Consider the following 143,159-nt stretch of genomic DNA (forward strand, 5'->3'; position numbering starts at 1 on the left):
AGTGATGCATTGACGAGAACCGTTATCTTGTCAAAATGTCAATTTCTGAATTTGTCATTTTGTCGAGATGGTAGTAAGTGATCCACTCGTCAATTTGCAGAAAATTGATGCATTGACGAGATCCGTTATCTCGTCAAAACGTCAATTTTCTGAATTTTGTCACATTACCATCGCGTCAATTTGCAGATAATTGTTGATTTGTCAATTTGGTAACTTGTCAATGCAATGTTCCTTCTACGCTTCCGTGCATTTCAGAGAAACATAAATAAAGACAGACATAAAGCAGAGCACTTGTGTAACTTGAAATATATTCGCCATTTCTTGTAAAAGACAATGTATTGTACAATTCTAAGAACAAGAAAGACAAGCTGTGTCCTCTAATAATTTTTAAGTTATTAAATTTTCAATCTATCATCACAATGCACAATAAAAGTGATTCACAAATAAATAAAAACTGTTGACAGTTAACATTGAACTGATGACACGTATACGGACGGCAGCTGCTCTTGTAAGAGGCAATGACTAGTGACGTACACTGCCCAGCACCTCCATCAACTGGCGTCATTCTGTGTCCCACCTAGGAAGATTCCTCTGAGGTGCATTAGGGCAGGTGCTGTGATTAACCATAGATAAAACTCATACAGGTTGATCTTCAATAAAGTCAAATGCCTTTGGAAACGAATATTCACTGTTTGTCTTAGGCTCTTCGAAGTTCTAAGTTCATGATCTGTGACCGCCCTGACACAACATCTCGACATGTTTAGGAATGAACTGGAGCTTTTGCGACTCTTCAGTGTGAACTCTATACTACGAAGGAGATCGTTCGTTTTTAGCAACAGGAGCATCTGCCGAGGTATTTTGTTTAAAAGCTGTGATATCTCTGGGATGTAGCTTGACACATAGTCTTGAATTTCCTCTGCCTGTATAAAAAAAAAATACTGCAAAGTCACAGCAAGTCAGGAATGCAATAATGAAGAACACAGGAGATACAACAAGCATTCTACTGATCCACCCACTCTGATCAGCTAAAAACAAAATTGACCAATATATGAAATTTCTCTCTTAAAGCAACTGAATTTAGAGAACTGAAAATAGATGAGCAACAACAAACAATACTGTTTACATACCCCGGATGGGCTTTCGACATTTTGCCCTATGCTAACCTCAAATGACCTTTGTCCCCACACCAAAAACAATAGGGAACTGGAAGTAGTGTTAGCCTAGAAGAAACACACTACCAAACAAGTGACAAGTTCTTAACGATTTGATTGCAATAAATACACAATAAATGAGATGCCATACCTCTGACTGAGAGAGATCTTTCTTGTCGATGCCTTTAGAGACAGACTCCCAGCTTCTGGCTGTCAACATGCATGCAAATAATCCATACATCTCTCCAGCACCAAGTACATCACTGTACTGTTTGATACCTTTAATGTCAGCAGCTAAGATGGACTGCCATAACCTTGCATAGTTCAACCGGAATTTATCACTCAGCGCCTGAATAGGAGATCCAAGAAAACAGGACATCCAGTTTGAGTTTATATCATATGAAACAGTTTCATGAACTTAATTCACCCCCATCAAAGTTTTTTTTCAAGCTACATAGAAGGAAGTTTATGTTATGATATAGCCAGGCGCGTAGCCAGGGGAGGGGGGGGGGGCGAAGGGGGCAACCTGGCTACGCGCCTGGATATAGCAAACATGTATCAAGATCAAATGTCATCATGTGTGGGTCTCTTTATTTTAGGACCAGAGATGGGGAAAATGAATTAAAGGAGAGATCTTAAATTCACCTAACATCAAAGCGTACTTTGCTATGTCCTGTCATACCAGTTTCAAAATGACAACACCACCTTTTGAAAGCTGTTCGCTACAAACCGTCTGATGATATCAGGCAATAAAGACTGAAGGAGAACTAACCTGATACAGGCCATGATCTAATAGAACAATCTCCACGCCTTTCTTTCCTGTGTTTCTGACGAGAACATTGCCTGGATGTGGATCACAATGGACGTACCCGTGCACGAATATCATCTCACTGTACATCTTTCCCAGACTTTTTGTCACCTAAGAAGATGAAGCAAGAAAACTTTACTTCATGCTTTAATGCAAAACACAAAATGTCTACTGATGTCAATATGTGAACAAACCCATACAGTATTTAAGCAAAGCACTGAAAGTAGGACTCAAAAACAATGTCATTCCAATTCCAAAAGATTGACAACTTATACACAGAATATAGCAGTTTTCAAATATCTGTGGTACTTAAATTTGGCACTATTTAAGTAAATAAAATAGTAAATTTTTTCTGGCATCCACAAAATACAATTTTGTACATGCAGAAAACCCTAATGTCATTATTATTTTACAACAAACAAAAAAAGAAAACTAAATTATTCATATGAGAGTTCAATGAGTAAACTGGCATGTGTAATAGCTCAATATTGTGATGTTAACCTCATTTGCATCTATGCCGTTGGTCACCATGTACTGTCTGTCGTCTACTTTACCACCAGAGTAATACTCCATGCACAGGACACGTTTAGTGGAATACTCCCAATACACCTTCGGTACCTGTACAGAGACGAAAACAGTGAAGACGTCTGGGAGCTCAACGTTTCTCCAAACGTATTGTGCACGCATTGCATGCAACAGGTGACTTGTTCACTATCGATCATTCTTCAGCCCAGGGGAACTTAGACAACATTTACAAGGAAAATCAAGTTAAATAAAGAAAGTGGGCAATTTTCCAAAAGATAACCTTTACGAATGTACACACCAAGTAAAATGGGAAGTACTGGCTTACAAAATCAGAAATGCATTGGTTTCTAATATAAATACACTATTGCCATATGCTGTTGAAGAAAACTTGAGGGTCTAGACTGATTAACCACCTGCATACTTTAATCTGCCCTCCACCTTGTTATGACACATGAGGAACTTGAGTTCCAATGGTGGAATGATGAAAACAAAGCAGAAAAATTTCTTTTAGAAGAAAATTATACTTTTAGGTTTTGGCTTTTACCTTTAAAAATTTAAAGTGTTTAAGAAGTTGATAAACCTTCTCTGAGTTTCGACCCTCCAGTACAAAGTCCAGTTCTTTGGGTAAATTTAATCTCATCTCTTCGCTGAGCCAAAGAAACTTGAACTCTGGAAATATTCTAGCAACCACCTGCAGCAAAAACTGAAGGTAAGAACAAAACATTGAAAAAGACAAATTTATTTAATAATGATATAAACAATATTTATATGAGCTTATGTGATCAAAACTAGGTGGGGACATGAGAAAATCTAGCATGTCACAAAAATGTACATTGCTACAGCTAATGGGTTGCTGTATTGTAACCCCTTTCACAAAAATGCTTGTCTTTCTTTACTTTATGCATATTTTAAATACCTCCATTTGCGCTTTGCTATATATGCAGGTATAGGTCATATGACGAAGAGTCTTTGGGGGGGGGGGGGGCTGTGGTTGGTAACGGAAGTGTGCGGGTTCATCTTATGAGAATTTTGGACATATAGAGAGTCCAAACTTTATGCAAGCTTTTATTAGATGAGAATAGAGTAACCTCACCTCAATAGTGTTCATGTCAACATCAGAGTAGTCCTTCACTTTGGGATGTTGCACTTTGATGGCTACATCTCGGCCATCTTTGAGAGTTGCTTTGTGAACCTGAGCAAGAGATGCGGTACCAATAGGCTCCTCATCAAAACTAGAGAATGCTTCATCGACCTATATGAGGACATCAAACAAATGAGTATCATGTACCCAATATGTAGGAGAAAAATCAGAAATAAAATTAAAAGAATTGCAATAGGCTGGCGACTTAATTTAAGTTTCACTGCCCACCAAAGTCAACTATTGCAATGTTTTGTATCAATCCTGCTAAAAAACTGCTTACTGACTGAATAAAGCTGGTGCAGGTTAACATAATACGTAATGGTAAGAGGGCCTGACATTTCAATCCTAGCAGGACCTTTGTCAGAGATGGGCTGTAAAGAAAACAGACAGAGGACACATTTCAAAATAACCAGATGGACAGACAAGTTAATTGGGACATACTTAAAAATGTATAGAATCAAATCTTCAGTGTTCCAAAAGTCAGTGACTCTTTTCATGAATTTAGTAAAGGTACATCAAGTGTCATTGACCTTTTCAATTTATCAGCCATATATATAAAGTTGTTCATTCTGGCTACATGGCAGACACATTCATATCACAGACTAACTACATATTGATCTCTTTGCCACAGAACCATCTTGCTGTACAGTATATGGTCATCACAAATTAATACATACATACTGACTTGTGCAAGTAAACTTTATTAACATTTACCTTTCTAGGTAGATCACCACTAACCTTACAATTAAGATCCTCCTCCACTACCCGCTTAACATCCTCCAATGAAGATTGAGGAGCATTGTCATGAAGTACCTTCAGTGTCGAGACGTACTCTGATGGAAGCAAGTAATCTAATGCACCGATGTGTTGACCGACCTTTATGAAGACACCGCCGTTTAAACATGCCAGCTGTTTCAATTTTTCAGCCGACCGAAGGTGAATCTGAAAGCATAAACCATGTAAAAATGTAGAATGTATCAATCAAACTTGGAGAAAGAAAATACTGTGATACTTGGCATAAATAAGTTACAAATTTGAAAGATAATAAAACCATCACATTTTGCTTCATAACATTGCTTCACAATCTCTGATGCTTGTTATGTTCTTCATTGTACTTATTACTTATTAAACAAGCAAAGAGAGACAAAGATATACTGTATGACTAGGCAGAGTAATACACTTGATCAATCTTCCAGATGTTTCTGATATGTTATGTACTGTAAGAAGCATTTATACCTTCGAGCATTACTTACCTCAGAGTAAATTTGAGAACTGTCTGGATCTGAAGAATCTACCCATAGCAAGCTTGTCTTGTAGTCACCAACGATGGATGCAGCCTGAAAATGGGAGGATGGGGAGGTTTTTTTCTCTACAAAAAAAACATTCAACTGACCTTCAAGTGCTAAGGACATCGTGCCAATATGCCCCATATTCACTATATTTGTTGTCTGTCATAAATCTCATTCAATAATCTGTTCAAATGTTTCGAAAGGCTCTTTTAATTTCCAAGAAATACACATTTGAAGTTTTTGAAAAATCTGGGGATCTCCTAAAATATGTGCAACCTATGACGTGGAGTGTTGCACTCATCCAAATTTTAATAATATGATGTTCCTCTTTTCAAAGAAGACAATAAAATATTTCAATAAAGTTCTTTGGCCACAAACCTGTGTTCAGTGTCCTTGAAATGAAGGTTGTAAAAACAAAGGGATAACATAACAGAAACTTAGGGAGTCACTCCCTTTTCATCATCAACGTGCATTTAGTTTATTCATAATAAAACTAAAATGGTAAATTTTTGATGGATTTTGATCGGCGTTGCAGCTATTTTCATGGTTTCTAGTGCCTATTAGAGTGATTAGGAGACTGTTCATAGTTGTCTGTAGACCTTTACAGACTCAACCTCAAAAATGAAAAAAAAAAGATTGAAATACTCTGGATTGCTTAACTTAAATTCTTTGACAGTACTATCCATGATAAAATGTTACTTTACCCAAAACTGTTTACTGGGTAACTTTCAAGTAGACTAGAGGTACTGAAGTCACACATCAGCATATCTTAAAGTTATCGTTTTCCAGCTTGTCATCGATAAATCCTATCTAGCACCATCATTTGAATTCGTTAATGTGCATAAACGTTGCTAGGCATTTAAATTTCAAATCACCACCTCCACTCTTATGACAGTCATTTTACTACAGTAGGAATGTATGGAATCATACCACCCCCAGAGGACACAACCAGAGTTGCTATGAAACAAGGGATAAAATATGATAAATTTATCACATAAAACAATTCAATAAAAATTGAAGAATTGTACGTACTGTAAAGAAAGCTCTGCCAAATCTGACAACTCCAATGGAAGACCAGTCAATCAGTTGATACCTTGAGTTCACATTGTAGAAGCCATATGTGCCAACAGATGCAGCTGCCGTGACAATGGATGCTTTCCTTAGTTTACTGCCACCCCAAATTGCTTTGAGAGCACGACCAATTGCCATAGTTGCAATGGGCTGTAAAAGAATATAAACATGATATGAAAAAACTCTGAAGACAACAAATTACAACTTGATCCCCACATTTATGCAAGGTGGCAAACAACAAAAATCTAGCAGTACTTAAATTCATCACTGAATGAAAACAAAATATAAAACAGGTGGAGAGGGGAAGCCTGACGGTGAAAACAACAAGGTCTGCTATATCACATTACATGCAGAAAGAACTTGTATTAATAGCTTATACCTCTTTAAATGATGACAGATGACGTCTAGGTACCCTATTGTACTCAGCTATCAATATCCAACAATATGCTACTAGAATTTAGAGTAAAAACAGAAGGTAGGCCCAAGTCTATGACTAGGCAATGTTAGACCAAACCCATTCCTTGCTATGACTTCGACCAAATTAGCCTCCATGAAATTCAAGATGAAATGCTGCCTTGGTAGGTCTATCATAATTGCAGAACACCCCGTAATCAAAGTACCCTTCAGAAATTTCCCTTCTCACAAAACGGCTAAATTAAAATAAGAATCTGATTACATTCTTAGTAATAATATCACAAACAATTTTAGTTCAATTAGGTCCCATAGTAATGATGATAAGGATGTAAAAATGGGTCGTTCTTAAAAGTAATGGCAAAAAATGAACCATCCCAATGGTGTAGCCACAACAGCATCATATATTGAACTTTGATTAGTTTTGGCATTTCTCCTCATATTGAACTTCCCTATGCATATAAATGAAACAACGGTGTAGCCACAACAGCATGATACATTGGAATTAGTTCATACTAGTAATAACGACGTAAGGACGTAAGGATGGGTTTTTCTTAAAAGGAATGGTACAAAATGAACTGTCCTAATGGTGAAGATAGTGTAGCCACAACAGCATAATACAATTGGCAATTCTCTGCGTATTACTAGACTCCTTAAACTCTTGGCATAGACCCAGTCAAATCTTACACCCTGAGGCTGACCGCAATACTATGTAGCATATACTGAGACGTGTGGTAGCGCCTGTGGGCCTACCGCCTACTATAGACTTATAGTATTAGTACTATTCGAAATGATCAACAAACGGAAAGCACCTCTATTTCAGTACAGTATAATGGATTCGTTAAAATATAATGTCAATCATGGAGACAGATAATTGTTCAAATAAAATCACTTAAAACTAAAAGTACAGATTATTATTCCTACCGTTAGCCTAATGATTAAAAGAGCAATTAAGCAGACAACATGAGCGCAGCCATTTTGGAATATTGCGTAATACCAAAGATCGTACCCCAAAAGGAAAGAAGATACACATCTTTGAGAGGAGAAACCAAAGGAATGATCTTTGGTAAGACGCCACCATCTAATGGTATCTTTTACACAACTTGAAATAATCGAGAATGAGATGTATTTCAATAAATATAAAAAACATTCTAACCAAAGCACCAAGCAAAGTTGGCATTGTTCACATGGAGAAAATGAATATTTTCTCATGTTTTACTAATAGTACTTACAGTAATGTTCTCTCTTTAATAATAGTTCTTCACTGTCTGAATCAACAATAATTCTTGTTGTAAGTACTAACAAAATCGACACATAGAGACACAACTGAAAGCAGAATTTGTTCTGGGGGCTTTGAGAACCCTGCAGCCCCACCCTGAGCCTGGACCTATGTATTACTTCCCATTAAAGTTACTTCCACTCAGAAATGCAATGTGTTATATCAAACTAATTTAATGCCTCAGAATAAGTGAAAATTGCTATTGTACTGTGTGTACCCTTGTAGTAGATAAAACAAATATAGTCGACCCTTTTATTTTCAGGATAGCCACATGGTAAGGTTTCACATCCCTGCATGAAATCTGTCTTGTTGCTTCACTGTTTGAGAACAAAATTTGTCACAAGAGGAACATATTGGTAAGACTTTCTCCTCTTGCATATTTCCCTGTTGTTCTGAGGCTTCATTTCTACAAGGCAGATTATAAAATGGCTGCATTGATTGGGTTTCACTCCTGTGTGTGTTCTCATGTGCTTTGCTAAATTTCCTGCAATCAATTTTCTGCAAATTGACGAGTTGCACACTTACTACCATCTCATATTGATGCATTGACGAGATCCGTCATCTCGTCAAAACGTCAATTTTCTGAATTTTGTCACGTTACCATCTCGTCAACTCGTCAACTTGATTTGCAGATAATTTGTCGTTTTGTCAAGTCGGTAACTCGACAATGCAATGTCCCTTCTACGCTTCCGTACGTTGGTGCTAAGTGTACAAGGTTATTCTTATTAGCTAGATGGTCACGCAGCTCCTTTTCCTCTGAGTTGAGCCTACTAATACTAATTTATTTTTCTCAACCCCATCAACGTCTGTCCAGACATCAGTAATGGTGTCACTAGCCGAGTAAGTACAATTTTCTCAATTTAGTACTTGATGTCGTCCGGTTATTATAGTTATATTCCAATCCAAAGTTAGACTTAGCCGAAGCTAAGTTGGCCTATCTTGCCACTAATAAAGCATATAGCCTAGGCTACGTAGCCAGTACTCGTTAGGCTAGGCATATAAGCTAATAATGTATTAGTAATACTAAGTAATGAGTATGGGTCAAGCACTAGTAGTAGTAGTACTACTACTTAATCACGTACTAGCTACTGCTAGTAACATTTTGTTATACTGTAAATTCGCGATAGTAAGGACATTAAGGGTTATCTGAAAGGATAGCGGTGATGACGATTTTCGCTGATTTTGCTCAGCTCTACTTTAGTTCTATTTCATACTAGCATGTGATTTCATTGCACAAAGCAAGGCAACATTTCGCTGCATCACCCCTTCATTGAAGTTAACTATGTAATTCCACTGAATGGGCGGAAAGATCCACGAAAGTGTCTCAAAATACAACGTTTATGTTTCTTAGTTTCACACTTAGTTTCACAGCAACTGCAGTGTATATCAGTACAGCGACCTATGTGTAACACAGTTTGCAAATTTAGGGAACAAATTACCATATTCTACCAAGTACCATACTAAAAAACATAACTGTTCAGCCATTGGCTACAGTAGTCTTACTGTAGTATACAGTACATCTAAGGGACTAGGAGTAGGACAACCGATTTAAGCAATTATCCTGTCCATAAGAAGGGCTTTAGGCAGCCATCCATCCAGTCTTCTTTTGCTGTATGTTTACAAATGGAGGGAATGCTCTGTGAAGTTTGTGAACAACCTCCTTACAAAATCAATGGGATTTTACTGTGTGATTTCCCTCGCATACGACGCATACTAATAATTCATTTGAGAAGTCCAATTGACTTACTGTGTGAAAGTAAAAAAATCTTCGGGGAGCAAGGCTTGCAATGAACGAATCAAACAAAATATCCCCAAGATTGTTGGGTAACACTAGTGTTACTTAGTGTACTACTTTGCATGTTCCTCAATGAAAGATGGCCGGGACAGTGACAGCAAAACAAAAAGGGCACGACAGCAATTTTTGCCGCCTGCTGGGTGTATTTTTCAGGGGCACCTTGGCAAACACAGAGGGCACAACAGGTTTTTGCCACCGGTAATGCCCTACCCTGGTGCCAGTGTAAAATTATCTGTTATTGTTTATCAAGTAAATAATTGTGGAAATTTTCTTTAACCCTGCAGCATTCTTCCAGCACCCAGGCAGTGGGGTGTTGAAGATGAAGTGGAGAAAGCATCACAAGAAGTAAGTCATTTTGGTAATTTTCAATAGTCCTCCCAACCCATCCTTGGAGTAAATTGCATTCTCATCCTGTGAACTTTTCAGTCTTAACACAAATTATGCAGGTTACTTACTGTCAATATTTAATAAAACATATATTTCTTCGTTTTGTAATGACAAGATAGTAGGTTTTAGTCGCTTTCTTCTTTCTATTTTCACAGTTAAGTGTTGTATCAGTATCAAGGAACGCTGCACCACCATATGGCCACAGAAGGGGGTGGATCCCTAGATTGGTTACAGTGAGTATTTTAACACTAATTTGTATGGATGCTTTGGAAGGGAAGTACTTTGGTTAGGGTTGAACATTTTAAGCTATTACATAATTTATCAACCTTTTGGTTTAATATGTCTTGGAAACCAAATCTGATTTATTCTGTAAAACATTGAATTACAATTTATCTGACCTTATTTTAAAAATTTGTTAGCTTTATATGATCGTTACTATCACATTTCAACCCTGTAGTAAATCAGCCAAGCCAATTATGCACAGAATGCTTGTCTTATTTTTCAGCCAAATGTTGAAGAGTTGTGTTCAACTCTTTAATGAAGTAACTTACTTTTGTTCTTTAGGATTTTGGAGATGGAGGGGCATTTCCAGAGATTCATGTTGCTCAGTTCCCACTGGATATGGGAAGACAGAAAGAAAAAACATCCAACGCTCTAGCCAAGACTGTGGATGCCGAAGGGAAAGTACAATATGATGCCATTGCAAGACAAGGTCATGGAAAAGATAAGGTATATATATATAGCTGTATAAATCTAGGAAGTATTCAATTTGACCTGTCTTTGTTTCTTACATCATTATCTGATTTTGTACTTGGTTGCAGTTATGCCATAGTGAGTAACATGGCCTCATTGATACTGATAGAGGCCATAAGTCCAACAGAAGTCAAACAGTGAACATTTGTATAAAACAAGATATTTAAAGTGGGGCAGATCTCATATGTTGTCTGTAGTTCCAGCTTATTGAGTCTAACAGTCTTGTTCTGGTCAAAGGTTAACATATGTCAAATTTTGTAAGTTTGTAGCCTCAATATCTTTAAGAAGGTCAGGTTGGACTCCGTTAAATAGACTTTAGCAGTAGATGACACATCATATCCTCCTCAGACATTTCACCTTACGATCTTCTTTGTTGCATTACATTGTCACAGATAATTCATTCCAAGCCACAAGATCTGGTAGCAAAACCAATCACTGATGAAGATGACCCAGACATTCAACGTCCTGATGAAGAAGTTGTAGAGGAGGTCAGTGATTTTTGTTTCTTCATTTAAAAATTCCACTCTCACCACCCAGAAATATAGCAATTCAGCAAAGGAAGACTTTACAGAATGTAATGGTTATGTGAACTTCAATTTATAGCCTACTTGATAGTGCTGTTATTTCTACCAGAGTTTCCATTTCACAATTAATCAATTGGAATCATTGTTTATTTCTTTCTTGTTATGTTTTTTTTATTTGTTTTTATACTTTATCTTGTATTTGACAGACCACAGAAAAGACTAGAGAAGCCTTGCAAAAATTAGTCAATTCTAAAATATCTGCAGCCATGCCTGTAAGACATGCAGAGAAAACTGGTCCTGCACAGTACATCAGGTAAGTCAATAATTCACAAACTTTGGTAGGCAAAGTAGGGTAAAAAAGTTCAAGGAGGGTAATAGTACCTTTGTACCTTCCATTAAAATTGATCCACTTTGTCAAAACAAGTCTTTTCTTCCTGTTCCTTTTGTCGTCTCGTCCAATTTTGGATAACTGTTGCTTAATATTCCTTAATTTCTTAACTAGTGCATCTCATAACCAGTAATTATACGTCTGTAACCTAAACTCTCACACAGTCCTCCTGCATTTTCAGTCTAAGTGAATTGAACCTTGTCATCTTCTCCCCTCCCCTCCCCCCATCCCAACCCCCCATTTCTGTTCCCCTTTAACAAAATAGGTAACTTTTGGTCTTACTACAAAAGTTATCAACAACTTGAACAGGTGAAAACTTAAATACATGTTCATCAAGAAAGCTTCACTTTATAACTGGAGACACAATTTTTGTATCTTTCTACTACCTTTTAGGTACACACCATCTCAACAAGGTATTGCCTTCAATTCAGGGGCCAAACAAAGAGTGATACGTATGGTTGATGTACAGAAGGATCCCATGGAACCTCCAAGATTCAAGTAAGTTCATTCGGTCTTTTAATTTCAAAAAGCATTGCTTGCTTCTAACTGCATAAGAAACTTAAGCCAACCCGTGACTGATTTTTACTTTGGTTGAATGGTGGATTGTCATCTGTTGCCGTAGGTATTAGATATATCACAGTAAGTTATTTTCTGCATGAATTGATAAATTTAGTAGAAACTGTAGTTGTAAACATTGCTACAAGAATCATAGCCGTGTACTTTTGTCTTCTTCAGAACTAATAAGAAAATCCCTAGAGGTCCGCCGTCACCACCAGCACCAGTGATGCACTCCCCGACAAGAAAGGTTTGATCATCCATATATAGTCAAAATAAAATCAGATGCTTACCAGTTGAAAGAATGCTCTGGTGATAAAGTTGATTGTTTGCTTAATAATGATGTTAACTCACATTATGATACCATGATTAGATTCAAAATTTATTAATTTTTAATCTTTCATGATTGAATTTGGCCATAGCTGAATTTACTTTCCCCTCTCTCTTACCTGTCTCAAATTTCCTTATGCACTTTCCTCATGTACTAACTGGTAACGTATTAGCACTGCGCCCTCAATCCTATTTGATGTGTTACATCATCATGACTATTGGGTTGAATTCTTTTCTTTTTTCTTGTTGTTGCATTGATCCATTAATGTCAGATAATCTTGGGAGAAAGTCTGTTTTCTTCTTCAAAACAAACATCAGACGTAACAGCAGATGTACCCAGTGCACTTTGCATGCAAGAATTGGGCCAGAAGTTGTTATTGTCTGTAATAACAAAGACCTATGGCCACCATCTAATTTCATCTAGTTAGGATAAACACTTTTCTGTTTTCATTAGGGGACACTGTAGCTGTAACTTGATTGAGGAGAAATGGAATATGTCATTTTAGTAATGGAATGTAACAACTGATTTAAAATAACAGCCCAAATACCTGTGGAAAATTGAAGCTTATAGAAATGGATAATAAGCAGTCACTTAGACATCCAAAGTTTGAGAGAGCTCACTAAAGTTTGGCTACAACGTCACCCAAACGAGTGTGATCAGGCTAACTACTTTGGGCTGTATGGTCAGCTATATTGGTGGTGTTTATCTTAGTACTAATCAATAGAGGATGATGTGTCCCCTGCTCATCAAGTAACCAGTGATGTTATCATCCATTAGTTATCTTATGTACACTTTTTTGTTTGTTACAGGTGACGGTAAAGGAACAGCAAGAATGGAAAATTCCACCGTGTATCTCTAACTGGAAAAATCAAAAGGTGAGTGAGTCAGTAGTCAGCAATAAATGACTAAATATAAACATTTATGGATGTGGACATATGTGCATGTTGAGTTGTCAAAGTATCTCTGAGTGTATTATATGGCCCTTAGTATCAAGAAGATATGTTTTTTTTTGTGCTTATTTAGGGGTGGAGGTGTATGCTGATGGTGTAGATGTTAATGAGAGGTGGAGGTACAAGTTGGTGTTGTACACCTCCTTTTCAACCACACCAAAACTTTCTGAAGTTGTCTACACCCCTCTGTAATATCTTGGATCCACACCCCCTGATTGCCTTAAAGAAAATTGTGATTTAAATGTGTCAATGTATCGTTCTTTTATTGGCTTCTGAGGACTTCAATTGGTAATAGGTTTTCAATGTTTTGGTAAGAAACTAAAAGACTTCTGGTTATTACTATGACTCTATCTTCATCAAATTCTGCAAACTGTTTTAATCTCTCAGGGTTATACCATTCCACTGGATAAGAGGCTAGCTGCCGATGGACGTGGACTGCAAAGTCCTCAGATCAATGAGAACTTCGCCAAACTGGCAGAAGCTCTGTACATTGCTGACAGAAAGGTAAAGATTGAGAGAATTAAATTCTTATTTAAGAAAGCCTTACAAAGTCACTTGAAGGTGATAGTCTCATCATAGGAAAATTCCAAGCATTTTGTGATACCTAGCTAATAAATTTGATTTGTTTGTGTTGGACTTGGAAAGTACAAGTACATTGTTCATCATCACCAAAGAAAAGGAAAACAGCCAGTCAATTTGAAAAAGTTAATAATTTATAAGTATCTGTCTTTAATACTCTGACATCTTAAAAGTTACATTACAAATGTAAAATCTGTGTTATAAATTTGCTCTTAGGTACTTAGTATGTGTGTGTTTGAATTGGGGGGATGCGGGTGGTTGAGGGAAGGAGTTTAGACTATGAGGGAGGTTAGGCTATGACAACAAACCTTCATGCTAATTAAGTCATAACATCATGACCAAATATTAATTAGTCTTTCAACACAGTTTATGCATGAATGTTCTTCATGTATTAGGTGATCAGGTTTCTCAAACACATGAAATTGATTGTCTTATGTCTGTTTATCTTCTTAGGCTCGAGAAGCTGTGGAGATGAGAGCCTCAATGGAGAGGAAAGTTGCTCAGATTGAGAAGGAGAAGCAGGAGGAAAACCTAAGAATGTTGGCAGATAAAGCCAGGAAGGACAGAGCTGGCATACAAACAGTCCGTAAGTTGATCCGCGATGTTTTGTTCATTTTTTTACGCCCAGGTTAGCTTCTCCCTGTAAAAAAAAAACTGAATTAGTATGGCATTAATATAAAATTTAGACGCATATTGCGGCATATAAAACGTATGCCCAGCAGACATGATGATTTGCTGATTTGATGGCTATCCAAGTAATTATGAAATAATTTGACATTCTTGTTCATTTTGAATGGGAATCTTGCTCAGTTGATTTAAATGAAAGTCACAGAATAGAACAAAAATTATGAGCCCAACTGTAAGTTGTGATCAAGCGCAATAACTCTGGTAAGATCTTGAGCCAATGGATTGCTTAATGTGCAAGACACAAGTTTGTAAGATATACTTATTTACATTCAACATTGGCTACGGCCAGTATTTGGTATTGGAAGCAAGCATCATACTCTGATGTTCTGTTAGTTTATTGCTTTCTCGGTGTACCTGACCTTATGTATCCTGTGTTCACATGTGCTCATGTGATAACAGTACTGCGAGTGTCTTCATAGCTTTGAGTTTGAATAGGGTATGAGAGAAATAAAAGGCACTTTGAAGAAATATTCTGTACAAAAAATGTGTTATTCCAATAATATTGTGATACTTTCATATCTTTGTCTCGTCTAAACAGAGGCAAATGTTGATGCCAAGGACAGAGATAAGCTTCGGGATGAAAGACACAAGGATCGTCAGAGGCAGAGAAATATTAACAGAGCTGGAGCCGATAAAAGGTTTGTAACAAGATGCTTGGAAAGTGAGGACTCTCTGATGTTGCATCCTAATCCTCCCCTATTTGCCTTACCATATCCTTGGCCCTCCATATCTTTCCCTATTGAGCTTCTATATCCTCCCCTACTGGCCCTCTACATCCCACTATTGGAATTCTTAGAGGGGGTAAGGAGGTTGATACCAAATAAAATCATAGATGAAATATCAGTAAATTTTATGATTGACAATGACTTATTCTCATAACAAAACAATAAAACAAAAGGAGTATGAGATAGGAACATTAAATGAGAAGGGGGAAGCACATCTTTTGGGAGAAGATATGATTGGTTCATAAATATTCCTGGTAGGATCGAAACGTCAGGCCCTCTTACTTTTACACGTTCTCTTACACAGACTCTTCAGTGGATAAGCAGTTTGCTAACAGTTTAGTTTGATTTCTATTTTTTATAAATATTAACATACTTTGCAATTGATGTTTGTTGGGAAGTTGAATATGGTTTGAATTCTAGTAATGATATGAAGTGAAAATATGCTTTAAAATTATTTTCAAATGATAATATGCAATAGCATCCTACACAGGTCATCGAAATTGCAGAAAGTATGGCTTTATATATAGATATATATATATATAGATATATATATATATATATATATAGATATAGATATATATATATATATATATATATATATATATATATATATATATGTATATATATATATATATCTATATATATATATATCTATATATATATATATATATATATATCTCATGGTTTCCTTTGAAGGTCAAAACTTGAGAAACAGAGGGAGAGAGACATCAGTGAGAAGATTGCTCTGGGTTTACCTAATGCTGGAGGTAAAGGAGGAGGAGATGACATGCAGTTTGACCAAAGACTTTTTGGTTCCAGTAAAGTAAGTCCATCGTATGATTTGTGAAAAGCATTTTGTAGAGCTGGTTATCGCAAAGAGGTACAGGTTTTATTTCAAGGACTACAGGGAATGGTGCTTAAGCTCTTTGAATTGAAAAATTGTTCTCTTGTATGTATTTTAGATCCTCCTGCAAGCAGGAACTCGCGAATAAGCCACAATTGGCTTATCAAAGCTGCAAACTGACCAAAGTCAGCCTCTTAGATTCATATTTAACTTCCGTGATTATTAATTGTCAATTGTCAACAACTCTGTAACTGGACAACATACATTAATCTTGGTGTGACTCGAACTTGGGACCTCTTGTTCTTGTCAGGAGTCGGCGACCTCAATTGTGAAGCAATTTGAATAAAATAACAATTTAGTTGTGTACAACTATAAAGTCTTGGACCAAGGACCATACATTATGTCAGTTATGTGAAATGACTCTAGTTGACACTGATCAAGTTTTTTAAATTTTTTTGATGTATGTCTATTATTCCCAAACAAAACATTAGACTACTAGCAATCTTGTAGCAATACTTTTCAGCTATGTCAAGGTATGTTAGCTCCCAATGTGTGATCATTTGGAGGTCAGAGTTGACAATGATATTGGCCGATAAAAGGCCAATAACGTAGCCTGGGACAGAAGAGCTAAAGTGCCACATAAATGGGTAATCCATGGAAAAACCACAATAGAAAACAGATGTCTTTTAGGTGGAATTTCAAAGTCCTCTCATATTTTAAGAAGCCTCATGAAATAGTCATCAACAGTGATAGCTTTCTCTTACAGTAAACATATTTTAATCTGTGTTGTTGTCCTTGGTAGTGTTGTTTGTTTGTTTGTTGTTTGTCAGTCACTCCTGAAGTCTTTCGTTTACTTCAAGGCACATGCAAGTGAAATTGTATTCCAAGCATGTATCATTAACGACAGCATTTGATGCTATCTTTTACTAGGGTTTGGACAGCGGATACGCTGGAGGTGAAGATGAATCGTACAACGTTTACAGTGAACCCTGGAGGAAGAACCAGAACATGGCTAACACCATCTATAAACCCAGCAAGAATGCTGACAAAGATGTCTATGGAGATGACCTGGATACACTTCTTAAAGAAAAAAGGTCAGTTTATCTCGCAGTCAGTCAGATTAAAAAAATATATCTTTCTAAATGTAACCGGGAATGATGAATTTGCTGATTGGAGTAAGCATTGTGAGTGCATCAGTGAGCCTACTTTATTTCAAGTTTACAGCAATGAAGTAAAGCGGTGGGATGGTAGACTATTTAGAGAGAAAAAATATTCTAAATCACACTCACAAAAAGGTTCTGTGGTGTGGTTTAAAGGTGAAAATTGATACCTTGTTATTGAGATTTGTTAACAGTCTGTATAACATTAACAGGATACTGTTATGGACAAAACTTAACTTGTCAACTGTTTAACTTATTAGCAGTTATTATAGCAGTGATTTGACTTCATACATGGGCAGAATGGTTACTCTCAGATATAAATGGGTAAGGTAGGGAGAGGGGGGGGGGGGTAGAAGGAGGTTGAGGAACAGCAGTTTGCTGATGCATGTTGATAATCATCTGGCTTTAAAAGATGTAAAGAAGTAAAGAGAAAAAAGGGAGTTTTCAGGTGATGATACTTTTGAGCAACTACCCATATTGCAACTTACTTTTGAAATGCCATAATCAGGCATTCAACTTTGCTTTGATTGGTCACTATATGGTTTGAGATCGAGTCTTCTTGAACAGTCTTCTTGAATGTTTTCCAACAGGTTTGTCCCAGACAAAGAGTTTGCTGGAACAGACAGGCTTCGGCGTCGCGAAGGACCTGTCCAGTATGAGAAGGAAGAAGAAGAAGATCCTTTCAACTTGGATAACTTCTTCCGAGAAGCCAGGAAGGCAGATAAACGTCCATCGGAGGGAGTCTCATCCAAAGCTGATGATAATGATAGAAGTGGTAAGAGAAGGAAGGACAAGTAGAGGATGCTAAAGGATTGCGATACGATGATGATGGAGACTTTCATCAGTGATGAAACTTCACTTTTCTTGTTCTTGTTATAACTTTGACAGTCGCAGAGTTGGGACAGCTCATGTTTGACTGCAAGAGAGAGAATTTAGCAAGTTCAATTCTAAGCTTGGGCAACCCTGAATGTCATGACTGAAGTTTGGGCATGAGACACAACTGCCCACCTGTAGATTAAAGTTATTAAAAGCTCAACTATATGTTTATTACATATATGGCTATGTGTACCATTTGATTGTTTATCATGTGCAGTGTAAACATGGTGACATTAATCAAGGTTTTGTGAAGACGAGAGGTTTGTACGATGGTTTTAAATTGTGTCTCGATACTTGGGGGTTATGCTTGTCGTAGTTATTTTCAAGTTAAATGATGTGACATAATTGGGGGATAATTGTTGTCCAGTATCGCATCGCAAAAATGCCATGCAATATGGGCAAATAGACAAGTGCAAAGGTAAAGCAGTTTTGTGCACAGAAACCATCACATTCTATTTGAGACAATTGTCAGAGCCTTCTAAAACTGCTAAACTAAAATGAATTATTACCTGCATAATACAACATTTTTTACAGCATAGGAGTGCAAGGTAGCTGTTAACACTTCCCTCAAATTCTATACATGGGTATGCAATAGTTCAGATTAGATATTGTTCATTATATACCCTTGTTTTTAGCCCCCAATCCTTATTAATATTTGTAGTCAGATGTCAAGGCTTTTCATCTTATATATCAATGAATTTTGCCAATAATTAATCCTCACATTTTGTTTTATGATCAGAAGTCCCTGTTTGTCTGCAATGTCTTATGCTAGGATTTTTTTTAATGTAATATTCGTAATGTATATTACACTGACAATTTGTTTATATTTTCCATTTTTTTATTTCCCAAGCCAACTTGTGTGTTGTTTAATTTCATACTGTGGCTTTTGACAGTAACCTTCTTCTCACAGCAAAACATGGTTAAATAGGGATGTAAACCAATTAAGGCATTTTTTAGTGAAAAATGGGTCCAGTCCTTCCGTTCATTTCATATTTTGCCTTTCTATTGCTCTACGCCTTGCCCTGTGATGAATTTTAGTTTCTGTGATAGGGTGCTTCAAATTTTAATCTAACACTGACTTACGTCGAGAAGTGACGTCAGTGCGGCACATTGTTCTAATATTCTCTGAACTTTCATAAGTTATTATAAGTGGGTTCAGCATATTAGCAACATGTCTCAGGGGTGAATATTCAATACTTTGATGTCAAAGGGAAGACAAATTTGAGTAAATTGTGTTTTGTTTCTTGGTTCTGATTTGTTAAACTTAACTGCTTTAAAGGAAGATATATGATCGAACATAATTGAATCAGTAGTTTCATATCTTTGTGCTCCAACATGGGAAAAAATATACATAATGGATTGTATAATAGAAGAGTCTTGTCTCACAGAAAGATAAATTTCTGTAATATCGCATGTAGATCGGTTTCATCATTAAAATATTTTGTATTACCTTCTTAAAATCATCATTTGGAAGAAGTTGCACATTGTCAATTTTTATGCCTTGTGTAGTCACATGATGGTTCTCTTGTTATGTTTTTTCTTTGTTCTTTGCTTTGTTCTAAATGTAAAGCCTCTTCTAATAAATTTACATCAATACTCATAATCCTTTGTTTTTAATTTATTTTGTTTTACTTTGACTGGTTCTTGTATGTGGACTACCAATGTGTTGTTTCCCATACTCCCAACACACCCCACCCTACTTTAGAAATATCCAAGAGTTGCTTCCTTTTATTTTTCCAATCCTCAAAATTTTGCCTGATGGCAAAATCAAATCAGTCCCGTCAGTACTCAAACTGTGAACTTGATAGATTGTTCCTTTGGAGTTAGTCATGGAAGCAGAAATTTTAGTTCAAATTAAATCTTTTGATTGACAAACAAACGAAAAATAATTAACCAATGTAGTTCGGTAGATCGGCAATCCACGTTTAATTTTGAAGAATGAAATATGAAATTTTCCAGGTTACAGTTTGCATGTAATTATACTAATATGGAAAAGAATCTTAGCGACGAAATGTTGATAAACAAATGGAACCATTGAAGGCACATAGGCCTACCAAACGAAGTCGACGACATGAAGCAAAACAGTATAATACAGAAACACGTTAGTTAACTTGATATAGTTATATAAGTGTATCTGTTGCGGAGAATTGACATTTTGAAATTGGTTTATATTATTTCATTTTGAAATGATTCATGATAACTTTCCTCAACGCAACAAAGCGTGCGGTTGATATAGTTCACTACATGTCTAATTGTACACTTCTCGTTGTCAGAGAAAGATTGAAGAATCAGAATCTAAGGAAAGACCTGTTTTAGCATGCTTTGACAAAAGGACTACTGTTGACCTGAAAATTTGTCTTTATCACTGATCTATGTCTGACCAACCTGAGAGAGACATCCAACAATAATCGCACCTAGAAATGACAAAATTCATGTTAGGCACCATAGGTTACAAGTGAAATAAACATTACACTATTATTATTCTTGTTATTATTATCATTTTGGACGGTGGGAATGGGGGTGGGGGGTGATCGAGATAGACCTTTTTAATTGTTAATAACTCGCAAATAACAGATTAGCCAAAGTTGACCAACCTATACATGGATCAGAATTTTCAGAATGCAAAGTAAAGCTGAATTTTTTAAACGGTTTTTCTTGGCATGCACAGGTCGTGACGTATTCGGTAGAGGCAAAGACCCTCTAGAAACTATGTTATAGAAGACCATTGTATTTCGATGTGCTATACTGCTTACGAATTCGCCTGTATAGCCCTGGTTTGCACTGTTCCAGACTACGCGAGGCAACTCTTTTGTTTTCAGAACACTCAGGCATGAAAACAAATGCACATTGGGTATTGCGCAATATTTTGTTTTACAAAATATATATTATCATGTAAATTCCTTACAAATTGTCTAAATGATAAAGACACAATATGTGCTAAAAATGGGTAATATTTTCATATTCTTTCATTATTTATGAAAATAACAAAATTTTCTCCAAATAACGTTAATCTTGCAGGTTCGTACGAAAATGATTCCGAACTACCTTTTTAAGTTTAAAACCTACGTACTCTGGTGGAAAGTTATTATGGCTTCCATCGAAACGGTTCAGTGGACATGAGTCGCTGACTGCGAGTAAGCCCGGATACTTCAGTCACAATACAGTCATCAAAATACAAGGACCTTCCTACTGCATATGAGAAACGTAGTTTTTTGGTGTCTGCTGGGAATTCAGTAACAGCGCGTCGGAGAAGGGCTGCCATCACCGAAATGACCGTTCAATGCAAATCCTTATTAAAGGTACTCATCTAGGCCTATAGTAATAGTTTCATACAGAACTGTGTCACTAGGCTTGAACCTAGGCTGTAAACTAGACAGTGACCGAAATAGACCTGAAAATTATGGCTCTCATTAACATATGCCATGGGGCGATTTTATTTGTTGCGCTCATAACAATGGCAGTTTTTCCCAAATTATCAAGTGCCAACCTCCAAACTGGTGTCTCAATGAAATGTATCAGAACCAACGAAAATCCTGGTACCAAGCAAAACCATGTCCTAATGACTCATGGTGTTCAACTTACTATTGAGGGAGCAATGTTTTGTACACCCATTATGGACAATATTAATGTCTTTCAAGTGACCATGGCTGAAGAACTTGACAAGCTGATTGCAAATATTAACACTGGAGTAGATAACATTGTTACTGGGACGACACTACTTGAAGATAGCTACAGCGATGTCAATTCGGAAGAAATGGAATCTGAGTGCAACTGTACAGAGAAAATGAAATTGTTTGAAAACCTTGTTGCCTTGACAGAAACGACCTTGAATATAGATGCCTTGAACAGTTGCACAACAGAAACAGGTAAGCTACACCATTTTCAGACCAGTTGTAGTACCCTGTGAAGTTTTCCTTACTGGTTCACAAGTATTTATTACCCAAAAAGAATTTCATTTCTTGGTGAAACCAACAACAAAAGAAGTTTATCTCTTTTTTAATATGAACTTGATTCAAGTCAGGTTAAACTACCCTATCTGTAGTATATGTATTTGGTAAAACCAATATCAGTAACAGCTGCAATATCACCTACTTAACAATGGGTACATAATATGTCAAATTTGAAAATGTGAACATTCTGTTTTTCCAAGATGAACATAGCTTGCTTTGTTGGATGAGGGATGGGAGGGGGGGGGGAGGAGGGTTTGGGTGGGGCAGACCGCAACATGAATATATTGAAATACATGCGAACTGTATTTTTGGGTACAATTGTGTCCATCTTGCTTACAAACTGTACTTATAAATATCTGGCTAAAGTAAAAAAAAATGTATTGCTATCAAAACAGAACCAAATGAAGAAGTTGGCAGCAATCAGTCATCATCCAAACGTTTGGTCTTTGATGAGCCGGAAAGTAACGAGCAAAGCAAATCTCAAAACATTAGTCACAAACAAGCCTCAGTGAGTACCTTTCCTGTCTGATGTAACTGCATACATGTTTGAAATTATGCAAATTTTACCTGCTTCATAATTCTTCCTTTAGTGCAAATAAAATGAGATAAATATTTGTCTGCATAAATGGCACTTTAAACATATAGGGCTTAAATTAACATTTAAAAAAATTTCATTTTAATTAATTTAAGCACTGTTTGATGTCAAGATGACTGGAAATTGCATTGTCAGAATGTCATATTGGCACAAATTAAATCACCTCAGATGTTCTGGGAAAATAGGTGTGAACATCCAATTTTAGAAAAATGTTTCAAACAAACTACACTTTCCTTATGGAATATGTTTAATTTTGATATCCTTTTGTTTTGTGCATACATGCATGTTTTTGGGTGGGGGGGGGGGGGGTAGCATCAGAGTCCTTTGTGCATAGCCTCCTATTATTTTATATCCTATATAATGTATTGAACGAAGTAAGATTTAGTGATCTGTTGACCTGGTAGTAAAGAATGAACTTGAGTATCAATTTGCCAAACAATCAAAATATCATTTGAATTTAATAGAATTTGGTGATGTGGTGATTGCATGTGGTACTTTATGTATTAATTCCAAATCCAACGACCTTATTTTTCAGTCTTGTTGTCAAACGTAGGAATACTTTCATGAATGATTTAAAATGAAGTATCATTGTTTATAAATGGAGTTCATTGTGGACTGGTAATTTCTTTTGTTTTGCAGACTATATTCCATTTTATCCCAGAAACTTTCTCCTTTGTTATCTATTTTATTTAATCCGTCAACTGTTTCCTAACAATTAAGTGATGTTTCCTTTTTTAAATAACTTCCATAATTAAATTTACAATTGTTATCTTGTTTCCCGTCAAGGATTTCGCAGCTTTGCTTTTATCCAATGGATTGTTACCCTTTATAACTGATGATGAGCACCTCAATCATAGGTTGGGTGAGTTCTTTTCATCTCAAACTGTCTCATTGAAATATTTACAAAAAGGGAACAATTTTCAAAAAGTTTTTTGCTTGAATTTTTACTGATTAAAAAACTGGCAAGAATTGAGCTGCCAGTTTTGAGTTTAGAAATATTATTAGAAAGATTGTGTTTCCCAGTGGCTAGAAGAGAATATATTTATTTGTTATTTGGACAATTTTAACAACCCAGAGAAAAAAACCGAAAGAAGAAAACAAAGAAACAAAAACTTAGAGGTGTTGTTAAGTTAAGTACCCTCCCTGACTGTAACAGGAGCAAGGGCGTAGGAACCGGGGGGCTGGGGGGGCGCCAGCCCCCCCAGTGAAAAATGTGGAGGGGCGGAAGTATCATTCCGCCCCCCCGGTTCGCAAGTCAGAAAACCCCTTTTTCATTTTCAAATGAGAAAAAAAATCTCATTTGGAGCACCAAATTGCATCTACTGTAAGGCCAGATAAAAATACAAAATTAAGTTTACAAATTGGAGTGGGTGTTGAAGTGTGCTATATTGCACCAAATTGCATCTGAGGCCACCTGGAAATGCAAAAAAATTCCAAAGGGGAGGGGGACACCCCCTCCCCTTTTTACCTTTTATCAATTGATCATTTACAAACTAGATGAATGTTGTTGACATATCGTTGACTTTTGTCATTTTGGGATTAGAATGTTTTAACATTAATTTGAATTCAATTTTGCAGCTTACAGTCTTGTTTTGATGAACACTGGTCATAGCTATGAGGCAGTGAAGGAATTAAACAGCTTAATTAAGAAACAACCCAATCTCAATGGAGCTTATCATGCCAGAGGGGCAGCTTACACAAGACAAGGTCTTGAGGTAATTGTGTACAGATTATTAATGCATGAGCAATTTGCAATCTTCTATCCACAATTCTGAATAGCATAGCTAGGATTGGTACGATGGGGTGGGGAGGGGGGTGGTATGGGGAAGCATAGAAGGAGTTCATTGTTGTCCAATTGTTAATACAATCTTCAATATCCGCATTGGCCTAGGTTAAATTACATGCATACACAATATACTGACCATGTTTGTACAATTTATAATATAATAATATAAATACATAGAAATAATTCACTTACATGCTATAATTCTGTGTTCCATTAACATACAGCTAGCTAAGAAATCCACACCCCCCCCCACCCAGCCTTAATTTTATGATTGCCCCTTTTTATAGTCTAGCAAATCTTTCAGACTAGTATTAAGAAGCAAAATGCCAAGAGTTTATTTGGGTTTATGGTCAGTGTAATTGTGTAAGTTTAAATTTTTATAATTGATAGTGTTTACAGTATTGTTGTACACATATTATACATATTTCTTCTATATTGTAAAAAACATCAGTCACATCACTTGTAGTAATAACTGTAGTAATGACGGTGTGGGAGACATCCATTTTAATCCTGAAAATCACTTATTCAATCATGTTGAACATGTATACATGCAAGTACAGTACATGTATGTATGTATCCTAATGCTAGTAATTAGTAACATGCTCCTTTTCTGAAGGTACCAAATGTGAGTATAATGTGACATATAGCTCACTTCATACCAGTACTGTCTACTAATGTGGAACTGGAGGCAAATATAATATGAAGATCTATAGATTCATGCTTAAGCATCAGCAGTCATCTGATACAGGAAGTGGTGTCTTATTGTAAGGTTTAATGCGGTACAAGTGAATGTATTATTTGATCATGTTTATTCATGAATAACGGATTGTACACTAAATCTACCTCAAAATGACAATATCGCTAACATCAAATTGCAAGTTCAGGCTAACGATAATTACTGTACGAATTACGCCTGTTTGACAATGGTTTTGGTTTGAAATAATTAAGTCTCTTTCTTGCAGGATCAAGAAATGGTCAACAATGCTCTAAATGATTTTAACAGAGCAATAGAGTTGAATAGACTTAACCCCTTAGGATGGGAGCAAAGAGGAGAGGTGAGTACTGTGATGGGAGAGGTCATGGATATATTTAAACACATTCCAAGGGTTCTGAATAGGCTGATCCGCAGGCCAGAAGGTTTTAATCCAGCTCAGGGGAAAATAATCTGGCACTAATTGAGATACATGAGGACCATTTACGTATCCTTCTGGCCTACCCTGTACATTGCTCAATGTAATATTGAAGATGTTGGTTTTCCCTGGCTTTTTGCTCTCAACCAAGTTTTCTCTTTGGTCCTTGTAGAAAACTATTTGAGATCACCTGACTATACCAATACATTCAGTGCTGTTCCTTCCGTATAAATGCATGGATGTTTGCCCAGATATATGTGATAAGTTATGGGGCAGGCTATTTTGAGTGTGAAGAAGGTTCAGGGCAAGTTTCATGTAGCAAATACCCTGAATAAATGATCTATCCTTGTGTGTTATTGATCGGAAAATACCCAAGTTTACTTCAGGTTCTAGAAGGCTATTTGTAGTTAGTTTGAGGTCACATGTTATTTGAGGCCGTTGAAATTACTCACAATTCTAGGAGTGAGTGTGTGACAATTACCGTGTGAAGATGGCAATGTTCCTCTTTCATGGAACCAAACAGGACCCATGGGCTTACAGATATTCACAATATTCAATATTGTGTTGAGTATGTAACTTGATTGTATTCTCTTATGTCTCTGAAATCTGAGTGTAGTGTGCACTTGCACAGACATGATCATTTATAGTATAAAAAAAAATTAAAAAAATTGTGGGAAAAAAACTGTGTTAGCTTGGTGGGAGGAAGAGGTGTAATCGAGGTGGTACAGATATTGAGGTCAAAGGTTATCAAGGATCAGTTTGATTCATTGTTTTAATAGTGCACACATTATTTTCCATTTTTAGTATATGTGTTATTGGTAAATTGCTTCACTCTGACAATGTTTACAACATGTATTCAACAAGTATGGTTCTTTGCAGCAATGTTTTAATGATTTCCTTTAAAAAAAAAAAATTCATAAATGGTCATTTATTCTTCGTTTATCAGCTTAATTTGCTACTCGGGAGGTCCAAAAGTGCTCTCAGTGACATCAGTCAAGCCATTCAGCTAAGACCGACAGCAAAATTGTTTCTTATGAGAGGTGGACTTCTTCTAAAGGAGCAAGTAAGTCACAGTTTTAGTGTTTTCTTAAACATTTCAATATTTGACAGCCATATTTTAAATAAAAGAGAAAAGGCACAGAGAGACGAATGATTCGATCAGCTTAGTAGGCCTAAACATTAGACACGTTGGGTGAGTAACCCATCTCGGCCAGAGGAAAATTATTATGGAATTATCTTAGAAAATATTTACATTAAAAGGATGGATCAGATGAGAGAAAGGGTATACTCCACATATTATGAAGATAATATTGGTACACAAGCATCGGGATAGTAAGTCCCTTCTGTTTTCAAATGATAGAGGTTTGTTTGAAATGAATAAACTTTGAAACATTACAACTGCAAACAGAATTGTAGATGTTATTGCCAATGTTGTCTTTTCTCTTTTCAACTTTATTTTATTTTTTGGACTTTCAGAAATTTGGTTTTGCTATAAGCGATTTTCTCAGCACATTAAAACTTGACAACAGCCAGCCTGATGCATTTCACTTAGTGGGCGTGTCATTTTTCCACCAAGGAAAGTTACGAGTAAGTTAAAAAGTAAAGATAGAGAACAGGTGTGTGTATGATTTGCTTGTTTTGTCGTTAATATGCAACACCATCGTGAAAATTTCAGATTAACACTATTTGTTTGACTTCCTGCTTGATTTTTTACTGAAAGCACAAGGAATCTATGAAATGGTGATAGCATCTGTATGTGTGTGTGTGTGTGTGTGTGTCATGCCTTGTCTTGTAAACTCTGAAAATTTCAACAGACATGTTGGTTTAACTTCATATTTGGTATGCAGCTTACACCAAAGTGAGTTCAAGAACCATGTTGATTTGAGCCTGGGTCAACCTTGCTGATCAACAACATTTAGGTTAAAATCAAAAAACATGTGCATAAGGCACATTAATTATTCTCATGTAGAAAAGAAAAACATGGCAAGGAATATTCACCAAGCTCATTAGGTATCTGGTTTTCCTCTTGGAGAGCTACAGTTGTACATGAACTAAAATATGTTAGAAATCAGTTATGTTCCAGTCAGGCCAAGTTCTTGTTGCTAGATGATTACATTCTTTTCAAAAGTCCTTTTCTGGAGATTTTCAATCTGTAAAATATTCCCAGACTTGAGGAATTGTTTTTATCTGAGAAAGCGAAAATTCTTTGGGAACTGTTGTAAAATCTATATTGAAAAGTTTACATCTATGTGACCATTACTTGAGTTTCTAGCACTTATTGACCTGTGAATTCCACATAATTTATCGTCACTGATATTTGTGAACTGTTTATGTTTCCATATTATTCTCAAGATATTAGGATAATACTAATGTAAAATTATCTTTACAGGAAGCAACCAAATCAATTCAACAGGCTGTCAAAATGAACCCAAACTGTTTGGACTGTTTGCAAAACTTGGGTCAAATCTATAAGTAAGTATTATATAAAAAAAATAACTACTTTTTTCTCTCTTAATGACTGAGATCTGTGCTAATGCATAAGTTATTCAACGCTTCGAGGAAAGCCTGATAGAGTTTTCACAGATTGGGAAGAGAAAAGGTTGAACATAAATGGGCCATACTGCCATTGTTTATATCTAGTTGAGATGATGAGTGCAAATTGCTAGCATGTTTAGTTGTTTGCCTTTTTGAAGTTAAATGAAATGAGATGAACAAGCTCTCCTCAATTCAACAGTAAGAAAAGTTGAAAGGGACTGTATATTATTATAGGGTACGGTACGGGTACATACAGTGCAGTAAGGTACAGTACTTGAGATTTGATGCTCTAACGGAATGGATTCGTTTATTATTGCGGAGGGTTCCACAAAGTCATTTATAGTTACCTTTGGCTAATTGTTCAATTTTAAGAACATTTGTACTAAAGATGGATATTGTACTTATTGAAAGTATATTTCCCGAAGAAAACAACTGCCAATTAACGATATAAATAATTCTGTATTATTCTCATGTATAAAATCCCGTATTTACGTGGTGACTTGTTGATAGTTGAAAACTTTTTAGTGTGAACTTTTGAACTTGAAGGGTTGCCCAATATCAATATCATGGAATAGTGGGGAATCCCCAATTTCTGTGTGTGTACGGATTACAGGTTCTATCCTCGAGCGAACATGTTAATCTAATATCGTTCGTCGAGTATGAATGAAGGATGGTGTGGGGTGTTTTATTCCAAGGTTTGTGTTTTTCTTTTTGAAAGTGTATGTTTCAAAATGAAGGCCCAATTAAAGCGTGTTATTTTGGATGTCTTTTTTGATAACCGTGCATGTAAGACTATGTAGTTTGCCTAGCCTAGGCTAGGCACTTGAATTAAGTGGACTTGTACAGCATGCGGTTCTTTTCGTAATTATTAAAGACCTATTTAACCATATTTTCACAACTAGCACATAGATCTAGGTAGGTTACAACCCTACATGTACTAAAACCTTGCAGATCTGTAAACAGGGCAGATCGCACGCATTAGTACCCAGAGCCGTATGTAGGGAACTGTTAGGACTCAGAGTCATAAATAAGGCCCTACAATGACAGTCCCCTTTGCAGAAATTCCCCCACCTCCCTCCCCCCTCATATGGTTATCACTCAGAGTTGTATTCATACCACATTATTTCCTGTTCAGTCATTGGATCTTGCAAGTAAACCTTGCTTTACTTGTGAAATCCAGGGCCTTTACATACACAGCTGTACAAAGTGTACAGACACACAGCTCTGGGTAGTCATGTGAAAACACAAAGCTGTAAATTACAAGAAGGAACTATAGTGTTCAAAAGTCTATAGCCAAAAAAACATCCTCCATTAATTTGGTAGTATTCCAAGTCCTTCAATTCTTCTATCTGTAGAACACACAGTCGAAAATGCTATGCTTCGTTAGTTTTCGGCATGATTAGAGGTTATACCTTGCTTTCATTCCATAGTTCAAAGTTTGGTTAACATGAAAGGAACAATTTTCTACGTGTTAAAAGTTGGCACCCGTTGAGTAGCTGCCGGTGATAAAATTTGATTCCATCTTTGTTATTGAAATCAGCCACAGAAATTGTTTACGTTGTTCCATATGATGCTTCTCATTCAACAGCGAATATTGTGTTTGCTGATTGTACTTGCAACAATGCCAAAAGGATAGTTCATTTTGGAGGCCAACTGTAGTTGTTTGTTACCAGATTGAAACTAGTGGGTTATTACTGTGGCATTGTTTGGTCTTTTGTCCTTTCTTTAAAAATATCAGCTTTATTGTAATTGCCAAGGTATTCACCATTGTGACTAATTCATAGAAGAATTCTCTGATAGAATTTCTTGTATTATTTTGTATAAAAGTGAGCTCAATAAAAGATGTTACAGTACTACCAGTGATTAGCCATGTGTGTCGTTTGTGTATAAGACATCGACAGTTACTGAGATATGTAGTTGTTGCATGGAAGAAGGGAAAAATAAGATTTAATAAATTGGTGAACAAAACTATTTTTGGGGGGGAAGGGGGGGAGGAGGGAGGTTTTAGGACCATTTAGGTGCAAACTTTTATAGTGGCCAATTTTTTTGGGAGGGGCCAAAATTTTATAACTGCAATAATGCCACATCCTTAAATCAGATTGTATCCAGACTTTGAATACAGTTTTGTTGGTTAATAGCTGGTACAGGTGGGCATAAATATTATGATATTGGGTGATGACATACAACACTTTAGCATTCCACTAAGCAATTAACCATATTGCCTGTTGGGCTCTTGTTTATAATGAAAAGACAGGTCGAATATCAAGGAGATGTGAGGACCTCATCTCATTGTGCTTGGGGTTTATGTTAAGAAAACACACGTACTACATCTAAAACAAATCTACCAATAAAAATAACACAAATTCCGGATGCCATTTGTGTCATGGTTTTCTACATCAGTGATGGACGTCTTGTATGATTGATTCTAATGTAGAAGAGGTCAATAACTTGCCAGCACTAGATTCATGAACCATGCTTATTGAAAGGAACTCATGTTCATAGTGCTACGATTATTTTACATATTGCACAGTTTTTGGTGATTTCTTGTGTTCTTTTAATATGTTTGTGTACAGTGTAGTGTGTATGTATGTGAACTAGCTTTGAGGGGGCTTCTTAATCTGTAGTCAAACTACATTAAATTTTTGAAACCTCAAACTGAGAACAATCATGACTGGGGTAATACAAATATCACCAGAAACATCACTCTAACCTCAGTTTGTATATACTTGATAACTTCAGTCTACCTCAAAATGTATAGCAGTCATAATTAATGGGAAGGAATTATCAGTTTTAATTTAATTTAATTAGTTTTTTTACCAGTTCATTTCACAGCAGTTATAGAATTACCCTGCAATGCATGGGTTAAAGAAATGTATTTGATATTCTATATCTCAGAAACTTTTGTATTATATGTATGTTACGTTTTTTTTATATGATTCCTTTACAGAGAGCTCGGTGACTATGATTCAGCTTTGGAAGTGCTTAATACTGCCTTAGCATTGCTTGTGGAAGACACACAGACACTGTACCTGAGAGGTATGCTTCAAGTTGAGGGCGGCCATGTTGAAAATGCCCTCAACGATTTTCAGGTATGTTCAGTAGATTGCAGCTCATAAAGACAATTTTTTTTGCCAATGAATAGATTCCATTTTATGCTTAAAGTAATTCTTTGATTTTGAAAAGTATTCTAACCTCACTTTTTGTGTGAAATTTAGTTGTATAAGCTACCATGCATTGTAGTAACCTTAAGTAGTGTGCAGAATGTTGTAGTTTGGAAGTCCATGTGATTATGAATCAACTTTTCAATTATTTGGAGAGGGAAAAAAAATCAAATTTAAAGTGATTTTTCAGTAGTATATTTGACGATTTCTGGATTTGGTCCAGTATGTCTCAGCACGTAACTGTAATGTTTTGCACAGGTGAGAGGTCTCTCATGTTATATATGCAGCTATGGCGGGGCATCAGTCTCAAAATGTGGGGAATCGACATATACCGATTTAAATCGACATATACCAATTACAAATACCAATTTTTTTTACATATCATCGATTTAAATTGGTATGTATGTCTATTTAAATCTATGTTATGTCGCATTAAACTGCATGGTATAAGTCAATTTAAATCGACATCTACCAGTTGAAATTGATGATATATCAATTTAAATAGGTAGAAGTCAGTTTTAGCTGCTAGAAACTGGTATATATTGAAGGAAATTGGTATGTATGTCGATTTAAATCGGTATATGTCGATTCCCCAAGATTTGAGACTGATGGCCCGCCAGCATGTCATCTGTTCCAGTGGGACAATGTCAACGATCAGCATATACTGTATATCATATAAATAAACCTCTGTTTTTGTCTCCAATGTAAGGGTGGGAGTCATAGTTCATGTTGTTTGTGACCCTTGTTGTTGTCATTGTCAATATTGATGTTGGTATTTGCCCACTAGATAAGCAAGCATGTTAATTAGTAGATTCATTAAAGTTGTGATTAATGTTATTGAAGCATATTAATGATGCTCATTATATGCTGTAGAACTGTTTTCAGGGCGGTTTTAAACAGTTAAATATTTCCTGAATCTAAGAAGAAGTAACAGCCAAATTTGATATTTTTTTTCCCTTGGCCAATGTTCATTCTAAATCCTGTTGACGATGAGATTGGGGAGGAAATGACATGATTTGTTTTGTGTGTTTTCCTTGTACCTTGTGATAATACATATAAATAAACTACAATTATAGTTATTACAGTTATGTCAATAATCGTCTAAAAAGTCATGTTTTGAATTCTTGCCAAGTTAATATTTTACATAATCACAATAATTATGAGCATTTTCACTTTGTACCTTGTGAAAATACATATAAATAAACAACAATTATATTTATGACAGTTATGTCAATAATCGTCTAAAAAGTCATGTTTTGAATTCTTGCCAAGTTAATATTTCACATAATCACAATAATTATGAGCATTTTCACTATGCTTTAATGATACCATGACAAGTTTTTCAGTTCTATTCTTTTGTAAATATATCTAGGCAAACCCAAGTAAATTATTTTCCATTCAAAATCATATTGAACTATATGTTACATTATTTTAGTTTACTGTTGTCTGTAAATAATGTTTGGTTAATTCGTACTATATGATAAATTCCTTACGAAGGATTATGATGGTTAGTATTTATATGCAAGATAAATGCTCTGTGAACAGTACATGTAGGCTTGCTGTTAAATGAGTGTGTTATGAAGGACACTGGAAATGTGAACACTAAATGCTTTCTCCATATTATAAAATATCTAACCGTAATAAATTCGCTATGAACATTAAATGCATTTTGCATGATGAACTTTTTATGCATGATTTGCTGCATTGCATTATATGCTTTCTCAGTGATAAATGCTCTGTGCATGATAATTTGATAAATGGTCTTCCCATGACTAAGGCTTTCTTCATGGTCAATACACTCCATATGCATGATAAATGCTATGTGAACAACAAATGCTTTCTGTATGAAAAACACCCCAGTGATGAGTATTCTATGATGATTCTTAATTTTCTAGGCATGCACCGATATAGACCCTGTCAACACAGCATGTGAGAGGATGTCAGCGGTCTGCTTGACAATGATGGGTCAGTTTTACAACGCTGTAAAGAAAACAGCAAGGGTGATGACCATTGCCGTGGATGAAGATGAGGGACAAGAGAGAGATAAATCAATGTATACCAGAGGTTGGTTCTTTGTCTCCTTATCTCATTTATATGTAGTATGTTTATTCCATGAACAGAAACAACAACAAAACATGAACAATTCCTAGAATTGAAGGAAAAAAGTCTTGAGAATCCTGGCTCCAGACATCTTGCACTATGCTGTAGAAGCGACAATTTAAGCTTATTTTAATTTCACTTTTTCATTTCTTTTTTTACATTTTTGGGAGGTTTTGGTGATTTTTTTTTTATGAATTTGCAAGTTAAATCTCATTATACACATTAAAGTTGATTAGCTATAAAGACTTGTAAAATCTCATTGCAAATAATAGAAAATAAAAGAAAGAATGGAAAGTGTGGTGTCTTTCACATTTAATTATTTGCAGTTTACTATGAAAAGAGTGCCTAGGTGATGGCAAAGTGTTGGGATCTAGAAGGGTGTATCGCTTCCATCAATTGTAACATTAGTTTGGATAATGCTTGGCACTTGTGCTAATTGAACTTGACAACTAAATTGAGATATATGCTTTAGGGCCCCTGAGTAATGCTTTGGATTAATATCTAGTTGATAAACAAGTAGAAACAGTTGATCAATTCATCATTACCACTGCTAGTTTGTTTGAGTAACTTCGGTAACATTGTCACTGCAACGCGTGTAAATTGCTTTAATTAATGAGGAGATTTCAAATTTCATAACTGTACAATGCTGTATTGCACATGTGGTAAAGTTCTGCTACAAATGTTTTCAGAGGAAATCAAACCAACACAAACAAAGTATCAGGAAACGTACAGGAAGTACAATCTCAATAAACACCCTTGGCTGTTTTCTAAAGACACATCCTGTCAAAATACTGTAGGTGTGTGAACATTGAATGCATGATATGAGCTTTGGACGTGATGAGAAATTTAGAGGAACATGTTTTGATAGAAGTTGTGTTAGAAGTGATATTGTAATAGCTCTGAAGGTGTCATATGATACAGAAAATTTGAAAAACTTGCATTTCGATTACTGGATCACAGGTTGAATACTGATCGTAAGAATGCTCTTTACCAATCTTTTTTCCTTTTTCTCTCACTCGTCTCATCAGTTGTCTCTTCTTTCTCCTCTGCATTTCACCTGTCCATCTCCATACAGTCTCTGATCTTTACCCTTTCAAATACATGAGAATCAATTTAGAAAACATACAGTATTTAGGTTTGACTATTTAGCCGAAGTTTACATCGGGTTAAATGACCTCTATCATGAAAATGAGTCGAATGTGATATTTTTTACATTGCACAGTAAGGTAGGTGGTTAATGCATAGCTAGAATAATTTCTCTTGCTCTCCAAAAATTGAAATTTCAAAAATTGTTAATTTAAATGCAGAAAAAAAAAACAATTAAAAATTACCCCTAGCCCCAACACATATTCATAGCATCTGTATCTAACCTCATCTGCTTTGCTCATGAGAATCAGGACTTAAAGTTTACTGTGCTTCATATTAAAATTGACACAGTGTGCTATATTTCATACTTTGAGAAAAGGAAGGGGGAGGGGTATGGAAGAGGACACACTTCAATACGGCCAATTGCATGAATTATTTGGATGAAGCTGACGGAAAAATTAAATGTCAGAAAATTGCCATTAGCTTCCTTGAAATATTATAAATACTCTTGTTTTGCACACATGTTTATTAAATGGTTCCCTCATAGCATGCCCCCTCAGCTAAAGATTGTCTATGTCTTTTCGGTGACCCATCTTTCCACACAGAGATATCTCGTTACATGCATGCCCACCTCGACTCGCCCATTTCTGAGCTTAACATGGACTATGATCTTACTGCAAGATTCAGAGAGGGTTGGATTAGAGTCTTGAACTTTCCCATTGAGAGTTACGTAGAGCAACCTGGAATAGGTCCAGATATCAGGTAAGTTCAAGACTACAAGTATTTCATGCGAAATGATTGAAGTGGCATGAGTTGTTTTGGCTAATACTACCTTTGTGTGTGCCCTTATGTACTGTTACATCATCATGCAGCGTAGACAGTCTCGTTGCTATCGTAGAAGAATTAATCGTACTTAGAACCTAACCTGCCTCCACCAAAGTCTTGCTCACTGACTTCCTGAAGGTCTTTACTATGGACATTTAAAGTATGATTTTATGTACTCTACAAAATGTGTGCCGAAAATTCTGTCTACTCTCCTCCAAATTCTGACTTTTCTTTCACGTCTAATTTCTCTTTTATGTAAAGTCTGATTTTTCTCTTTTTGCACAAAGATCAAATTGACAGTTTGTCTTCTGACTCAGTCCTCCTTGAAGTGTGATTCGACTTTTCTCAAAGTCTGACTTACTTCCATAAGTCTGACTTAGGTTTTTCAAAGTCTCGGATGTCCTTGTCCAAAGTCTGTTCCCAGATAAATTGTTGATAAAGATATAAATGTCAGAAACAATTTCAATTAAGAATTGTTCAAAGCCAAAAAGGTATTTAATAGATCTATGATCATAGCTGCGCAATTAAAAATGTTAACTGCATGATCATTAATTAGTCATGATATTAGCATAATGCCTTCTGATTTGACATTTTCTCGTATACAGTGATGTAGATCAGCTTGGTTTCCACGACTTTACTCCAGAAGTCCAGAATCTCATTTGTAAGGGGCTTGCACTAGGGAACTTAAATGAACATGCAACAGATGGATTCTTGACAAACAGCAGAGAGAGCCTTGCGCTTGGTCTAGCATCCATAGAAGTGGCACAGATTGCAAGAAAAATTTGGAGATCACAGAGACTTTACAAAAATAATGCGGGGAAAAGATATGGATGGAAGGACCTCTTTGATATTTCAGTAAATTGGGTCAGGTATGTTTTTTGTTATTAATATTTGTGTGAGTATGAGTATACAAGCATGTGGAAGTTTTCTTTGATATTCCAGTGAATTGGATCAGGTATGTGTTTTGTTTAATTAATATTTGTGTGAGTATGAGTATGCAAGCATGTGGAAGTTTTCTTTGATATTTCAGTCAATTGGATCAGATATGGTTTTGTTTAATTAATATTTGTGTGAGTATGAGTATGCAAGCATGTGGAAGTTTTCGTTGATATTCCAGTGAATTGGATCAGGTATGTGTTTTGTTTTATTAATATTTGTGTGAGTATGAGTATGCAAGCATGTAGAAGTTTTCGTTGATATTCCAGTGAATTGGATCAGGTATGTGTTTTTTTTAATTAATATTGGTGTGAGTATGAGTATGCAAGCATGTAGAAGTTTTCATTGATATTGCAGTAAATTGGATCAGGTATGTGTTTTTTTTAATTAATATTTGTATGAGTATGCAAGCATGTAGAAGTTTTCATTGATATTGCAGTAAATTGGATCAGGTATGTTTTTTTTATATTAATATTTGTGTGAGTACCAGTATGCAAGCATGTGGAAGTGTTGTCTTCTCAATACACGTACTTGCTCGCGATCGTGTGTTTGTCTAAATCCTTGTTTCTCTCCTTCCTCTCTTCTCATCAGAGCTTGTTACCCTGACAGACCAGTACTCTGGTTACATCTCATGCCAGAACATTGTATACAGGGTAGTTGCGATTCGTTCAATTACCAGATTGTACTCCTCCACGGACAGACGTTTAACATCCGTTACGAAAGTTACCTCGTCAATGTCATGAATGCCACCAAGAAGCTGCTCGTACAGTACTTGTAAGTTGACGTCCTAACATTCCATTTATAATTATTAAATATGATATCTTTTTAACCTACCGGGATGTCCAAGTAATATTGGATGTGATCGTCACTCTCCAAACATTCCAGTTTTTCATGTCTGCTTCCTCACTACAGACAGGAGACATCTGACGGAGACGAAAGATTTCTGTTGAACTTGGACGAGATCAATAATTTAGAAGTTCTTCTGAGTGTCATGAGGAAGAAATTAAAAGATGTTGGATCGGGCTTCATCATCTCCAATAGAATATCCAGTCATTATCGGCGAGCTGAGAAGTTGGAAGGAGTCTCCTTTGAAGTAAAAGAGGAAAAGTGAGACCTTCAGAAACATTCAATGCAATGGTTTTAATATCATATGGTGACATTATTGTCACAGTTAATGAGAGTTTTCTCTGTAAATGGGACGGTGTGGTGGAAGGGTCATAGCGGTGTGGTGATCGTTTGATATGCTTTGTCTTTTATACACAATCAGATTCTGAGCATGCTACAAGAAGAACTTAGGGGTTCATTACTTACTTTTAAGCTAATAATTATGTAATGAATACAGTTTTCTTGAAGTATATATGTGTAAAAGTAAGTTGGCCTGACGTTTCGATCCTAGCCGGATCTTCTTCAAAGGCTAAAAGAAGATCCTTCTAAGGCTAAAAGAAGGCTTTTAGCCTTTGAAGTAGATCCTGCTAGGATCGAAACGTCAGGCCAACTTACTTTACACATGCTCTCACACAGGCTCTCTAGTGGATAAGCAGTTTGCTAACAGTTTTATTTTACTTTGATTCTTGAATTTTAGTCAGAAAATGGATCTAAGAATAGGAAGGTATCACAGCGTGAAAAGTTATTAGCAGACAATTTGTGGGACCTTATATATCATCTATTAGCAGATTGTTCCAGGTTACTCTTTGAGTTGAAGAAAACATACAAATATATCTGTAAACGTCTAAAATGTTTGTGCTTACTTCACAGGCCGGGAACTCTGATGTTCTCGATGACTTCGTTCACCTCCAAGAAGAGAACGGATCGATACCATGCAGAGATGGATCACATCTGGCATCAGCTGACAGAAGAAATGCAAAACTTCAGGAAAAGTGCCAATTCTCCAAGAGAGGTCGTAAGTTTTTCTTTTTGAAATCAGTTTTCCCTGTTCAATGTTTGTAACCTGTCCATATTATGTGTATATGACTGTGCATTAACAAGAGTTGATCATTATCTCAAAGACAAGTGTGAAAATTGTAGCGATCAGGAAATACAGCTTTAGATATCAGATAAACATCGTCAGTTTGTGCTGTTGGAGGGTGATCAAGGTCTATCAAGGTATGGATCCGTGGGAAATTCAAAAGTAGTTATTAAGACATTTTTTTGTTGTCTGGGGTACGGTGTTTTCAAGACCCCTCTTCATAAGGAGTCAGTTTCAAAGACCTCATGGTCAACCCCCATCCCCCCCCCCCCCCACTTCTCTAAATATCCTAGATTCGTGCCTGTCATCTTCCATGGATATGATAGTAATGTTTGCTTTGGAAGTTAATAATTTAGGATTTGAGTTACGCACCCTTTCGGTGTCCTCACTCCCCTATTACCGTTGAAATTTACAGATATCCACTGTATGGGTCTTATACGGATTGGTGAGTAAACTTTTAACAGTTACCTTTTTCTGTTTTTGTCACTGTTCAGGATTTTGACTCTGTGGGAAACCTCATTTTGACATTGGTATACTACTTCTATAACCTGATGCCTTTAAGTGGTGGACCAAGGTAAGGTTACAAAAAAACTCTTTATCTATTTCAAGACAACAGTGCCAGACTGCTGGCATTCAAATCATGTAGTAATGTTTTGTGGTTCATGAATAATGAGCAAATGTAAGACATTAGTTTAATGATGTAATTTTGTTCATTTTCTGCAAATTTGAAAATTATAGACCTTATAATGATTTGAAGTGGCAGTATCATTTCTGGAGTATGTATATATCTTTAATTTTTTAACTCGTTAGTATAAAAATCTAACAGATCACTTTGTAGCAATGATGCCAAATGAAATGGAACATGTTAACGGTGAAAGAAGTTTGATAATTTGCTCTTAAATTACAGCATTACCTGTAAGGCATAAATGTAATTAATCATTGTTCATTTAATGATTCTCACAGAATATTTGCATTTTTTTCCAAGCCTTGCCATTCAGAGTCAATTGAAAGCTAAGCAACACTGTATCACATGAAGGTCAAATTTTTAAGGTTATGAAAAGAAAGTATAACTTTGAAGATGTCACAGACCACCACCTATTGTGCATGTTGTAAACAAGCTTTATAGACCTGGAAAATCTTGAAAGGAATCTGCCAGTCACTTGCAGACATGAGGCTTCACAGTGTGTTGCATAATTAATTATTCAGTTAGGTGTGTCAGTAACTCCTTGGTCAGGGGTCTCCATGGCAACTGATACTATTTGGGATGATCAGCACCCTTTGTTTACCTCCCTCACTAGCTCTGCATGGGATCATTTTAGTATTCTTGTATGGTGGTTACTGTAAGACTATAATATTGTGAATCTGTATGCACCTCCCATTCCTCCTCTCAAGATCCATTACATGCCCACTCCTGCTGTAGATGCTCCACAGAGATCTGTGGTTTTTTTATGTGATTCATGTGTTTCTGGAGTACTGAATTGTTCGTCTGAGTTTTTGGAAAATAAGTATTACTCAAAATAAAGCCCTCGTTGTATCTTCAGTTAGGAAGAGTTAAAGACACTGATCGGATTGGATTTCCACCTCTGTGGATTTGTTTGTCTTTCCTATTTAGTATAGTCGCAGCACATCCTGTCAACAATGTATATCCGTGTTATTCCTGTCTTTGACTTCCTCTTTCAGCTCGATTGCATACAGTGTGGCCATCGGATTATTCATCGCTGCAGGTCGCGAGGTCACAGGCAACATTCCAAGTGGTAAAATTGTGGAGCTTGAAGCCATGCTTGCCAACAGTCCTTCTGCCTTTACCACTGTTGCCAAGCAATGGATGAACTTACAAAAGTGAGTGATTACTTCATGTCCTATCAATTGACTCTGATTCTGATAAGATTTCCCCGTCGTAGCAAACTAAAAATTTTAGCCTTCCATTTCATCTGTTTTTGCCAAACTCGTTCATTGGCAATATACCATATATTTGTTTTACGTACTGAATATTGTGTATGCATGGTGGTTGCAGCTGGCCAAAAGCCTGGCTTTTTCTTCAAAAAATTTCCGTAAAAATGAATTTGGTAATTTTCACTTTATGTGTTTTTCCTTCTGCAGATCACACTCGAGCATTTCAAACTTGCCTTCTGTTGCGGAAACATTCCCATCATTAAGGACGATGTTAGAGGTACTCAACACCGCTGATTTAACTATGTGCAAGAACTAATGGTGCAAAATTTTTATTTTTTCATAGCCAGTAATCTTTTATCGCTTTTTTTTTAATGCCATGGAATATGTGAATATACTTAATGCAAAAAGGGTTTATTTTTTGAAAACTAACCACATTTTATTTTCAATTAACACTAACAGTACTTTTTTTTATACACAACAGATGCAACTTAATTGCCTACATTGAGCTTTCTCTTTCTTTTTTTTCTGTTTGTTTAATTAATTTTGTTTTGTTGTCAGATAGCCATTATCATTTTTATTACATAGCACTAGTTATTACAGTGTCCTACCATATTTCATAAATATGTATACCATGTATTTATTAATTATGTTTATATGCAGTACTATTGCTTTACAGTACTTTTGTTTTTTCTTCCTTGGATATAATCATTTTAATTGATGTTTCTAGGTAAATGTGTCAACTGGGATAAATTGTTCTACAATAACCTATTAAAATTGGAAATGGCCTGCTGAAAATCAGTCTCTTAGTTGCATGAGGTTCAAGACTAATACAAATGGTACATCAAAAGAAAGAGCACCCCATCTCACTGATAAATAGTGTATGGTGGGATGCACCCATCTCACTGATAAATAGTGTATGGTGGGATGTAGATATAGGTCTGCGATAAATGGATGATATAGAACCTTAATATATATATATTTCTGGACCTTATTAATTGTTTGGGGATCTTCAATTGCCAAAGCTTGGAAATCTTGCCTCCAAGGTGGAACTCACATCAATTTGTTGGAAATCATTTTAACTAAATAGCTTTTTGCTTTAATAGACACTCTGAAGCCGTTGTGTATCTTTAATTTAAACAGAACCTGTGACTTCCATCTGTATGCCACATCTCTTACATAAAGCCATCCTTGGCTTCTTCCATCCACATAAAGCAATTAACTTTTGAAATAAACTCTCTCTACTCTCTTCTTCCGATGTGAATTCAGAATTTTACTAGCAGAACTTTTCATCAGGATTTAGTTATCTCTTAAATTTGACTTAAAAATAATTTTTATTATTTGGTAAGCCCATAGAAGGTTTCTTCATTCCTTACTTTTTTTTCTTTTTTATTAAGTGAGCAATGCACGATAGTTCTTTCAGTCCACAACTTTGCTTTTATTCCCCGAGTGCCTTTCAAACATTACACTATTGTTTTCATATTTTATTTCTTATTTGGTTTAGTCTATGTTATTCAGAAATAATGTCTTCTTCTTTTGTTTTGTTATCATATAGGTGCAATGTAATTTGGGTTCTTTCTGTCATGCTGACATTTTAATAGTCGAATGGTTAATACCATTATTTGTATATATGGCCTATTTAATACAAGTTCTACTGCAGGTAAAATAAAGAGGAAAAAATAGCCAGTAAATAAAGTTGTCATTGTGTCCTGTGTTTTATTTGTCTTTGTAACCATTTATTTTTCAAAACCTTCAGCTGAAACGAACCTCACTACTCAAAGTGCATAATTGTGTAGCACATGAAGTTACATAATGTATATATTACAACTCTTTGCCAAATGAAAAGCACACAGAATTTGAAAAGAACCCCCCCCCCCCCTACTTACTCCTACCATTCTAGGAACTGTCCAATCTAGCAGTAAATTACATTACATTCAATTATCCAACAAGTCCAGCAGCTTGAAATCAAAAATCTTACATGCACTAGCAAATTTACCCTATCAGAAATGCTGAAGAGCAGAACTTCTTTTAAACAACATTCCATACAAATCGTTTAATGCTCAAAAATTTGGGAAAACCTAACATTAGCATTGACAATTGATGGGCTAGGATAAAAATGTACATTCTTCGGCCAAAATCCTGTCGTGGAAGGAAATGTATTTATTATTACTGTATAGACATGTTTTCTTTATTAGAAAAGTGAACTTCCATTAACTGGGGGGGGGGGAATAGAATTTGCTTTGTTGTTTCTAGAAATCATGAAACAGATGCAAAATTCTACCACTTTCATACTGTTCTTAAAGATCCAGTCAAAATTATTTACAGTTGTAGAAGATTCTTGAGATTCCTTGCATGTAATTTAATTGACAATATGTCCTCCGCGAAGGTGACGAGAGACTGCAAGATCTAGAATGAACCCTCTCCGCAAAGTGTGTATTCCCAGACACCTTTAAGACGTGCACCGTTTGTTCAATAACTTGAACAACATAATAGACTTGAACACCAATATGTATTGAGAATGAGGACAGTAAATACGGACACACGACATGTCACATGACGACACCGTGATATAATTTTTGTGTACATATAAGAGTTTCATCTCTTCCACAATATCATCGTTGATAAGAGCAACCACCATCAAGAGCATCACCTGTTCCAGTTAACAACCCCAGTGCCTGGTGGTTGATGTATCACCCTTCCTGTTATCCTCACTGTGGCAAGCCCATTTGGATTGCTCGGATTCACTGGTAGCGACATCAGAGGGGGTGGAGGGTTACCAGTCCCCAGAGAGGGAAACCCTCCAAAGTTTCTAGGTGCAGCGCCTCTATTCGGGAAGCCTGTGTTACCAGGAGCTGGGCTTTGAGAAGCTGGTGGCTGAAGCAGAGGAGGCAGATTTGGCTGCGGCATTGGAGGCGTAGGTGTTAGCATCAAAGGCCTCTGTGGTGCCGGTACCATCGGGTGCTGCAATCCGGTAATCTGGGGTCTCGTCTGCGGACTTGGTACCGTTTGATTCAATATCGGTCGGATTGGAGGCTGCACTGAGGATCTCTTGGGCGTGTCAAAACCGGTGTTGGGACCAACTCCTTGCATTGCTGGCTGCATGGGTGGCTGGTTCCCAACCGGCGGAACTGAAGGAGGCGGAATGCTGTAATTTTGAGCGGACCCGGAGGCGGGGAACTGGTTACCAAACGGTGGCTGCTGAAACTGATGAGCTGATGTGGAGGCCGGTGCACCTGCCGCGGGTACGATAGGAGCACTCTGACTCGTATACAGACTCTGGTTGAAACCAGAAGACTGAGTCGGTTCAGACAGAGGTACTTGCTGTTGTTGTTGCTGCTGTGGCTGAGGAGGTGGAGCTTGGCTGAAGTACTGGGTCTGTGTCGCTGGCGGATAACTAGAGGGGGTAGGAGCAGCAGCCGTAAACACCGGAGGTGCCACGGAGGTGAACGGTGCAAATGTCTGTGGTGGCAGAGGCAACGTAGTTCCGTACGACGTTCCTGGGTGGGTGGGGGGCATCGTACTACTCTGACTTGGCTTGTTCGTCCCAGATGAAGATGGCTGACTTGGGTTGTCTGTCGGAGGAAGGTTACTTTGATAAGCAGGAGCCGAAGTCACAGGCATTGGTTGCTGAACAGGCTGTTTCTTGTCACTGGACGATGGCTGGACTGACTTGGACTTGGATGGAGGAGGGGGTGGAGGCGGTGGTGTGGGCTTCTCTACTTCCGACTTACTATGTTTTGCTCTCGGCTCATCTGAAAAGTAGTGAAGGATAATAGATGTTTAGTACACGTTCACTAGACCCAATAGGGGCTGTGGAATATGGATGCAATAGTTCAAAGGAGAAGGGAACACTTGATGATTACGTGCGATAGAGGACCAATGCAATTATATAGCTAAGTGCTTCTTTACAAGGGAAAGGGAAAAATAATTGATTTATTCCTTCTATTTTCAGACCAGTCTGCTCACAGACCCTTTAATTACAACATAAGTACTTTGTTTAATGCTTCTTTCCTGCTGTTTCTCTAGCTCTTATTAAAATGTCCGTCGGATGGAAGTTTGTGGGAACCACATATGTTTGGTTATTTGTGGAAAACCAACTAAATACACAAAAGAAAAAAAAAATGTTTCTCTAGCTCCTCCAAGAATGTGCGCTTGCAGGAAATGGGATTGGGAACAATCAATGGTTGTATGCAAGCATGGAACAAAATAATAATAATACCACTTTCTTAAAAGGGAATGAAAAAAGCAATTATTTGATCAATGATTGTGGGCAGGGGAGAACCCAAACAATATTAACCTGCAACCACTTTTAGAAGGGAAAGGTAAAAAATGTGTGGCTTGTAGACCAGTCTGCCTACAGACTCTTTACTTGTGACAGAATATTAAATTAAATTTGTTCTTTCCTACAGTGTATCCATCACTTCAAAGAGTGGGAGCTATGTCCAACCAGACTTGAGAGAGTGTCAGATGGACATCCAAAAAATACAGATATCATCTGATGTTAACACAATTTGTAATTCTTAACATTTCTTCAAATATCTGACAAAAGGTTACTAACTAATACAATGCAAGAATTATGAAAGATAACTCAGAAGGTGATATGATTGTACTGACAGGACTGGAATTTAAATGATTATATATCACTAAACAATACACATTAAACAAGAGAGGAAACGGGATCTGATTTAAAGGTTGGCAACCTCCTATATGCAAAATCCCCCCTCCCCTCCCCCCCTCCCCATCCCCTGTAGTTGTAATGGTGAATTGCATACAATCATACTCAAGCAGTGCTCTGACTACTTGAGGTTGTTTAATTTGCAAGCTTACCCTTTGACTTCTCAGCATCAGATGTCAAGGGTGATTTCTGCGATAGAAAATGAGTGAAAAAGGAAAAACTCAGGACTTTCTTACGAGAAATAATTTATGAGATAAGAAACAAGATGGATTCCAGGGATAAGTGAACCAATTAATGAATTCATTGAGTTGCAACAAATTAATGTTTGTTATTGTGGGATGCACTTTACTAGTTTCCTTGCCAACAAATAGCAATGCAGCAAAACAATTTGATATATTTTGGAAAAGTTGAATTCTCAGACAAGAAGTAGGCTATTTTCCCCTGATTATAAATATTGCAACCAAACACTTGTGCAAAATGTGAATATGAAGTACCTGAAAGTTTTAAACTTTCCCAAATTTGCCTTTTGATATAATATCAGCATTCAATAAACACAGTATTTTAGTTCTTTTTTGTCATTGCCATGGTATCATTTTTCAGAGTAATTGAAACATCTCATCTTCGTCCCTCTGCAACAAACAATCATAAAAGAAACCAAATCTAAATGTCCTACTAATTTTACAGTCGTTTTGTTTTTGACATCTGCAAACAGCTGTGTTTGGTCTATTCAAGTATGTCAATTACCAGTTGCGATAAATGTCAATGTAAAAACATTCTTAGGAATATACAGAAGGAACAAAGGATAAATAGCTCTTTTTGTGTGCCATTTACTCAAACAACAACAGTAGCTATTGTTTTCTTTTATCAGAAATCTGGGAACAGTTAAAGATGGCATGATAACCCCTAACCTGCCATACTTTGTTCCTCCCCATTTAGATCTCAGGCCTAGAATTTCATGTTTTTTTCATGAATTTAATGTTAAGCCACTTGCCATGTAATATGCAAGGGCTTAAAACATCTAGTAGCTAAAGTCAAGTACCAACTGGCATCGTCCTAAATTACAGCTCACATCAATTTGATGTAAAGGGCTTACGGGAGCAGCCCAATAATATCTGCTGATCTAATGGTAGGTAAAGATATCATGCTGCTTTGTCTTACAGACTCATCATGTATGTACTTGATGTCTATGGGTAGACAAATGCAAATGCCTCTGTTTTTGATATTCTACTGACAAACTGCAGAACCGATTGGCATTAAGCCAATCACTGGAATGAATTTTGATTTTCGGGGCATGGATCTAAAAAATAAAGATTAAAATAAAATGCATATGAATCAACATGTTTTTCGAGAACTTAAATTTATTTATCAGGAAAAAGGTAAAACTTGAAATAGGACCTTGTCGTTTTGTTTACTTTAAAAACCCACCTGTTTAGATCTCTTTGTTGTCTTTGATTGCCCTCCCTGAGCACCCTTCTTTCCTGCAGCGTACAGGTCCAATAAATGATGACACACATCTGTAAATGAAAAGTAATTTGAACTTCATCCACAAAACAAAGTAGTTACTTCTCTACGCCAACACTAGTCTTAACGTAACATGAACACTAGTCCTAACGTAACATATTTTTCTGTTATCAACAGTGCTGTTGAACTCTCCCTCAATGGAGCGGGCTATAAACCAGTACTAATCCAATATCAAATTACTGTCCGTTAAGAACAATGTTCGAATCTTGATACTATCAAAAGTTTCCGTGGCCAACCCATGGTACCATAACTGAAAATAATGGATATTGTTACATGTTTATAGAAAACAATTTACATTTGACAATGAGTGCCATCTTTGAGCTTTTAATAGTAAAAGAGATTTTTAGTGACTGAAACTGATTGCATAACAAAAGTGCAGGCCATTTCTTGCATCTTGAGGGAAACACCATATCTTCATAGCATCTTTCTTCTTTTTGTCTTGGGGGTGGGGGTGGCAATGGGGAGGAATATGAATTTTCCAACTGGGATGAAGTTTGGTTAATGCACCTTGCAGCAGCAGAGTGAATGATGTCATTACCACATTTCAGCTGAAAAATGTCTTTGTTTTATCTCATCCTACTAAATTCATTTATTCACAGAGGAAAATAAAATTTCTACAAAAAAGTTGCATTTGGATGAATTCTAAAGACAGAGAACATTGACAGCTAATCAAACATTCCAAATGTATCACAATTCATTGATTAATCAACAAGATTACATAAGGAAAGTGAAGCTTTGTAAGCAAATGTAACTTGCTGACATAACAGGTTTCAGGCTATCAAAATAAATATTAACCATGTATCTTGAGTTACGAACAAAATATTGAGATAAACTTCTTAACTAACAGTTGGAATAGTTTCCTTCTAAAGTAAATGTTACTTTTTCTGCCAACGGAATATCCCTCTAAGATAATTATTACTCTTTACCACTATCAAGTGTTATTTTGAATGATTGTAGATGTCTGAGAAATTATACATGAAAGGTCAAAAGAACTTGTTTTTACCTTCCATAATATCAAGGGAGACATCCTCGGAGAGAGATTCCCACCATTTGTTCTTAGTGCTCTTCCCTGACCAGTCTAGCAGATCGCTCTTTGACAGACGACCGGCTAGGTAGAGGAAGGCCACAGCGGTAATGTGTGGCTCCCATTGTAAGCACAGGGTGGTACACAGACTGGAATGAAGAGTGATGGATGTACCTCAAATTAATTGTCTCATATGATAATGATAATGATTTCAGCTACATTTATTACTGGCTGGACCTCCCCAACAGCATTATGCATACAGAGTTTAACTGAGACCATAATGGGTGACCACTGACTTGCTAGTGTAGATATATGGGATTAAATTTGACAGTCTCTTTCGGGTAGTTTTGAGGGTTGCCTCTTTTGACTAACTTAAAATGTGTGACACATTCCACAAACCAGCAAGTACATTCACTTATGTATATGTTGCAAACACAATAGGCTTTTCAACAACAGTGTTACAACAGTGTTACAATTTGTACTCACTAATTGCTAATGAATGCAAACTCAGCTATTTCCAGTTTCAGTATCTATTATAGCTTCTTAACACAGATAAGCATGGTGGGAGCACTGAATTACAAACTCTTTCAGTGTCTTAACTTAGTGTTAACTTAAGGTACATATATAGTAAACAGGCACACGTTACAAACAGCACTGACACATTTGTTTTTCATAATCACTAAACCATTCTATGTATTATCTCTTTCCTTTTTTTTTCCTTTTCTTTTTTTCTTTATTTGCCATTTCTAAAGTCTTCACTTTATACCCAACAAGTGTTTTTTTTTTCATTATTTACATGTATAGTTTTGCCAACCAGATACCAAACGTTTTGAACTGGGCTGTTTCATTAACCTTATTTTCAACTAATCAATATACTTTGTTATCTACAGTATAGCAGATGGAGGGGTCATGTTGCTCATTCAACAATTGGTTCTTATTAATTACCAACAAAAGATCATTGACAAAAATGTATGTCAATTTCTCACCTATCATTCACAAAGGTCCAGGCCATCTGCACCAGTTTTTGGATCTTTTCTTTGTCTCCTTTGAATGTCTTTGCATATTTCAGCAGGTAGCTGTACGGATGCTCCACCTGCAGATCAAACTTAATCGTCTGTAGTAGTATCCTCTCGTACGTCATTATCTCCTCCTGCAAAACAAAATTCAAGAAAGGAAACGGTACATGCAATGATGTCGTCCACCTCAACAGTTGTAAATAGAAGGAATCTGCTTTAAAGGCATGGAAGACTCGCCCCAAACCGTGTGCCGCATTCTGAAAAAGTTAACTTTCCATTGCTTGCAAGTGAAGTTTTCTTCTTGTCGCTACAAAATGCAGACAGTAATGAAACGTGATACCTTGTTATCTTTTATCTAGACCTGAGATGTCCATCGATGGTATGTACACCGTGTTGTGGGTATTGACCGTAGCTGTATGTATGGACTGTACACTAGTGTCTAATTACCGATGGTAGCAAGCTGTGTGTGCATTTTCTGGGATCGATGGTGGTGTCTAACACTTCTGTTACACCTCATTCAAAACTAGGTCAGATTACCGGCATGAGACGTTTCTTTGTGCACGAGTCTTCACACCCAACAAATCTGTATACTGTCTTCCAGTATCTAATTCATTATGTAATGCAGCTTATATACTTTTAGCTATATTTTGAAGAAAAAATTACAGTGAGCAAGAATTTTTCTGGCAATGCCAATGAATGATCAAAAAAAAATGACTGATCTTAAATATTTTAGACAATGAATGATCTGTTAACCACTTAACGAAATATAACTTACTTAAATTCTCAAAAAACTAAACAAACAAAACCTCTCCGATTTTTGGACAGTAGGCAATTCTAAAAATGTAGCTCATATTATGAAGTTTATCCCTATAGGATATTTTCTCTTCACAGTCTCCCAATATAAAATAAAGCCAAGATGCAGAAGAAGAGGTAAATCTATGCATTATACCAGTTAAGTTATAGATATATCAAATAAAGATAAAATTAGATAAAAACTGAGAAACAAAAGGACCATGACGGAAGTAACATGCTAAGTGGGTGTTGTCCCAGTATCTCCTTTGCTTCAGTACAGCCAACGGTCATTCACATACCTTAGGGTCATCACCAAAAGCTGCAAAATGGTGATCTGGGAGAATTTCTTTAGCTATTCTGATGATGTCCTTGCACTTCTTTGGTGTTTCTTCAACTTTTCCAGCCAAAAATAGACAAGCTGCTCCAGTCAACTAAAAACAAAATAAAAATAAAAACAGATAGAAAAAAGTCATTGCTTTATTCATTTTGAGGCTTGAAGCCTATGAGTGACAAATAAAACACATTAATGGATTACTTTCTTCTACCATCACATGTACTGAGGGCTCTCAGCCGATAGTGACATCAAACAAATACTACACTATTACCCTGAGTAGATCCGATGAGGGTAATATTATAGTTTTCTAGTAACATTACCAATTCTAATGTGAATCGTTGAAAAAAGTCTACTGGAAATTTCTTTGTTCTATCAAAACTCAAATCTAATTGATTTGACAAGGATGCCAATAGACTATACCATAATCTGGCTACTTTTCTAGCTTCAATTATTAGACTTAAATTTGTTTTACTTTAATACAGTACTCTGCTTTCACCTTTCTTTTTCCTTTTGGTTATTAGTATCATTATTATTATTTATTGTAAATAGATATATATATATTTATTTGACTTCTAGCAATCTTTGATTGCATCACATTTTTCTTCTCTTTTTTCCCTAAGGTATGCTATCAAAGTATTTGCAAGTAAAAGTATTGTCAGAGTTCAACTGTTCACTTGTTTCTTTTATTGACAGCCATTTGTAATCAGAAAGGTCATTAATACAAGAAATAACACATTTTCTATATATCCAGCGATTCTCTAAACATATAAATAGAGTGCCCCCTGTTACTTCCTGTAAGTCTACATGTTCTATTCAAATAACTGCACTGTAAGGTCACCGAATCATACTATGTATAAATACACAGGAGGCATACCTGACAATCAAAGTGAATGCATGGGAAACATAGGCTATGTTTAAATTAATACAACGATACATATTTGTATAACAAAAACAGAGCTTACATATCTTGGGAATTCTTTGAATGTGTGGAACATATAGAAGCGATGAAAGTAAACCACTCCAGTTGCCATGGTGTCATATCGTCTATAAACAACTTTCATTGAGGAAAATAACAAAACTCCAATACTAAATATATTGATCAAACAAAAAAGTAAATGTGTAATATGGACACAAAGAAGTCAATCTGCAACACAGTACTTTAACAATTCAAGACATATTGTAGACATGCAATTTATAGCACCTTAGCAATTTTTCTTTTTCAGAGCAGGACTTAAAAAATTCAATCCCTCAAATTGCTGCGTGAAATTCAAAGTCCACATGAATGGTCACAACACACAAATATGCCAGGCTTCCTACTGACTAGCCACATAGGACCTCCTACAAAAGCTTAAAAGGAGTAATTATAGAATACAGGGCCACTCGATGATACTATCTGAGCATCCGGATGCGCGGATGCTTAGTCTCACCCCAGTACGTATGTGAGTAAAAAATGTCAAAGTCCCAGTTCTTTCTTTTTGAGTGGATGCGCGGATGCGTGGATGCGGAGTGTCCTTTCCTAGTACTTCTGTGGTGGAATTTTAGAGGGCGTCACACATGTACGGATGCCTTTTAAGAACGACACACTATTGATGTGGAATATCTTCGTACATACGGGACTTTCAGTATTGGAAATACGTGATGGTATATGTCGAAACTTTTCGAAAATTGTAAGTCCATTCCTAGTACTCTCGGGGTGGATGCGCGGATGCGGAGTCAAAATGAAATACGTGATGGTATATCGTATATGGGGAAACTTTCGAAAATTATCTAAGTCCTTTCCTAGTACTCCCGGGGTGGATGCGCGGATGCGGAGTCAAAATGAAATACGTGATGGAATTTTAGAGGGCGTCATACGTGTACGGACATGTACAGACACACCGCGCATCCGGATGCTGGGAAGAGTTAATGAATGGCCCTGTATTCTATAATTGTACCGCTTAAAAGAGGCATAAGCTTAGATGCATATAATGCTCATTGTTAAATGTTTTGATAGTTATCAATGATATTTCTTCTGGACTAAAGGATACAGTTTCATGGCTGTCCCAGCTTCGATGATAAATCTTGCTCCTTCTCTTCGATACCTTGCTTCTGTCCCTTCATCCATGCCATCTTTCATGGATGGAGTATTTAGGAGATCTTCTGGTTCATAAAACCAGCAGGGCATTGTGATATATTTCTTGTTTTACCTGTACATAATGAAAAGAATACTGATATTTTTCTTGTGATATTGAAATGCTCAATTATTAATTTCAGTCTTACAGTAACTTCTTGATGCTTAGAGAAATAATGTTCTTTTAAAGGACAAATAACATGCTCTCTTTTAATGTTTGCTCTATTCAGTTTTATCCTTCAGCCAAATGATTGCACCAATATTTTGATCAGATTCTGCCAGAATGCGATAGGTTTATATACTTGTAAAGGCCTCGAGTCAAAATTGTCAATGCAAGGACTAAAATCCATAACACTCCACATGTCCATTACAGGCAATAATCATTCCATCCCAATTAAGACAGTGTTTGGTTAGGTTATACTAACACCAATTCCACGGTGTCCTCGTTATGCGAAGTTTCCAACCCTAGCGTATACTATACTACTTACTAGTTAGGCATATGTTCGGCCAACCTACTTACATTTACAGTACGTAGGCCTAGGCTAGCCTATGCAGAACCTAAGTTAGTTAGGTTACTATAGTGCCGAAGTAAGACAACTCAAGACCGTAGTGAGTAAAAATGACCATGATTGTCAAGATGGAAGTATAACATGCTATGTTAAGTTTTGATATGTTACCTCTGGTTCAATCTTTAGTTATTCAACTTCAGTGTACATGAATGAACTTCGCCAGCGCCAGAAGCTAATGATACAGTATGTAACGTTGTCAGATTTAATTCAATTGTCGCATTGTATGAACGAAGTGAAAGATCTGCTGCGTGCATATATGTGAGAAGTCAACACACAGTCGACGTCATGTCAGAAGAGCCCTCCTAGCCTGCACCCAACTTGTGAGCAAGATTGTAGCACAAGGGCAATGAATGCTTGGAGAGTAGATGGATTTGGGATCTGATGCCAGACACGTTGTTGGAAAAAGAGACTTTCCAGACCAGGAAGACAATTTTAAACCGGTTTTTAAACGCTATAAAAATCGAACACATGGTTTAGACCTCTCAGAAGTTGTGGATTTTAGACTGGTAAGCATTCTCATGATAGAAACCTTGTAACTGTTGTCATTAGTACTATTTCTGCGAGCAAACTATTAAGCGTAAGATCTAATTCATGAATTATGTCATGGCCTCCATAGTATATAGAATTTGGTAGTGTGAAGAATGCAGAAATACGTATCACTGTAAAGTTTCATTGTTATCACTGTGTCTGAGTGTGTCATTCAGATAACCAGCATGATTGTAGTCAGAAGGCCTTATACTACTGTAGCCTAGGTTCAGCCAGTTTAAGTTTTCTGGTAAACCTGATCTAGTTCTAGGCCTATCTTTACTATACAAGACTAGAGTAAAAGTAAGTGTTTTGGTTTCCTGGTGTAGGCTACCACCCAGCCCAGTTACATAGAACTGTTTTTAAATGTGGTTCTATCATCCAAAATGTGGTAGTCTGTCCAGCTTCAGAGTGAATACCACATGTGGCACATTTTCATATATTCTAGGCACTCAGGTGATTTCACTTATAACTTAAGACCTTTGTTGATTTTAGCCTCGTTTGTCAGGGTTTATCAACAGAAGCAAAAACAACAATAAAGGGGCTAAATTGACATGTTAATGGGTCCCCAAATTTTTTCTCTTCACCTCCCTATGTTATTTTCTTTTTGACAGGGCAGTGCTAGGAGGTATTTTAGTTACTGTTTATTCATTCACAAACTTGAGGAAGAGAACAATAAACTAATATCCTGTTGACAATGTTTCATCGTATTATCCAGGGATGAGTTATTGTTACATTAATGTTCTCAATGTTTTTTTTTTATACCTCATAGCCTGATGTTTGTAAGAAGTTTGAAGTGACCAAGAGGGAGATTAAGACTGGTGGAGATATTTGCTCAGATTGTTTTGGCCTGAAACCTCCAAAGAAGTGGCAGTCTTTTACACTGAATTCATCTCCAGGTACAGTCAAGTATTGAAGGTGGCCTGTTGAGTTATTATCTTATTATATACAAAATTCTCATGTCGGGAAAGTTTGGACCCTTGAAACCATCAGAAATGTTAACTTGGATATTTTTACAAATATATAGCGAGTGATTATGGAACAATAAACGTTACCGTACAGAACTATTCTACATGAAGACGAACGTCATAAAGTTACCAACACAATAATGAGGTGCAGAAACTCCTTTATATCGTTTTTAACTCTACTGTAGCTTGAAGAAAAGGTTGTTATGATACTCGAGTCCAAAAATTTGATGTATTGGTTAGATTAGTTTATTGGTTCTGTATTGCGCTGTAGTTTCTTGCCATGAACTTTTCGGGTGCAAATAACCATATCACATCACATTCCAGGGGAAAAATTCTTAGTGTGTCTGGTATAATGTCATACATTACAGGTTTTATTTATTTATAATTTGTCATTTTCAGGTTTCATATTCGTCAGCAACCCTTTCAAGGTCGGCCATCAAAGATACTGGTTGAAGAGATTACTAGAAGACATTCCTAATCCTACAAATAAATCAAATCTCTCAGATGGATTCCCAGTCAGTGGAGAGTCAGTGTGGGATTTACATTGCAAACGGTACAATACTTAACAGTACAAAACCCTAAACTGGTAGATTTAACAGTGGCTTGTAAAGTGTCATAGAATATTTCAAAAAGTTAGATGTTCAGATTTAAAAAGTAAGGAGGCAAATCGTTGAAAAATTAGGTTACTTAGGGTATTGTGAATGTTCATGTTTGAAGGAGTTCATAGGACAGGATATACAAAGATGTTGTGGTGGTCATTCCCTCCGTTGTGTCCCAAGGGTTACCTGTGACCAGATTACCTGTGACCAGAACTGACAGTGATAGCTTTCTTACTGCTATAATGCCTCATGCATACTACAAATGGCCAGGCACCCTTGGCAGGAAACAAGCTTAATTTCTAGCCAGGGGATGATGTTATGTCAGGGAATATTTTTTACTAGGGGAAGCACAATAATAACTAGATTTTTCGTAGCTTGGAATCCATTGGAAGAGTGCTTAAAATGAACACCAAAACCTCTATTCCTCTTATTTCAATTATCCCCTTATTGTTCTCTAGTGTGTCTCATTTTCAATCCCAGTTCTCATCACATATCTGCCAGGGCATGCCCAGTAGTGTAAACAGTTATTTTCATTCAGTAGTATGCCTGTCATCTTCTTTGACAACTTAAAAGTTACTAAACCAGGTGCATTTTAGACTTATACATCTATAGAATAGTTTTTCTAGCATAGGACATTTAAGTTTATAATATTGTCTTTTTTTCCATCCAGATACCCCTCTGGTAAGAAGTCTGCCTTCAGTCAGTTGAGATGGGTCACTTTAGGATACCACTACAACTGGAGCACAAAGCTTTATGATCCGGAAGATGTATCTCCATTTCCAGAGGACATAGGGATCCTTTCTGCCATCGTAGCTACCAGTCTTGGCTTTCACAGCTTCAAGGCAGAGGCAGCTATCGTCAATTATTACAACATGAATTCAACTCTCGGAGGCCATAATGACCATTCAGAGTTAGATCATGATGCTCCTCTGATCAGTTTCAGGTAAAGAAAGTAATACTGAGCAACCGATCAGATATAACCTAATTATACGGCACTGGTCAACTAACAGTAAAGCCCTTGCAGTATTAAGTATAATGAGTTTTCAGGAAAGATTTTTTTTAAATTTTAAAATGATTCAAGTTGCATCATTTAATGAGAAGAAAAATAACGCCTCAGTTAGTGAAGTATTTAACGACTTGTTCCCCTGAGATCTCTGGGTTGATTCCTTTCCTAGCCAATTATTTATCAGATATCTCTTAATTTGTTTCCATAATTTTTCAGCCAGTCTTCTGTTTCATTATTTGTTTAAATGCACTTTACCAATCCCATGAACTGTATGAAAATGAAACTTACTGGGTTGATGTTTTGGCAGAGAAACATGGAAAATTGAATGTATTCATTTCATGGAGTGAGAGGAAACATTTCTAAAGTACATTGGTATTTAATTTACTTACAGTTTATAAATGCATTTACAATCAATTGTTGGTTTTCTTCGCTTCCTCATCAAATTTTAGACCAAGTTCTCTGTTGTTATACTAAGTATAGGAACTATGCAACTTTAACTCAAAAGTTTCTTGGCTTGGCTCATCCTTTCCTGCCCATTAACTAACCTTCAAAGAGTGTCAGGCTAGTTACCTACTTTAATGTTCTCAAACTGCACATGATTGCCAGGACAAAACATTGCAAAATATACATATTTCTATCTATAAATTGAAAGACAAACTAGCGTCTCTTGTTGCCTTACAGTTTTGGACAATCTGCAATCTTTCTGGTAGGCGGAACAACGAAGGCTGCCAAACCGACTCCAATACTGCTTCGGAGCGGTGATGTCATCATCTTGTCATCATCATCCCGTTTAGCTTTCCATGGAGTACCCAGAATCTTGCATGATAATCCTGAATACTTGAAACTCTGTTGGGGGATGACTGAAGAAGTTCATCGAAGGAATGAAAACATTCCTTCAAACAGGAAGAAAGGTGGACAGGAAGATACTGAAATCTTAAATAAGCATAAAACGAATGAAGAGTGTAAAGTTAGAACCGGCTGCAATATAGAAGGAAACGATAGTCTGACATCAAGGGAGAGGCGAGAAGAATCAGAAATACTATTAACAGATGGAAAAGTGTTTAATGATAGACTTCCATGTACAACAGTTGAAGAACTGAATGTAGAGAGAAATCATCTTCAGAATAGGCTTTGTAGAAGACAAAAAGAAAACTGCAGTGATGATGAAAGCCATCAAATTATGAAAGTCAGAGAAGTGAGTGATTTGACTGAGTCTCCTAACAGAACAGAACAACGTAACGAAAAACTTGAAGTAAGTGAAGGAGATGAAGCAATGCGGATCAATTGTACTGACAGGCAGGAAACAGAGAAGTGTCAATCACAAGGATTCAGAGATGTAAATGGGAAAGATAAAGAAACGCTTATCAATTCTTCTCTAGAACCTAGCCAAATAGACAGTAAAATGAACGATATTTCTTCTTTATGGAACAAATTTCCACATATTGATGACATCTTAAAGAAAATAAGCATGGAGACAGATCGAATGTCCCAAAGTACTTTGTGGGAGCCTTTTGAAAAGCATCTGCAAAATGCTAGACTTAATGTTAGTGTCCGTCAAGTCAATACGTCAGTATGAAGAGTGTTCTGTAGCAGACATAAACCCAGGGTTTTTAATGACCTTGATATCAATGTATCTAAAGAATGGCATATTGTAAGTTAATGAGACAATTTTAGCAAGTATTTTAAAACAAAACTGATTGATTCACTGATCTGTGGTTGAGTGTCACCCCACAACCCATCCACCTCCACGTCGTCCTCACGTAGACATGATCCTGATGAATGAAAGTTTATGCTTTTGCAGTTTGATTTGACTTATTTTCTTGATTCTTATATCTGCCACCTTTACTTTGCCCAAGATCAAGTGTGACTGAATGATTGATAGATAGCATGTTGCTTACCTGAACTCCCATTTGATCCATTAATTGTTTAGTGACATGACTAGCTTTGCGCCAATTCTACAAAGTAGATGTCTCACTCTAGAAGATGTTAATTCTGCCAGTTGCCGATTATTAAAATCTGTTATTGAAAATAACAGTGTCAGCCTAAAGTGTCATATTTACCAGATGTAGTGTTAATGTGTTACAAGTTAACTACTGATATCTGTTTGCTATGGTGACAGCAACTTATTTTGTTCTGCAGTATCTGCAAAATGGCATAAACTTCAAACACATCAAGCTTTCATAGGCCCCAAATTTAATTTAATATGAACTCTAGATGATATAAAGTATGGTTATAAAATATTACTAATGAGAAATAACATTCTGGTTTGTTTCTTTTCTCTGTTGCCCTATGAATGCATGACGGGGGAACCCCTCACCCCATTCCCGAGTGCAGTCGAGCTAATCACTTCAGACAGCGGGATGTTATTTAAGTATACCGCCCTCTACTAGTATCCTAGCAACTGTTATTAGGACGATATGCTAGTACAGAAGTTACGTGGGACTGTCAGAGCCACCTAACACACTAGCAAATAACGTAAACGAAAAACACGAACAGAAGAATCCAAAATGTGATTTATACCAAACGTTACTAGGCCTATACGTACATATCATCACGCTTGGACTCTTGGAGTTAAAAATCCAATCAGAGTGGTCAGTGATCACCTAACGTAAAACAACATGTTAACCACTTATTCCTCGTCCACAGGCTGAACGTGACCTACGACTGCCAAACACGTATCGCTCAAAATAAGTAAAAGATACCCTAATTCAGAATGCCAAAGAAGACAAAGAAGGGTGGAAAGGGGAAGAAGGGAAAAGGAAAGGGAAAGAAGTCGTAAGTACCAAGGCCTGGGCACTATCATAATGCTTAACTTAGGCTAAGTCAGGCCTAGATCAACACTAACCTAGTAGTAGTTGTAGAACTATTACTACAGTAGTTACTAAGCCTAGATTACAGTAAACTGTATAGGCCTAGGCCTGTTATCCTATTGTTTTAACTTCTTAGTATAACGACAGTCTGTGACAAATTTTTCTCGGTTGTGCAGATACAACATGGTAGGCCTATGCCTAACTCAGTCAGGTAAGACTAGGCCTACATCAGCAAACCACAATCATTGATCAAGTTTACAATTTAAAATAAGACACAATGTTACAAGCTAAATATGATCTGTTTCCTTCTGTCGGGGACAAAGTAAAACGAATGACAATTGACTTTGTACAGGGTTAATTATCATTCGCGAATGCCAGCGAATGACAACGAATGACAGTGGTGAGAAGAGATAGAATGATTAACGGAGTGGAGTAAATGCGGTTATTGGTTTTCTGCGCAAAAATGATTTGAGGAAAATCGCATGTTACGTGGTTGCAGGGTTTTGGTGTAATTTACGGATAGAAACCACAGGGAAAGTTTTTGTGTGAGAATGCGCTTGAGTGCTGTGCTTTTGACATTTACCTTTGTAGATTTATATAGAAAGATAACTGAAGCCGTTTCAAGCCGTTTTTAATGTGTACAACATATTGTCATTCGTTATGTGTAACGCAATTGTCATTCATTTTAGTATCACCCTTCTGTCGCTGCCAGTTCCGAATCAAATGTGATTTGACACTCCTACGTAGCTTAGCCGTTGTTACTTGTTACAGTAGGTTCGCTTAGTTTAGTCTGATTAGTGATATATGGCATAGGCTTCTACTTGTGATCTTTTTAAACTCCACAAATTGACTTGTGTACAAACCATGATATAAAAGTACTTCTGCAAACTTGAACATGTTGATTGTGTGTGTTATTGCAAATTTGAAATTAGTATTTTCAATCATGATATGTCAATTGCAACAAGTTTTAAGTATATAACAATTGTGAAATCCCCTTCATCCAAAGAGAACATGGTTAAAAACAAATCAGCAGTTTTGATACTTAATGTTTTGGAGATCTCCTTTTTTTGCATTCTTCTGGTACATTTGTTGACTATGACATTATTTTGTTGTAGGAAAAAGGAAAAGTTTACTGATACAGCACTTTCCATTGCAAACACCAAACTTTGGGAATCTCGCCTGGATGCAACAGAAAAGTCAAGGTTAGAATTCCGAGACAATGCTAAGAGGTTGGCCTTTGATAATGAGAGTCTTCAAAAGCAGTTAATGGTCACAGAGAAAGATACTGTTGATGTCATTTCATACTTGAAGAGAGAGGATCAGTCAAAGGAAGATTTGGTGAGTTGGATTTCCAGGTCATCAGTGCAATAGAAAAAGAAACCCAACCATATTGATAAGATATGTTAATTTTATCGTGGAACAAGAAAAACAATTGATAGATATTTTCTACTCTCAGGACTTCATGTTCATTTTGACCTTCAATTTACTTGTTGAAACCTGTTACTTTTTTATATTTTTCTATAATTCTACCAATGCCCTTAAGATTTAAAGCATTTCTTAGGATGTCATTGATCAATCTCACAACCTATTATATCTCATCAATAATGACTTCATCTTCTGGTTGGTATGAAAAGCTTTGAATTATTGAAAATGGAAAAGTACTTATTTGAAATTTTCAGAAGGCATATGTTAGTCAATCTTTCATGTTTTTAATCATAAACTTTATATTGTCACCCTGCAGCAAAAATTTACAGAACAAAGTTCCCAGATCTGTGATTTGAATGACAGAAATGAATCTAGCTCAATTTCTCCTCAATCATCTGTTGTTTAATGCACAAAAAGACTTTATCAAAACCTGATTTTAATTGCTACAGTACTCTTCATAAAAATCACACCATCCATGATAAAAAATGTAATAATTATCCCCCCACCCCCATATAAGGTTTATCAAATTATGTTTAACATCACTTGGAATCAGTGACAATATATAAGTCTGCTGCCTAGTTTATAACAGTACTAGAAGAACAGTCACACACACAAGTTTTTAATTTTCAAACATACTGGTTCATGTAATCATATGTACTTTTTTCTATCTTTCAGATTTCAAAACTTCAAAAGGAGCTGAAAGATACACGAAGAGATGCCAGGAAAGAGAAACAGGAGATTGTGAGTAGAAGTTTAAGTAATGACAGACCTCTCAGGTGGAATTGCTTTACAGAACAAAATGTCATCATTGTGTCCCAGATACTTCCAAGAATAATAATATTAAATGTTTCCTTAGTAGCTTTTTATCTTTGGCGACTGTATTACTATCAATCTTTGCAGAAAGGATTCTTCATATTTTAATTTATTTACTGGCCTTTTAATTTTTAAATATACAGCAATTAGCATAAATATTTTTTATTATTTCTCAGCACTCAAAAATAAATTTTTCTTTAGTTTTCCCTGTTTTATTTCATATTTTGATAAAATTAGAGTGTTTTAGTTTTTTATCTTATTTAATAGAGGTTTCTCAATGTTTGAAATATTTTAACTTTGCCTAAAGTAATAACGGATCATATGTATCGCTAAAATATTTTCCAGCGTCATAATCGCTTTTGATGACTTTTGATTTATGTTTAATTCATGTTGGTCTGTTTCTTGTAGATTGCTGATTTTACGCAACGGATGAACCAACTTGAACTTGATCTGAAGGAAAGGACTGATGAAGTTAAACTGATGCAGAGCGAGCTGAAACTTGTGAAAGAGTTTCGCAGGAAGAGAGGTCAGATGCAAAAGGAACTAGAAGATGTGAGTCTCAACTGTTCTTCTTTGATGTGTCTTGGAAAAAAGTTACTTTATACTCTTAATTTGTTTTCTTCAAACTGACTTCAGATCCAAAAGTTGTGCATTATAGGAGCTTTCAAGGAAGGAAAATGATTTCATATATGTAAATTCTTGCTATTAATACCACTAAAGAAGTAATTTTTCTGAGTTCAAGCATTGCTTGTTGGGCTAAACAGAATTCAAATGTACAGGTTATTTGAGCAATAATTGGGCTTTTCCCTTTCTGGCATCTGGAGATAATTTGTCCTTTCCTTTTCTCACATGTTTGGTGAAATTATTTTTGTGATGAAGCATGGAAACATATTAGTTTCATTGCATGGAGAGAGATCTAGGTATATTTTGTATTGATTGACATCAGCATATTAAATGTAAACCAAAGTCAAATGAAAGTTGAAATGAAATTTCCCACAATTAGAATTTTCAAAAGGTACATTAAGTGAGTTTCAACTCAAAATGCGACAAGTTCTAGCTTTAAACAGGATCCTGTCTCGATTTAAAAGGTTTCAGACCATGTTGGTGATGGTTTTGTTTTATGGTAATTATTTTTTCATGATTCAGATCAAGGAGGAAATGTTCTTAACTAATAAAGAGCATACTCAACAACTTCAGAGAATGGAGCATAAGTTCTTTGAGGAGAAGATTCGTCTGCAGCAGGAGGCAAGTCAGAAAATAGCAGAACTGGCAGAGAGAGCTCATACTGAAGCAGTCAGGTAAGAACTGTGAATGAGTGTACATTAATAGTAATACCTAGGTTGAAAGATAATTATATAGGCCCTTGCTGGATATATGTTGGACACATCAAACACAGTTTTAAGAGTAAGACATTACTCAAGGCTACAGTTAATGACACTATCATTGATGGAAAAGAATAACTTTGTTCTTAGTATCATGTTTTTGAAACATTTGTCATATTTAATGAAGCATATCACAACAAAACATTTGCTTGATGGAATGAAAAGGAAAAGGGTCGAGCTCTATTACTTGAAGACAGAGAACTCTGAACGTCACAATGACAAGATCAGCTATTGTTAAATTCTGTAATCTCTGTTTGCGTTAAGTGTTGGGAACCAACAAAATATGTATAAGAAGGAAACGTGCAGTGAAAGGATATAATCATTTCATTAAAGAATCATGTGCCTTCAAATAATATTGTCTTCTGTTTTGGAGTTTACTTTAAGGTCTGTGGGACATTGCTCCTTTTTTGCCTGGTACTATTTTGTCCTATGTAAAATTTCTTTCTCTTTTACTCAACTGATACATTTGCCTTGTAATTGTTTTGTCTTTGTACAGCAAACTGGACGAAACAACAAGGTCTGTGTACAAGGAGAACGTACGAGTCAACGAGGCTCTGGGTTACCACATAAAAGAATCAGAGGAATTGAAGGCATTGGAGGAAAGGCTGGCGAAAGAAAATAAACAACTGAAGGAAGGCAAGGAGCTGAATGAATTTTTAGTGAAAGACAAGGTGGTGGAAAATAAACGACAGAAATCTCAAATCAAGGAGGTAAACGAACTAACTAACTTTAATTAACATAGCTAACTTAAAAAAATAATAATAATAATAATAATATGCATTGCCTCAACATGGTAGCATGCCAAAGTTTATGAAAAGACTTGAAAATTGAAATCGAAGATTTTTACCACCTCTGATTGTTGTTAGAGGTCCTCAGTGCTGGCCACAAATTTTTAGATCTTAAAAAAGTCAAAGTTTTCAAGATTTCTTGAAAGAGATCCTTTAGTCTCAGGCAGAAATGTTACTTCATGTACAATGATGGTATTGATGAGATCTTCCATAACTGCAAGATTGATAAGAGATGGGGGAAGATAAGTTTTCAAATGGAATGCAATCAAAAGTTGATTTCCACATCTCAGAACTAAAACCAACACTTGGTTGAAATCTGAATTCTACCAACTGTTTTATGATTGACTAACATATTGTGAAATTCCTTATCGTTAAATCAATCCCATTTTCTCTTAATTAATCCATTTCTGAATCTTTCCTTTTTCTCTCTTAATTAGTGCCTTTCTTTCTGAATCACTCCCGTTTTCTACAATGGCCTCCGTTCTTCCCTTTCCTACTACTCTACTCTGACAATTTGGTTCAAAAGGAAATATCCAAATATCTGACTTCCAGATTTATAAGTTGATAAAGATTGTGTAAATCCACTTTTCAAACATAATTCCTGTTCTGCTGATTTATATAAGAGATGTTCTATACACAATTATTGGTTTATTCTTGACATATTTGAAGAAGTTTAAAAAAATGAGTGTTATGTGAGAAGTATATTTTTACTTTCTGTATTTCTCATTGAACCTCACTAGCTTCAGGAAAAAGTCCAGAGCTTGGAGACAGCCCTGAGCCACATAGTGAAAGAATTTGAGAGAGAGCAAGACATAACCAAGAATCAGGCTGAAATTCAGACCAGTTCTAGTAAAGTGGAAATAGCCAAGCTGTTGAGGACTGTGCAGTTACAGAACAAGGAAATGACAAAAGTAAAGAAGCTGGCCAAGACGGTGTTAGACCAGGTAAGGGAAATATCCTTACTCCGGAGAGAATACAATCAGACTGCCTATAGTAGCTTGATTTCTTTGATAACAAGTTTATATTTTCTTAGTGTGATATTTGTCCATGGTAAGAAAAATTTTATTAATAGTATCAAGAAATATATTTCATGTAAGTAATGTATGCAGATTCATTAAATTTATGCTAGCTGGATAAAAGTATTTACTTTTTCCTTTGCATCAGATTTGGATATTACAGCTGACAGAGTTTAACAAGGCAATTTTATAAGAACAAAGCTTAAACATTTGAAATAACTTGATAATTTGTTCTATTCTGATCTGACTTTCAATTTGCAAGATTTTTAACCAGACCCTTGTCATAATTCTTTAATTCAGAGGACAGAAATGGAGCAATTTTTCCTTCATTCACTGGAGATTGTGAAGAAGGAGATAGCTGCCAATAGGGCCAAGTATTTGAGGGATGCGACCACAGCGTACCAGAAGAGAATGTTAGAGGCACACAGGGGAAGAAACCAATACCCCAAAATAAGAAACTTTCAACAATCAGAGACAAGTACAAACAATGTCCATGATGACATCAAGGCTGCTGAATCCTGGTAAGTTGATGCTGTAGGTTGTCGATGCTTGCTTTAAGGGTGGGGGGTTAAGGTCCATAGTTACTGCGAATGCAAATAATGTTTGTGATATTATTGTATAGCATTGGGAATACAAATAATATTAGTAGTAGTGGGAATACAAATAATGTTGTAATATTATTTTGTAACAGTGGGAATACAAATAAAATTGGTGATATCATTGTGTCGCAGTGTTTGGATTTATTTTAGATTTTTCATGAGATTCTACTAATTGCTATGTGAAAATTCTTGTGATAATCTGTGCTTTGATGCATCCAATCATGTTACTACCAGATAACTGCTACATGATCAACAAGGATTAAACTCTGCTTTGGACTTTGGACTGCACTTTTGTTTTCTAATGTGTTTGTATTTTACAAACAAGTAATTAACATTAGATGGGTTTTCACTACTGAGTTTTGTCAATATTTTTTTTTTGCTTTAAAAGTGAAGATTTATGATCAACCTGTGCAAATATACTTTAATTTATAATCAGGTATTATATCAAGAAACTTGAGTATGCTAATTATGAAGTATATAATTTTTCATCATAGGTCTGGAATGGGCCACAAAGTGGACATCAGTGAACTGACCTGGGAGCAGAGGGAACGTGTGTTGAGGTTACTTTTCGCTAAGATGAATGGTTCAAGGGTGAGGCCTAAACCTATAGAGAATCTGGCCCCGACCATGAATCAGAAGAGACCAACCCTGACTATGGAACCGAGGTAAATACTACACTATATTTACTGCAATAATACATCCGTAAAATTGTTTCTTTCAAGTAGAGACTATACCCCAGTTTTCATATATTCAATGCACATTGGACAGAGATGATTCTTACCAAGGATGCCTACCTCTCTCGACCAAATAGGAGAAATATGAATAAAAACAATGTAAACACTTAATTGAGTAATGGCAAGATAAAGCTCATTTTACATTTCATGGTTCTTCTTTATTTGAACTTTGCCTTTCTTGTCTTGTTTATGAGAATAATTAGGAAACTTGTGTAACTGGAAAAGGGATGCTGATGACATTAGTAAATAGTAACATGCATAAGAAGGATGTGTTCAGACTTGTTATATAGCAGAAACTTCCCTTCTGTCCTATTTCTGCCAAGAAATATGTTCTTTGTACATGTTTGACATGAGGACACAGAATCAGCCTTGTTTCCAATTGTGTGGGTCAGCAATGTTATAATTTTACATTTTGTACGATGACTTGTTTGTTTTATTTATTCGTAGTCTTGCCATTGAAGGTCCAAAGGAACCAGAAGGTGATGCTACCTTTATCACACAGGCAGACATCAGCCAAGATCTGACAGAAAAACAGTCGGCTACCATCCTTCCTAACTTAGCAGCATCGGATCAACTACAGACTAATATGACAGCTGTTTCATAAGTTCCTCTGGGTGTCATTACCTGCTTCTGATATATCTGTCTGTTGTATTTACCTTAAGTTGAGAAACAGTTTACTCAGCATGGAATACTTTTGGCATAGTCTTTTTGATTTAACAGCAAATTATACTAGTTGTTTATTCATAATGATGAATTAATACACCAAAAGGAAGAGATGTGCTCTGTGTTATTGTGATTAATTATTGTCATCCCCAACTACAGTGTGTGCTTGTCAAAGATACACTGTGAAGGAAAGGAAACCTATGCTGATGATTGATTTGGTCACATGACAGAATTAACTAGTTTGATTGGTAGATTGTGTGAATGTTGAGAAGAATTGAAACCAAGAGGGGGTAGCACTTTTAAGTATGCTTCAACTCTGCATCTGAGCTTGAGCAAAAGCTTAAATGCTTTTCTGTAAAAGTTGTGGTTATGGGAGAATACATCCTGGGAATAATTTATCCAGTAGCAAAGATGTTTGAGCAGTTTTTATACACAGGAATGAACCATAGTATAGCATAAGGGACAAGATTCAAGACCTTCGAACTTGCAACTTCAATCTAGGAGTTGAGTTACTGTTAGTCTTTGTTTTTTAAATTGTGATTACTCCTCAAAACTTTAACATATAAGGCTCTATCAGGCATATTCATTTATCTCAATATAGAACAATAAAACAGCATAATCATTATAATCTATCAATGTTTGTCATTGATAAAATAAAGCAAAAAGCTTGTTAATGAGTTGTAAATTATTTATTTAAGATCTCAAAAAGTTTATTAACCAATTAAAAGTAAATTATACATATTTATGAACCTTGAGGTATGGAACTACTGATACAAAAATCCTGTGAGTACTTGTAGTGATATTCCCTGGCGTTTATAGCCTTTTGTATGCTTTCATAGACAATTAAATTAATTATATAATTTTAAATTAATTATAAATGCAAACATATTTTTTTTGGTAAAGTAACTTATGTTCGCAGAACTAATGCAGGTGAAAGCATTTTGATTGGATTATTGAAAGAAATGAACTTTTGTTTATTAAATATTGGAGATACTTATGTGGTTGAATGTTCCAATGCATATTTATATTGATATGCAGAATTTAATAAATTCATGTCATCGAGGCAATAGAAGATCTACCTTTTATGCTCCTACAGTATTCTAGTAGATCAATTCAAGATCTGTGGCTGCAGCCAAAATATTTTCATCTACTCTGCTACAGTTGCATTATTTTCCAGACTGAGTCCAAGATGCCAGTGGTTTGATTACATTTACAGCAGCAGCACTTCTGTAGTTTGCATATAATCTGATCAATGTGCATCGTTTCAATATTGCTATGGAAAATAGCAGAGTTATTTATATAGATTAAATATTGAAGGAGAAGTTAAGATTGACAAATATTCTTGTAGTTACTAAAAGCAGTTAAAATAACGATTTAGGAAAGAGATTTTTTGGTCATGTCTACTCTGGTCCTCTCCAACTTTGAAGCTAAAATAGTACAACAATGAATGGAACCACTACATATATGTAAATACATATATAATTTTTCCATTGATGATATTTTATGATGCAATTGTTGGTAACTTAATTTTTTAAGGGGAAGAAGTCAATTTTCTCAACTTCCATGAGTCATGCCGTCCATTTCTTATTCGTCCAAGGATATTTTAAGGGTGCTCCATTGTAACTTCCTTCCATCAAAGCTACCTATATCCAAATATTCTTCCTTTTTACTTTCAAATTTAACTCTATTTTGACTGAATTGGAAAAGAAAATAATACATTTTGTACAGAATGTATGTGATATTGTCTCATCAATATTTTGTTGTTATTGGATTTTTCTTTGAGTCTCTCCCAGTTTGTCTACTTGGAATAAGGATTTAGTCTTTGCAACAACCTCGTAAATGAAGGAATAAAAAACTAAACAGCTGTGGACACTTGGTGTAAACTAAAAACTAGGATTTAATACAGTAAATACAGTAATATTTAATAAAGGATACATCTTCTTTTTCACTAATACTTAACAGTTTGTCTCTAGCTAACTAGTGATGTGTTCAATGCAGGTCGCTGTATCTGTAAATGAAATTATGAACCAACAATAACCCATCTGGAAAGGCAATGTCTCAAGTATGGAGTTATCTTTTGACCACAAAGAGAATATTAATAAACTTTTTAATTAATTTTAGGTGAAGTCTGATAACTTTGACATCGCCTCACCCATTACGACCTCAATTAGACTTTTTTTTGGCTTTAGAGTGAGAGCCTTAGAATGTAACACACGATATACACACAAATTTATCTCATTCCCGTTTTAATTTTCTGGCAAACCACTGTAATTCTTTACTCAAGTACCAGTGAATTTAGGATAGATTTTGTAGGAATCATTATACAATACCACACACTCGTTGATTGTTTGTCGACATGTCGACTTATTTCTCGAAAATTATACCTGATTTATCTTTGCAAATTCCTAGCCTTGTCGAATTTATAACGTATCGACTACGGTATTTATTCTCCCTGAAAAGTCTTCAGGTTCAAACTTTTATGTTTAACATAAAGGATCTCCCTTCACTGCCTTCTTTTTTGGGTGTGGGGTGGGGTGGGTGTTGAGAAGACGGTGTTACTTTTTGTGAGGGAGGAGGAAGGGACGTTCTAATCATGAAGACAGATACTACAGTACAGTCTAACTTTTCCGTCACATTACCGATGATTATATTGCACGTTACAGCGAAAATAATCTAGCATGTTCATATTAACTATCTAACCAAAACTGAAATACGTATTATGGTCTCATTGTCTAGCGATTTACAGACGACGCTACGCCAACGTTTCGGCCACCTTGAAAAGTCTTCCACCAATTCCGATTGCATCTTACCCATCGTAATATTCATCATGACGTGAGTGTAATATTCATAGAAATAAGAAATGTTTTTCCATTTCTAGTTTATTTATGTTGTTTAAATGACCGTTATTCCAAAGAAACGTCAGTTTTCTTTAGCCACTTCGTCCATACAATGTCAGACTAGGCATAGAAGCTTTATTGACAATGTTCCCGCTTGCATGAAATTAAAATTCCTTCTTTACTTGAATAGTGCTGAGATTCTTGTTGTCATTGCACTGGTAGTTTATTGTTAGTGTATTATAAGGTTTTTTGTTTTGGAATAATGAAATACAAGTTATTCCAGGAACGAAATGGGAAGAAGGCATTCAGCATAAAATCTAGACCGTAAACGTACAATGTTTTAACGTGTAGTGTTACTAGATGAGTGTTCACTGTACACAGCAACACCATTTACGCGAAATTCATTCCCCTATCCGTGGAAGGTGTTGAGGTGAATTTAATATTTCCCTACACTTTTATATTTACTTGGCTTTTCATGAAACTAATTAGGAACCAGTTCCGTCCACAAGTCCTAGGCAATGACTGTCTTACTCTAAGCTAGGCATAAATCCTTTAATGTAAACACACCATCTACGTCCACATAGAAGGTTCATGCATAAGTAATAAAGCAGTTGTTTGCAGTTGTAATATATATCATTTCCAATGTGTTTATTGATATGCCTAGATTTGAATGAAATAGAGCAGGGATAAGCTCTAATTTAGAATCAGAATTGGAAGTATGTAAAGTACACCAGAATGAAGGGGAAAGCATTGGATAGTGTTGTTCAAGCCATTAAAACATAAAAATGAAGTCTCTACCACAACTGGTTTTGTAAGTAAACTCCAAAATGTTCAGCAAGGCTGTCCTCTAAACGTTATAATTTTGATTCCATCACGTCGGAACTCAACATTTAGACTAGCGCCCCATCAAGTAATATATTGACTACAATGAGGCTCAGACTAGTCAAAAGTCAATAAATAAAGATCCCTCAGGTCATCAAGGTTTTCCTTACCTTTTGTGTGAAGCCCAGAACTCACTGTTTCCTTTGGTGACATAGCTTTTCCTATTTATAATTTTCCAAAAACAGAGAATAGACTGTTAAACTAGATAAATCATTTGTATGAAACATTCAATAATCTCAGCAACAACAAAAAAGCCCATGGAGGCAGAGCAGTAGTAATTTGTGCTTCAGCACCTTGGATCATTTTTTTATGATTTTCATCACAGTTTTGTGAATTAATTGAATGATTGATTACCCGTAAAGTGCTAGGTAAATGTATTGCTCTCTTTTATTTTCTTCAGGCATGCTGCAAAACCTAAAGCTGAAATGAGCCAGGAAGAACTGGCTCAAAGAGAGCAAGAGGAATTTGAGTCAGGACCGTTGTCAGTCCTGACTCAGTCTGTGAAGACCAACACTCAAGTACTGATTAACTGTAGAAATAACAAGAAACTTCTGGGAAGAGTAAAAGCATTTGATAGGTAAGTTAGAAATGAAATACACAGGTCTGTAAAATATTACTTGCAGTGGTAGGGGAAGATATTTTATCAAACTTGGAGTACTGTGGAGAATTGCAGTTATTATTTAACAAGGGTTCTCTTATTTTTTGAAGAAGGAAACCCAGCCATGTCATAGAGATGCTTGATAAGAGCAACTTCCTGACACAGTTAAGACTAATCGTAGTCCATCTTTGAGATAAAGGATATTTAATGATCACATAAGATTTGAGCTAGTTCAAACGTGACTTTAAGCCTCATAAGTTTGCATTATTAAATGCTTTTACTTAATCTATAACAATATATATTTTATCTTAATTAAAATTAATTCTCAAAGGCTGAATTTAAGCTTATAAGAGAACACCACAGACTTGTTTTATGATGTTGTATTGTATAATTGTTCTATTATATTGTATTTTCATTTTTCCCCCCCACGTTTTTTGACGTGTAAAAAGGAATAACCTTTCAAATCATGATCTCCCTTGTGTTGTTGCTAATGTTTTGCTGGAATCTGTTTCTTTGCTGTGGATGTTTATTTCATGGACCTGTTTTCATTTCAGACATTGTAATATGGTTCTGGAAAACGTCAAAGAAATGTGGACGGAGACACCTAAATCCGGGAAAGGTCGCAAGAAGTCCAAACCAGTCAACAAGGATCGTTACATATCAAAGATGTTCCTCAGAGGAGACAGTGTCATACTAGTTCTAAGAAATCCTTTAGCGACAGCACAATAGTCACAAAGAGAGGGAAAAAACATTTCGTCTGCAGATATTTTAAGAATGATGAGCGAGATGCCCTAGTTGTAAATAGGATTGTGTCTGCGTGGAACAGACATGTGGGGCGTTAAGGTCTTCAACTGCAGAAACTTATACATTGCAGAATTTTCTAAGATGGTCAGACAGAGGTAAAGTAGAGGAACCCTATCCAGAATTTGTACCGAACTGTTGACCTTTAATCTTGAGTGTCAGATGTTTTATTGTTCTGTGACGAGAGTCTCTCTCTCTCTGTAAATTTTATTGCTTGTGTTTTGTGATACTGGACACAAGAAATAATCTTGTTTGCCATATAATATAGCAAACTTTGCTTGATTCTGTTGCAGAACATTGTTTTCCAGAATGATGGATGGTTTCTGGAAAGTGGGTGGGTCACTCAAGAATCTGAATTAATTTGTCATGGCTTCAGGTAATCAAAAACAGCTTTGGCAGATTGTATTACCCCTTTATCCTTATCCACTTCTTCCCCCAAAAGAAACACAATCACATAATTATACTGCCCCTTTGAATCCATGCAAGACAGGGCTGTGTTATTTCAGTTGCCATGATGATTACTGTCCTATTTAAGCATGTTCCTATGGATTTTATCTGAAGCAAAAATCTGAAGGAAAAGAAATGCAACAAAAGTCTTGCTGTACAGACAAAGAGTCAAGGTTCAGTCACTTGTGTTAAACTGATGAGAGGAATACCTAACCCTTGTTTTATCGTTGTAGATTCTTGATCTGCAGATTCATGGCTTTCAACAAGAGTATTGCACAGCCCGTCTTACTATGTTTATCATCAGTGCATCATGGTATATGTGTAAAGATCAATTTGTTTCTTTTTCATTTCTTTGTTTTTGTAGAAGTCAATACAATTCATTATGTAAATTTATCTGTCTACTGTTTTGCAAACTTCATTTCCAGTGTATTTGTCACAAAATGAATATGTTGTGCTTCATACTGGGGAAGCAGTAAAATCATAGCACTATCATAAGTAACACACAGAAATAATGATGGGGTGCTTGTCACCACTTGTTTGTGTTGGTATAAACCCCCGTTTTAAGACCATTTTGAACCTCTGATTCTAGGTTTTGAAAGGAAGAAGCATAAATGAAGTGTGTGCTAAGGATGGGGCATGACTTAATTGTGGGATCCTAGAAATGCTTTTTCTCTCCATAACTGTGGTTGTCATACATTGGTATGTCCATGTCAATAGTTCAAAGCACTTGTCAGTATCATTTTGATTTGGCTGGAAAAGTGCAGGCTAAAAACAAGATTCTTCACAACAAAGTCACAAAGGAATTCAATTAATGTTGCAAATGGAAAACTTGACAGTATGATACTAGCAAGGCTAATTTTAGTATGTTAAACCCTATATTCATACTGTACTAGGCCAACCAGTTTGAAGATTAGCATTATGGAATTGCAGCTATAATTAACTTAATCGTGTTTCAAGCTAGGTAATTTGGATCACAAACGTTAGGACTGAAACATATATACAGAAAGGAGGAAAAAGACAATCTTGATTCTCAATTTGTTTCTTTTATTTTCCAGTTTATGTAGGGACAGTAAAAACAATCACAAGTTTTTAATACATGTTAATTAGACCCACAAGCCTGTGTACATAACTTATATGTGCATCTACCATTAGGAATGAAATCATCTATTTACAAGTTGAAGGGTTTATATACCATACCACTGTCACCTTGATAATCTACAGCCGACTAAATTAATCCATTAGATTTATATTGTTAGATTTACATCAAGATTAACAAAGTAGCATGAATTGTGCAAGAAAGAAGGTCAAATTATAGTAACAGAAAAAGCACTAGCACCAACATTCTGTAGATAAACAATCCCATGGTATATATTACACACCTCAGTATTGGTGATTCCTGTGTTCAGACTAAAAATGCGAAACTTCCACCTAGACACATACTGAGAGCTTGATTAGTATATAACCCAGGTAGTCTTATTAAAGCATAGGAATTTACATACTAAACTGTTCAAATTTACAAATGGTATATCAAACAACTTGTTAATGGTTTTGTTCATCTGATATTCAATCTGTGAAGGATTTGTTATTTCAGCTACTGATTGAAGCCAGCAAAGTATGAACATAATCCACCATTATCCCACAGCTAGCTAAGACTGGCATTTTGATACCAGATAGAGATGTGTGGGAGGAACAACAGTAAGCACTTCTTATTGACAGAGTGTGTTTACCAACAATTGGGAGTGGTTAATCAATGATGCAAGAGCAGATAATTAAGAAATAATAGTAATTTAAGGATAATAAAGAAATGATTTCAACCATTACCATAAAAGTTTAAGTTAGCAACTTGCCGGAACGGCAACAGATATGTCGGAACCTACTTCTAAACTGTGGGGTAACCTTGCATTTCCTATGAGAATCACTATGTGAGGCAACACTGATAAAGTGATAAACGTAACAAAAAATACATCTCAATTCAATTCACCAGTTTTTTGATGTCTGCTTAGACTTAAAAAAACACTAACTTATGTATTTTCAATGGGTAATCTTCAAATACCAGGCACAGACTTACTTGTTCATATACTAAGCACCTGTTGTTTGATTCCATTTGGAGATTTTTGACAAATATTTGACAAGAAAACTTAACTGCCACTTAGGCATCTGGAATTACTAGTTTATCAAATGTCTAGATATATTTAATGAGATTTTCCACTTGCATCATAAATCATAAGGATAGATGGACTTAAAAAAGGAATAAAAACACACCAAATGATGACTGATTAAAAGTGAATGTTCTTACACAATACTACAGGCACAATGTCACAATTACAAAACTGTTACATATGTACGAATATCCAGCCAGTGTGACCATTAAACTACACGCACTAACAGCCAAAATCAGATGATAATGATAGAAATGAAGTATGATTTGTACAGTACAGCATCATGGAATCCTAACTAGAAAACCAAAGTTATTAAAATTAATATGCCAGAGATAGCAAATGGTTAGGTGTGGTGTAAAACTACCACATTGCTTTAAACTGTCATACTCTACTTGGCATTTTTCCTTCCTCTTATCTGACCCTCCTAAATTGTTTCAGGACTATTATCCTCTTGGTCTTGCTTTTTATTCATTGAAGAGTTTCGTGAAAGGGGTTGGGGTTTGACAGGTTAGGTATATCTTGAAACTGGCTGGATATTTGGGGACAACAATTGCAATTTAACACCTCCTTAGAGTTTCATACAACTTGTAACAATGTAGAAGTTACTGGTGTTTCCAACTCAAACCAAAAATTTTCGAATAGTCTTTCAGTACCTTCATGAACAACACACTTCCAATCTGCTAAAAGAATACAAAAGATTATTTACACAACAGAAAACAAACGCCTCAGTCATCCTTGGCTGGACTCTGTGATTTGGAACGTGAACGAGACCTTGACCTAGATTTGCTCCTTGCCGGACTTTTCTCTGGGCTCTTCTTACTATCGTTGTCTCTCTTTGGACTGATGCTTCTGGAGCGGCTCTTCTTTGGTGGAGGGCTTCGGCTTCTTGATTTGCTTCGGCTTTTGCTTCGAGATCTACTCTTGGATCTGCTCTTTGACTTACTTCTCTTTGGACTTTTGGAGCGAGATCGGGAACGAGATCTAGTCTTGGAGCGACTCCTCGAGTGGCTCCTGGAACGACGGCGTGACCTACTTCTGCTTCGGGAACGAGACCTGAAAAACAAACAGCAAGATAAATGTAACCTGGTGCAAAATTTCTGTCAACTGATGAGAGACACATGGGTTAGAAATTCCCATATGTTGTAACTGCTTCCTGTTCATATGAACAAAGTGATTTCTGTACCTGGCTACAAAATAACACATGATCTTGGCAGGGAGTACGTATAATTGGGCCAATACTTCTTACAATAAAAGAGCAGCACTAATTGTTGTCCAATTGCTGCAACTGATTGATTGTTTCTCCGGCATTGACAAATTTAAAAACAGACTACAACATACTTCCTAATACATCTCAACTAGATAAAAACACATGTATATTTATTAAGTCACCTCTATGTAGGAATCTGTACATAACATGAATGTACAAATGCTTTAAAATGATCATTCTGTGTAACTTAAACATCTACATGGGAACCATGTGTAAAACATTACATCTACAAACATTACATCTTCAAAGTTTGAGAGTTAATAATGGGAAAGATCTTACCGTTTCCTAGACTGTTTGTCCTCTACAAGTCGAATTTTGCGACCACTCAGCTCTGTATTATCAAGTTTCTTGATGGCGTTTTCCAGATCATACCGTGAACTGAATTCTACTACCCTGTGGAAGAACAGAAACACATTTATTTAAATCAGCCACTTTATAAAAGCACAATTATTCTCAAGACACTACAATCAAATGTGTTGATATTCTAAGAGTTATAGTAAAAAATAATCATAAAGATATTTTGAGCAAAACTCTGATCCACAATGTGCTTTTTACTTCCTTTATAAAATTGGTAGGCTTAAAAAGTGATCATGCAATTCATGCTTCATGTTCCTTTATACATGATTATGTCACCTCATCAAAGCTACAGGTAAACATGAGATGTCAATGAGTCTCCCACTGCACATGAAGAAGAGAACAGCAGCATTACAGATGATTGCAAACATATTCTTCATAATGAAAGCAAAGGACTTGAAAATGGCAGTAATTGAACAGAAAATAGTAACTACTTTATTGCTGTGACATCATTAAGTCACCCTTCCTTACTTTCTAGCAGTCTGTTAAAAATTGTTTTCATTCAACTACCGTATACTTGAGTTCCTTTAGAAGCCTATGAGCTATGCAACTTTACAAGGGGCATGTGCTGAACAAAATCAATCAATCAATAAGAAAACATTTATAAAGCACCAATATTAACAACGATGACTACTTTTTTTTTTTTTTAGGGCAACCATAGCATTCCAGGAGAAACAGAGTACTGAGCTTTCAAAAACTGCTAGACAAAATTTGAACATTTGAATTATTCCCTGCACCAAAACTAAACCTACCCTTCGTTTTTCCTCTGTTTGTGGGCATCAGCAAACGTGACTTCTCCAGCCTGTCGAACATAGTCTTTCAAATCCTGTAAGAAGAAAGCATTAAGCATACTGGTTGAAACTTTGGACCAATAAGACAACAGCTGACAACCAAATACGCTTAACACACAGTCAGTGACAAAACATATCCTCCCTTCTGCACGACCAGTACACGGCACATCAGACCTAAACTACAAACACTCTCACATCAAACAAGAGTACAAACCCACCAGAAATTCAATTTGACTGCTCATGTGTGTGGTTCTTTAGAATTTAATTTTGTCCCATTGAGATCTCTTCACCGTGAGCATTAAGCAATACCACTTGCAGACTTTCAAGACCAATTTATGAAATAACGATTGACTGTGATAAATAACTCCGAACAAACACAGGAGGTATATCCTTTGAAGACTCACCAAAAAGATTTTGATTTTGTAAGAGATGTGAAAAGTGGAAGGAAAATCCAATAAATTATTGTTTTGGGGCCTTTTTGCACTGGGGGGGTGCAGGGAATCTTTGCACTTGTAAAACAATTTTCCCATTTTTCGATGTGATATTGGATAAATTATTCTGATTGATGCAGAGATGAATTCTACCTGCGGTTTGAGTATTTTCACTCTTTGACAAACCCCCTTAAACTTTACTACAGATCTCACCACATCCATACATCACGCCTTGCTGACTGTACCTTCATTAACAAAGCTATCCAGGGGTGCTCTCCTTGAAATGGTACCACACCCCAAATCATCCTGAGTAAGGCCAGTGAACTAGCCCACCTGACCTCACTACCAGAGATGCTGATTTGAATGCCTTCTGCAGTAGTATTGTTTTGTGCCCTGCAAGACCCAGATCCAGCCTGATCTACCATCGCAAAGACTTTTGAGCGCTAATAGCTTCCTGAAATTGCCGTATGAGCAGTTCAGAGGGAACATGCCCACGCAGCCATTTACAGGATGAGAGAGACCATGGGCCAGGTCCAAAGACCAAGTGGACTTTATCGGCAGGTTGATTCTGAGCCAGCCAAGACCTTGTCTGAATGCTACCAAGCCAGTGGACCCTGTTACAGAAATCATCAAGCCTTCAGGGCCAACCAGATTTTTTAACCAGATGGTGTATGATCTGAACGCCAGCTTTAGTCCCAGTGTTTTCTGATCAAACAAGGCAGTTAGCTATTACACAATATTCTGCCCTGAGGATGAAAAGTGGCAGATTGGTTTGGTTAATATCTCTAAGCAAATGTACTTGGTAAAAAAAGTCTTTCGTCACAACCTACTGACCAATATCAGTGCAGACCAACTGCTAAAAACTGTACGACCAGTCAAACTCCAATACTCTTACTGTTCACTGAAGACGTCAATCTGTTTCTCCAATCAAAATGGTGGGAAAGGCGTGTTTGACGATAAGTAAACGTTAAGAAAATTCTCTCCTGGAAAGAACTATCTCTTAGTTATTCCACGAGGAAGTGATCTTTATAGCAAAGCACATTGCTGAACTTAGCTAAGTTAGCTAGATATTGTCTTGTCATTATATTATTTTATTTTTGCATTATATGCAGAGTCAGAACAATACTGCTAGCAATGATTATCAAGAATTTGAAAAGCATTAACCTTGCTTGTCAACATCCTACCTTCAAGATTGCTACCAGTCCAACAACCTTAATTCTTCACTCATACCATTTAATCTACCTACATGTTTCCCCACATGTTACCCTACACAGTGGTATCAAATTAGAATGTCATCAAATCACCAGCAAATCAGGATTATCTAGTTTTAAGTTTGTGATTCCTGGCCAAGATTCATAACCATGGTGTCCCAACAGGAATAGCTACCTAGTTGTCAGCGACTGAGTAACTATTAAATTTAATAAAGAACCCGTAGAATGGTTAACTTAATGGTTTGTTTCTTCTGCAATCCTTTTGAAGTATATACCTGATTTCAATTCTTCTCAGGGGCAAACTGGTAGTTAAACAGAACAGGTTAAGCATTCGTGTATCTCATAACTAACTTAACGATGCGAAAAAGTAGCATCTAACTTTGGCTTACTCGGCTTAACTTCGGCTAACAAAAAATGTAGAGCTCTTTAAGTACACACTAGGCAAGGAAGTCATTACAAGACAAACCTGATGAAGAAAATATATCAAGCTCAAAAGTTCAAAATCTGTCGTTTCATTTCAGATGGTTCGCCGTTTCTTTACAAAATAACTACACCATCATTAGTGTGCAGCACACAGGAGAAAGAAAGAGAAGTGATTGAATGTTTTGATGATGAAATGAGAGAATCTAAGGCTATTCATCATTATGAGTGTTCTTTACCTGCCAACTAACTCTGCTGGATAAATTCTCCACCAATAACCTGTATTCTGTTCTAACTGGAGGTCCATACCTGACAAAGAAGAGAAGACAAACTAGTTATCAGCCAGCAAGTAAGAAAGGAGTCATCAGTAGTATCTGTTACAGGAGGATTTCTCAAAAAATAAGGCTATATATCTTATGGGTAGCGATACCACTTCAATTCAAGTACCAAAATTCCAAGTGCACCGTATCAAATCTAGAAAGATATGAGCCTCTGGGCAGATACTTGTGGTATTATTGGAACATTAAATTACTACCTACACGGGACACAACACATAAAAGTTGTTGCAAATACTGAAATATTGATGTAAGATTTAAGAGACTAAGATTTCTCTATTAACAGCACTCATGCAATTTGATACTTTATTCCCTAAGAAAGTGTCACACTGCTTGCCGCCTAAAACTTGGGCTACATTTTTCAATCATAAACATGGGCAATCAGATTCATTTGTTGCCTACTTTTATATTTTCTTTACCTTCCATTGTGGAATATAAAAAAAATTACAAATGGTACAAAAGTATATCTTCCTTACAATAGCTTTCATAAACAAGGTAGTAAAATTTGGCAGTTTAGCATTCTAAAATATGCATCACTAAAAGCTTTGAATAAACTGATGATTGAACTTTGTGAAATGTAAAAATTATGCAGAATAAGTAACTGTTCAGATCCTTCATGACCACTACATTAACTCAGGAGTCTTTTCCTGTTACAATGCACACTTAAGTGCAGACTACATTAACTGTTTGTTTTTTCCTTCCCTTTTTTTTTCTTTCTCTTGCACAGTTGGCTTTTCATTTAAGAATACACTGTGATGAGTGGAGTGAAAGAATATATTTTTTAAAGGAATTGTCTGGTGGAAGATTTTGATACATTGTCCTTGTAGTTATTATTTTTCTCTTTCTAACCATGTTAAAATTTTCCCCATTCGACATTTTCTTCTTGTAGAAATCTGGTTTTCAAATTCACCAGTTTCTCACCAAAAGTACCGTTTGTTCTACCGCATCAATATGGTAATTGACGTAGTGCTGGCAAACAGGCAAAACAGGCGACTTGAAGTTAGCACTCCCATTTCCGCAGCAAATACACTCTCACATGTACACGCACATGTGATTGCCAATTACATACAACGTACATATTGCGAACGTTACAGCCTACCATGCCCAGTTGGTATACGTATTGCGTTGCACATAATATACTCTCACACTCAAACCACAGTTCATAAACTGTTCTTCGAAATCGCTGAAATAAAATTCATGGATCAAATTAACAGTAAAAGGAAACTTGAAAAGTATTCAGAACACCGAAAGATGAAACTTGGCGGAATCGATGTCAGAGCAGAATGTAGCACCAAGAAGCTTAGGCTTCGCAGAACTGTCTGATTGTAAACGTTAGAGTAGCCTACATGAGAACATTCTTCGCGTTGAAGCTGGATAGCGCTATGTATAAACAACGAAGAGTTTGCTGTTAAATTTGATCTTGTGTTACACAAAGACCTCGAAACCACGGATCTACTACATATATGGCGGCTTAAAGAATTTTTGAAAACATATCTAATTTATAAGAAATTTCAACGAAAATTAAGGAAGAAATTAATCTGTATACAATCACAATTTTTGTCGTGTTTACTGTAAGTACTGTACGGAGCGTGGGTTATGTTGCAATCTGCATTGGCGTAGATGACGTAACGTTCTGTACTGTTCAAATCATATTGGAAATGTCCATCCTTAACGGTTAAAATTGTTTCTCTGTCAAACGCAACATTAGCGTTCTCATACTTTGACAACATGTTTGGAAAATTATTTATCATTTTTTAAGGTAACTTCTTTGGGCCACCAGACAATCCTTTTAAATAAATGAACATTTTGTAAATCAGTGCACCACTGACAAATGCAAGAATCGTGTAGAGGAAGCAGGCTTGATGCTAACTGTAATACATGTCAATTCCATTCCTATCATCCAGAAGCCCTTGGTCCAGAAAAAGAAAAGACAGTTTCCCAAATCACCCAATGAAAAGCAATAACAGTTTTCACAATGTCTATGTGGTATTTTACAAACAAAAGACTTCAGAGCCAACTTGTAGTCCAGATCATTTAACATTTCCATAAATATAATGGGATATCTTTGAGGAGATCAAGCAAATATCTGTGATGGTCAAATTTGGAAATTTGGCTTGGAATCACGATTATGTGACAGTAAGATCTAGTGATGGGAACCCTCCAAAAATTCTCTCCCAGGTACCTAGTAGCTAATTTCGGTCGTTCCCCTGGGTACCTGTTCTTTCATCCAATCAATTCTGAACCTCTCAACACCTGTTTTGGGTCACATGTTATATTAAGACCATCACAAATATAATATCCATCATTCCACCAACTCACTTGTCTCCATCTCTGCTCTGTCTCTGGCCTCCTCTGGAGCTAAATCTAAGCAGCAATGGAATAATGCACATCAAAATAAATTGTACATTTGGTGGCGGATTCTATGAATATTAACCTTAGAAATAGTCTGTAAACTTTCCACACTGATGTTTCTTTCAAGGTAATTATTGAGGAAAAACACATACTGTAACAAATTTCTATTTTTGGTTAACCTGAAAATGTGTTTCAGAATTAAAAAGTGCAATATAATTTACATTATGCAATCTTGCAGCTAAATGAGAAATAGCTAATTTGTATGTTCTACCATCTCAAGTAGTCCAGAAGTGAGGTCCACAATTCCACAAAGGAAATAACTTTTCATTTACAATGAGCGTAAGGGAGTAAATATCCTAATAAGCTTACTTCCTGAGAAGTTTATGAAAGTTAAATTAGTAAATTTAGGAGTCAAGTTTACTCAATAATTCACCAAACTAACTCAAGAAAGATTTTATTCAGAATTCAGTACCTCTACAAAAAAAAAACTATAGAGTTGAAAGCCAAGAACTTTCTTCAGCTTCACCAAAATTTAAAACTTACAATTGATTAATATTTTCCTGTTAAAAGTTACCACCACTGACACAGTTCTTGACAGTAACTGAGAGAACATTTCTGTAGAGTAACACCTTTTCCCACCCCCCCCACCTCTCCGACTTCCATCCTACTTTATTTTCTCAAGAGCTGAAAACTTATGGAAGCCAAATTGCTTGTCATTGCCAAACCATGCTTTATGCTTAGTCTTTCTGAGGAAGTATGTGTGAACATCTTAAATCCTTTTCTGAGAGCATAGAAATAAAATGATCTACATTGCCAGCGCCTACTTTCTGTTCATTCAAAATACTTTCAACCTAAATAAATCACACATGTGCAACATGTGTTATTACACAATACCACTATAACAGTTATTACTTCTTAGTCCAATCAAAAATTAACAAATTAAGCAAATGGAATTTTCACGACCTAAAGTTGTGGAAAAGTACCAATTGTATCAAACTCACACTGAACACAAACTCGTAAAAACAAAGTAAAGACTCCTTAAAGTGCATACAAAATTAAAGACTGTATCAGGATACATTTTAATTATATGCCTTTATGCACATGAACTAACTTGTACCATGAGGTAACTAACACTCCTGTTAGTTATCATTGCATAGGTGTATTTTGTCAAGAAAGAACATTAAAAACCCTTATGGATAACTAATGGTGACTCTGATTGACAAGAAGTTTAAGGTTTGCTGTAAATCTTGTATATTTGAGTCTATCAATTTATAGATTCACAATAAGTTAATCATCGGCTTTGTAATCCTCACACTGTTATGTTGGAAACTCAACATCCAACATGACAGAACAAAAACTATTCCTTCTAGTTTGTTTCAAGTACTTCTTCAGACAATGAATAGCTTTCTAACCTGTCAAATCCTCCTCCTCCTCCACCCCTCCTTGATGGTGGACCACCACGGTAACTGCCCCCAAATCGATCATCCCGATCTCTGCCTCGTCCTGGGCCTCTGGCATGTTCAACAATTAATCTGTTTGGTGGGTAAAAAAATAAACAAATTTAAGACATATATCTCTACTTGCAATCAGACCCTCCCCCCCCCTCACTACCCCCCAAAATGAGTCCTACATTTCTTTTATAATTTAAAGGCCAACTGGAAGTATATGGGTGACTGTTGCGCTATTAAATATCCAGTTCGTTTGTTTGTTTTTTCCTTTCTGTTTTCTTTCGTTAAAGTAAAGTTAACAAAAAAATTCTTAACTAAATCGATTAAATGAAAAGTAACAATGGAACAGTTCGTGAAATTTTGCTTGTGTATTAGTTATCCTAGTGTAGATGTTGCAATGAACTTCACTGATTGTCAGTATCAATCCAGTCACTGTGGATCTTATGTAACATGGTGTACTGTACATATTGCTAGTAATTGGTAATTGGTGGCTTCTGAGCTGAAAGAGTTGGTAATTGGTATTAAACAATTTTTGTAGGATCGGGAAAACACTACATATGCAATTAAAATTCATTCATGATTCCACAAAACTAGTCAAGTCTGTTTTTTTAAATACACAAATACAGATTAAAATGACTGAACAAGGTTGAAGGACAAAGAAAAGGCAAGAAATCAGAAAGAGTAAAAAAAGAAATATTTACCTATCACCAAATAGTTCTTTTCCATTCAAGTCATATACTGCATCATCAGCATCCCTACTGTCTTCAAATTCCTAGTACAATGCAAAAGAGAAATCTAATGTTGAAGTTACATCACATAAAAAATTACTTCAACATTAGGAACAGGCAATGCTTTCTGATCCTCAACTAAATATTTATTAACCTGTTAAAAAATGAAACAAAAAAGACACATTTTGTAACAAAATTTCATCAAACTGTTTCTCAACTGCCACTGCAATTAACTCACCACACTGTCTCTGTTGGAATAACAATTAACTACTAGACTTCTGTCAGAGAAACACAAAAGAAGGACTATGGACTTGTCCATGTAGCATTATCCTATTGAGTATAAATGATGGGCCTATTCAGTACTCTAGGGGTACTGAGATGCTTCAGTGGATTCATGAAATTCAAAACCAAATCACAAAACTCTCCTATATAATATACCTTACCGGATAGGGAGTCTATGTCTACTACTGTAGAGCTATTACATGTTACTTTCGATGTGGTGAATCATTATGGAAATAAGTTGCCTACATGCATTGAATGATAGATAAAGGAATGGGATGCTCAGCCTTTAACCTTGTAAAAGTGACATACTTATGGAAGGGGCTGGGTGGTAATCCCAAATGAGCCCTTCATCTTCCCTGCCCTGTCTTTCCATTTCTCTTCCCCACTCTCCCTTCTTTTACCCATACCTATGATACAGTTTGTCCCATACAACCCCCCCCCCCCACAACCCTCCCTTTCCTGCATCAGGTAGGCCAGGCTATTCACTTACTCCAAAATCGCACCTGCTGCCCTTACATTATCCAATAATTCCAGTTGTACAATTTACTAACTAGCCCAAATAAACCGTCACAAAAGTGTGAGAGATTATCTAGTAAACAGTGACAGTTGTATCCCATTTCCTCAAGATCTCCTTTTGGACTTTGTAAAATATTCTTCTATCTCAGTTCCTACTTGAGAAAACTATTGATCTTTATTCATTGTTTTCTTTAACGTAACCGTGCGACACATATTGCTGGCTTACTTTCACCGTTGGTGATAGGCAACAGTTGATAGCCTTATCTATTACAGCAAATTTATGCAACTCCTGTGAAAGATGGTATCACTAAAGGCATACTAAAGGGATGACATAATTAGATGAAAGATTATTGTTAGTAATTTTATTTTCCCATGAAAAGTGCAGTGAGAAACCTTCAATGTGGGGTGCAGAAAGCGATATCCTTCAATCTTCAAAAAGTGAAAATACAAGATTCATACGTGCACAGGAAAAATTTATTTTTAAAAATTTTAGTTTTTAGTTTGAACGATTAGTTCCATTCAGCAATAGGTGTTCTTATGATGTACTGTTCAATTGGAACAACTGCATTCATAGAAAGACACCTTGATAGTCACGTAAGAATACCAAAGCATCTGGTCGTGTAAAACTCTTTCACTTGCCCAGAATCCCAACAAACAATTTCTGTTACAAATAAAGATCTGGTATATTCCCACTGCTGTAACAAGCTCATAGTTGTTGCTGGAAAGAAGAAACCATCTTCCAACTTGCTGAAATATGTTTTGAATATGGATACATGAAATGTATCATCATATGGTAAAAAAAATGCAACTTGTCTACTGCAGTTCCAATTTTCATAACGTACAGCAACACTGCTAGAGATGTAGCTTTGGCAAGGATGGTATACACTCAACCCAAATGTACAGTACCTAGTGAATGAAATACTCAATTTACATGTGAAAATAACAACTGGGACACTACAATAAAACCAACAATTCCATACTCCACTTAAGCGACTATCCCAACGCAAGTCAAACCTGTCTGACTTCACACAAAATATATGAAATATATGCTTACTGAAATTTGTCATCTTCAATCCAACTTTGGAGAAGTATTTTAGTATCTGTTCATGTTCTCTGAACTCCCCATGAAAAACTCACCGCAAAACCATACTTGCTCTTCAAAGACACATAACGGAGTTTGCCAAAGCGACTAAGGAGCTTTTCAACATCAGATTCGTGAGCCCGGTAAGACAGGTTGCCAAGATAGACACAACCAGGACCACCAGGCATTTTCTAGCTCTATATTCTTCCACCACCAAGTAACCAGACAGACAGATAGAGGCACCAGCCAAAGAGGCGTATCCTTTGAGATGATATGAATAAGAGCAGCATTAAAGCGGATGATTCCACTTACCACAAAGCCGAAGCCATTCTTCAGGTTTATTTCTGTAAGATGTCCATACCCCCTGAAAAAACGTTCAATGTCTTTCTCACGTGTCTGATAGTTCAGACGACCAACGTACACCCTATTACCACCACTTGACATTGTTGACGGCTGGGGGAAAAAGGTGGTAGCAGCTGTTAGGATTCATTTCTTATGAGCATGTCCATGTCCCAAAAAAGGTGTAGTGTAACAGCTTTCACTTTTAGTGTAAATCCTACCACGTTATAAAAATATTTTAAATTATCATAAATACTGTACATTAAAATAGCAATCAGTTTCTAAGCACATTTGCCTTTGTTAAATATTCATGACATCAAGATTATTTTCAAGTTTGTATTCTTTTCATTAATATTTAAGTGCACATTCAGCTGGTCAAGAAATAGACCAATAGTGCTCAACACTAAATAATGCATGTTTCTAGCTCGGGTAGACTAAGACAGTTTCACAAAAGCAGTGTTTACAATTTACGTATACTGACTTACAAACTTCATGAATAGATTTTACTTCTTTCATTTTCTTTGGGCAAGGGGGTTTAAGTAGTTTCCATGGGAGAATTGCACACTTTTTAGGTGGAAACTGATGTCCCCCTTCATTGAGACTACCCTTGAGTTGCTGTTTGAACACCAGTAAGGCTAACAGCTTTTACAGTGTAAAGCCTTTAAGATCAAACTAGAATTCAAGCTGTAATTTTGCTTTAGATTTAGTGCCCATAATGCATCAGTAACCTTCTTCCATTCATGTAAACAGCTTTTCATTTTGAGGGATTTTTGCCCGAATAAAGTTCATTTAACATGAATTTTGAGAACTACTCTTCATATCTCCTTTTAAACAAATACAGCAGTCAGGTGTTTCATTGTTCTCATCTGCCAGGACTAAATTGAGAGCGACACTTCACATACCTTGTTGCGTTAAAATATATCCTGTATTTTCCTCTCCCAGATTTGCATTGAAATTTCAGGACATGTTGATAGTCATCCTATACAATCTTATCAGAAAACCTTTCTTGCTTCAGCACAGGAGGCAGATCAAGTTAGCTATGCTAGCCTACATTGCTTCTTGTTTCGCTGAGACTCAGCATTACAAAAATGTGACTGAAATATCACAACTTGTTGGGCCTACTGAGTAGAACAGGAACAGCCAATGTGGCTGTGGCAGAAGAAAATGATTGCCCATGGGTGATGCATTATGTACTAAAAATGGTTATGTAATTCGAAAATCACACTTATTTTGGCCTGAACCTAGGATGTTTGTTAGGGCTATACTCATACTTAGCCTAACTTAGTTGTACATTAGAGCTAGACTATACTAGTTGCAACATAAAACTGTTTTAAAGTCACCACCATCATAAGTTCACAACCAAACTTCGGATCCTCAAAATGCCAGAATAAAGTACATTTCTTCCAAGATATCAGTCTGACAAGAACATTTTGTACACTACAACTATGCATCAGAGAGATATCAAGTTATTTGCTTGCACCCAAAACGATGAGAAAAATCTTTTCGGCCAATTTCTTCAAACTTTTGCAAATATGATTAGCCTAGCCTATGTTAATATTATATTCGGCCATACTAAATGCAAATTACTAGGATTTCCGAAAGCTATTCTAAAAGTTCCTGATATTACTGATACTGATACAATATATCTATGGATATTCAGGAAACCTTGTTATCAGTTTTAGATGGACTGGTGACTTTACGGCGATAATTACTAAAAAGTTCTCCATATTGTATAGGCCTAAGCTGTCGCCTATCCTATGCAATAGTGTGTAGTGAGCCTGAATTAAAAATACGATAGACCCTCGCCTAACTTAATTTAGGCTAGGCCTACGGAAATATGCACTGTTGGCTTATGAAATGGTTTTAAGTTATACGTACCGAATCTGGTACAGAAACACAAGAAGATGATAAGGTACAGTAAAACGGTTGCAAATCTAACAGCTAGTGTCGACACCGGAGACTGGGTAACAATATTTTGTTGATACAATCGTTGAGCTCTGAAAATCGCACATGTAATTTATGACATGTGTAGCGTCTATACCTAGCCTCTACCGTCAACTTACGTTACAAATTAACATTAGAGCGCTATAGAACTTAGAAGCATGCCAGCGTGCGAATGCGTATGTATTATGTAGAAAACGAAGGTACGCCGCGACTGTAATGCGGAAATGACGTCAAATACTGCAAGCACGTGATTTGCAATTTGGCGCGCTCCCAAAATGCCAAATGGCTGCGTTTCAAGGCCAAGCTTAATTAGGAATACAACATAAAACATTGAAACACTTGCTAAGTGATGGTCGTGGACGGGCACCGACTTTATAAAGCATTATCTTCGGGATAAGTCACATGTGTCATGACAGTGGCAACCATGCTCCCGGCACCGCCATTTCACTTCTGCCATCCACCCATCCGACGGTCTACCTCACCATCCGACTACTTTATCAACCGAAATTTACAGCATTTTATAGATATTTCTTGGTCTCTCCTAGCACAAACAAATGTATATTTACAACTTTCTAAGGAATGTTTTCAAAGTTTGGAGCCGTGGTGGCGAAATCCCCATAGGTTTTATCATTTGATGGTATTCTTTTTCTGGTGCATGAAATAGCCTACAGTGCTCCGTCTGGAAATAAGTTGCTACCCCTAGAGTCTGCTTAATCATGGAGCCTCCATGGCTGAAAGGATTTGTTCAGGTGTCTGACATGTCTATCTTGTATGAAAGAGCTTACAAAGACAAACAGAATAGTGAAGAAACTACCATGATAGCATTCTCTGTTAAGGAGATATCACACTTTGAAGATTTCAAAATTACTTTGCAAATGACTGGTGTAGGGTGTTACTAAAACAAATGACAATTGCGTTACACATAACGAATGACAATATGTTGTACACACTAAAAAAATGCGTTGACTAAAACGAATGACAGTAATGACAGCACTTGCTTCAACCGGATATCACAGTTCAGACTTCGTGGGTATCTAGATCTAGTAAAGTACGGAGTACGGACAAAATAAAAACGCACCTTATAGTAAGCGAAATTGTAAGTCTGATTTTAAAAAGTAAATTTAACGTCATTTTTCCGATATTAATTGTTAGAAACTAACAATACTATAATCTTGAAACGGCTTCAGTTATCTTTCTATATAAATCTACAGAGGTAAAAAGCACAGCACTCAAGCGCATTCTCACACAAATACTTTCCCTGTGGTTTCTATCCGTAAATTACATCAAAACCATGCAACCACGTTATATGCGATTTTCCTCAAATCATTTTTGCGCAGAAAACCAATAACCGCATTTACTCCACTTCGTTAATCATTTTATCTCTTCTCAATACTGTCCTTCGTTGTCATTCGTTGTCATTCGGTGTCATTCGTTGTCATTCGCCTTCATTCGCTGTCATTCGCGAATGATAATTAAAGACCAACTATGGAGACTTTTCGATGAACATAAAATCCCACCATTTTTCATGTATGTAATCCTTAACTGACTCCAGTTACATTGCTGTAATTAACTTTACCAATTTCGGACGTTAAATAAGTGGAAAATGGGACGAAAAGTCAGCTTCTATTTCAGACATTCCTGAAACATTCCTAAGACATCAGGTGACCATGTGACGTCAACGTTTGTATACCTCACTCACAACTATACTTTTAGTGTGTAAAGTCGTATACTTGAGCTGCCAAAAACATCAACGATATTACTCCTTTTTCCTCAAAATGTCACAATTCTGTGTTGTTGGAGGTTGCAGTTATACCTCATCCAACAAAAGCATCAGCTTTTTTAGATTTCCGAGTAAAAGAACCGACGTAAAACGCCGCAGACTTTGGATCAATTTTTTGAGATCCACGCGGAAAGATTTTTCAGCACCCGGAGTATCTCATGCCCATGAGTCCACATGCATGACCCTGCTTCTGTGTATGCTGCAAATGTCTCATTCTGTGAAAATTATATACTGTCGATAGCTGTGTCGGACCATGGTCGGCCATAGCTAATGTGAAATTGACCGTAAACACGTCCTGGACGTCCTTACATGTAACATTATATCACGCAATTGACAGTAATATATTTACTGTAAGAGATGACCGTATATATATACCGTGCCAAGGGTATAGCATTGTTAGTACATGTACGGTAGTTAGTTACAACTCTCGCCGGCGTTGGCTCACAGCATGTGTAAATAGCCATGTTAGGATTTATCTATTTCATTTGTTGTATTCCAGTATCGTGAGTTCGTGATACATGTGTAACATTGTCCGTTCTGTTTATTCCGACATCTGCATGGTCCAAGGAGTTGAATAAAAACGGTAGTATGTAGCGATCGGACGTTTTATTTCGTTAGTGACTGTCATGTGATTGTGGGATGTTAGTACTGGTCAAGGCCTGTTTCAACTAGACCTAACTCTATGGAATTACACACACTCACGGTAGTTTTTCGCCCAGGATTGAACAAGAAACGTGGATTAGGATATTCACTGCTAAATTTGTTTATTGACAGGATACTTTTTCTGTGTTTGTATACTTTTGGATATTAAAACGAGTAAGTACTATGTAAGTATATTGTACCGTACGGACCTATTGACGCTACGCTATGTAAAAGATGCCTCCATTTGAGTGGAAATTTTGCTAATAAAATAAGCAATTTAACTAAAATTTCTGCTTATAATTGTCTTAAAACTTGTTGTTAACCTTCTTGTGTTCTTGCTTTAAGCTAACAGCTTTTCAAACGCTCGAAATTGGAAGTCAAAAACAGTACAATCGTTCGCTATCTGTGTACAAACAGTGCCTATATCAGCGTTTGATTTTCGCGGTATACAAACTTTGACGTCACACGGTGACCAGAGGCTCCTTTGGGTCAATCTCTGTTTTCAGACATTCCAGAGGTTCATGTCACGTGACTACCCAAAATGTCCATTTTCGTGGTCGTTTTTGATGTGTTATAGTAGGTTTTCGAAGATTATTTTTTACACATGTTGATTATGGGTATGTAAACTCCTAAATTAATGGAAAATCTCAAAAAAAAAAATTGCCTCCATATTTGGTCTTTAACCCTGTACAAAGTCAATTGTCATTCGCTGTCATTCCTTTTAGTTTGTCCCCTGGTGTAGAAAGACTTACTGTGAGGGTGTGACATGGGCGGCGATCATGGGGGGGGGGGGGGGGGGGCGGGGGGGACATGTCCCCCCAATATTTTTGGTGGGGGATATAGTATCTAATATCCCCCCCCCCCCCCATATTTGGTGGCATAGTTTTTTTTTAGCATATTTTTTGTAGGTTTTTATGATATCGTTAGTAATTTCAAAATAGAAAATGCTAAGATGCAACTTACAAGGCCTGGGAAGTGCCATTTCCAGCGATCTGGGAGGCATTTTCGGCCAAAATTTTCTTTTGCGCTTCGCGCCAACCTGTGGTGGCGCTACGCTTAGATAGTTTGCTTACAAGCTTCGCCCCTCCCTGACAAATCCCTCGCATGGCGCCTGTCTAACCGTGTCACAATTTGTTACTATATATAACCGAAAGTATAATTTTTACTTTTTTTCGAAATGAATACCTAGACGGACCACATCCGTAATGAAATTTGGTTTGCCGATGAAAAAGGAAAATAGGGAATATATATATATATATATTCCCCCAATATTTTGGGTGGGGGATATACGATATTTCTAATAGTAACTAGTGTCCCCCCCCCCCCCAATATTTGGTGGCATGATTTTTTGGTGTGGCTATAAATAGAAAATGCGTGAGATTATTTATCCATATTTATCATATTTTGCGGTGGCTAAAACTTCATCCAACACATGCTGCATGAGGTAAATGACTCTTCGTGGTCGTTTCTGTGACCACTGACCGTATAGCATGTTGTCACTCATGATTATTATCATAATGTCTGTACATCTCTTGTGTATGAGTGTAAGTACAATCATATATATGATCCACATCGATATGGGTTCACTGGGTTTCCATTTGGCCTGTTTCCTACAAGATTTCTAACCGCAGGCGCGTAACCAAGGGGGGGGGGGGGGGTTATAATTTTATAGTAGCCGTTATAAGAGGTTTTAATATATGTACACCAAGAAATTAACTGTGTCTGAATTTTCGAAAATTCCCTGACCAACATTCTTCATCATACTTCCCTCTACTCGTGCAATTTTGACCGGTCTGTTAGGGGTTGAAGGTGGTTTTTCAATATTGGTTGTCCATAAATGAAATTTTGTGCAACATTATGGGTATGTTTTGAAGTGAATTTATTATTCAAATTCTGAACAAATAAATGGCTTAAAACCTTGAAAAGTGGGGCTGACGGGTATTGTGGGGCGTTACGTAGAATAACCTACAAAAACAATGATCCACAGGAGATGCGATGAGGTCGAACATGAAGTGTGACTGGTGACAATCTTGAAAAAGGTTATGAATGAAAAAAAACTATTGGGAAAAACTTGGTTCTCAGGCAAAAGTGTACATCTGGTTGGTCATTTTCAAGCCCGAGAAGTGCCATTTCCGGTGATCTGGGGGGCTATCAAAACCAGAAATTTTCTTGCACGCTGCGCGCCAACCAATGGTGGCGTTCCGCTTTGATAGTAATTAGCCTGCACCCAAGAAAATGTCCCCCCCAATATTTGAAACAAATCGCCGCCCCTGGGGTGTGATGTCATATCCTCACTTCCTAAACATGTGTCAATATATTTCATTAAAAGATAATTACTTTTTTTCACAAATGTAAAAAAAATATAATCAAACATTCTTCAGATGTTAAATCTCAAATACTTCCCTTGACACATATGAGATCTCCTGACGTATCTTTTGGTTCTAAGTCATAAAATCTTACAAAATATTTTAATAAAATAACAAAGAATTTTCGGGAATGTGAGGATATGACGTCACAGCTAGTCTGATTTCAGCAGTTTCTACACAATCAGATAGAATTTAAACTTAAATATCTCCTAAACGGAAAAAGATATTTGAATAATTTCTTCACTATGGGTTTCTTTTATTGTCCTCTTTCATATAAGATAAACATTTGTGACTAATAGACCCCAACTATTGCTATTATGGAAATTTCTTGAGATTACGTATCGACCTGGCTAGGTCGTAAAATGAGCTTTTTACCAATTAGTCTGCAACGCCTGGCACTTATTTTTCTCGTATGTGAACATTGTATGATTAATAGTCTTTATAAGACCCTAGTATGACCAGGGAGCTGCGATAGAGTACCCTGGTATGACAGCCTAGTGTACCTTTCTTTACAAAAAGCTATTTTCATGTGTCTATTTGCTGTACTGCCCAGAGAACGCCCGCGGCAACGCTTTCGATTGATACTAGGGTCTTGCACATTTCTCCCATATGTGCTATCTAATGTTCTCCTTTGATTTTGGAAATTTTGATTCGGAAAAGCGAAGAAACCAATCATGTTTGCCAATTGGGCCCACTTCCCCCCCCCCCCCAAAAAAAAATGTTGATTCAAGCCCTGCCTCCTGCAGTGAACTATCACTTGGCCTTAGATTGGTTTGTACACTGCGAGACGGTCGCTAATTTATGTGGAAGAAACATGATCTCACATGACCACTTACCTCTACCAAAGTGGTAGAGGTCGGTGCGCATGACACGCAATTTCGAAATAATACTATGAAAAAAGATTTTGTGAATTTGCATAAGTTCATGCCCCTTTTTGGAGAAATGTCCAAGACGTTTGTATCGGACAGATCCTCGGGCATGTAAACTACACTGAGCAAGCACATTCGTGGTGGGCAGAAACGGACTCTGAGGCATGTGCAGTTGCACGCGAGAAAAAGAGAATTCCAGACGACTTGCCCAAGACTATAAGATTAACTAAACTGTAGACATGAACATATTTTCCACACATTGTTTACACAGAGCAGAATGGTGTTAAAAATCTATGCAGGCAAATTGTTGAGCCCGAGGTCGATTTATGACAGTGGCTGGTCGATTACGTAATGAAAAAGCTTTCCTGGCTATAGCACATGCTATAATTGGAGCCAATAAAGCAAATCTTCAAGCTGCAGTGTTTGTATATATATTTTTTTATCACAGAAATACATTAGGGTGAAGAAATATCACACATTTTCTTAGCTTAATACTATCCAAATCTGAGAAATGTACACATAAGGGAAGGGGAAAAAAGACAACCGATTCTGTTTCATTTTAATTTTCTTGCAGTATTTTGGGACCCTTTGTCATCGATTTGGGGCCGTGTATTCTGTTATGGTAGGACCATGTACATATGAGTTTGAATGATCTGTTTCAAATTATCTACTGACCAACATTTTGCAAAGGGGAGGTTACACTCCTTCCTTTGTGTCCCACCCCTGGACTCCATATCTTACCTCCCCCACCCACCCCCCCCAGTACACTAGAGGTGGTTGTCCCCCTAGAAACAATCATATAGACACCTAAAGGAATAGGGTTGGGATAGGTGGAATGTAGCATACATAAGTGAATTCAGAGCTACAAGAAATATCTCAGACACATTGATAATTGAAACAAACATCTTATTATTGATTAGCAAACAAAAGGACCAACAACTCAAACATTATATAATATACAACAAAGTGGATACAAACTCATGAATTGTACAACAAACTAGAGACACCCCTAAAGTATAGGGAACTAATGGAGCACCATGGATGCATATAATAAACCAACCTAGTGAATCTATGTAAACCTTGAGGACAACAGCTGACAGGAGTGGTGGTGGTGAAAGTTTTAATGAATGTCTATAAAATAATATCTAAGTTCTCCCTCTTTCTCTTAGTAATAAATTTAAGCTGGATATAAAAGCCCAAAGACATCAACTGAAGGAGATCATTTCATTTGCAAAATGAGCATTTAATAATTATGCAATGAGCAAAATCATTTACTTTACATTGTCGCCAATGCATCCAACACACAACTAGCAAAACTATCATTAATCGTCAAAAACGACTTAACACAAATGCAGAATGCTGTTCTAAGAATGGTCTACCCAGTAACAAATAACAGACCAAATCAGAAAATAGATTTGAAGCTCTTGCAAACAAAGAAGAAATGGACTTGCTGAACAACCCCACTTGCTATGAATATACAAAAAATACCCTTAACATAGGGTAATAAGCAAAATATGCTACAAAAGCTGTGAATTTATGATATTACAAGCAATTTTACAACCTATTGCTTACGCTTGCGATGTCCAACTAACTACAGTTGCAGATATGCACAAAATGAATCAGCCCTTTGAAATGCATATGTAAGCTTTGAAAGAATATTAGAATAAAATTTGACAATTGGTAGGACATCTATGACAGTTTGTAAGGTCCTTCATATCTATGAAGGGCTTCAACGACTAAATTCACTCCAAAACTCACAACAAATCATGGTAACCACGCCATGAAACTTGGAATGCCTTCAAACATTACCAAAAAAAATATAGATATGATGTTTGCCAACTCTAGACAATAAACCGTTGCGGAAATGTAATTCTTTTAATCTCCTATCACAGAAGATAAATAACTTTTCCTTTTAGGGGGTTTACGCTGGAAACTAGTTATGGCAGTCCCATAAAGTGATAGTACTAAGGCGACCTATTCAGGTTTTAATCTCGATCTGGGCTGTTGGAGCGAGATTTAGATCTGCTTGGCGAACGGGACCTTGATCTATCTCCGTTCCTCTTTGGACTGCCACTCTTACTTCGACTCCTTCTTGGGCTTGGGGATCTGCTACGGGATCTGCTTTGTCTTGGACTTGGGGATCTGCTCCTGGACCTCGATGGTGATCGTCCCCTGCTCCTGCTCCTAGATCGGCTCCTGTCTCTTGATCGTGAGCGGGATCTGAAAATTGAGAGAATTGTAAGTATCATCCTCTGGCAATTTAAAATGATAATAATCAGCAGTTATTTTACAACGCGTAAGCGACCAAAAATGTGGGGGAAGCCTGCAAGGGCTTATGGATTACAACTTCCACGTCGGGTGGCTTCCAATTCAACATTTTAACTCAGATTGGGGATCTTTTAAATTTAGAAAGTCATTTCAGATATTAACTTTGATATTCTAAAATTTCAACACTACAATGCCATTTAAATATATATAGGACTCAAAACAACAACAAATGTTTCATTCAACCAAATCTCATGGCGGGGTAAACCCATTGGAAGATTTCATTAAACTATTATGAACCTAATGGAAGGGGAAATCCACTGGAAGGATTCATTCAACTTTCATGAATGTCATGGAAAAGTAAGCCCACTGGAAGATTTTGTTAAACTCTAATGAATCTCTTAAGGAAGTAAACCCACTGGGAGGATTCATTCAAATCTCATGGGGAGGCACACCCACTGGAAGATTTCAATCAACTCTTATGAACCTAATGAAAGGGGAATCCACTGGAAGGATTCATTCAATTTTCATGAATGTCATGGAAAAGTTAACTCCTCACTGGAAGGTTTCATTCTTCTCTTATGAATCTCATGGAAAGGTAAACCCGCTGAAATATTTCATTCAACTCTCATGGAAAGGTAAACCCACTGAAATATTTCATACCCACTGTTGACAATGTCAAACAACACAACTTGGCAGCTCTAGCTAACATTGCAGTAGAACAGAGACAAATGCAGAACAATTCCCTTTTTAAACCTACTGGATAAATTGCTTGTAATGTATTGCAACAAGAGAACTGGAAATAACCAACTTTTTTTATTCTTTTAGTATAATAAAATAGTGCAAATTAATGAATTCATATAGAAATTGATTGATGTTCCTTTGTTTCTCTTTCATTTATAACAATCCAATAATAGTTTGGTTACATACACAGTTCCAGATACATCAACTTAACATGCAGTAATAAGGTACCATCCAATGTCACTTTACCTCCTGCCTCTTGAACTGTCTTTCACAATCTTTATCTTCCGGCCTTGTAATTCAGTACCATCCAACTTTCTGATGGCATTATCCATGTCACTGCGACTTCCAAATTCCACTATTCTGTTCAGGGAAGATTAAAAGGTAAGGTCTTTGATAAACACTTGTTACACACCATGCTGTGACATAACAGGTTGGGTTTCCATGTGCCAAGTGAGAAGTAAATACCTGAATGTTAGGGCAGACCATCAATACTGTTACTGTTACGACAAGTATGCACATAACCAAAGAATGCAAAATCAATTCAGGTTTCGATGACTTATTTACACTGAGATTCTGCTTGTTCACCAGCAACAGCTCCTATTATATAAATGTGCTGAAAAAATGTTGATATACAATTAAAGTTTGGCACGATAAGCAAAGGTCAGTCTAAAGTGAGTGGCAATACGCTCCTCCACCAAAAACAATAGGGGTCTTGTACTAAATGTGATGCATCCACACAGCAAGTATGAGAAGTGAGATAGCATGATTAAAGGTTTTTAGAGTTTGACCTCTAGTGACCTCAAATGACCTTTGACATACACCAACAACACCAGGATTCTTGTACTCAATATGGCAAATCCATATACCATGTATTATCCATGATTTATACCATGTCATGTCATGTTTAAAAATTTTCAATTTGACTGCTGGTGACCCAGATGACCTTAAACTCATGTATTCAATATAACACATCCACATGATAGAAGACATGTCTCCTATCTTGAGATATCCTTTTAACAATGGTTTCAGTGTTTGACGTCTGGTGACTTCAGATGACCTTTGACCTCCACCAAAAACAAAATCATTATTTCACTCAATATGACACATAGTCATACCAAGTATGCACAGTCTCCATGATTCCCACTATGTATTGGAGTGAAATTCACCATGATTGACATGAAACATGAAATGTTTAATTTGAAAGATAAATCTTACCCAACATTCATGGACTGTTTGTGGGCATCGGCAAACGTTACTTCTCCAGCTTGACGCATATAGTCCTTGAGGTCCTGGAAGGGACAAAGCAATTCTAAAATATACTTGTTGCAAACTTTTGCCTATTGCTCTTGATGTAGGCATAGAGTTAGTAAAGGATTATGATAAAGAATTCTCATTTCAGATTTACAAGACGGATGAATATCAAAGCTTTCTTCTGAGCTTTCTTCTTTGGAGAGAGCCAACATGCAAATTGACACAAAAGATATGCCATGTGAAAAGTTAATCTGCATAAAACCAATTAAGCATTGGGGTTACATACTTTTCCTTTTGTCTGTTTTATTTCAAAAGGCACACGTTTACTTCTGTTCCAAATAATTTTCACTTAGGAAAAAGCACCTTATGCCACACCGCAGTGCATCCATAATGGTGACTTCTCATCATTCACATTCTGGGGAGGGGAAATTCCCACTTGACAATTAATTCCCAATTGAAGATAAAATTCCCAGTTGCCAAACAAGATTCCCAAGACGAGCAAATTAGTCGAGACTTTGTGTCATATCATCTACCTAACCAAGCATGCCTTCTATTCCACCCATTCATCATCCTCTTAACCGCTCATACCAGAGAGACAATTTCGGTTTGAGTTTTAGGCCCATCATGATTTTTTTTGCAATTTTAATGTCCAACATCTTCCCCCAGTGGCTTGGTATAGCATCAAGTCCAGCCGTGAGTCCCATCTACTTCAATACATGGGGGGTGTTAAGACATCTGAGGGCACCTGTTGCACATCAAGCAGATGCATGCAGACGCATGTAGTTTACAAATGAGACCACATCTACGTCTGACCCTTCCGTGACCAGTCACCAAACATCTGACCACACAGAGAAGAAAGTTACCCTCTTTACCTTCCTTCTCTCTGAGGAAAAAATAATTAATCAGAGGGGTTTAAAAATTCGGTATATCTAGACCAGAACAGGTTTCCCAAGCTGATAGTCAACAGGAAAAGTTCTGGGAGTATTCCTTTCCAATACACCAGTAAATATTGGCACACTGTGTATGACAAAACATGGTAGCAATGTTGGCCAATTAACTGAAGGTTAATATCAATAGTTCTATCGCTTTATGAATCACAATGTTTAACTATAACTTGTAAATTAATGAGGCCCAAACTTTGCATACCAACACAGCACACTCTCTATCATATTCCAAAATGAAGCTTAACCACCTAGGCAGTTACATTCTTCCCAAACCTGATCATGAATATATCGAATGGATTTTACAGCTCTAAGAATCTCTTGTGTGACTAGTTTGAAGATTTAAAAATAACAGAACACTTGAATATATTATAACTTTCAACTTGAAGAGTACTTAAGTGATTTCATTCTATGTAGTATGTGTATACTTTAGAGACCTAGCAGTCTCTGCTATATGTATATAAATAAACAGGCTATTATTTAAATGAAAACATTGTTACTCATCCTACTACCACAGTATATCCTATTTTATACTACAACAGGTTACAACAGAAAGTGTTGCAAATGACTTAAATGATATTTAATAAGAACACAGGTGGTAGGATACTCTGTGCCTGTGTTTGTTCGATGTGCAAAAGTTAGAACTTTATTGTCGCCATCAGTCATACATGAACAAGATCAATTATTTAGGTATCTTTAGAATAAATCTAATCTGCAAGGAAGGTTTGTTATATATTAAATCACAAACTTGTGTTTTCCTAAGTCTGCATATTGTAGTGTGTAAGCAATCTGGTAGTATTTCCTCTGCATGGTAACTTTATAAGTCCTCAATGTCATATGAACTGACCATGTTTTATTTCCCAAATGTTCATGTCATAGTCTTGAATGACGATGGGAGTCATGAAGACACTCAGAGACACAATCTCATAAGGCTTCAGGTATTTGCCTTCAAACATTTTTGGGTCGCCCAAATCTAATGAATTCTAATCTGAAAATCAGTTGACCTGATATTCACTGATTCACTTGATTGCACTGAATTTATAGAATTTGTGTCAATAATTTTGTCCAGGACAGACCAAATAAGGGTAACAAAAATGAAAAGAAATGAGAGTATATGGAAATTAATAATACAGAAGAAAACATACCAATAACAACAAAGTTGTTGAGCTTCATTTAAAAGGATTAAAACTTTGGTACACTTTAAGGTCAATTGGTTCTACAGAGATTGAATGTCTTTAAGTTAACTTAATGTACCCTTTATTTTGATATATATAGTTGTAGCTAGGAAAAACATTATGAAGAATATCAATATGAATGGATACTTTGTGAGAGAAGGGTTGGCTAAACTATGCTACATTTATGAAGGTTACTACACAAACAAATACAGTCACTCATCCACACAAACCAAATGGGATGTCATTTGTACCTTTCTGTTCGATTGAAAATAACATATGTTACATAGATTTCGGTAAAACAAGCTGCTGTCCCAAAGGCACCTGACTTTTGCAAATATTCATCTCCCTATAGTTGAAATACAATTCAACTTTGTTGTTCAGAAATCTTATCAAATTAAGGTAGTTGTAGCATCTAGTGAGGTCAACACACTTTCATGGAAGTGATAAAACCGGTTACGCTGTCATTGCACAAGTGTATCAGTGACTTGCAAACAGGAAAGTTGGAACGAAAAGTGTAAAGTCAAGTTTCCAGAAACATTTAAACTGAAACGTTGGACTATTAAAAATAACAAACTATGTTCAATTGTGTGGAGCATTAATGATGCTGCTGCACTCATGTTTCCTTAATTATGAAAGAAGTTAAATGAAGTTTGCTTCTATAACATATTTGTCTTCTGACTGGAATCTTGTGCCAAGTGTTTCTTGTGTAAATCAAATGTAACACACTGCAAAGCTAGTAGAGGGATGTACTTTCAAATCTAATAATTCTACACCGCTTTTGGGGAAGCAACGCAAAAGGATCGCTAGGACCATATTAAATTTTGAAACAAAGAAGTATGGTAACAACACTAATTCTACCTGTTAATAAGGTGCTCTAAATGTTTCTAGTCAAAATCTTGATGAACACCTTAAGTTTTGTAAGTAACTGTAATTTAATATTATAACCAAAGGGCAATTATCAACTTCAACTCACCTGCCAACTAACTCTGCTGGACAAATTTTCCACAGTGACTCTAAAATCAGTTCTTCTGGGAGGTCCATACCTGAGGATGGTTTAGAAATAGAGGTGAGTCTACACAGAAGTAACAAACAGTGATATGCAGAATCTAGGAATCTGTTAGGATTTGTGTTCCAATAATTTCAATTGACAGTACAATTATGTTTTATCAGTAAATTTTGGATGATAGTAACTAGACCAAAGAAGGAGATAAATCACACTAAACTTATAGTGAGGTTCCAATTCATTTGGCCAGACATTTTGCTGATAACCTGGTATGGGGAAAGTCTACCTTTGTGCCAGTTTTCACCATGAAACTCACCCCAACATAGAGCATCACCATGCATGCCCTTAAAATAATCACACAACTGTTGCTTAAGCAAAATATAACCATGATATAATGAAATCATCTTCACTGTACTTGTCCAAAGCCAATTTAAATTCATGATAAACAGTTAATGATTAGAACTGTCATTTGATGGACTAGGCTAGGCTGAAGAGGCAAATTGGTTTGAAGCTCAACATCATCTTCATCTTTTTCCTGTGAAAATCCTCTTATGAAAAACTAATTCATAGGATGGAGATTAAACCTGTTGCTATTTATCTGTAGGTTCTTTTATTTCCTTTGTGTGCTCTTAGGTTCTATTGGCAATCAATAATTTGGGAGATAATCAGTTTACAATATCTTAAGTCTATAAGAAATTGATTACCACTACTTTAAGATTATGGAAGTGGGTAAAGGTTGACAATGAAGTAAACCCTTTTTGTTGCCATTCTAGGTTTATAAGCCTCATCATCATTTAAATCTCATTCTACTCACTTGTCAATTCCTCCTCCTCTTCGTCTTGGTTGGTCATAGTAACTGTCTCGCCCTCCTCCACGACCTCTGGATGATCCTCTTGCAAGCTCTACGGTGACTCTACAGGAAAAATAAGAAGATTCACTTTAGAGTTCACTTTTTCGATATCCTCTAAAATGCTCTAATTAATCTGCTTACAAGAACTAGCCACTTCTCACTCGCTGTAAAAAAGGGAAATGAAGTTTACCTTTCTCCGAAAAGTTCCTTCCCGTTCAAATCGTACACAGCATCATCTGCATCCTGTGGGTCATCAAATTCCTACAAACAACAAAGAGAATGAAAACATTACTTACCAAACGAGAACACAAGTTACGCAATGGACAAAAACACATTTGTTCAGAAGGACAGTTAAACTTGTTCAAGTATAAGTGCAGTGCTTATGTTTACACCAACTCAAAAATACTAATTTTGATAAACTTAACTCGGGAATCCAGGACCAAGTCCTGTTGGATGAAAATGTAACGAGTATGGTCGACTTGCAAGAATTGCTGGACAAAAACTTACCACAAAACCGAAGCCATTTTTTAAGTTCACTTCTCGCAGCCTTCCATAACCTTTGAAAAACCTTTCCACATCTCTCTCTCTGGCTTGGTAGCTCAGTCGACCAAGATAAACTCTTGACATGGTGATTGAATCAAGCTGGAAGAGCAATTTGCATATTATAAGGTGAAAATGTTAACTAATGATGTTAAGGTGCAAAAGGCTCACTCTTCACAGTACCTTCATGATAATTGCAAAGAATTCATTGTTAGAAAATAAAGAAAATAATGGTATTATGTTAACTTTGACACACTAACTTTGCACTGAATCAACTGCGACTGCGAATCCACAAAATTGACATTACTTTGTGTAAGTTTAGGGGTTTTCCGTACTGGCGTGCCCTCCCAAAAGTATGATGACTCAGGGGAGAGAAGTTGTAAAGATAACGCAGGAACAAAAGATTAACGGTAAACTTAATTAATTTAATAACAATTAACTGGAGCAAACTAAATATAAAATATAATTTACTTACAAGTCTCAAGCTCACTTCACACATACACATATAACTCAAACGTACTCACTCGCTCACAAGTGTTGACCGGTCAACCATCCGTATTCACTCCCTCATTCATAAGCTCTGCCAAACATTTTCAAACACAAGAAAGTTTTCTCACACCACACGCACACACTCACACAAGTTACACGCTTGCAACACAATCAGCGCGCCGCGCCCGATACATTTAAAACCTCCGTACGTAATTAAACAGTGATGCATCGATACAAGCGCACCATAGCCTAACGCTACACTATATACATGTACGCCCACACAAGAATACGCCTATCGTTATAATCGCTCATTTACATTTGGACATCAAGTTTACTTTTAAAAGAGAGGCACACACTAAATGTGCATTGATTTTACGAGGACAGCAAATCTGCGAAGCCACGACATTGACATTACCTTGAACTTGAAGTTACAGTACCGCTTTTAAGTAAATTGGAAGAGATTAGCGCGATTCAGCGCAAAACGCAGCTTAACTGTACTTAACCGCGCTCCAAATAAAGGAACGCGATTTCCCCGCGTTCCAAACAAAGGAACGCGAATTCCCCTCGCTCGCTATTCACCACCGACATAATGGGAGTGAACCGATCGATACAACGCTATTCATAGCGTGGAGGTAGTGTAAACCTATCGCTTGTAACCAACACCCGTTATAAACATCACAATTTTAAACGAAGTTTACCAACTTTGACGGAAAGAAAGTTTTAATCGAGAATAGTTTCGTGTTGAAGGGCAAAACCTTTTAATACGTGTTTATTTTATTCCCCGATATGTTCTGGTAACCAGAAGTAATAAAAAGCAAGAAGGAAACTTCTTGTGTCTTATCCTTTCGCCGTAATATTAACGGACCATTTTTTGTAGTAACATTAGGCCTCGCGTTTTGTGTTGAGTTTAGGCACATTAGGCCAGTGTACGAGTACGAAGTTCACGACTTCGACTGAAAGTTTTAAACGAGAATAGTTTCGTGTTCAAGGGCAAAACCTTTTTCATAGGTTTTTATTTTATTCCCCGATATGTTATGGTTACCATAAGTAATAAAAAGCAAGAAGGAAACTTCGTGCCTTATCCTTTCGGGGTAACATATCATTTTAAGTAGTAACATTAGGCCCCGCGTTTTGTGTGAACTTTAGGCACATTAGGCCAGGAAACGTTGCACTGATTTTATTTTATTTTTTATAGAGTTCTGTTCATAGGCTTACGAATGCGAAGGTTGTCACTAACTGAAAGGAGTTGTAAAGAGAATAATTGTAGTTATATCCTGGAAACCAAAATGAAAAAGAATTCTAAGCACAAATGCTTGTTTAAAAAAAAAAGCAAAAGGGATCAAAATTAACATGTAGTTCTTTTTGACTACAGTCTTCAAAGGTTTCACATCAAGAATAACTTAAATATATGATGACAAAAAAAAAAAAGGAAAATGGAATATACCAAAAAATACTGTACTTCAAGATTTGACTGCCATTGCTAAGTATCTCTTAGCATTTCTGTTGGCTGTGTCCATCTTTTTAACGCACTGTCCCCAAACTCTTTTCTGAATGTGAAGTGGTACATGAAACTGCTCCATAATACATTTCCTAATTGCAAATACCCTATCCTTATTAAGTGCATTTTTCTTAATCCCATTAACATTACAATTTAAAAGCTCATATGGTGTAAATATTTTACGCATTAAATATCTGGCAAGACCACATGGATCTCCCTGTTCAGAAAGAGACGACAGCACAACTTCAAGTCTTATTTCTGTTATGACGGAGGATAAGTTTACTTTAAATAGTTGGCAACATTTTGAAGAAATAATAAAGTGTTACTAAGCGTTTCTTGTGTGATTTTTTTATATAAATTACCATTGGTTCCAGCAGAATGAAAAGAAAAAAGAACTTCCACCCAACAAATTTGAAGCAGGGCCGGTTAAATTCAAAACATGTTTCTCGTCCGCGCAATTGATGGGCCTCCTTTTTTCCTGATTCCCGAGTTTCTTTTCGGATTACAAGAAATCTAAACTATCCTTAAAAATTATTTTGTAAAGGTTGGAACATATTCCAAACTAGTAGCAGCGCATGAAAAGAAGAAAAATGGCCGCCCGTTTTTTCAGATCTCAGTACGAGAAACATGTATTTTATTTGGATACTATAGAACAGCTTTTGTTCCCTAGCTGTATGTCGATTTTTAATAAAAACCTTCATGAAAATTAACAGACTTGTTTGAAATGGATTTTGAAGCTCAGTCGACAATTTAAGAAATGCTTACCGTTAAATACTGGCGTCAAGCAATACATTTCGAATTAATTCCAATAAAGATCCGCAAAGGATAAAAATGATGATTAGAGCTTACTAAAGAGAAATAGAAACTGCATGTACATGGTCATTTTAAGTATCCAAGTACTAAAGAGATCGAGTACACCGAAACATCCCTTTTCCCTATCGCCTGAGGAAAACCGTCTTTTATAAATTATAGTAGGCCTACCATACAGTACTTTACATTTGAAACAAAAGTTACTTCTACAACACACAGAATTTGTGTGTGTCGCAATAGTTTAAGTTTTAACCGCGCAGTACACTACCATTCATAATTTGCATATTACACCAAAAGTTATAACTTGGCGTCCAGATGGCGGGAAAATGTACAATCATGTACAATTTGTTGTGTCGTTGCCATGGTGCAATGAACTTGGGCAAGTTGCCAAGTTCGAATGTCGATGACCTACTTATGTTCTGTGACCAATGTCAATGGGAATTCTGTGTGTAAAAACTCGGGTTTTCCACGTGCAATATATATAGAAGTTTTACGTAAGCGGAACGAATTCGGGGCGGCTCGTTGATTGTGAGGAAGCACTTATCTAATCATCAATTTTTGTGAAAAATATCGTACGTTTTTCAGAAAATGTACAATCATGTACAATTTGTTGTGTTGTTCCCATGGTGCAATGAACTTGGGCAAGTTGCCAAGTTCAAATGTCGATGACCTACTTATGTTCCGTGACCAATGTCAATGGGAATTCTGTATGTAAAAACTCGGGTTTTCCACGTGCAATATATATAGAAGTTATACGTAAGCGGAGCGAATTCGGGGCGGCTCGTTGATTGTGAGGAAGCACTTATCTAATCATCAATTTTTGTGAAAAATACCGTACTTTTTTCAGAAAATATTTTTGACTAGTAATTGGAAACTCAATGTATCAAGAAGTACTGGGGGTAGACCTTATCATTGCATTTTGAGGGAAGTCAGATCTTCAAGTGCAAAATATTGTTTTTTCATTTAAGGTTATCGTGGTTTTCTTGCGAGGTGTATACGGCGTAACTTTTGATGTAGGCTTAGAGGTAGGATCGGCCGATGCATACTAAATGAGAACGTGCAAAAACGTTTGAAGTGTTGTTTTGAACAGTGCCCGTGAAGCTGTATACTTTGAGAAGTCCAAGGGCAGTGACAACGTGCAATGTCTCAGTGCGGTATACAACTGAGTACCAACTCAGTTCCGTAATGTAACATGTGCGCAAATAGCCCGTATTTCTTGCAAGAACATTATACTGTACTGTTCTAGCCCCGAGAAATGATCAATTCGGCTTTCACTTAATCTGCAATTTTTATTGTTCGCAGCAATCGCGGGAATTCTGTTTGCTAACGTTTCACTCATCAAACCAACTGTTTTGCTCCCACTTGAACATTTGTATTGTACGTTGAATTTAAACAGTATAAGATACGTGCTTATACACTATCCCTTCCCTTGGCCGAGTATAAACCCTCAGTCTTCTTTCTACCGGCGACGATCGATATTCTTTTGTTACCGGATTGGAAGGAATTAAGTAGGATTACAGCCATTGACCGTCTGACGGTAACAATGAACTTCACACTTTTAGCTGGCATGAATAGAATTAGGGAAGCCTTCCGACGGAATCTGCGCTCTGATAAACAGTTCCCCGCAATTAACTGCATTTCAATGCGGGTTTTAACAAAAGATAGAGCGCGGTTTAAACGCACAGAGCGCGATTAAGAGCGCGGTTTTCTCATTTACTTAAAAGCGGTACTGTAAGTTTAAAAAGATAGTCATACACCAAAGGCTCATTGACATTACTTTGGACCTTGTTTATATTTTAAAGAGAGACACACATAAGGTGCATTAATTTCACCATGACTGCGAAAACGCTAAGCCACGACATTTACAGTACTTTTTCAAATGATTTCACCACAATTCATGACATTGACATTTAAGTTGAACTTCATTGATTTTTGAAGATATGTTCACAAATGAAAGGCACTTTGATTTCACAGCAACTGCGAGAAGCCATGACATTGGCATTACTTTGGTCTGTTATTTCATATCATTGCCACCTCCAAATCATGAGAAGTTGTCATAATCTCTAACAATAATATATCTGTCAGTTTGTATACAAGATGACCATGATGACAGTACTTTTTTCAAAGGGCATCTTAAGTTAATGTGTATGCTGCAATTACTCCAAGATCTGGACAGCAGCTAAGCATAGCAGAAAAGAAGGTTGGTTAGATCCCTTAAGGCAGTGAACCCACCCACAACCATGCTTCAAAGGCTGTCACCAAATGTTGTCACTTTTCACAAGATTTATTTTACAGCAAAATTACTCCATTTAAAAAAATGCAAGTTTTCACATTGTCAAACTGCAGTAAATCAATGTTTACGTTATCGAGTGGCCTAGGATGTGCCTAATAACTCACTGGTATTTACTAATTTAGGTCCTAATCCTATTTCATAGGCTGCCTGGGGCGGTTTCGTCAGTTTCAAAATTTTGTTTGGCAGGTTACATTGAAAATTCAAACATTCTTTAGTTTAAGCTACATATTTATATTTTGTTGTCTACGCTAATTATATTTTATTGTCATGTTGAGGGAAATTAGTCCTAAACTTAAGTTAGGTAAGTGACAACACTGTAATGTTCACTAACTCAGTAACAGTATTATTACTTCAATTTACAAACTTCAAATTCAAAGAAAGGCTTGGCAGCCTTCCAGCTTAGGTCGTAATTCTACTATTACCTTTGTTCGTTAGGCAATCACATGTTTGCAATTTACCGTTTATGTTGTTAGTATTAATTAGTCTAATTCAAACATTTCTCAGTACCTGGTTGACTTTTATTTGGAGTGGTATATTACCTCGATCCAACAAAAGTAACAAAAGTGATAAATACGTACTGTGACGTTACGATTTGTGACTTGTTTCGCGAGAATTCCTTACGATCGATGAGTGGTTTATACCCAATCCGTGATACTGATAGTATTAGTAGGCTTGTAAGTTGTACGTAGTCTCTAGTACAGGTAGTTATGATCGTAATGGATACATGGACGTACAACTACAAGCGCACAAAGCGTCTACTAATAAAACTGGCACCAGGTTGCCAGATGCCGTATGGGTTCTATGGGCTCTCAGGAGATTTATTACCTAGCATATGTTGGGCCAATCAACTGGCTGATAAAATCTGACAAGTAATTTTTCGCCGAACTTTCGAAAAAACAAATTCCAATAATATATTTACTTGAATATTTCTTAGTAGTTTACAAGTCATTTTCTCATGGATGAGGACAAATATTCTTACAAACATGTTGCACAATGAAATCCCTGACAGCTAAGCAAACATTCCAAATCGATATCCCAAAAGAACATCTAACATTATGCCACCTACTGCAATCTATGTTCCTGTGGAAAGGGGAGTGTTTCTCTAGGAAATTCTACGTTCAAACAAAATTATGTAAAGCTACATAAGCGATCTGGATATGGTGTTTTCCACTGTTACGGTGTACATTGATTCTTTTCGTGTAAGTGACACATTGTCTACAAATTTGCTCTCATCAAAACATCAAAAAGACAAAGTAACAACAATAACACAATTTTTCAAACGATTATAAATTTATTGACCTTCTGACATTAACAGGCAATTCATCACTTGATGCTCGTTGTTCACTAAGAATTAGAGTACGACAGTCTTTCAGTGAATTACATGATAAGTGAAACAAGCAATCCCCAGCTCCCAACGCCCACCCCCTCCCTCCCTCCCCCTCATCCCTGACAGCCCCAACATAGGCCTACCCCAACATTTTTTAATCTTAAGTCATTTCGAATTGTTAAATTAAAAAACAACAGAAGTAAGAAGCAGCTTGAGCATCTGCACATAGAAACATTTCAGAATCATATGATTATTAAGCAGTAAGTTGCTCTTGCAGCTTTACATCTTTCACCACCAAATAAAGTTGAAAACGAATACTTAAAAATCTTGGGATAAACTGTCCTTTTCAAAGCAAACATTAACACATAGAATATACCTACCACACTATCCAGGCAGATGAACCTACCCTCTTCCTGCATATTGGACTCTAGGCTACGTTGTTATTAACATTAACGATTGAAACTAAGACTAACTCCATAATTAACCTTTGAGAAACTCTATCGATTATGTACACAATGGTAATTTACCAGAGTAAATCTGGTCACCAGTGGAAAAGGAACATTAACAGTGACCAGCCACTTTCTATACTCCTGAAAACCTGCCCGAATAAAACACTTACTCGATACTACCTCAATCAGTGACTACACAAGAATCATAACTGAATCTATACAACACACCCCATTGCACTGCTGCTAGTCAGTTTTGAATTACTAGAAGGCTAATCAGAGACTAGCAATGTGCAGACAAAATTTTGGTTACTTCACATAGCACATCCAATGGAGTATGTCTACAATGTAACATAAATATAACACAAAATGCTCAATCAGCAAGTTTGTGACATATTAATTAAAGTCAAAATATGTTGCCTTTACGCATGTGTGTGTGTAAAATGTTGCATCTATGTCAGCCTCAACTACAACAATTGAAAAAGGAAGTAACAATGAATCCAGAGCATGGTGACGACATGGATTCTCATCGACTGGAAGGTTACTAATTTATTCTAAAAGAAGCAGATGGAGGTAACAAAAGTGTCATGGAGACAAGAATAAGTAAGGCTAACTCAAGCAATATAGAGTGGACTTCCATAACACAAATAATCAAGGATATGGTTTTCATGTGACATTTTGAATTTACAGCAACAAAAGTGTTCTAACTTCGTGTCATAGCAATTGAGATTCTCTTCCCAAAAACTTCACTGCTGACATGACTCCTTACACTGAATAAACTTCCTCTTTGTGAAATTGTATTTAAGCATTCCAAGAAAAAAATGACAAAAGAACCAAAGGTGAAAAAAAATGGGACATCAAGAACTCACAAAAATATGTACAATGTGATTTAGTCTTCTTTTAAAACACTTAAAATAAAACTCATTGTTTCAAATTAGATAACCCATGACATATATGGTGATAATTCCAGAGGCCAACACATCATGTACAAAGCATGCATCATACAAAAGAAGGACGTTATTAACACAGAAATCGGTTTTTTAGACCAGTAACTTTGAAAAGGTAATTTCTACACATTATAGCATAACGGTAGTGAAATGTACCTGTTGAATACGTACCATGAACAAGCGTAAACGTTTTGAAATGCACTTCTCCACCTAAACACTTACAAGATATTTCCTGATTGACAATGGTATTATACTCCTTGGTTTGATTGCTACAATTATGTGAAAATTCTACTTTTAATTTTAAATCTTCAGTGGTTTCTTGAGTTAAATTTTGTCAGTTACTTGATTTTATAATGCCAAAACAATGTAGATTATAATGCTACGACAAAAACACATTTCACCACTGAATTACTCATTATAAATTCACATGAATTTAGCACTAGCCATTTAATTTTCATATGTTGGAAAAAAGGTGTGAAATTTATTTGTAGCAGTACTCTGTATCTTTTGTTGGTATTGCCAACTTAGCTTGTAAATCTGCTTAAAGGTATTACTGATATTACAATGATAATGGTTACAACCATTTAGATTTTGCGTTGTTAACCTTCAATGTAAAAGGGAAACAACCTTTGGAGAAGTCTTCTAAAAACAATTTACTGACAGTGCACAAAAACCTGTCTTTGAGGTGGAATGAATTTGGTACAGAGACAAATAGAAGTTGATATACCACATCTTGCGGTTCGTAGGATCTTTGTTTACTAAACTGAAACCTATTGAACGGGATTACATTCCACTTAATCGTCGTCTTTATCGTGACTCTTAGAGCGAGATCTGGACTTGGATTTGGACTTTTCTCTCTCGGGTGACTTATCCTTCTCGCCGTTCCTTGGACTTGGACTCCTGCTTCGGCTCTTTTTCGGAGAATGACTCCTGGAGCGACCCCTTCTTGGGCTTCGGCTGCGAGATCTGCTCCTAGACTTTCCACCTCGGGAGCGTGACCTGGACCTAGATCTGCTCCTGGATCCATGTGATCTACTCCTGCTATGAGATCGAGACCTGCAAAAAAAGGAAACAAACGTGAACACCAAATTGAACATCAAATCGATCACCAATGTCAAGAGCACTTACCTTTTCTCTTTTTCCACAAACTAGTATGAATCTCTATAAGGTTGCCATATGCTACTTCAAAGGTCCACTCCCCATCATATTTAAACTAGATAACAAATCCAATGCCCTCTAAGAACCCTTTCAAGTGATCATCTTATCTGAAAAGGTACAGTTGGCTGGTATTTACTATGCTAACAGCATCCCTGAATTGTATATGCTATGTAGGCCAGACATCTGCAATTGAAACTTGTATGTAGGTATGGGCGACGAATTGACATCTGCTTGGCAAGGTAACGTTTTATCGGGATGTAAAGCATCTGTCGAGACATTCCAGCTGCGATGCCATGCTTGACACAAAACACAAAGCAGTTGCTTCAAAGCATGTAATTTTGGAAATAACTTGTGGTACCCTGAGCCTTACCTTCTCTGTGATGGTCTGTCCTCCTGGACTGTTATCTTCCTCCCCTTCAGCTCAGTCCCATCCAATTTCTTTATAGCATTTTCCATGTCATACTTTGTCGCAAATTCCACATTTCTGAAGATGAATTAATTCAAAAAAATAAAACCATCTAGATAGACACCATCAGCAAGCATATCCAGTGATCTAGAAATAAGCATGTAATTATCAAAGCCATATTCTCAGAATAAGATTTATGTCAACTCTTTATCTTCTGGTTCAATTGTAAGTAAAACAATACTGTACAACTAATGGTACTAATTTTTTTTTTTTAAGTCTTTTCTTTATTTTAGTTTTATTAATGAATAAACATAAGCTAATAATTCACATTGATGATGTTAAGGGAGTGACTGCCTTATTTTCCTATATGTTATCCCTTTGTTTTAACAACCTTTGTTTCAAGGACAGGTTTGTGTCCTAAGGTGATTTTTTGAAGAAAAAAATATTCTCTTCTTTTGAAAATAGGAACAACACATTATTCAAATGATTTATGTGGGCTATTAATTAGGGGTTAACTTATTAAGGGCTACAATTAGAAATGTTGATGAGTGCAACACTCCACATCATAGTTTGCACATATATCATGTGTTTCCTAGATTTATCAAACTTTCAAATGTGTATTATATCTTGGAAACAAAGTAGCTTTTCAAAAATGTTCAACAAATTTTGAATAAGATTATCACACACAAAGAATGTACTGAATATGGGGCAAAATGGCTAGGTGTCTGTTACTATAACTTGTTACAATAACTATCTGTGAAAAGAATCAAGAAAAGAACGAATGATACTATGAACCAAAACTAACAACAAGTGTCTATTTGATTTATCAGTAATCAATGCCCACCCCTTATCTTGCGAATCATCCTGTCTGAACTGCGCGAGATGTATGTGATCGTTACCGAAAGGACCGCCAGCCATTTTGCAAAGTAATCTACGCTCACCCCTACAAGGCACAATAGAGCTGGAAGACCATACTGACAGGTCACAGGTTAAACTAATCCTAACACTGATATGATTCTGAATAACTTACCCTTGATTATCTTTGTGCTTATGAGCATCAGCAAAGGTAACTTCTCCTGCCTGTCTCATGTAGTCTTTAAGGTCCTACAGAAAAACAGATTGTCAGAAAATGTTGGTGTTAAAAAAATTATCTAATAGCTGGTTTGAATATTCAGTGACAATTAAAGGAGCTAGGCTCCCCAAGACAATTTGCAGACGGATCATAAACCATGCTGACAGCTTTTCTACCAGCCCAACTAAAGAAGCTCGATACAGGGTTTGGATTACTTTTGTTAATTTCTTCACAAGCTATCTGCTTAAACTGATAATGGAAATAAACTCTGCTGGGAGAAAGAATATTCCTTTTCTTGGAACTTTGCAGACAAAAATTTCTTATGTGGCATGACTCTAGTTTTCTACACTAGGTTAATATTTTAATCTCTCTTTTCCCACCATTTTTTAAATATTTTTTGGCTGTTTCCAGGAGGGGCAAAAATCAATTGGGTAGCATTGTCAGCTCTATCCACAAATGCAATCTACACACATAAAGACTATACCTTACAAAATATTCCAAACAATCGCAACATAGCCAGCGTCTCATCACCAGGGCCACTAATTCCAATTGCTAAACTGGTCTTCAATTTTGCCTTCCCTTTGACGGTCTTGGAGAACCATCAAGGGCTTTAACCTCAGGAATTTAGCTCCTGATGGCCTGCCTCTGTGTGGTTTGGACAAGCCAAACTGTAGACACCCTCAAATCTCGCCCAAGAGCTTGAAGCAAACTGTTTGCTTCATTGTATATTCTTGTACAGTGCTAACAAGGATGGCCACAATTTGATTTTAAGTTGCACTTAAAAGGGACTTATGCTAATATGCTTCTACCCCACAACATACCCCTTTTCAATATGATCAATTGCAGAACACCTCCCATAGTATCGATATACAACTACTGATGATTATGCCCAATCGGCTGTTTTCAGTTTTTCAATTGAATGATTCTAAACCTCAATTTTGCAATGAAGGAGGAGAAAGGTTGCCCTCAATTGATCCCTGGGAATATTAGGATCAGTAATCAACAATCAACAATATTCCAGATAATTTTGTTTTTACTGAGGGGTAACTTCTATTCTCCTTTCAGGAATGCTGTTTTGGTGGGTTTTTTTTCTTGAAACAAATATCACTGGAGCTAATCATGACAGAAAGGTACATTTGTGCACCAATCTACCAACAGCTCCTTTTTTTCTCTTCTTTTAGACTATAAAAGTGGTGAATCAGTTAAATGCCTATTAATCAAGTTAAAAGCTCATAATTTTCTATTTTTTGTGTGCCTTGAATTTTTAATTTAATGTAGTAATTGCATCCAATTGTGGCCAAGCCTTGTTAGCAATTCCTATCATCTCTTCCAGAGGCTCAACTTCAGATAGCGGCCAGACCACACCAATACGAGGGGCGCAAGCATTCCTGCACATTTTGACATCAGAAGGTCACAATCTTGAGGGTCAACCACCACAGGTCGTTTAAGGTACTCCAGGAATAAGTAAGGTATTGAGCCAGCCTCTTTCACTCTTAGACTTTCTTTTTTAGGGATGTCTGACGATGTGGTAAGACACCTGACAACCATTCCAACTTTCCGACCATACAGAGATATCAGTTACCCTCTTTACCTGATTGTTCTCTGGAGGAAAAAAACAATGTGGTAAAGGGTTGTAAAATAGATTCTCCACATGGTCTAAAGAGGTCATGCTGAGGGGTATGTTAAAAGGTCACCTGGAAAAGAATGCATTTTTACGTTGCCTTGGGACGGTGTCACGAACAGAAGAATAAGCACACACGTAACCCTTCATTCCTTCATCAAAGTGAGAAAAGAGCTTGCTAGCATCAACTTAGTACATTCACAGCTCATTTTCATCATTTTAAAAACGATAACAAAAATTTACAGTTCTCATCCATCACATGATGAAATCTGCACAATTATTGGCAGTATGACATTTTGAGAATTTCAGAGAAAACCTATATATTAGTCCAATGAAGTATTTTTTTAAACTGTGCCTATATTAGGTAACAAAGGCTTTGTGTGAAGGAGCTGTGAAAGAACTAGTAAACAGCTTTTTTTCAAAGTATGTCTGTATTGATGAATGCAAGCTTATTTCATGATTATTAAATAAAGTGGTAAAAGTGGTGAGTTAGCTAAAAGATGTTACCACTATGCATCCTGTTCAATTTTTGAAAAGAAATTGCAGAAAGGTATATATTTTGGAAAATTGAGGCATGGAGAGGGTAAATAATGAGCGGGTTAAATAGTGGAATGCTTCTGGGTTTCATTGCAGCTGTCTCTGACCAGTAACTTACCAATTCCAGCTGTTTTACATGATTAGTTTAGCAAGTGATATTCAATGTTTGGAAATCAACTCAGCAATAATTTCAATATCCCTACTTGGTATCTATTACTACGTTCAGGTGGAGATGGTGGTCGGCTTCTTCGCAGGAAATACAGGCAGGAATGTACTACAGATGCTTCAGTCGATAAACTAACTGATGAAGGCTTGAATATATCTACTGAAGATTCAACTTTTATCATAACAAAATTGCGACCTGTCGATACTACCGGCCGCCTTGAGTTAAATGGGTAAAGATTCTCCAATACTACTAAAAAACATGAAATGATAAATGATAGAATTCAGTTGTGCTGTACCAACAATATCAACAAACGATCTGTTGTTTAATAACAAATATGCTGTTGCAAATTTTCATCTCAATAAATTTAATAAAAAAACTTTGATTGGTATAAACACAAATCATGCATACAAGATGGTCAGCATATATGGTATCCATTTTCAAAATACTACTGTGACGATATTTTGATTTTTTCCGCCACAGAGCAAAGCAACTATTACACTTTTTCAATTCATTCCAGTTTTATATGACAGAGAATTTATAAACTTAAATGACTTGTGAAATAAACTGCTAGTGAGCAACATACATGCATGAGGGGTTGAAGCAGTGTGATTTAAATGCTAAACATTTGTGAAGAAACTGCAGTAATGACAAACCCATCACCTCAGAACAAGTAGAATTTAATTCCCATACATGAAACACGTTAGTGCTGGGAAACTAGCCTTGTGTGACCAGAATCAGTGAAGCAAACTATCTGGATATGGAAACTTCATTTCAACAGAAAGTCCCTAAAATCCACATAAACTTGAAAGATTATAATATATTTCATAACAGCTGTGGTGCCTAACTTTTACCCTTTTATTTTTAATTTTTGACTATTTATGTTAATCTATACTGTCATTACAACATCCAGATACATATATATAACATTATATAATTATCTCTGATTTTTAATTAATGAAAATTCATTTTAAAGAGAGAAACATTAAGTGTTCAAATTTTGCTACACAGTTTTGAGGCTCTGAATTAGTCTCTTATAATATATGTGTTCCTATGTATAAAACTGCTTAAACATCTTTGGAGTTTATAGCAATGCTACCATTTTGCATAGCATTATGCAATGGGATACTTTTAATGATACCCTGGACAATGATGTCAGAAAATGGTAGAGGAATCGACAAAGCTATTCTACAATGTACAATGTCTTTCTAGATTCAGGTCTACTGATTAACGTAAAGGGGGCAACATGCCCTTGCTATCTTTTGCAGAGTGATCTGGATAGGCAGCCACAGGTATTTTTTTTTAGGGGGGGGGGGATGGCATATGGGGGTGTAGTTATGTGTTCCAATAGGGTACCCACGGTAATTAGCGACAATACTTGCAGCAAGTAAACCAGTTAAGAGTTATCAGGAGCAAAGACTGATAAAACTGGAAATAGGATGAACTACCTTAAGACCCAGCAATCACTGATTTACAGAGAACTCCGGTGAAAGTGAGACCCCAATATTTCCCGATGAACTGTGACACTGTTATGATATGAACGCTACACACATGCAAGCGATACAAAATAACACATAACATGATGTAAGTATTTCATATGAGATCAAATGAATTGCAGTGGTTACAGATAACTTAAAAGTATACTGAGAAACAGCTTCTTCCAGTAATTAAGTACATGTAGTAAGCACAAGCTTGTGTATAGTCAACCAAGGAGGGTAATGATGGGTCAAAAAACAAAGTAAAATATCTGTTTATGGGTCTAAAATTATTATCCATGCTTTGTAGAAATATGAAAAATGTAAAATTTGCTTTGTCTGTGCAAGATCTTCAAAATCCACAGCACTAAAAACATAATCTAAAGTTCTCACCTGCCAACTGACTCTGCTCGAAAGGTTATCAACAAGTACTCTGAAGTCTGTCCTTACAGGAGGACCATACCTGCTTAAAAAATCAAACAAAAAAACAAAATATATTAGGAAAAACAACTTGGGAAAACAATTATAGCTTGTTTATACCTGCATTTAACACTTTTATTCTGCAGAAACAAGGACAATCCTCTCATTAATTATTCAACATTTCACAAGTTTCAAACTGATTTTACATGTCTTTTATAGCATCCTCTGTTAGATTATCATCAATCCATCATCCACCTGTTTCTTAGGTACCCTAAGCGTGATTCATAAATAAACACCTCAAATGAAGAAGGTACAAATTGAAATGAATAAAGTCAAGTTTTATATGTTGCCTCTGTTTGAGAGAATATTTGTTTGGTCCATGCATGCTGTATGTTCTCAACTAAAGACTACACACTCATCAACCTGCGCCATGGCTCCTTTGGCTCTATCTTGGATACTTATCTTTCACTACAGTTACAAAATGAGCAGCTTACTTGTCAATACCACCTCTTCTTCGTGGTGGACCATAACCATATCGGTCACCTCCCCCACGGTCTCCCCCACGGTCACTTCCTCCACCACCACCACGATTGAATCTTCCAGCACCTCTGGCATGCTCAATGATAACTCTGGAGAAAGAACAAAAAATAATTCTTCTGGACCTGCTTAGAAGTTTACTAAACCTTAATACTGTATATGAACTGTAGGTGAGACAGGAATAATTTATCAACTTAATCAGTTGTACAGCTCATGGCATGTCATCAAGCTTTGTCCAAAGGACAAAATGAACTTTATCCCTTACATTAAACAACAGCAGTCTGTAACCATGACTTCATTGTGGTAAATAGTTCATATTCATGTATTGGCCTACATTTGTACACAATCACACAGAAAAAAGGCCTTTTTCTGTGTACTTTTCTCAATGTTTATGTCATGCTAACTTCCTCAACTGTTTTCTCCATAGTTTTGTGTTGGTAGGATACAACTGAAACTTTCTCAAGCAATCACAAATTTTTGAAACAAAGAAACATTTAAAACTTTTCAGTGAAGGTATAAAAAAGTAAGACTAACCAGGCAAGCAAAGCTCCATCAAGTAGTTTTTTAAGATGATTTTTAAGTTGATACAGGACATTCAACAATGCACACATAAGCAAGCAGATAAACAACACCACTAGAGCTCCCTTTCACAAGGAACAGCGATCTGCAAACTTATAGTGCACGACCCATGATCTAAACATGTGGACTGATTCAACACCCACCACACCCTACCCTTGAGAATTGATGCTCAGTATGCATGAAAACTATCTTGAACTATGGACTTGATGTGAACAAATTACAACTTAATCGATCACTGTCTAAAAACCCCACAGACTATAGACAAATTTTCAAACTTTTCTGTCGCTCTCCATAGTTGGTGGACCACCAAAAAACATACCTTTCTCCTAACAAATCTTTTCCATTTAGGTCGTAGACAGCGTCATCTGCATCTCTTGGATCATCGAATTCCTGATCAAGGTTAAAACAATTCAAATTTTCATATTAGTATTCATTACATAGAAAAACACACAAATCTCAAGTTTGAAATGATTGCAGCATTAACTCTCTTGAATTAAAGTTGCATTCTAAGGCATTTCTACATTTGATAGTATCCAAAAAGTCAAAACATCAACTTTGGTTTTCATTTCATATTTTCATGGTGAAGTTGTGCAATAATGTACCTGAAATCATTGTCAGTTACAAAGTGATGTAACTAGCTCTATCCTGCACTATCATTCCATCAACAACATTTTGCAAACTTGACCACCTCCACGAAAATGAGGTAAAGTGATGAATAGAGCAAAAAATATTACATGTCATGAAAAAGTGGCTCTATGATTTCATGTTTCAACTTTCTGAACACTTTTGTCTTATGCTTTAAGGATCATTACAACAATGTAAGTGACGACTGGAATACAGATTTTTGTAAGCATCAGAGAGATCTTAATCACAGAACCTTAAGATGATGGTTGGGTTTGCTTCCTTGATCTAATTTGGTTTCTTATTATTTAAATGACAATATTTACTTACCACAAATCCAAAGCCATTCTTCAGGTTGACCTCCTTGAGCCTGCCATAACCCTTAAAAAACTTCTCTACATCTCTTTCATTAGCTTGGTTGCTTAAGCGCCCCACATAAAGCCTGGACATATTCATAATGCAGTATATATAATCTCCTGTAAAATTGATGATATATAAATGAAGTCAAATGTTGGTAAAATTAATGATAATCATTTAGCATTGGGAAACACTAGTAACACTCATATGCATAAATTGTTTAATTTGCAGCAAAGAGTGGGGTAGGAATATCCATAACGTTGATAAAAAGTGGGGTAGGAATATCCATAACGTTGATTTTACTGCCCGTACACGTCCACTAAATAAATAAATGCTAATATTTTTACCTGTCTGTGAGCTTTTTAAGTATCAGATGGATATCATCTTCATGTTAAATAGAGCACTTTTGTATGGCGGAAAGAGCACATTACTGTGGGTGCAAAGTAGGCCTATATGCACTGTATATTGCTTCGCTTAACACTACCAAGGCCCGCAAAATCGATCATTTAAATCGATAATCAGCATTGGTCTTATTAATAAACATTCAACCTAGGCTAAAGTAATTTGATTTATTCAACCAACTATGTAATATATTTGAAGACAGTTTATCGACTTTAACAAACTTACAATTAAAACTATTCAATCAACTTGTACATTAAATACTGTGTATCTATACCCCAATCTTGTCGTAACTACAATTCAGGCTATCCAGCGAACAGTCACATTTGAAGACGGTGTACATATGCATCCACTCGAATTAATGAAAGTTTCACCGATAGAACATTCCTGTGTAAAATCCTTTCCTAATGTGAGCCTTTCCGCCATGGCGGAAAGGATCGAAACGTATGGCGGAATGGAATGGCAGTATGTACCTAGGCCTATGGCCGAATGGCACTGGATACCCGCGTAAGGACAAGGGAAAAATATTTTACTGTCTATTCTAGGCCTTAGTATTATTTTACTCAAGTCAGAGAAGCATAATTTATGGAATGCCTAAAATGCCTTGCCAAATAATACACTACACGTCATTCTATGACTAGAATATGATTACAGGTCTAGGCTAGGCCTATCTAACAATATAAGAGTGTTAGTGTGTTAGTAGAATGAGATAACCAGATAGGCTAGGGAATAAAGTACCCTAGCCTACGTGGTCTAATATTAAAAACAAAACGCAAAATATCTTGCCAAAAATCCATCTTATCATCCCATATATACACCCAGAATTAACTAAAAACGTAATAAGAAACCTTTAAATGATGAAAATAGCTAATGTTAAATGTTTATACCACAAATCGATCGAAAATAAAAGAAGCCTGCTTCCTGCTTTCTCTGGACGCGAATTAATGTCGTACCCACGCTAGCAAAGGGGGCGTCATTCCTAAAAGGATGTGCAGGACTGTCTTTTTTGTGTGTGAACTTCTGTCACATGTTACCAGTCCTTCTGCCAGTGGCCAGCCACGAAGGACACAGGTCTGCTGAGAAAAACTAGCGGCACAATATGTGTAGAAACCTGAGGGGGAAATGTACCCCACGAATCCGTAATTTCGACTTTTTCGAAATTATACATGATAATTTGACATGTGTGGAGCAACGACATATTGAAGAGTTACAGTTTAAGTGGCAAGTATGTCATGAAAAGTCATCAAAATATCACATTTCACGATGAAAACAATCGAAACAGATACAGTACCGTATAACATTACACTTGTTCCTCGGTGAATGTCGAAATTCTAGATCAAACAAACTTGAGAACAATTTTTTAAATGGAAATTGTGGGTAATGACGGTCAAAATTGTGCGACAGAATAGTAAAATGTTCAACCAGAGTGAGTCTTGGAATGCTAAGAATAGCTCGGTATCAAAGTTCGGGATATTGAGAAAGTAGGGAGGCGGAATTTCAATTGGAGATAAACAACAAAAAAGGAGCAAAGTTACGATGTCCGATCTGGACCTATGCGAAAATAGTTTTTCTGGGCAGTGGTCCCAGGCCACTGATTTCGGCCAGTGGCGTAGGAAGGTACTTTTGAGTGGGGGGGCTGAAGACTGATGGCCGGCCTGGGGGAGGGGTCTAAGGGGGTGTCCCCCTCCCCCTTTGGAATTTTTTTGCATTTCCAGGTGGCCTCAGATGCAATTTGGTGCAATATAGCACACTTCAACACCCACTCCATTTTGTAAATAATTTTGCATTTTCACCTGGCCTTAGATGCAATTTGGTGCTCCAAATGAGATTTTTTTCTCATTTGTAAATGAAAAAGAGGTTTTCTGACTTGCGAAGCAGGGGGGGGAGGACGGAATGATACTTCCGCCCCCCATATTTTTCACACTGGCACCCCCAGCCCCCCGGTTCCTACGCCCTTGATTTCGGCCCTCATATATTGATAACTTTCTACACCATTGGTCACCTGGGTTACTATATGTTAATGTACCTGTATGCATATGTTAGCTCAGTGGTTAAAGCCGGTGCCTTTCAATCATAAGGTCCCCGGTTCGAATCACTCCAAGATTAATGTATGTCGTCCAGTTACAGAGTTGTTGACAATTGACAATTCATAATCATGGACGTTAAATATGAATGTAAGAGACTGACTCCGGTCAGCTTGCGGCTTTGATAAGCCAATGAGGCTTCTTCGCGAGTTCCTGCTTGCAGGAGGATCTAAATTACATACATACATACATACATACATACATACATACATACATACATACATACATACATACATACATTTACTGACGGGTTTGATATATAGACTGGACCAACCACATCGTCATTAGCCATGTTCAAATTTGAAACCATAACTTAGCCGGTTTGAAAAAATATACTTTACAGGCGGGACTCGGCCACTAATCAGTGACGTGTAAGAGATTTTAAAGATGGAGGGGGGTGGTGTATATTCCCTTGACTGATTTAGGTAGGGCGTGAACCTTTATGCGCTTTATGCGCGCTTAATTAAATTTCATGTAGTTAAAAGTGTTATTCAGTTTGCTGAAAGGCATTAAAATTCTGGAATTTGTGATACACTGAACGGACAGAGGATTTTACACAGTCCGATCGAACTGATATGCCTTTGTCAACAGGCATGAACACTAACATCGAATGTTTTGTAATCACGTTGTGTGACATAATACCCAAATATATAACCCGCGTGCACCCTAACGTTTCTCTTAGACCAACTTCCGTATTTCTCATGCAGCTGAAATAATATTTATATTAAAAACGTATTACATGCAGTGCCCAGAATTCAATGTAAATTTCTCTTGACAACATTAGCAATAGTACCGTGAAGCAGGCACGTAACCATGTAACATCTGGGTTGATTTAGCCCACCCCATTAGAATGCAATCAGGGGAAGCTCATCTCACCCCCCCCCACACTACACTAGCATACAAAATGATATAAAAATGCGAGTGGACAGTACATACATATATAACATGTGTGTGCAGTACAACCTAAACTTTTGAAATTGCTTGAACATTACTTGAAAAGTTGCAAAATGTTGCATCAGTTTGCATCCAAGCACCCAGCAGTTTACAATAAATTCTCAATGTGGAGGGGGAACCCAGGCTTCCGTGGACGACACGTGTTCCACCCCAGTACAAAAATGGTGATTGCACACCTGTCATGAAGGCAAATAATAACATTTTGAGACCGTACTTTATCCGAGCAAAGTATTATCAATTAGTTAATACACCCTACCCCAAAGGTATGTTGTTAATAATCTCACGAAGTATATAGGTCAGGTATGACGTCATGGACATTTCTTCGTCCCTGCTCATATTATTATGTTTCATGTTCTATTGGGCAGTTAAGATATTATTTTTATCAGGCTTCTTTCTAGGATTGGATAGATGATTGAGAGTAACAAAAATGTCATAGTTATTTGTTGTGAGTTTATGTTATTATTGTTCTAAAGTTAGAACCAACTCAATTGACCCCTGCTAAGTGATATACTGTAAGCGTGCCTCGTAACCTGTACAAGAATGGAATAGTCCAAAGTCAAAATGGCAGCCCTCTGTAACACATGCAGTAATATCCCCCTGCGAATATTTTCATCGAAAGGGAATATTTTTCGTCAGTTTCTGCGACCTAATGTAAAAGTGTGCATGGTCCGACTCCCTCAATTACAATCTCTGACATTAAGATGCTTTTCAAGAACATCTTTATGTGCTTTTGCAGAACACAATTCACAGCAGCCCGAAAGCACTCTACCGATCAGTGTACTCATCAAGCAAGCTGAAGAAAAAGCTAAAGAATCCACGGGGGACGAAGAAAGGAAGAAGAAAGAAAGAAAGCAAAAGTTTGCCAAATATCAGAGATGGGCCATGTATCTAACTGGAACTATGCTCGCCGGCATTTCACTTCTCACAGTTTATGAACTTGGTGAGGTTATAAATCAAATAAGCTTGCATTGTTAAAAAAATGTAACTTGCACAGTGTGGTATGTATGAAACAGGTCTAGGCCTAACGCAGGATCCAATAACATAACATGTACGAGAAGCTACAGCAGGGGGATGATGCAGGACACTATTTTGTAGGCATGATCAGTGTTCTGTCATGATCTCAGAGAATCAGAGAGAAAACTGGCTAATGTATGCCTATCCAAAACTCCTACCCGAAAGCCATAAGTGATGATGATATTTATTTAGAAATGCAATACTCAATCATTACATCCCTGGCAAAAATTTACCATGCTTTAACTACGGTAAATTACTACACTTTTACCATGGTTATACCACGGTAGACCCAAGGTAAGAGTGTAGTAAATATGTGGTAAGTTACCATGGTATTTTGGCCCTATGGTCATGGTATTACCATGGTTTACCATGGTATACCATGGTAACTTACACCAAAAATACCATGTATTTACCATGCTTCTACCGCATGTTCACCACAGATTTACCAAAGTGAATATTAAAGACATCAAAATATAAATATATGAATTCTGTAGCTTAACATTAGTGCAATGTTATTTTTTTATTTCACACCAGGGGAACCAAGGAAAGATGAAAATGGACAAATAGTAAGTCCCAGTTTACTTTAGACTTTTCAACTTTTCCCCAAAAGTGTTCTTATCAATGTTACAGTACTATTATCATGAAAGCTTTATCATGCTTTTGGTGGTAGTAATTTTGAAATGCAATGTGTTAAGGTCACGAAAGTGCCAGGAAAGACAGTTAACAGTTGTTAGTTTTAAACGAATTGACCAAGTGACAGTTTGATTTTTGTAAATATATCATGGTTGTCTTATTTCAATAGACTTTGACTGTAATTAACTGTGCTAAGGTTTGAAGAAAAAAGAAACAACTTAGTACCTAGTTTGTTTCTGGTAAGTCATATTCAGTGATGTGACCTTTTAGACCCAATCATACAATGAACCACTGAACCATAAAAGTGATTTTGTATCAGTATTTTGTGAGTAGCAAAGAGTGATTTTAGAATGATTCCTGACATTAAAACAAAGGTAATGTCAAATGTTCATCTTGGAAAAAGTGAAATATTGTGAAAGTACTGAGAGGAGAGTTGTTGGTGTTTCATAAATATTTGTGAAATTGATAGCTATGAGGTACTGTGTAGCCGGATGGCTTACTGTTTCATAAAGTTCTTCCATATTTTCTTTTCTTGACATTAGATTCCAGATGAGTTTGAAAATGACTTAGTAGTCGCAGCATACATCAAAAGAGCTTTCAAAGAAATGAGGAATTATAGAACGGTAAGTTGACGGACCTCTAAACTCAAGCAGAAATTCATGAGTGTCAGCGTTTGGTGTACTATACCCCAAAATAATCATACTAGCATCCTATTAACCAACTGGTTATTAGCAGTTAAACTTGATGTGGTTAACTGTGTCTGGTTTGCTGTGAAGAAAAAAGAACTTTAAAGAAGTAATTGTTGTTTAAACCCTGATTTTATGACTTCATTTTGTACGGATAAAAGAAAAGAAAGCACAGTGAAGTGAAGTGGTTAATAGTACATTGCATTGTCCTGCATACTATTGGAGGCTCTGAATTTTGTCTTTTATATTAATATATTTATATATAAATCTGTGAACAAAACCTGCTATATACATCTTTGTACAGTACATGTATTGCAAGTTACATAGTTTTAATTGCATCTTGCGAGTGCAACACTGGATAAATTATTCCCTGCGTTACATTGTCCTGCATGCCGCATGCATTAGGTCTCAAGATTCAATAACCTGTAGTTACAGGAATTAAGTGAAGTTTCAGCTCAGAGATGTAACTGAATTTATGATATCCTTGGATCATTCCCACTTCACCCACTCCAGACCCACCAGTATTGAAATGAAATAATTGAAGATGAGTATGTTTCTTGTCAAGGACCGTGTTACTTTGCATTTAATGAGCTATGAATTCAAGCAATCGTGTGTATTGTCATCATCACCATCGGTGATAGTGATATTGAGTGTTATACAGATTACGAGATGTTCAATTTACAGCACCGCTCTCTTGTGCTGTTGTATGAATATTAGAAGAATGTTCAGTTCATAAGTCATTGGTTATTGTTGGATTGTGGAAGAGGAACTGCATCTAAGCGTACTGGAGTAATTTGAACTCAGGTCCTAGAAACTGTTTACGAGATATTAATAGCTGAAGTTTTTACCCTTTATGTCAAAAAATCAACACGAAAGAAAGAAGGTTTGTCCTAAAGCTGTTCTCATCTTTAATTATCTTCGACTCTATTGTTTGCCTTGGTTTGGATAGGGCCCAAGGTTTACCTACGATGGTTGCAAATCTCACTCACTAAAAAATAAATAGGGTATAAAATTCAAATTTGAGATTATTGAGAAAATGCTTTGCTGTTAAACTTAGACACGGTGCAGTTACAAAGCTGTAGCTGTCATATTAAAAATTTGAACTTGTGGTATCGTGCAAAACTTTGTTACCTTTTCACAGATGATCGTTGAACCTTCAGCTGAGAAGCTCCTACCAGACCCCCTCACAGAGCCTTATTATCAACCTCCTTACACCTTAGTACTAGAGATGACGAATGTATTGGTTCATCCCGAATGGACAGTGAGTGTTGCTACTTTCATTTATCTTATATTTGGATGACAGGTTTGAGGCGTGTGTGGAGAAAAATATCCAGTGACGGTTTGAATTATTGCTGATTTCCCATGTAATGATATTTCCTTTGACTATTCAAACAGCAGACCGACTGCATATTATCGCGATATAAACTGTCTTGGTATTGAGTGTAGTCTTTGCTTAAACAACTTTGATGGTTGAACAGGAGAACCAATTGGGAAAATAGTGCGAAGCAATGTGGATAAACAGTCAAATGACAAAAGTTTGTTTTTCAGTTTAATTCAGTATGTGAACCATTCCTGCAAAATTGGTGTCATGGAATTACAAATAACATCATAGAAGTAAGTTAGGAGTAATTCAAAACAAACAGCAGTTAGGAAACTGTTAGATGAAATATTGATAGCACAGAACTAGAACAATGTAAGGAGAAATAAAAATTTCACTTTGATCAGTTTCTTAACCAGGATGAAAGTTACCTACAAAGTAACAATGAGAAAGAAATGCAAATTTGTGTGAAAAAAACTTTAAAATCCAGAAACAGATGTCTACTTTCAGTAATAATCATATATATCATAATTAATCATAGCCTCACCCCAACCCCCCTCCCAATATCTAGTATAACATCAATCTGTTGAGAGAATGGGTGGGGAGGTCGGTAAATTGGACTTGTCAGAATATATGCTCTGCTTAAATTAAAACATTCAAATTCAGGGTATTCTCTTACTCTCAACTTCGTCTGTAAACTGCCTTTACCACAATGGCACCTTAGTTTACAATCTGGCCCACAGAAGCCTCCAGACACTTTTGACCACAATCCGACCCCGTCCACCCGTCCCTACAGTTGCAAAGACCCCGCTGTGTACAAGTGCACCGTTCTGGCAGCGACAGTCCATTATTCCTTCCAGAGTGATAACATGGTGAAGTGATCAGTTATGTTTTACAAAGTGCTGCAAAATACTATTCTTTGTTTTCAGTATTCAAATGGCTGGAGGTTTAAGAAGAGGCCGGGGGTCGACTACTTCCTACAGCAGGTCGGTCCACCATTGTTTGAGATCGTCATCTACACCTCCGAGCAAGGATTCGTGAGTATTTCATCTCCTTCACTAAATAAATAAATGTAACAGCTATTTTCACAGTCTGGTGTTTCCCTTAGATTTTCCAAAGGACAAATTTGGTTGTCTTAAATGATGTATGCACAATAAAATCTCTGTTGGTGTAATTGTTTCACATTAAATATTAAATAACAGGCTGTACTTTTGGCAATCCTCAAACGTAAGGTTTTGTTTAATTTTAATAAAAATCTCAAAGGATTGAACAACTGCCGTAGATATGCTGATGTTACCTATCCCATGGTTGCCCTTAAAAGCAATTTTGTACAGAGCAAGAGTTTTAGGAGACAAAATATCTGAGAATACCGAACTACAAGTTACAATGGTACATTTTAAAGGCTACAATACATGGGTCTTCTCTATGACTGGGAAATAACAAAAGTTTAAAGAGCAAAGAAGTTATTGGCCAGGATAGGATTGAACCAATAACAGAAAATAGTGTGTCTTGACCCTTTCAGTGACTTTTATTCAAGGGCTTATGGTCTCTTGTGTGGAAAGTTTAGAATGCAATATTCTCACAATAGATGAACATATTCAAACCCAATTAATTTGCATGTCACTCACTAGGATTGTTACAATTGTCCTGTAAAAGAATGTTACGGTAATGTGACATGCAGGAAAGATGAATGAGGTCACCCTTAAGCTATGTTTTTTGGTAAAAAACTGAACTATAAAATTTAATGGAAGTTTATCAAAGTTAAAAATTGCGTTCATATGTGGGTCATAGTTTGTACTTGTATAAGAAAGGAATTTCTCAGCACTCCCAACCCCAAACCCCACCAGCAGCAGCAGCAGTAATTATGCTAACTTCAGTGAGTGATATTTCTTGACTTTTCTTTCACTTTACAGACTGCTTTTCCTCTGCTTGATAGCTTGGACCCTAAGGGTTACATTATGTACCGGTTATTTAGAGATGCTACCAAGTATGTTGATGGACACCATGTAAAGGTTAGTCTTCATTCATTCATTCATTCATTCATTCATTCATTCATTCATTCATTCATTCATTCATTCATTCATTCATTCATTCATTCATTCATTCATTCATTCATTGTTAGGCCTTCCAGTCCAGGATTGGCCTAAATCATATGTGATGTATCCCCTTTGTGGTAACTACTCAAGGAACGGTAGTAACAGTTCTGAAATATTTTGTGAAATTTTGCCACAATCCCTTTGTCTTTTTAGTTAAAATACTAAATATGTCGGTACTGCATGGTCGTTAATAGTAATAATAATTATAAATATGTTACTAAAGCGTCACAGTTCAGAAAAACTGTTCCTGGTCAAGCCAAGAGCTGAAAGATATGAGTCTCATGTTGCTGCTTAAAATAATTTACATTAAGTTAATTAGCAATGATTAAGACTTCCAGAGAGGAGAGGCAGCAGATGCAAATGTGCTGTCTACAAAATGTGACCTTGCGACCGGTTGAACAAGCTTGAAAAATTTACTGGTACGCAGATTTCAACCAGGGTTGTATCAGTTCATAATATAACACAGACAAGCTGGAGTCATGATGTGAACAGAGCACTAGGTGAATGAAAGGATTTTGAAAACAATGTGTTGTTCTATGGGCAGCCAAATGGGAAACTAAAAGAATTGAAGTTATATGGTCTCACACCTGGATTTAGTCAATCAAGTGGGGCTGCCAAATTCTGAGTAAGCAGAAGTTTGTGGACAATTTTGTGGATCATTGAGTCCAGCAACTCTAATGAACAATAAGCAATATGCTCATTGGTTTGGGTGTGGTGGGGTGGGGTTGTTTGGTGGGAAGGGTTCATCCACCCACCCACCCTTTGGGGTTGTTTGTTAGGGTGGGTGGGGGAGAAAGATGGTTTACACTGGCAGGGAAAGTGGCACTGGAGAGGAGAATGAAGGTTTATTAATTTTCAGAGTAAAGAACAATGCTTAGCCTGCTACCTCAAGATTTGAAAGATAGTTATATATTTGATACAGAAAATTTCTGGCTTTTGGGATGTCTGTCCCAGAATAATTCACTAGTAACCTCTCTTGAGAAGTGTGTATATCTGGTACTTAAAAGGTTCAAAGGTTCCAGTCATTTATTCAACCAATGTATAAAACTATTTCACATCGAAAATCATCGAAAATGTTGAAAATAGTTTTAAATGTAGAAATAGCCACAAAAGTGACATTTGCCTCGTGATAAGTTAGAGTTAAGAAATCAGTTGTATGTACACAATCAGTTCTGCTATTGACCCATCTTTTTCCTTCTCATTTAGGACTTGTCCAGTTTGAATAGAGATATGTCCAGGGTAATCTTCATTGATTACGACCCCAAGTCCTTCCAGTTGCAACCAAGAAATGCTGTCCGCATGAAGAAATGGGAAGGAAACGATGATGATAGATCTCTGTTTGACTTGGCAGCTTTCCTTAGGAGTGAGTATTGTGTCATTTTCTTCTTGGTTTTTTGTTTGTTTGTTTTGAACCAAAATGAGATAAAAGTGTAAATTGGATAACCACCTGATGTGAAGTGTAAGTAATAGGCTCTCCAGCTTCTCCAGCATGCACATGTGGCTGGCAAAGTGTCATAAAATAAACTGGCTTACCTTCCAGGCCTTGCAATATGGAGTGTTGGGCCAACATTGCCAATTTTTGTCTTTGGCTGATAAAGGACATTAATCCAGTACTGATAGTATTTTAATTGGGGGGGGTAGCGGTAGGGTGAGGGGTGATATGCAGTGAGGATGGATTTTCATATATTTGCCTTGAGAAGGTAGGAAAAATTTCTCTTCTTCGCCCCCTCCCCTTCCCCATGTTGGTGATTTTGTAGCTATAGCATGAGACAAATTTTATGCTGATAATAGCAAAGACAAGTATGACCAACTATCCCATAAGTATAAAACTAAATGTGTATGCCATTGGGTAAGACTTAAATGCTTATTTATCAATAATGCATTGATAAAGCAGCAAATATTTAGCACAGATTTTAATTACCATTTCAAGACAGTTCATTCCCTTGCCTACTCAACATTTAATTTTTGTTAAGTATAAACCAAAACATTGGCAACAAACTAGAAACAGCTGTGGCATTTATTCAGTGTGAAAGTGTACTTTTACACATGGTGTACTGATATCGTTGCAGGATGCTATGATTTATTCCTACATGGGTGTCTGTCCTTGTAATTGAGGTATGAGCAGTAACAAGGTCATCTCTAGTCAATGCTGTCAGCCTACTTTAATGTCATCCTATCGATATTTATTTCGATATTTATGTTAATTAGAATGTCAGACCAGACAAATGGAACTGTTATTAAGTTATTTTCAATTGTGTCCTTGATAATACTAAATTATTGATCTGTTATGAAATCATAACAGAGAAAAATCCGCTAGTGTTAGAAACTTTGTTGTGCGGTGTGGGTCTGTAGGAACATTCAGTGCATGTATGAACAATGTTTTCTTTTATAACATGCAACTGTAAACTATGCACTGTTTGCACTGCACAGTATTTGTTTTGTTCTTTCAATTAATGGTTTATCAGAAAACATGGAGGTTAATTTTTAGCTCATACCAGCATGCCGGTGTGAGCTATTGTTACAGTGCGGCGTCTATCACTCTATCACTCTATCCGTCAACAATTGGTAAAACCGCTCCCACTCGCATAGTGTTTGATGGAATTTCATGAAACTTGGACACAAGGACCATTGAGTATAGGGCCATCAGAGATGGTCCAAAATTTGGGGTCAAAGGTCACCTGTGGGCTGTAATGGGCCATTTTGTGGAAATATGCAAAATGCTTCTTCTCCTACAGATCCCATGGTACAATGTTGAGGGTCTGTCACGATAGTACTATGGTAGTTTTACCTTCAGGGTGTTCATGAATTTGAGATCAAAGATCAACTAGGGGTCTTTTGTGGCCCGGGCCGCGGCCCTATATTTTCAAATTGCTCCTGTTCGTACAGTGTATGGCCAATTATAATGAAACTTGGTCACAATGTTCCTCGGGATGAGAGTTACGAGGGGTGTTCTGAAAATTGAGGTCAAAGGTCATTTAGGGGGTCATTCTCTGTAATATTTTCAAATATCTCAATCTCAAGATTTTGATGGATCATATTCAAAGTTGAACTGATGATTGTTGGATTGTGTATGAATAAGGTGATGCCTAAAAATTTTTGGTCAAAAGTTAATTAATTACAATTAATCCCCATTGTTTAAAAAAATCTGAGCCTTCACTTTTTGCCAAAGCTCCTTTAATTTGTCTCCCAGTCCCTGCAGTGTTTGTTTACATTCGTGGTTAAGCTCTGCAGAGGCTGTTAGTGGAATTAAAGCAGGACTGGGAGTTGTTATTAACTGTTGAACTGTAAGCATGAGAGCCCTATAGCCAGTCAGCACTTGCCGATTCTTAGAAGTCTTTGAGCCTGAGGTATGTAGGCAGCTTGTGAAGTTATGTCTTGTAGGGACTGATTGTTATGTCTGCTAAGGTAAAGGGGAGAAAGTTTAATAGGGTAGGTCAGTGGTATTGTTTGAGAGAGTGGGTAACATAGGATTTAAAGGGGAAAATAGGAATTATAGCCAGTGGTGTGGCCAGGATTCTGCTAAGGGGGGGGGGTATCCCTCATGGGCCCAAAATTGGTTTTGTGGGCCCTACATTTTTCAGCTCGAAAAGGTATGAGCTTCTGCACCATTGGTGCTTTAGTTAAGGAGTATTTGTGGATGGAGTTTGCACGAAAAGACTTGCAATAGTCTACAACGAATAATGAGAAACTGTGAATGAGCCTTACTTATCATGATTGATGGCAGTTCCACAGTCTCTATATAGGCATTGAGCTACATGAATGTTATGGGTTCATAGTCAAACTATACATATGACAGCCGAAAGGAATATAAACTGAAGTTTCAGATTCTGCATATTACATAGGGACTGTAAAAATGAAACCAACCAGTATGACCGGCAACTTTTACTGCGATGTAAATACTGAAATTTTATCCATGTTTTTGCTTCCAAAACAACTGCATGATCTGGCATATGGATTATACTAGCAACTGTGTTTATTATTGCTATGGTTACACTTATTAAACTCGGCTAAGATAAATAAGACATGTAACAATATGCAACAAAAGGAGTAAAAAACAATGTAAATTACATGTGAAGTCTCTATGAGGCGATGCAGATTGTTTGGACAATATACTCTTCCGATAAACATCATCGGATGTAGACATTTAACCATCTCAGCAACGGAATAAATGATGAAGGGAAGAACCACAACAGTATGATGGTTTTTGGGTTTTGTTTGGGAACTTGATACTTAAACGGAAGAATACCTAGCTCATATGATAAAGATCTTGTAATCCATGTAAAATCTTGTTTCACTTGTTTGAAGGAAGGAAGTGTATATGTGTGTTTGGGGAGGGGGGGGGGAGGTATATCGATCGCAAAGACCAATGATGAATGTTAGGGATTCCTTCTCCTTTAAGCAGAAGAAAACAACAGAGAGCAATAACAATAAGTAAAGATTCTTATGAGGAGAGATGATCATTCAAAGCTAAATTTTGTTGTCTAGGTGATAGACTGTATAAGTTCTCATTTGTCTTGCTTTCTATATTTCTTCCAGCGATTGCAACAAGTGAGGTAGAAGATGTGAGAAGTGTCTTAGACTTCTACAAACAACATGATGACCCTCTAGAAGCATTCAAAGAAAACCAGGCCAGATTACATGTAAGAATCATTATCCCATGAGGGATTCAGAGTTCAACTGGACCCTTCACAGACATATTTAATTCCTCTTTCACGTGGGTGTACTATATTTCTTGCTGCAATGTTTTGTTACCCTAACATTGCGTTGTATCCTTTATATCCATAAAAAGAAATATGACCTGAAAAGTGTGAAAACTCTTAAAACAGATGATGAAGAAGTGAGTATATATATCAGAGCAAATTAAATTGAACCGATAAATACAACTGTGAGATATGCAAAGCAACAAGACCTACATAGATCAGTATGATGGTAACTTTATGCAAGATTAGGGATGGATAATGACATGTTTGGTCCTTTCTCTACTCCTCCTCCACCTGGCCACCATACTTAACTCCCCCACTCCCCACCATGACCCTCCATTCACCCCCCCCCCATGAGAATTCAGGCTAGGTACTGTAGGTTGGATCAAACTATACGACCAGTTGCAAGTTCTCATGATGGTGGTGAAACATCTATGTTTGGGATTGACCATCCATTGACTGGTTGGTGAATCACATTTGAAAAACAGTAAACATGTTTATCCTTACCTGTAGTAGTAATGTTACATGAGTCTACTTATACTATCTGATTTCAGAGCTGAGGGTGTGAAATGTAGAAAAATAACACAGGTATACATTGGTCATTACCTCTCTGGAGCTGGTATTACAAATGAAGGGCTTAAATTACCTCTCATGAGATTCTTGATCACCTTGAAATGTACACCTGATTATTCATGAGAGTGTGCTTGTAAAGCCACAGTAGAAAGCTTCTAGTTCTGGAGCAAAGTCATTCATCTTTCAGTTGATGAACAAAAGCATATAGTAAAGTTACTTACTGCATGAGTCGTTACCAACAATGCACACATAGGTATGTGGTAAAAGTGAACTGAGGGTGTTAGGGGAAGTAGGGGGCTGTGCAGCATTGGTAGCTATTTTATCCTCTGTTGCATCAGATTGTCAATTCATCACTTTAGGAAGAACCTCAAGAGAGGTGTTCAGTAACTTTGGATATTTATCTTTTATAACTGTACGGATATTTTATATCTTGATGTACAAAACCCAGGAACAGCACGGTAAAAGAAATTTGAAAAATCGAGTCAAAGTATCTTGGATTCTCATATTTGTCATCTGTTTCATTTTAAGGCGGAACAGGAGAGGATAGCTCAGACGAAGAAAGAGGCCACAAATCTAGCAGGCAGTTGGACCAGTCGTCTCTTAGGAAGATGATGAATGCAGTCATGTGCGTAATGCGGACGGATTATGAAAAAGTACGAAAGGGACAAAAAGGTAACCTTCCAGCTGCAGCTGGATTCATATCTTGTCATCATATGAGGAACTATTGTGAATGATAAATATAGATACATTGACCATCAAGAGTGTGCAAAAGTAACTATTGCTGGACTTGCAACATGTCATCTAGATACAAACCCCGAGAAAGATTTTCCTAGGACAGCCGTTGTGTACACAAGCGATGAAAAGATGCCTTCTAGTTTACCACTGTATTCATGTTACCATAGTTACAGGTATACCAAGAAAGCGACACTATAACAAAGAGGCATTCAAATGGTAATGAAGGTTGTCCTCTAGGTACCACTGGATTCATATCCTATTATCTAAGAACGTATCCCTACGATTTAGGAAGATTTCACGTAGTCCGTCTGTAACGTTTCATATTAATATTAATGGAAGATATACCGCCTGCATGGAAACTTTCACGTTTTAGTTTTAGTTTTTACTACGATTGCTCGCATTTGATACAAATAGTTGTCTTATAAACGGTTCCTTTGATAAGAATTACGATACGTCTTTTGATTTTGTTTACAGAGAGCATAATTGTTTTCTTTTACCGATTTTCTTGTGGGCTAAACATGATTTAGTACTAACTATTCAAATTTTGATTTATGAAAATTGAATTATGTCGAAAGAGAAAAGAAATGTTTGTTTTTGGTTGAGACTAGAAATAATGCCGAAGATGAAAATAGTTCTAGGATTTTTCTCTTGTAAATGTGACGACTTGTCTATATTAGTCCATTTGGCTTTGGTAGCAGCAGTTCATATTTTGATAGTCAAGTTATCAACCATGATGCGACTCATTCAGTGATGGTATTATCATGCTTTTAATTGCACGGCTGATTTTACAACAAACACTTCATCTTACATGATTGCTGCTTATCTTGTGTCTGTGACAGTTATTGACGTCATGTACATTCCTGGTTGCAGGAGAATGCTTCAGAATATGATATTTTACTTTTGTAATATCACAAAAAGGTGTTTAGCATTTTAATGAATTTGTTTGGTCTGACTGTACTCAAAAGCAGATACCATATGAATACCAGGCCTGGGGACACCTGTCTAACTGGGGGAAAATAATCAGTTTATGATTATCCATAAACTATACCATTTGAAGAGTTAGAAACCTTGGTATTTATTGTAATTTGCTTGCATTACTTCATCCCCCTCCCCACACCCAATTGCAACCTCCATGTCTGATTATAATTTAGCTGTTTTGCCCACCAACACAATTATTTTTTACAAATTTCTATGACATATATTTGAACAGAAATCTGTAAATACAAGAATCTACAAGCTTCATCTGAGTGATTTTAGTTGGAGAGTGCTTGATACAAGTGATAATGTTGATTCCCTATTCAGTGTGCTTGTGTCTTGTTTAATGATGTATACTACAGAACCTTTACATGAAAGAGGAATTAGCAGCATTGTTTTGGTCATGTATCTTGTCAGGTCTGTGATTTGCAACAAATGTCATGTGATAAGTATTCCAAAAATGTTGTTAACCATTACTGTGAAGGGTTTAAACCTTATTATTGTTTATGCACACGTACCTTGTAGGGGGGGGAGGGGGGTCTTGGAAGCTAACTCCACCCCCTTATTCATAGAGTGGTATGAAACAGGGCATAAATATGGCACTCTTTAAGGACACGACTCTGAAAGGAGCTATGCAGATATGTTTTGGAGAAGACTTGTTTGTAAGACATAATTAGCAATGATAAGTTTGTACTTTACAATTTATACTTTTCCACAAAGCTTACAAATTCCCTGTTTTCATGAAGGTAAATAAAAAAACATGTAAGGCATCTTGACAAAGTTCAAGCTCATGTGTAGACAATTTTGTATTTTTATTTTTACATTCAGAATCTACAAGATTAGTTGGGAATGTGAACTGTGTTTCGCAGTGATAGGAATGTTACTGCAATAAGTAAATGTAAACACATGCTAATGTTCACTGTGTGAACAGCTTACTAAAAGATTGTAATTGGTTAAATGTAAGAAAATAAAAAATGATTAAAGCTGAAGATACTCTACCTTCCTTTATTTAGCTTCTCTTCATTGTAGCTCCTCCATACCATAGTTACTATACTCTTTATTGGTTACTCTATTTTGTAAAATGAAATGACCTAGCCTCTTTATTGTACAGTAATTCTGCTGTACACGTTACTGTCCGACACGTCATTGTAGGATAGAAATACTATAGCTTCTCTGTACTTCAGCTAGTCTACACTTTAATGGATACATGTATTGTGTAGAATAGAACTATGTTATAGCTTTTCTGTACTTCAGCTAGTCTACACTTTAATGGCTACCTTGAATTGTAGAATAGAACTATGTTATAGATTCTCTGTACTTCAGCTTCTTTACTCTTTAATAGCTACTCTATATTGTAGAATAGAACTATGATAGCTTCTCTGTACTACAGCTACTCTACACTTAAATTTCTACTCCTTTTTATAGAATAGAACTATTTAGCATCTCTTCATAGTGGCTCCAAACTATTGTAGCTACCCTGTCCTTTAATGGCTATTCTGTATTGTAGAATAGAACTATTATAGCTTCTCTGTACTACAGCTATTCTACACTTAAATTACTATATTTTTTTTATAGAAAAGAACTATTTAGCATCTCATAACAGTGGCTCCTAAGTATTGTAGCTACCCTGTCCTTTAATGGCTATTCTATTTTGTAGAACAGAACTATTATAGCTTCTCTGTACTACAGCTATTCTACACTTAAATTGCTACTCCTTTTTATAGAATAGAACTCTTTAACATCTCTTGGTAGTGGCTCATCAGTGATGTAGCTACCCTGCCCTTTAATGGATACTCTATGTTGTAGACTAGAACTTTTATAGCTTCTCTGTACTACAGCTATTCTACACTTAAATTGCTACTCCTTTTTATAGAATAGAACTCTTCAACATCTCTTGGTAGTGGCTCATCAGTGCTGTAGCTACCCTGCCCTTTAATGGCTACTCTATATTGTAGAATAGAACTTTTATAGCTTCTATGCATGGCAACTACACTTCTCTTTTCTGGATACCCTTATTTAATATCGCTCAATATGCTAAAGAACTTAACATTTTGCAGTTTGGTTGTAACTTTTGTGTCATTCTTGATACCAACCCTTGCCATATACTCACATAACTGGATACCCTATCATATAAAGTAAGAGGCCTATGTGGTTACAACCATATGACTACTTAATAGGCAAATCATTAACCATTCAATACAATGTAGACAAAGTTTGTGGCTCACAGAATTTGTCACCTTTAATTTTTCATTTAGAATAGTTTATCATTTGCTGGTGTGATATTAGTTAATTGATTGATGGATGGAGTGATTGATTGGTCAGTTGATTGATTGAGTGATGAGTTGACTGATTAATTGATTGAAATCACAGAGTGTGCTTTCCTGCACGAGTTGGATTGGTAACATCAGATTATTACAAATTTATCCAAAGCAAAATGCAGCTTAATGACATCAAAATATTGAATAGAATCACACAATCTCTTGACAGTTTTTTTTATTATTTCTTATTATATTGTAGCTTACCTTTAATAAACTATAATGTAATTTAACTCTGAATATTTAGATAAGTATGTACTAGCATGTGAATATTCAGTAATTTCAATATTTAAAGTATCTCATAGTAAGCCGCAAAATTGTCAACAGGTTTGCTTTCAAATACCTGTAGAAAATAGTATGTATGTGAAGGATGCACTGCCCATCACAGTGACACAGGCACACACCCCCCCCTCCCCTCCATATAAATTCTCCAAATATTAACACTATTTTTCTCAGAGAGGAGGGGACACCTCTCCAAGTTGATGACCCCTTTGCCACAGATGGCTGATGTTCTCCCACACCAACACACCTACCCCCCCCCATCTAATCCTCCTGCATAGGTCACTGCATCGGATAATCCCTTGAAGTTATGCCTAACCATGATAGTAAGATGAGCAAGCCAAGCGATTTGCATATTTTTGCTAAAAAATAAACAAATATTCTGAAGAGTGTGTTAGACGTGTCAGGAAGATTTGCAAATATTATCTTGTGAAGACCAGTGGCGCTATTTGCGCTCAAAGATTCATAGCATTAATTGACACCATACTGTGGAGAGGTGCAAAACGCATTTGACTTTTTCTAGTTTTGTGTGCTAAACATAATTTAACATAATTGGTGGCACTATAAGAGAAGTCTTAGGCCAAAATAGAACATGGTGCCCACTCTATACATTTCCCCACTCCCATCATCCCTCCCCTCCCTCCCCCCTTGCATTCCCTTGAAATCTAAATGAAACCAGTTTTATTTTGACCGATTCATACAAAGTCAGTTACCTTATGATTATTTTGATCTAAAAATCTTCAAATAGGCTGGCAGATGTTTGAATAAAATTTTTAGGCTAATAAAATTTGGATGAGTCATCTACCCTTATAAGAGGGAGTACTCAAAATGCCTTTAGCAAGTTTATATAACTATTGCATCTTTTCAAGTTTTATGAATATATATATTGATGTGATAACTCTATGATTAATGAGGACAGAAGAGCGCTCCCAGAGGAGGGATTGGAATCAGAGAGAAAGAGAGGGGGTACTTGAGGAGTTTCATCTTAATAAATATCCAAGATGAATAAAGTAATTTACAAACTCTGATTTATTAACGATACTTCTCTTTTTCATTTTGTGTCGGTTTGGTATGAAGATATGATACGTCCATAAAAGTATTTCATTAATTAACGGCGGTTAATCAGTTACATAGACTGCGTGCATGCTTAGTCACGCTTCCCGACCGACGCTCAAGTAGCTACGGTTGTAAACTTTCTTGACTTTTTAGGGCTATTGTCTGACTTTTGTTAGTGAAAGGAAACATACAAAGAGAGTTAAGTAAATACTGAGATAAAAGATGAAATGACTACTAGAATAGAATGAGAACTGAAAGCCGAAGACACAGACAGACAGACAGACTGACTGAAAATTGATCCTGTATTAAAGCTCCCTTAACAGGCTAGGCTGTAATTTCTTCAATTTTCAAAAGTAGAGTCTGGGTTTAGGTAAAATTGATTCTGGACTTTTGTTTGGGTGGGTTGTCTGGGTTGGGTCGATAGGGTACAAACAAATAAACACACCCCATTTATATGAACCTGGACACAAAGTTGGTACAATAGTATTATGTGGTGGTTTCAAGAGTTTTTGTACTTCTTTATAGAATTAATGAAGAAGTATCAGCTCTCTGCTTAGTTCAAACTTTGTATCCTTAAAATATAGTCAACAGCAAAACAGTTTGTTTTGAGTGATGCTTTGGTTTGCTTCATTTTGTCAAGGATTTTATTAACTTTTTAAATCAATAAGTTTCCTGATTTCATTGAATTGTGAGGGATTTAGTCCATTATTAACCCTTATAGGATTGGTTCTTGTTTGTCCCAAGGCGTGGTGTAGCGGGTTGGAATGTCTTTCCCACAAACATCAGTTTCTTGCTCATAAGGCTCTCTTGACATTCAAAATCACATCTGTGCAGTGTTCTTAAGCAGGGTATAAATATATATATATATATATATATATATATATATATATATATATAAATATATATATTTCTTTGGTCTTTTCTGGTTTGCGAATTAGGAACTGAGGTTCCCTTCTTTTCTTCCACCGGTTTTGAAATGACATCATTCGCCATGGATGCACTACAGTGATCATAGGCGTAGTAGGCGGGGGGGGGGGGCTGCAGCCCCCCTTCACCCCAAAATTTTGTGAAAATTCGGGCAATATGCTGAGAATTTTTCGGACACCTGCTGAAAGAAAATAATTTGCAATGTGTTTTTCAATGGTTAAACTGATAATATTATGATCATTATTATTATTATGACTATTCCCCAATAATAATAACCAATATGGAAGGGTGGTAACACAGAAAGTGATAGTATGTTATTGGCATGTGAAGCAATAATCGATGAATGCCCATATGATATGCACATTAACATGCACGAAAAATTCTGGTTATATTTTTCGGGCAAGTTGTTACAGCCCCCCCCCCCCCAAAAGCAAATTAGGCTCCTATGACAGTAATGGTAAATGCCAAGCCTGCAACCTCCCTCTTTGACTTTGAGAAAAGTGATAAGATGCTGAGGTAAACACTCATGTCCCTCGTCCAATACGGATGTTAAAGTGGTGGTCCCTGGGAGCTGGAAGGGGTGCACGCCTGCTGCATTGTTATCCAAACACTCCATCAAAGAGAAAGGGCTTGACATAAGCTGTTGTTTATCCATGATCATCACATGAATACATTTTCGATTGAGCTTCTGGTGTCTTTGTCACCCTCGGGTAATACTAAAGACTATGTATTCACTTTGTATGTTGGTGCGGCAGCTGGAATCGCAACACAGAGCTCTTTATCCCCAGAGATCACAGTTATAGTCTTGTGTAAGATCTGCAAAAAGGTAAACCCACTTCACCCTCGTCTGCCATCACCCCTTGTTCTTCCTCTCTGCCATTTAGCAGGGATTACCTCGACTTTCATCGCTATATGATTAATCACTTATGTGTGTTGGATGCTTGAAATTCAGCTGCCGTTGTACATTGTTGAATATTGCACTATGTATGATCACAGCTGCAGTTCTATTTATTTTAGTCATGTTCTTCATGTTTAATATTAACAACAATCCCTTTTTTTTTTCTTTTGCATAAATTTTTTGTTGACTTTCTACTCCTGGTTTTCTCCGTTATTCTGTGTGAGTAGTGGGTTGGTTGTTATCATTCATGGTCAATAGAATTGCCGGTAACTAGAGTAAAAGTACTGCTACTTGTCGAGTGATTCATTTGAGCTACAAGTTAGATTTATTTGCTGAAATATGACATATTTTTTAGGAGTTGGAATTGTTAGAAATTTCTACTGACTACAGATAAATCATAAAGACGAACTAAAAGCGTAGGCAACATGTCAACAGTAGGATGCTTAGGGGGCTGCAGCATCCTGCAGCCAAATCCTTATGTTTTGATATCAATTCATCCTAGCTTTGTACGATTTTACAGCCACTGCAGCGTTCCACATGGTGACTTAGACAAAAGTCTTTGAGAATTAAATCAATAGAGTTAAAGACTTTCAATGTAGTTGAAAATACTTTTGACAAAAGTGATGGCCACAAATTTGTTGCAGTTTAATTCAGTCTAAAATTATCGTTCTTAAAGTTTGTAGGCTGTAAAAAATCCTTTATGGCAAATGGTCAAAATATGACTCAACTCAGTCAGCTGCCCTATTGTTCTGCTATATCTAAAGAATGATAATTGAGTAGGAATGCTTAGATATAAGCAATGTCTGGCTACTTTTTTAATTATATTTTTTTAACCTATTCGAGCAGAATTATATCCTGTGTGTGAAAGTAAGTTGGCCTGACGTTTCGATCCTAGCAGGATCTTCTTCAAAGGCTAAAAAAAAGAAAAAGAATTATATCCTGTAAAAAATGTGTTAAAGATTTCATTTCAAAAAGTTAACGACCAGAATGTATGAATTTGCCATGTATGTTTATTCTAGTACCTAAAATTCTGCTAGAATGTAGCCAATTTTCAGTGAGAATACTTTCAATTGAGACAAGCAAATGTTACTTATAATTTTAAATGATGGACTTCATATGAATTTAAGTTGTTTTCGTTCGGTCTGTTTTGTGAAGAGATGGCTTCATAAATGTTGCATTTTAATTCTGTTGAAGAATTTGTGTAGAAGCAAACAGTTATTATTATCATTAGAGTTTCCTGGAAAATATATTTCTGCAATTTCTGATCCGTAGAGACAAATACATATAGCTGTCTCTGCTTGTCTTGTTTATATAAAGAAAGCTGGTTTTATTAAGGAAGTGCCTTGAACTTTGACACCATTACCCAAAGTCAATTGCCATAAAGTAAACAACTTAAGACTTGTTTTTGCAACAGCTCCTCATTTTTAAGAGTGTGTAAGCGCTTTCTGGAGTATATCAGAAACAATTGATGACAAGTTTGGCGGGTAAAGTAACAACCTCATAGAAGCTGATTATACAAAATAGAACGGTTAAATAATCTTTGATCAACAGAACGCCTCTCGATTCCAAATATTGACTCTGAAAGTCTTTAATTTTTGCCAGCAGAGAATATGATGGATTGGATCACGCGTACGATTTAGTACCAGCAGCTGTTGTTTGGTTCAATAACTTGAAATAGACTTTGGTCAAGGCTTGAAGTTTTTGATTAAATATTTTGAAAATTTGTTAATTAAGATTCTTTTGGCTAAGTGATGCTTTCTCACCTATCCCAGCTCTGTCCTCCATACCCTCCCTCTTCTTCCCCTCCCCTCCCCTTCCCCCAATTTAAATCAAGAATCTGAGAAAGCCATCCTGTTAACAATATCTCCCCAAATACTGATACTGTATATGTTATTTTAGTCACGCAATATTAACAATTAAAGATACGCTTAGTTAGAACACAGTGATGCAAAGTTCAGTACGACACATGGGGGAGGGTAGGGTTGGGGTTCGGTTGGACTGGGGTTGGGGTGTGGTTGCAAAAATTTACTCAGAAACCAAAATTCCACATTGCACTAAATTGCAGTCACTATCATGAACCTGTGTGATGGAGATGCTTATGATGACTAAGTCCCTTCTAAAATCTTCTTGTTTGGTTGCTATGCTGCCTTCCATCTTGGTGTACAATAAAACACTGAAAACATGACAGTTTTTTATATGGCGTCGCAGAGTAATTGTAAAAGAAAAAATTGTTGTATCCTTTGATAATACATTAATAATGCTAACATTATGTTATAATATGCATATTTCCAAACTTAAAAAAACAAAAAAAAGAAAACTGTTTCCCTGTCTCCTTTTAATCAGCAAAACATCAGACTATTAAGTATTTTTCTAAATTTTATAAATACAACTGATTGAGATATGTTGGGTTTTCCTGACTAACAGTCAAGCAATCATTGTGCAGTGTGCAGATGGTACACCACTAAACATAATGTATCGGATGGAGAGGTTGGACTAAAATCAACATACTGCCCTCTCTTCTATCTATGGTCATCACATCATGGGACTTTCCATAGTGTGTCCATAGATTACACAGAGATTTTCATTGGCAAGCTTTGATCACCTTTGATAATAGGTATAAAATATAACATAAAAAAAAAGTCCATTATTGTATGCATCACTATGGGACACACCTAGCAACCAACCACACAGTGTCTGGGTGAGGTTTATGAGGTTTATCTCAAAAAGAAGGTATATGTGTAAGGCCTGAAGATTTCAGAGTACGAGCATAGATAGAGAGAGATCGGGTCACAGTTGAACAATAACTTTATTCTTCTTTATAACACAAACAAAGTGTCCAAGAAACAAAGGGTGAGGTACAGATTTTAGATTACAGATTACAAGAGGCCTAACAAAATACTTCTCGATGAGTCGGGCTAAATACAGACTACCTTTTAAATTCTACTCCAGACCAAAATGCACACAAATCACAAATTGTGTACGACCTGATTGGTCTATATAAACAGTAACAATTGAATCAATTAAGATACAGACACTGTAACTAGATATATCAGATATGGATGCTTTAAGCGCGAGCGCATATCCTCCAGCTCAAACATATGTTACGATATGGGTAGTTCTACTCCAATAACAATAGCAAACTCTATTGTCATTGGATTCAACAAAGACAACTTACAGTAGCTTATAACAGCAATTAAGCAAAACATCTTACACTAGCTTATAACAGCATAACACTTATAAACATGATATGTATGAAAATCGAACAAAGAAAGAAAATATAAATGTCATTAATACAGGGAACAAATAAAAACACATCTCGCACATGTCATCTACTTTTTATTATGTTTGGACCACGTTCAATTAAAAAGAATAATATGATGAGTTACAAAGCCAAGATCCGGGTTAAATACAGTTTATGACCTTTTGAACTTTGAAAGTGAGTAATAGATTACGGTTCTACGAAAACAAGTTCACGTAGAACTCAATAGAAAGGGTTTGTTTATTCTATTGTATCCTTGATCTCTGACCATGACTCATGTACGTAGTGTGCATTT

At 36.4% G+C, this 143,159-nt stretch overlaps 11 protein-coding genes and 1 long non-coding RNA gene across 16 annotated transcripts; 7 read left to right on the forward strand and 5 right to left on the reverse strand.

The window, feature by feature from the left end:
• Nucleotides 1-291: 291 nt before the first annotated feature.
• Nucleotides 292-7,430, reverse strand: LOC139971317 (aarF domain-containing protein kinase 1-like). The gene is made up of 10 exons (XM_071977666.1): nucleotides 7,321-7,430; nucleotides 5,947-6,135; nucleotides 4,879-4,962; nucleotides 4,364-4,567; nucleotides 3,578-3,736; nucleotides 3,029-3,187; nucleotides 2,461-2,577; nucleotides 1,924-2,070; nucleotides 1,303-1,500; nucleotides 292-920 (listed from the first exon to the last, which is right to left on the reverse strand). The coding sequence occupies exons 2-10, from the start codon at nucleotides 6,121-6,123 to the stop codon at nucleotides 552-554; spliced, it is 1,614 nt and encodes a 537-aa protein (XP_071833767.1). The 5' UTR covers nucleotides 6,124-6,135; nucleotides 7,321-7,430; the 3' UTR covers nucleotides 292-551.
• Nucleotides 7,431-8,358: 928 nt separating this feature from the next.
• LOC139971322 (SNW domain-containing protein 1-like) lies at nucleotides 8,359-19,832 on the forward strand. Its single transcript, XM_071977672.1, has 15 exons — nucleotides 8,359-8,515; nucleotides 9,755-9,815; nucleotides 10,013-10,090; nucleotides 10,422-10,586; nucleotides 11,003-11,098; nucleotides 11,341-11,447; nucleotides 11,916-12,020; nucleotides 12,258-12,327; nucleotides 13,218-13,283; nucleotides 13,746-13,862; nucleotides 14,391-14,523; nucleotides 15,163-15,262; nucleotides 16,046-16,172; nucleotides 17,124-17,287; nucleotides 17,944-19,832. Exons 1-15 carry the CDS (start codon nucleotides 8,499-8,501, stop codon nucleotides 18,149-18,151), a joined length of 1,614 nt encoding a protein of 537 aa, XP_071833773.1. The 5' UTR covers nucleotides 8,359-8,498; the 3' UTR covers nucleotides 18,152-19,832.
• Nucleotides 19,833-21,305: 1,473 nt separating this feature from the next.
• On the forward strand, nucleotides 21,306-41,884 carry LOC139971320 (tetratricopeptide repeat protein 13-like). Its single transcript, XM_071977669.1, has 18 exons — nucleotides 21,306-22,095; nucleotides 22,575-22,687; nucleotides 23,561-23,636; nucleotides 24,353-24,489; nucleotides 25,523-25,615; nucleotides 26,637-26,753; nucleotides 27,167-27,277; nucleotides 28,080-28,162; nucleotides 31,173-31,314; nucleotides 33,282-33,450; nucleotides 35,178-35,334; nucleotides 36,003-36,266; nucleotides 36,925-37,107; nucleotides 37,246-37,440; nucleotides 38,089-38,233; nucleotides 38,794-38,873; nucleotides 39,980-40,138; nucleotides 40,400-41,884. The coding sequence occupies exons 1-18, from the start codon at nucleotides 21,630-21,632 to the stop codon at nucleotides 40,506-40,508; spliced, it is 2,799 nt and encodes a 932-aa protein (XP_071833770.1). The 5' UTR covers nucleotides 21,306-21,629; the 3' UTR covers nucleotides 40,509-41,884.
• Nucleotides 41,885-41,909: 25 nt separating this feature from the next.
• Nucleotides 41,910-52,474, reverse strand: LOC139971321 (uncharacterized). Its single transcript, XM_071977671.1, has 9 exons — nucleotides 52,339-52,474; nucleotides 51,579-51,737; nucleotides 50,514-50,595; nucleotides 49,517-49,648; nucleotides 48,396-48,559; nucleotides 47,389-47,558; nucleotides 46,290-46,378; nucleotides 45,017-45,053; nucleotides 41,910-43,941 (listed from the first exon to the last, which is right to left on the reverse strand). Exons 2-9 carry the CDS (start codon nucleotides 51,713-51,715, stop codon nucleotides 42,836-42,838), a joined length of 1,917 nt encoding a protein of 638 aa, XP_071833772.1. The 5' UTR covers nucleotides 51,716-51,737; nucleotides 52,339-52,474; the 3' UTR covers nucleotides 41,910-42,835.
• An 83-nt stretch (nucleotides 52,475-52,557) lies between these two features.
• Nucleotides 52,558-57,587, forward strand: LOC139971324 (uncharacterized). Its single transcript, XM_071977674.1, has 5 exons — nucleotides 52,558-52,736; nucleotides 53,528-53,654; nucleotides 54,123-54,276; nucleotides 54,993-55,265; nucleotides 56,010-57,587. The coding sequence occupies exons 1-5, from the start codon at nucleotides 52,596-52,598 to the stop codon at nucleotides 56,902-56,904; spliced, it is 1,590 nt and encodes a 529-aa protein (XP_071833775.1). The 5' UTR covers nucleotides 52,558-52,595; the 3' UTR covers nucleotides 56,905-57,587.
• Nucleotides 57,588-57,744: 157 nt separating this feature from the next.
• Nucleotides 57,745-67,292, forward strand: LOC139971323 (basal body-orientation factor 1-like). The gene is made up of 10 exons (XM_071977673.1): nucleotides 57,745-58,103; nucleotides 59,254-59,476; nucleotides 60,239-60,304; nucleotides 60,785-60,928; nucleotides 61,523-61,674; nucleotides 62,255-62,468; nucleotides 63,287-63,490; nucleotides 63,863-64,083; nucleotides 64,656-64,826; nucleotides 65,343-67,292. The coding sequence occupies exons 1-10, from the start codon at nucleotides 58,042-58,044 to the stop codon at nucleotides 65,497-65,499; spliced, it is 1,614 nt and encodes a 537-aa protein (XP_071833774.1). The 5' UTR covers nucleotides 57,745-58,041; the 3' UTR covers nucleotides 65,500-67,292.
• Nucleotides 67,293-68,232: 940 nt separating this feature from the next.
• Nucleotides 68,233-71,516, forward strand: LOC139971334 (small nuclear ribonucleoprotein Sm D2-like). Its single transcript, XM_071977687.1, has 3 exons — nucleotides 68,233-68,390; nucleotides 69,678-69,854; nucleotides 70,430-71,516. The coding sequence occupies exons 1-3, from the start codon at nucleotides 68,278-68,280 to the stop codon at nucleotides 70,602-70,604; spliced, it is 465 nt and encodes a 154-aa protein (XP_071833788.1). The 5' UTR covers nucleotides 68,233-68,277; the 3' UTR covers nucleotides 70,605-71,516.
• Nucleotides 71,517-72,150: 634 nt separating this feature from the next.
• On the reverse strand, nucleotides 72,151-86,961 carry LOC139971330 (serine/arginine-rich splicing factor 6-like). Of its 3 annotated transcripts, none has more exons than XM_071977681.1 (9): nucleotides 86,716-86,961; nucleotides 84,555-84,759; nucleotides 82,593-82,663; nucleotides 81,856-81,975; nucleotides 80,411-80,455; nucleotides 77,996-78,065; nucleotides 75,656-75,729; nucleotides 74,829-74,942; nucleotides 72,151-74,335 (listed from the first exon to the last, which is right to left on the reverse strand). In XM_071977681.1, exons 2-9 carry the CDS (start codon nucleotides 84,684-84,686, stop codon nucleotides 74,008-74,010), a joined length of 954 nt encoding a protein of 317 aa, XP_071833782.1. In that variant the 5' UTR covers nucleotides 84,687-84,759; nucleotides 86,716-86,961; the 3' UTR covers nucleotides 72,151-74,007. The 3 variants fall into 3 exon arrangements, with proteins under 3 accessions (XP_071833782.1, XP_071833781.1, XP_071833783.1); XM_071977680.1 differs by lacking the exon at nucleotides 84,555-84,759 and adding an exon at nucleotides 84,811-84,951 and having other exon boundaries at nucleotides 86,716-86,959; XM_071977682.1 differs by lacking the exons at nucleotides 80,411-80,455; nucleotides 84,555-84,759 and adding an exon at nucleotides 84,811-84,951 and having other exon boundaries at nucleotides 86,716-86,960.
• Nucleotides 86,962-93,327: 6,366 nt separating this feature from the next.
• LOC139971332 (serine/arginine-rich splicing factor 4-like) lies at nucleotides 93,328-107,035 on the reverse strand. Of its 2 annotated transcripts, none has more exons than XM_071977685.1 (8): nucleotides 106,876-107,035; nucleotides 101,175-101,309; nucleotides 100,858-100,928; nucleotides 100,632-100,730; nucleotides 99,788-99,857; nucleotides 96,663-96,736; nucleotides 95,694-95,807; nucleotides 93,328-94,658 (listed from the first exon to the last, which is right to left on the reverse strand). In XM_071977685.1, exons 2-8 carry the CDS (start codon nucleotides 101,292-101,294, stop codon nucleotides 94,424-94,426), a joined length of 783 nt encoding a protein of 260 aa, XP_071833786.1. In that variant the 5' UTR covers nucleotides 101,295-101,309; nucleotides 106,876-107,035; the 3' UTR covers nucleotides 93,328-94,423. The 2 variants fall into 2 exon arrangements, with proteins under 2 accessions (XP_071833786.1, XP_071833787.1); XM_071977686.1 differs by having other exon boundaries at nucleotides 106,805-107,018.
• Nucleotides 101,316-103,438, forward strand: LOC139971335 (uncharacterized). The gene is made up of 2 exons (XR_011794359.1): nucleotides 101,316-102,461; nucleotides 102,705-103,438. It is a non-coding gene; the product is annotated as an uncharacterized lncRNA (long non-coding RNA).
• A 533-nt stretch (nucleotides 107,036-107,568) lies between the features above and the next one.
• Nucleotides 107,569-119,405, reverse strand: LOC139971331 (serine/arginine-rich splicing factor 4-like). 2 transcript variants are annotated; one of them, XM_071977684.1, is made up of 8 exons: nucleotides 119,250-119,405; nucleotides 117,937-118,082; nucleotides 117,305-117,375; nucleotides 116,364-116,498; nucleotides 115,843-115,912; nucleotides 111,612-111,685; nucleotides 110,546-110,659; nucleotides 107,569-110,073 (listed from the first exon to the last, which is right to left on the reverse strand). In XM_071977684.1, the coding sequence occupies exons 2-8, from the start codon at nucleotides 118,060-118,062 to the stop codon at nucleotides 109,812-109,814; spliced, it is 852 nt and encodes a 283-aa protein (XP_071833785.1). In that variant the 5' UTR covers nucleotides 118,063-118,082; nucleotides 119,250-119,405; the 3' UTR covers nucleotides 107,569-109,811. The 2 variants fall into 2 exon arrangements, with proteins under 2 accessions (XP_071833785.1, XP_071833784.1); XM_071977683.1 differs by having other exon boundaries at nucleotides 115,843-115,915.
• A 2,537-nt stretch (nucleotides 119,406-121,942) lies between these two features.
• Nucleotides 121,943-135,119, forward strand: LOC139971329 (mitochondrial import inner membrane translocase subunit TIM50-like). The gene is made up of 9 exons (XM_071977679.1): nucleotides 121,943-122,340; nucleotides 122,949-122,980; nucleotides 123,590-123,670; nucleotides 124,875-124,994; nucleotides 125,981-126,088; nucleotides 126,965-127,063; nucleotides 128,354-128,510; nucleotides 131,684-131,787; nucleotides 132,949-135,119. Exons 1-9 carry the CDS (start codon nucleotides 121,962-121,964, stop codon nucleotides 133,030-133,032), a joined length of 1,164 nt encoding a protein of 387 aa, XP_071833780.1. The 5' UTR covers nucleotides 121,943-121,961; the 3' UTR covers nucleotides 133,033-135,119.
• The last annotated feature ends 8,040 nt before the right edge of the window (nucleotides 135,120-143,159 follow it).

The sequence above is a fragment of the Apostichopus japonicus genome, chromosome 8, assembly GCF_037975245.1.
Source record: "Apostichopus japonicus isolate 1M-3 chromosome 8, ASM3797524v1, whole genome shotgun sequence".
Lineage (NCBI taxonomy): Eukaryota > Metazoa > Echinodermata > Holothuroidea > Aspidochirotida > Stichopodidae > Apostichopus > Apostichopus japonicus.

Coding starts and splice junctions, on each gene's coding strand:
- LOC139971317 (XM_071977666.1), bottom strand. CDS start 6,123: ATGGCAATTGGTCGTGCTCTCAAAGCAATTTGGGGTGGCAGTAAACTA. Junction 4,963..5,946: donor TTGGCAGAGCTTTCTTTACA/GTACGTACAATT, acceptor TCCCATTTTCAG/GCTGCATCCATCGTTGGTGA. Junction 921..1,302: donor AAGATCTCTCTCAGTCAGAG/GTATGGCATCTC, acceptor TTTTTTATACAG/GCAGAGGAAATTCAAGACTA.
- LOC139971322 (XM_071977672.1), top strand. Junction 11,099..11,340: donor ATGAAGAAGTTGTAGAGGAG/GTCAGTGATTTT, acceptor TGTATTTGACAG/ACCACAGAAAAGACTAGAGA. Junction 13,863..14,390: donor TGTACATTGCTGACAGAAAG/GTAAAGATTGAG, acceptor TTATCTTCTTAG/GCTCGAGAAGCTGTGGAGAT.
- LOC139971320 (XM_071977669.1), top strand. CDS start 21,630: ATGGCTCTCATTAACATATGCCATGGGGCGATTTTATTTGTTGCGCTC. Junction 37,441..38,088: donor TTTGAAGTAAAAGAGGAAAA/GTGAGACCTTCA, acceptor CTTACTTCACAG/GCCGGGAACTCTGATGTTCT. Junction 40,139..40,399: donor CAATGGATGAACTTACAAAA/GTGAGTGATTAC, acceptor TTCCTTCTGCAG/ATCACACTCGAGCATTTCAA.
- LOC139971321 (XM_071977671.1), bottom strand. CDS start 51,715: ATGCCCTGCTGGTTTTATGAACCAGAAGATCTCCTAAATACTCCATCC. Junction 48,560..49,516: donor CTTTTGGTGATGACCCTAAG/GTATGTGAATGA, acceptor TTTGTTTTGCAG/GAGGAGATAATGACGTACGA. Junction 45,054..46,289: donor CAACAAAGAGATCTAAACAG/GTGGGTTTTTAA, acceptor TTTCTATCGCAG/AAATCACCCTTGACATCTGA.
- LOC139971324 (XM_071977674.1), top strand. CDS start 52,596: ATGGATTTGGGATCTGATGCCAGACACGTTGTTGGAAAAAGAGACTTT. Junction 52,737..53,527: donor AAGTTGTGGATTTTAGACTG/GTAAGCATTCTC, acceptor TATACCTCATAG/CCTGATGTTTGTAAGAAGTT. Junction 54,277..54,992: donor TGGGATTTACATTGCAAACG/GTACAATACTTA, acceptor TTTTCCATCCAG/ATACCCCTCTGGTAAGAAGT.
- LOC139971323 (XM_071977673.1), top strand. CDS start 58,042: ATGCCAAAGAAGACAAAGAAGGGTGGAAAGGGGAAGAAGGGAAAAGGA. Junction 60,305..60,784: donor GGAAAGAGAAACAGGAGATT/GTGAGTAGAAGT, acceptor TGTTTCTTGTAG/ATTGCTGATTTTACGCAACG. Junction 64,827..65,342: donor ACCCTGACTATGGAACCGAG/GTAAATACTACA, acceptor ATTTATTCGTAG/TCTTGCCATTGAAGGTCCAA.
- LOC139971334 (XM_071977687.1), top strand. CDS start 68,278: ATGGTCTCATTGTCTAGCGATTTACAGACGACGCTACGCCAACGTTTC. Junction 68,391..69,677: donor ATCGTAATATTCATCATGAC/GTGAGTGTAATA, acceptor TATTTTCTTCAG/GCATGCTGCAAAACCTAAAG. Junction 69,855..70,429: donor AGAGTAAAAGCATTTGATAG/GTAAGTTAGAAA, acceptor TTTTCATTTCAG/ACATTGTAATATGGTTCTGG.
- LOC139971330 (XM_071977681.1), bottom strand. CDS start 84,686: ATGCCTGGTGGTCCTGGTTGTGTCTATCTTGGCAACCTGTCTTACCGG. Junction 74,943..75,655: donor AAACAGAGGAAAAACGAAGG/GTAGGTTTAGTT, acceptor GTTCTTCCACAG/GGTAGTAGAATTCAGTTCAC. Junction 74,336..74,828: donor GACAAACAGTCTAGGAAACG/GTAAGATCTTTC, acceptor TTTGTTTTTCAG/GTCTCGTTCCCGAAGCAGAA.
- LOC139971332 (XM_071977685.1), bottom strand. CDS start 101,294: ATGTCAAGAGTTTATCTTGGTCGACTGAGCTACCAAGCCAGAGAGAGA. Junction 96,737..99,787: donor CCAGCAGAGTTAGTTGGCAG/GTGAGTTGAAGT, acceptor TGTCCCTTCCAG/GACCTCAAGGACTATATGCG. Junction 94,659..95,693: donor GACAGTTCAAGAGGCAGGAG/GTAAAGTGACAT, acceptor CTCAATTTTCAG/ATCCCGCTCACGATCAAGAG.
- LOC139971331 (XM_071977683.1), bottom strand. CDS start 118,062: ATGAATATGTCCAGGCTTTATGTGGGGCGCTTAAGCAACCAAGCTAAT. Junction 116,499..117,304: donor AAAGATTTGTTAGGAGAAAG/GTATGTTTTTTG, acceptor TTCTTTCTCCAG/AGTTATCATTGAGCATGCCA. Junction 115,916..116,363: donor AGAAGAGGTGGTATTGACAA/GTAAGCTGCTCA, acceptor TGATTTTTTAAG/CAGGTATGGTCCTCCTGTAA.
- LOC139971329 (XM_071977679.1), top strand. CDS start 121,962: ATGGCAGCCCTCTGTAACACATGCAGTAATATCCCCCTGCGAATATTT. Junction 123,671..124,874: donor AAATGAGGAATTATAGAACG/GTAAGTTGACGG, acceptor ACCTTTTCACAG/ATGATCGTTGAACCTTCAGC. Junction 127,064..128,353: donor TTGATGGACACCATGTAAAG/GTTAGTCTTCAT, acceptor CTTCTCATTTAG/GACTTGTCCAGTTTGAATAG.